Source organism: Polypterus senegalus, chromosome 1 (assembly GCF_016835505.1).
Source record: "Polypterus senegalus isolate Bchr_013 chromosome 1, ASM1683550v1, whole genome shotgun sequence".
In the NCBI taxonomy this organism is placed as follows: domain Eukaryota; kingdom Metazoa; phylum Chordata; class Cladistia; order Polypteriformes; family Polypteridae; genus Polypterus; species Polypterus senegalus.
The window spans coordinates 153,664,513-153,808,691 of record NC_053154.1 but is presented as its reverse complement, the minus strand read 5'-3'; the positions used below and the strand labels follow the sequence as shown (position 1 = coordinate 153,808,691).

At 39.5% G+C, this 144,179-nt stretch overlaps 1 long non-coding RNA gene across 1 annotated transcript; it reads left to right on the top strand.

Moving 5' to 3' along the window:
* Positions 1 to 64,962: 64,962 nt before the first annotated feature.
* LOC120533696 lies at positions 64,963 to 143,942 on the top strand. The gene is made up of 3 exons (XR_005634600.1): positions 64,963 to 65,039; positions 143,451 to 143,532; positions 143,722 to 143,942. It is a non-coding gene; the product is annotated as an uncharacterized LOC120533696 (long non-coding RNA).
* Positions 143,943 to 144,179: the final 237 nt, after the last annotated feature.

The following is a 144,179-nucleotide window of genomic DNA, read 5'->3' as shown; positions in this document are numbered from 1 at the left end:
ACAGATTTCTGCACACATAAATAAAAATGGATTTCACTTTACATGGAAAGAGATTCATCTCATCACTACCCCATCATATCTGAATATAATTTATAATAACTTTCTGCCACCCACAGTTCGAAGGCAGATTTCCAAGAATGTAAGCACACACTAGAATGTAGAGGAAGATACAAATCTCACTAACTAAAAGCAGCCTGAAAATGGTTCATATGAGTCCAGCAGTCTGTCCACAAAGGGCGCTTCATCTCTGGTACACTATATAAAAAGCAAGAAGACTAACATGTCCTTATGCTGGACTGAGTGACTCCTTTCCAGAATTATCAGCTTAAGCAGTGTGTCCTTTATGGCAGTGCTTCCCAGAACTTCTGAAACCCTCCTTGTCTGCTGTTCTTCATTTTTTAAACATTGAATGAACAGGTTGAGTAAGACTTTAAAACTGCAAACCAAAGAACAAGCTACATGCCAATCTACTTGTAAGCCATGCAGTTACATCAGTCTGTGCAGTAGAATGTTGACTGCTAATAACTAGTAAATTATAGGATGTAAAGAAATGATTCCAGGAGAAAAACACTATGTAGAATTTGCCCTGCAACATTATGCAAAGTCACAAAGCTGTCTGCTGAATGAATAAAGTAGCTGAAATAGTGTGAGTTCCTAATTGCTGTCTGGCAAAAAAAACTTCTTGGTAGATATTTTTTTTGCAAATTGTCTACTACAGATCACATATTTACACAATATTAACATATACAATGTGTTCAAGCTGAAAAAAATGTCAAGGAGGCAGGACAGGGCAGCAAATATGGTTCAGAAAGGCAGGAAGTCCAAAACACTGGAAGTCAAAAGTATTCCATTCAACAATGAAAACACTATGCAAGCATCAAGGTCAAGAGTTAAAGCAAAGGTCCTTTTGCTCAGGAAATCTTGTCTTGAAAATAAACAGATTTCAATATGCATATGACAGAAGCAGTGTACCTCTATCTTTTATAGGCGGGTAATGGTGACTCGATTCATGACATGATCAACGGTGTGACTACCAACAAGCATAGCAATAGTAAAACTCATGGCAACTGCCAAGCAGAGATAGTAACAAAAAGGCACAGAGCTTTCACAAAATAGAACACAAAATGATATTATTAGATCAATGATAAAAAATGTAAATATTACAAAATTGAAGTAAAAGTGAACACCATGTTCAAAACTAAAAACATAAAAGGGCCCAAAAACTATGATTACAATTCGTAGAGAGAAGTCAAAAAGAAAATGACCAGGAGGTATACAAGGCAATTAGGAGAAGGCACAGGTTAGTCTGAAAAGAGACAAGGTCGTAATACCATAAGAGCCAAAAAGAACCACGGGTCAAAGCCAGAAACTCAAACCTAAACTCAAAGTCAGAATAGTGTACTAAAGGTTCACAGACTAACTGATTTATTTGCTCCTAACAAATTGTCTTTTAGTACTGAATCCAAAAACTGTGCACACTGTGATCAGTTATAACACAAATGAAATGACTTCACTTGCCAAGACTATGTGCTGTCTAGTGATCAACAACAGGCGTCAATGACATACAACAACAAAACTGTGGTCATGAAAATGAACAGAAAGTGGCAACAATAAACAACCATCCAAAATGTCTACAGAGTGATCTCATCATTACAATGGTAAAAAATATAAACAAGTAAAGAATTTTGCATTTCAGGATGTCAAAACCCAGATTCTTCACAGCTAGAGCCAATGCATTATTCTGCAAGGCCCCTTGCCTTCAGTTTTGTTTTCATTAAGTGTGAAACTGATTTTCTTGTTCAGCACAGAGTCAGAATTATACTACAGGTATGTCATAGTCTGACCTGCACTCTGCCCGTGGGTCCACCTTTGTTTTCCCTTTTTGCCTTCAAATATGCTATTTTTACCTGAAACTTACTTGATTTTTACTGTTTATTTATTAATTTAGCACCTGACTTTATCCAAGGCAACTTACAAAGCAAGTTATAATATACACCTGTACAAGAATGATTAGAAAGTGCAAGCATGAAAAGTAACAGTGAGCAATATGAATTGGGCTCTGCCAATTATGGAACGTTTTCATAGGTTTGTTAAGCTATTATTTCAGAGCTCTACTTCATTGTTGAAACTTTCTGCCCATTTTTTGTTAGCCATGTTTAATCTGCATCACTTATTGGGCAGTTAAGCAGCAAATACATTCTTTTCAGAAATGTTCCAGTTCTTTGTCTTGCTTAAACCTGAAGTCCTTGGTTTTTCTTTTGTTCTTATTTTCTGCTCAGAATACTTCCCTATTATTCCCTTTATCTGATTTGAAATCTATTTTCATTTCGAAGTTTTCTTTCTGTTATTTTAAAGATGCTGTCAGAGTCTTTAACAAATTTAATTGGTGCTATAAATCTTTTGAGTGAATTCTAATACATTTGTTTTCCTTCTGACTTATTTTGGTTGCATAATTAGGAATTTGTATTATTCTTGATTTAATAGGAGATGTGTGATAATTGGAAATAATTACATTCATTAATTTGTGTTCCTTTATTGTTTTCATCTTTGGTTTTAATTTGTTAGCTGAATAAACATCATTCAGTTTATTAAAGGTGCTCATATTTGCTCTCAATTAAGGTCAAGGAAGTGTTGTTAATTAAGACACTGCTGAGATTCCAAGGGTTTGGTAGATTTTTTTTAGGTCAGCGGTTCTCAATCTCAGTCCTTGTGGCTGCAGGTTTTTGTTCCAACCAAATTCTGTTTTTAATTGGACTGCCAGCCTAATGAAGTGATCTGTTATTACCCAGTTTCTCTGTTTTGGATTCAATGTAGAAATCATGAAACTAAGTTTGATAAATTTTTATTAAAATGTACTAAGCAGTTATATGGGAAATGTATTTTTTTACTTTTTAACAATATTTTCATCCTGATTTTCATTATTCTTTTCCAGGTTTTCTTGTTATTTAATTAATTAATTATTTACTTATTGGGTCTGGCACTAAAACAGTTGCAGCCTTTCACCTTTCAGTTGTTTTCCCATGTATCTGCTTTGCTTCTTTTGAATTGTCATTATTAGGATACAATGAGAGAAAACTATACAGAAAAAATGTCAAAATAATGTCAAAACAAGTTAAGCATTTAAAGAGATTGAAAAAACAGAAATACTTCTGAATATTTTATAAATGTGAAAATCATGATATTGTGCCTTTCTGAATATAGAATAAGAGAAGAGAAAAAAAGACTAACTAATTAAATTAGATCAGTTTTTATCACTGATTGTGATTCTAGTTAGAACAAAAGCCTGCTCTGCAGCCACATAGGGTCCGCCGGACTGAGTTTGAGAACTCCTGCTTTAAGTGGGGCTTGGGCCTCAGTGCTGACAAAACACCACAGACACTTTGGTCTTGTGCCAGGGTTCCCTAAAAATGAAAGTGTATTAGTGAATATCAAAGAAGCTTTAAGAAAAAGACATTGTGGAAAAAATGAAAGAGTACCAAGCTAAAAGCAAACTAAAACAAGAATATAAAAGTAGCAGAAGATTAATTAGCACTGAATTATTTTCCTATATTTCTGCCATGTGGGAAAACATGCAAATATCTGTGTCTTATGTTTGCTGTGACACTTCCCTTAGCATTCTTTCTTGTAATGAGACAACATATGGAACCAGGCTGTTAGGCTTCTTCTGTTTCCTGATGATTCATGGTTAAGAAGGAAAACAGGCATAATAATCAACTACTCAGTGTGCAAGTTTTGAACTCTGCCAGAAGTTCTCACTATTTATTTTTCAAACAGACATAAATAGTCTTTGTATATAGAAATCATTCTCCTTGCCAGTCGTTATGATTGTCTAAGTTTTTTTAAGTAGTACTGAAAGAAAATCACTAACATGTACAGCACATACTACAAAGTAAAATCAATAAAATCACCAGTTTTAAATCAACATTAAAATTGCTTGTAAGAGACCACTGGTCCCATTGATACATGTACTCTGCTAAGTGCTAATTTACAACAACAAGAACATTTATTTATATATCACATTTTCATACAAAAAGTAGCTCAAGGTGCTTTACATAATGAATAAAAATAAGACAAATAAAAAATTAAAATAAGACAACATTAGTTAACATAGAAAAAAGAGTATAGTCCGATGGCCAGGGAGGACAGAAAAAACAAAAAAAAGAACTCCAGGCGGCTGGAGAAAAAAATAAAATCTGCAGGGGTTCCAGGCCACGAGACCGCCCAGTCCCCTCTGGGCATTCTACCTAACATAAATGAAACAGTCCTCTTTGTATTCAAGGTTCTCACGGACTGACTTGATGATGATGGTCATGCAGACTTCTGGCTTTTAATCCATCACTGTTGGAACATCACGGTGCTTTGAGTAGGTGGTGGTGGTGGCGCAAGCCGCCACCAAAAGGACACCGGAAAAAGAAACAGAAGAGAGAGTAGGGGTTAGTACAGATTTTAGACCCACCATGAATAGTTATTACAATGAATTGGATATACAGAGTATCAGGATTAAATTACAGTGAAGTTATGAGAAGGCCATGTTAAAGTAATGTGTTTTCAGCAGTTTTTTAAAGTGCTCTACTGTATTAGCCTGCTGAATTCCTATTGGCAGGCTATTCCAGATTTTAGGTGCATAACAGCAGAAGGCCGCCTCACCACTTCTTTTAAGTTTAGTTCTTAGAATTCTAAGGAGACACTCATTTGAGGATCTGAGGTTACAATTTGGAATATAAGGTGTCAGACATTCCGATATATAAGATGGAACGAGATTATTTAAGGCTTTATAAACCATAAGCAGAATTTTAAAGTCAATCCTGAATGACACAGGTAACCAGTGTAGTGACATCAAAACTGGAAAAATGTGCTTGGATTTTCTTTTCCTAGTTAGGATTCTAGCAGCTGCATTCTGCACTAGTTGCAAACGAATTATGTCGTTTTTGGGTAGTCCTGAGAGGATTGCGTTACAGTAATCTAGTCGACTGAAAACAAACGCGTGAACTAATTTCTCAGCATCTTCAGTGATATAAGAGGTCTAACTTTTGCTATGTTTTTAAAGTGAAAAAATGCTGTCCTAGTGATCTGATTAATATGTGATTTAAAATTCAGATTACAGTCAACAGTGACCCCGAAGCTTTTTACCTCTTGACTTTCAATCCTAATGTATCCAGTTTATTTCTAATAGCCTCATTGTATCTGTTATTGCCAATCACTAAGATTTCAGTTTTCTCTTTATTTACCTTGAGAAAGTTACTATTCATCCATTCAGAAATACAAGTCAGACTTTGTGTTAGTGAATCAAGAGAATCGGGGTCATCAGGTGCTATTAATCAATACAGCTGGGTGTCATCAGCATAGCTGTGGTAGCTCACGTTATGCCCCAAGATAATCTGACCTAACGGAAGCATGTAGATTGAGAAGAGCAGCGGACCCAGGATAGAGCCTTGTGGAACACCATATAGGATATCATGTGTCTTTGAGTTGTAATTCCAACAACTAACAAAGAATTTAACACTAAAGAATTTGCTGAGCAGTTTCATTGTTTGACTCTTAGCCTTCTGTGCTTTTGTGGTTCATTTTAATAGACACATTTCTTAAAATCAATACTTCACCACGTGCAACAGCATTATAGGCCCCTGGGCAAAGCAGTGCACTGGGGCCCCTATTTAAATAATTACTCAGCAAGTCACAACATACATAGATTAGCATGTGGCTGCCGGGCCCAGCGTGCTCATGCATTAAGACAGCCCTGTTCATGTGTGGTATAAAACTGAACTTACAATGTTCTTATTGTCATTTTGATTTCAAAGGGGAGCTGAAAAAGTTAATATGTAATAATTTGTGACATCCAAGAATACGGGTAATTCAAAAGTTCACTTTCTGTCTTGTAATTAAAGTAATCCTATGAAAGTTAAAAAGTATGAAATTCTCTAATTCTTTCTATATGGGATTATGTAAAAACTAGCTGTGCTACCCATCTGTGAGTAAGTATTTAATGTAGACTACAGTGTTAACGTTTACAGTGCACCGTCTGTTGGAAAATATTTTGTAATGCATGTAATGATAAAATACATTGCATTTGTCATTCTAACAGATGGAGCATCACAAACATTTATAGTAATAAAATGTGTTATTACAAATGTTTGTGATGTGCCATCTGTTGGAATGACAAGTGCAATGCTCATGTCTCTGTTATATACCATTTGGAATGTGATTTCTAAAAGCAGTATTAATATTTGTGCAATAAAATGCAATACATTTTATTGCTACTAATGTTTGTGATGTGCCATCGGTTGGAATGACAGAAACGCAGCAACAGACACATAGACACATATCCCTTTATTAAGGTGAATATTTATAGATATCTTAAGAAGGAAAGGTCCTTAAAACATTTTAGATACTTGTAAAAGAGATTAAATGAGTATAAAAATGTTTCTATTCACCTTGTCCATGATTTTGTTTTGCTGGTTTCTATTCAGACTATATGAAGCAAATAATTACAGAAATCTGATATTGCTTGGTTTGTGTAAATGTTATACTATGCATGTATATAATACCTTGGAATGATGTTTCCCTCCTATACTAAATTAAAATGTACTGATCTGAAGTGATGACAAAACCCACAACCTGTTCATTTGTTTCACTGAGCTGTAAAAGTAAGGAATTTAAATGTTGTCGGTTAAAGCAATGAAGTGCTTTTTTGAACCATCGAATTTTTCATTGCTGGGCAAAGTGGCTATTTGTCTAAATTTTAAAGAGTATTGATCATGATGAACAGAAGTCAAAGCATAAAAAGGGAAGTGAAACATTACAATGAGAGCTTCCAGGCACCATTGACATTTCATGAGGTTGTAATTTAATTTATGTCCTAGAGAACACAACTTAAAAGTTAAATCCTGCTCCCTGCAAAGTTGTTGCTAACACATTTCTATATCTTTCATAGGAGTGTTAATTGTCTGAGTGGAAATCATTCAAAATGACAGAGTACACTAATTTTTCCTTTTTTACGTGACCTCAATCTCGGATCAAGTGAGAGGGAATTATGAAAAATAAACAGAATAGCAGGCTTTTTGGTGCTGTATGCATTTATGAATGCAGTTGATAAAGACTCACCTCAGTCTTCACCTGCTTCTTATGCAAGGCTTAAAGTTTTCCTAGAATACATTAGATTTCCAGTATAAGACCATTTCAGATTAGTATAAGGAGTCACTGTTCCTTCCATCATTTTGTTAAAGCAGCAACTACCATATAAAAAAGTTATAGTTTTCTTACAATTGATGATGTTATATAAGCAGAGTGGTGTGTTAACTAAATCCACAAGCTGCTTTCTGTGAGTCGCTGTACATATACTTGCAGCATGATTCAAAGTCTGTGCTCAAGAAGGGGTAGTTGATTAAGGTTAAAAAAGTTAAATGTTGAGAATAAATAACAGTTGGCTTAGTTGGAGGAAAGAAGGGTGAAGGCCTTAGCCTTGGCACTTGGTCATGCAAATTAAACAAAACAGTGCTCATTTCTGCCCTGTGTGTACTAAGAAGCTACAATATGAGTGAGGAAAAAAGTACTGGTGTGGCATAACCCACATGAAACGTACAAGACTGATAGCCACCTTAGCTACTGTGCCATCTATGCCATACTGTTTGTGTGCAACCCGTGGGATATGAACATGTTTTGTTCTTGCTGACATTTGCAACCCACCTTTGAATGCAAGTTAAATACTTGCACTGAAAATGTATATTATATAAATGTATAAATGTTTGTTATAAAATGTTTGATAGTTATTCATATGTAGAATGACAATGATGCAGTATTACTGTACTTTAAATCATAAAGCACAAACATTAAAAAAACAAAATGAATCACAGGTATGTATACGCAATTTTAATTAATTTTATTAATTTTTAATCCTGTCACACCACCAAAGAAAAAATAAAAACAGCTGCCAAACCCTTCCAAATATATATAAAAACTTCTGGCTTGGATAACAGAGAGAGGCAACTGTCAATAACAGACTTGTAGGTTGCAGTGGGATGAGGTGAGAGCTGCTCAGATTTTATCACAGATTTATATTTAAAGTCATTAATATTTGGATAGAGCAGGTCTGGCTTGTAGTGTCCCCGAATGGAACATGGCTAATAATATTTGATTCCTTGTTTGATATCACCAACCTTCAGAATGATTCATCATTAGGATATTGGTGCAGAGTGAATCTTTTCGGGATAATGTAACTTACTTTCCTGGGCAGTGACATGGATAAAATCAGTCCGCTTTTTAGTGTCTGAATACTGAATGGATCGATGTATGTCTAACCTGGTGCTGAGAGGTGATGGTAAGCCATTGTGCCCCATTTATGATGGGGACCAAAGCTTTAATTTGCTCACCACAAACAAGGAATTCCTAGTAAGAGCTGGTCATAAGGTTACAGTTAATACGAATGAAACATGCATGTTCATGGATGTCTAATGACAAAAAAAAAATTCAAACGGTCAGGATGATGGTACCTGGTCTGTCTTTGCTGGCATCAGATAACTGTGATGCCCTCTGAGATCATGAAAATCTGAAAAAACAACCATATAGATTTAAAACACTATATAAAAAGAGATATCTTCACAACCACCACTGCTGAGTAAAATCTATTGGCTGTGAACCGCATAAACTGAAACAGCAACAACTCAAGTGTAGAATCAAAATCTTTGAGATGAAAAAGGACAACACACAAAGGTAGCACTCTGTAGCACTTCTAACAACCATGTGGCCAAGTATTTGCTGGTCAGCACGAAGCAAGCAAACAACTGAAAACAATTTTCTGCATACGTACCTATTTATTTTGGATCTGGTTTCTGCACTCATTTGAAACAGAAACATTATACTGCTGGCTACTTTCCATGAAGTAGAGGGAACACACTTAGGCTTTCATGGTAGGTTTTTCAAATTTTGCATAGTCTTGTTCACTGGTGAATGAATATCAAAATACATCATAATGTCTTGTGTATACTGCATTACTGATATTAATCTGTTTTCTCTTTTTTAATTACGGTGGTTGCCTTTTAAAGAGCAAATCATACTGGACTTTTCATACTTTTTGACAGGCATGTGCTGCATGGACATGACAGGGAAAAGCACGAACTGGAAGTGCAAATGTGTGATTAAAAAAAAAAAAAACCAAAACAACGACAGCAGACAGTCCTCATTTGAATACAGGGGATGACCTTCTAAGCCCCATTGCTAAACATTCCCAAAGGTACAGAGGATACTGCAAGGCTAACTTATCCAGACCTCAGCCAGAAAGAAAGCACCAGTATCCAGCATGGAGACAATTTTACATGCTACAAAAAGAAGTAATCTTCTAGATAAATTAGATTGTGAATAATAGAGAAAAATTGAAAAACATACTTAAGAAGACAAATATGAGGGTTGTTATAAACATTTTAAATCAGAAAGGGAAGCTTATTACTTATTTTGCATACCATTTGGTAGGGCTGTGCCCCACTGGCCCTTAATGGAGAAACATCACTGTTCAAATTTAATTTTATAGTAATATATAATTATTTCTTTGTACAAGCTAGAACTTTACTCAGAAGGAACCTACCTAGCATCCATAGTCTTCCATCAGTATCTGTCCCTGAAACTATACTAGTTGGTAATGATGAAGATTTAGTCAGTATTCATCCCTAGATGCCCTTAAGCAGTGATGGTAAAAGGGTATTTTATTTAGACTTCCAAATATAGGATGAAACTCATTCTTCTTCAATTTGTGCACATTATGCTATAATTCAGCAAAACCTGCAGATGGTGTAAAACCTTACAAAATAATCTAGAATTTATCTGGAAAAAGTCCACATTTCTTTGTTTGCATGTTTATCAGATAGTGTTGGGCTTACAATTATCCCATTCCTTTAATAGCAATATTTAGATTAATGTCATTAATATTATACAATGAATCACTATTATAACATTCCACACATTGCTCATGTGAGGACTTATTTTACTCAACTGAAAGAATCCCAAACCACCTTCTGTAACACAATGACAATGTGGAGTCTTAAATTATTTAAACTTCAAAAATAGAATTTTCTCTGTTGGAAAGCTTTTTTAGAATCGGGCTACACTTCATTAGTTCTGTTCTAAAATAAACATTGCTTAATTCTTTTCATGTCTTAGTATGCATGCAGAACTACTTCATATCAGGTTGTTTTCATAGCTCTCTGCACAGGGTAGGAGAGGTGTTCTGAGATGTTCATTTCATATAATTTTATTTAACAACCCCAAATCAGAAAAAGTTAGAACAGTGTGGAGAATGCAAAAAAATGCAATGCTTCTTAAATTTACTTTGACTTTTTTTTTCAATGCAGACAGGATAAACCCAAAATATTTCATGTTTTGTCCGGTCAACTTAATTTCATTTGTTAATAAACATCCATTCTTGCATTTTCAGGCCTGCCACACATTACAAAAAAGTCAAAAAGCCAAGGTCTGTCATGGTATGGGGTTATGTCAGTGGCCTTGGCAAAGGTAATTTATACTTCTGTGATGGCAGCTTTAATGCAGTAAAGTAAATTGAGATTTTAGAGCAACATAGCAACATATGCTGCCTTCAAGATACCATCTTTTCCAGGGACATCCATGCATTTTTAAACAAGACAATGTAAAACTACATTCTGCACACATTACAAAGGAATGGCTACAGAAGAAGAGGGTAGATGTACTGGACTGTCCTGCCTGCCCTCCTGACCTGTCCCTAATAGAAAACATGTGGAGAATTTTGAAAAGAAAAATGCAATAATGACAACTGTACTGTTTCACACCTTAATACATATTTACAGGAAGAATGGGACAAAATAACACTGAAACACTTTATCGCTTGTTATCCTCTGTGATAAAACTTCTTTTAAATGTTGCGAGAAGTAAGGGTGACATTACAAAGTGGTAAATGCTTTACTGTCCCAACTGTTTTTGGAATGTGTTGCAAGCCAGAAATGCAGTAATGGATGTACATTAACAAATGAAATGAAGTTGACCAGACAAAATATGTAATATGTTGGATACATCCTTTCTGCAATGAAATAAAAGTCAAAGTAAAATTAAGAATCACTGTACTGTATTTTTTTTTATTTGCATTTTCCATACCATCCCAACTTTTTCTGATTTGGCGTTGTATTTTTGAAAATAAAATTTGCAACACTGATTGTGTTTTTGACTGAACTTTTTAAAATTATTATCATGTGATAAAACTAAATTAAAAATCTATTATTTAAAATACCTCCCTTTCACTTATAAGTCTTAATCACTAGCCTACTCAATAAGTTTGTAAAATGTGTGCATCTTAAAGTGTTATGCTGTAGGGGCCACTGACTCCTTCTGCCTCCTTTGTTCTCGATATGCCCCTAGTACTTTTATCAATAGTATTGGTACAGCTGACCATCAGTTCCTTCTGGTACTTCGTATCTATTTCTCTTTTCTCAGTCCTCTCTATTAATATTTGTTTATTGTTATATCTTTTTCACCCCATATCTTCTACCTCATGGATCCCTCTGTCTCTTGCTCCACTATACAGTGTATGTTGGCACTGGCCTGTTAAAAATCCCCTGAGAATGTCTCTCTTCCAATCTCTGAAACTTGTCTGTTACTGCTTGATTCTTTTTAAGGTCTCTGCCTTGATCACTGTCCTGATGAGTGGGTTGTGTGGTTTGTGTATTAATAAGTGTCTATCTCTTAATCAGCAGATTCAGAGCTGGATAAGTGGTGACTGGTGATGTTGGGATGTTTCATTATTATTATCAGAATTAGGTTTCTGGACTTCTCTAGCGCCTTCAACACCATGCAACCTCTGCTTCTTAGGGACAAGCTGACAGAGATGGGAGTAGATTCACACCTGGTGGCATGGATTGTGGACTATCTTACAGACAGACCTCAGCATGTGCGTCTTGGGAACTGCAGGTTTGACATTGTGGTCAGCAACACAGGAGTGCCGCAGGGGACTGTACTTTCTCCGGTCCTGTTCAGCCTATATACATCAGACTTCCAATACAACTCGGAGTCCTGCCATGTGCAAACGTTTGCTGATGACACTGCTATCGTAGGCTGCATCAGGAGTGGGCAGGAGGAAGAATAGAGGAACCTAATCAAGGACTTTGTTAAATGGTGCAACTCAAACCACCTACAACTGAACACCAGCAAAACCAAGGAGCTGGTGGTGGATTTTCGGAGGCCCAGGCCCCTCATGAACCCCGTGATCATCAGAGGTGACTGTGTGCAGAGGGTGCAGACCTATAAATTACCTGTGAGTGCAGCTGGATGATAAATTGGACTGGACTACCAATACTGATGCTCTCTGCAAGAGAGGACAGAGCCGACTATACTTCCTTAGAAGGCTGGCATCTTTCAACATCTGCAATAAGATGCTGCAAATGTTCTATCAGACGATTGTGGCGAGTGCCCTCTTCTACGCGGTGGTGTGCTGGGGAAGCAGCATAAAGAAGAGGGATGCCTCACGTCTGGACAAACTGTTGAGGAAGGCAGGCTCTATTGTAGGCGCAGAGCTGAACAGTTTGACATCCATGGCAGAGCAACAGGCGCTGAGCAGGCTCCTGTCAATCATGGAGAATCCACTGCATCCACTGAACAGTATCATCTCCAGACAGAGGAGCAGCTTCAGTGACAGAGTGCTGTCACTGTCCTGCTCCACTGACAGACTGAGGAGATCGTTCCTCCCCCACATTCTGCATGTAGTTGGCTATTTTATTTTTGGTGTTGAATTTTTGTCAAAAATACAGAACATACTTATATTACAATGCACTTTTTCACATTCACACCATTCATTTTCTTAAACTACGTCTTGCATTTTAAGTTTATAGGAAGCAGGAGCCTAACCCAGGAGGAACATGTTCAACACATTCCATGCAGCTTTCCTTCTTGCCTTTTCTGGTTATGTGGAACTGCCACCTTCCCTTATGAATATCTCTGGCATCACTCATACTTTTCTCACAAGGCCAATATAAAGGGTGGAAGTTATTTTATTCTTTTGTTTTGAAATTTGTTGAAATGTTTCTCTTCTTAGATGTGTTGATTTCAATAAATATTTCTAACACACAAGCAAGAACTATGATTAAGGCATTGAACCCTGAGAGTGATTTATTTCTATAATCCACATTCATTTGATTGTTTTTTAAATCACAGCATGCAGTACTCTAAAGAACTCATGATAAAAGTTTTAACTTTTTTTTCCTCAAATGAACGTGAAAGGAAGGATGTTAAATACATCTGTTATGATTTATGGAATTTTAAAAAGCCAAAACATGTTTATAGAGATTTTTAAATACATTGTTTTGTTTAAACAGCTGGACAGATGTGATGATCTAGTTTTAAATTGTCAGATTTATTATCAGTTGCTTTCAATAATCTGTTTTTGACCCCAGTTTTACTGAAAGTCCCTGTAACTCCTAGGACACCTACTCTTCTCTGACATATCAAGGTTGTAATAATATTTGCTATTTTCTGCAAAGCAAATATTGATAATGGATACTTCTGATAATAAATCATGCTGAGAGACAAGAAAGAAAATGATCTGGACATAATTTTTTATTTGTGAAATCATGTATTTAAATTTGAAAAAATTCTCCTTTCCACGGTTTTAAAGAAATTAAATACATCAGATTATTTTAGCAGGAGAGATTCATAATTTGAATTTAGGACATTCTTGTCATTCTACAAATATGTTACATAGAAGAAGAGGGGGGAGACATGTCTGGAGGCAGGAGGAGAGGAGGAAAGTAAAGAGAGTGGAACTGAGGGTAGGAACTTTAAATTTTGGCAGTATGACTGGCAAGGGGAGAGATTTAGCAGGTATGATAGAGAGAAGGAAGGTTGATATATTGTGCGTGCAAGAGACTAAATGGAAGGGGAATAAGAGATGCAGAAAGTAGACAAGAGTACAAGGAGATAAGGCACAAGTTGAAGAGAGAGGTGGCGAAGGCTAAAGAAAAGGCGTATGATGAGTTGTATAACAGGTTGAACACTAAGGAGGGAGAAAAGGACCTGTACCGATTAGCTAGACAGAGGGACCGAGCTGGGAAAGATGTGCAGCAGGTTAGGGTGAAAAAGGATAAAGATGGAAACATACGAGCAGATGGAAAGAATACTTTGAGAGGCTGATGAGTGAAGAGAATGAAAGAGAGAAGAGGTTGGATGATGTGGAGATAGTGAATCAGGAAATGCAACGGATGACCAAGGAGGAAGTAAAGACAGCTATGAAGTGGATGACAAATGGAAAGGCTGTTGGTCCAGATGACATACCTATGGAAGCATGGAGGTGTTTACGAGAGATGTCAGTGGCGTTTTTAACCAGATTGTTTAATGGAATCTTGGAAAGTAAGAGGATGCCTCAGGAGTGAAGAAGAAATGTACTGGTGCCGATATTTAAGAATAAGGGGGATGTGCAGGACTGTAGTAACTACAGGGGACTAAAATTGATGAGACAAGGCATGAAGATATGGGAAAGAGTAGTGAAAGTTAGGTTAAGAAGTGAAGTGATGATTAGTGAGCAGCAGTCTGGTTTCATGCCAAGAAAGAGCACCATAGATGCAATGTTTGCTCTGAGGATGTTGATGGAGAAGTTTAGAGAAGGCCAGAAGGAGTTGCATTGCATCTTTGTGACCTGGAGAAAGAATATGACAGGGTGCCTCGAGAGGAGCTGTGGTATTGTATGAGGAAGTCGGGAGTGGCAGAGAAGTACGTAACAGTTGTACAGGATATGTACGAGGGAAGTATGACAGTGGTGAGGTTTGTGGTAGGAGTGACGGATGCATTCAAGTTGGACGTGGGATTACATCAGGGAACGGCTCTGAGCCCTTTCTTATTTGCAATGGTGATGGACAGGTTGACATACGAGATTAGACAGGAGTCCCCTTGGACTATGATGTTTGCTGATGACATTGTGATCTGTAGCGATAGTAGGGAGCAGGTTGAAGAGACCCTGGAAAGGTGGAGATATACTCTAGAGAGGAGAGGAATGAAGGTCAGTAGGAACAAGACAGAATACATGTGTGTGAATGAGAGGGTGGTCAGTAGAATGGTGAGGATGAAGGGAGTAGATTTGGCAAAGGTGGATGAGTTTAAATACTTGGGATCAACAGTACAGAGTAATGGGGATTGTGGAAGAGAGGTGAAAAAGAGAGTGCAGGCAGGGTGGAATGGGTGGAGAAGAGTGTCAGGAGTAATTTGTGACAGACGGTTATCAGCAAGAGTGAAAGGGAAGGTCTACAGGATGGTAGTGAGATCAGCTTTGTTATATGAGTTGGAGACGGTGGCACTAACCAGAAACCAGGAGACAGAGCTGGAAGTGGCAGAGTTAAAGATTCTAAGATTTGCATTGGGTGTGACGAAGATGAACAGGATTAGAAATGAGCACATTAGATTGTCGGCTCAAGTTGGACGGTTGAGAGACAAAGTCAGAGAGGTGAGATTGAGCTGGTTTGGACACGTGCAGAGGAGAGATGCTGGGTATATTGGGAGAAGGATGCTAAGGATACAGCTGCCAGGGAAGAGGAAAAGAGGAAGGCCAAAGTGAAGGTTTATGGATGTGGTGAGAGAAGACATGCAGGTGATGGGTGTAACAGAACAAGATGCAGACGACAGAAAGATATGGAAGGAGACGATCCATTGTGGCGACCTAGCGGAGCAGCCGATGGAAAAAGAAGAAATTAAATAGCCAAAAATTCAAAGTTGTGAAAGTGTCCAGTTTCATAATAATATTTCTGTTTGCATAAAAGCTATATAGGGTTGTATTCCACTAAAAATCAAACGTGTTCAACACTCTTTCATAATTGGCCAGTTTAAAGTTAATGATTAACCTAAACCGCACATCTTAGGAATCCAAGAATAAGCTCAGGTACCTGTCATATAAAACATGGGGACATGTTGAAAATGCAGACACCACACAGACTAATTAACCCAAGATCTGAACCCATTTTTAAAAGATTGATACTGCAATACTCCTCATTTGTATACAGTTTAAAAAGACAGTGAGCTTTTGCAATGTCTTTTCAAGTGTGAAATAGTACTGATGAGACTCAAGAAAAATAACACACAAATAAAAATATACAAAGGAGATCACACTGTAAAAAGTATAGTTGAAAAACAAACTGGCACCCCTAGAGGTACTTGGCAGGCTTATCCAATTATCTACAAACTGACCCGTACTGTAGATCTCTCTTTCTCTGTCTTATTTTGATTCAACCTGACCTCTTCCTCTCACATATAAGCTTTTGACCCAACTCTTCTTTTGATTATCGACTCAAATGATCTCTGGTCAAGGGGTATTTAAACCCACTCAGGGTTGCTTCCATCAAAACCACAGGTTTACTACCAGAGCCGGAGACATCCCTTAATTGACTGCAGTTTAATCAGACTAGACACCCCTCTCTCAGCTCTCCTGTCTATACACAATTGAGCTTTCAATGACCCTTAAGGAGACAGGTCTCCATCTCAGTTTTTTAAATTGATAGTATAGTTCTGTCTCTTGCCACTTGGAACCATGTACCCTTTCATTGGCCAGAATATCTCCTGTTAGACCTCTACAATATCTTTGATAAGTACAATATGGTTACTTGAGCCATCAAAATGCAAGCTCCTTATTGTGATGGTCCTGGTTGGCTCCAATTCCTTTGGCAGCTTGAACCCAGAATCATTGATAGTCATAGACCGAAGTTGAGCCAGGTAAATGATGATACACACAGTCAAGAGGTGGTGAATCAAGTGCAAGGTGCTTTAATTTACAAACAGTCAAGATGTCCATCCAAAAGCCCTCATCGGGCTCCCTCCCTGGCTGCCTACCTCCTCTCTTATGCTGCACCAGCTTCACCATGATTCTGCCTTTTTCCTTTCTATCCTTTCCATCCTCTTAACCCCTGTCTTTCATTTTTATTAGTTTTTTTTTTAATAGCCCCTCAACCCCCACGCTCTCATGCTTTGGCTTCCTTTTAAACTACTGTGAGACGCATGTTCAGTAATCATGATGCTGGCACTAATGAGGAATCATGACAATGCCACACATGTGCATGTGAATGTGAGATCACCCATTTCCACATTCCCCTCCAGACCTGCTCTGCCATGCTACGTACACTCCACCCGAAATCTCAAGCATGCTCATTATTTATTGATCTGAATTTCATATGGCACATACCCACTGTATCACACTCATTGACTTAAAAAGAAGGTAAAGCATTCCTGCCACTCACTCTTTACACCAACGTCACTGTACTGTCTTTCTTGCAAGGGTCCTTCTGTTTTTGGAACTTCTGTTGCACCAAGATCTATCTCCTTAACCAGTGGTCAGTATGCCACCGCTGGCTGCCTGTTTGTTCTATTCCTGTCTAGTGTGGGTCCTTTCTCATAAGGTATGTAATAGACATGGTTTGTTAGATTGCCTCACCTCTCAAGCCTAATACAGACATAATTTATAAAAGTAGGTTGTTTATCATAAAACAAACAACGGAAAAGAAAAAAGAATAAACTTAGAGAATACAACCAAGCAGTAGCCATTTACACTCTACTCAACATCTAGGTTGAAGGCTCACCTCAAGTCACACTGTGTCCTGCCAGTCCCTGATCACATTACATTCCTAATATACAGTTTCCCTGCCCTTAAAAAAAGCACAGTTTAGTAGTGTTGTTTGGCATTGAAAAACCTACCAAATGGACAGGAACACTAACACCTGCACCTTGGTTTGGTACAAGAACCTAATAGTTATAGAGGAATATTTTGGACTATTTTAAATAAATATAGAAATAAACAAAAATATTGTGCATTATCGCAGTAATAAAATGTGTCACAAAATATAAGTTTTGTTATTTATTTATAAATTTCTATAATTATTCCATAATTATTTAATCATTTGTTATTTGACACATTTATTTCAAAGTCTTGCAATATGCAGTAAGCCTTGAAATTTAAACTGTCACTTTCACCCATCAAGATACAAAGACTTAGGGATTGGTTGATTGGTTGATTAATTCCGAGTAACCCACCTTTAGTTATTGCAGGTTAGAAGCAACAGAGTGATGATCCACAGAATGCCTCGGGTAAGCAAAGGGCAGTAACAAGCATGAATGGGTGAATAACTACTGTTATAATCATATGCAAACTTGTGGCAGACAAGATATTGGAGGATTATTGTGCAAAGTGGATACTTTCATCGTCTTCTTAGCAGTTTGCATCTAGAGTTGTCAGTGTTACACCAGATGGCTGAACATCTACATCCATTCTACTGACTACCTCATTGGGAGACGATGGACCAATCAAAAAACACAGCCCACCCTCATAACTTTGACAGGTGAAAATGACAGTTTTAAGTTTCAAGACTTATTTGCTGTCAAATAAAAAAAAAGATTAATTAATTAAATAAATGCATAAAGAAATAACAATATATGTTTAGTGACATATAAACATATAATTGCTTATCCTCAAATATTGTAGTGTGATGTAAAATGAGTAATATCTAGCATTTAAGTTGATAAATATTCAGCATATTTGCTAGATATATATACTGTATCTTATGTTACAAAACAATAGTTTAAAGCATTGTAAAGATGATCACAATGCAAAATGTCTCAATAATCTGTGAAATACTAAACATAAATATAAAAAGTTTTACAAAATACACTAAGGCAGATAGCAGACGAGGAGGAGAATAGGGAAATACTCCAGTGTTGAGCCATATTTGGAGAAAATAAATCTCAACAGGTTCTTACAGAAAGTAAAGCTTTGTCAGATTAAGGTCAGTTGACTACCAAGGCCCTCAAGGGGTAATAAAACAATATACAGTCCAAACTTGTCCATCATAGTGCCCCAGGAGGAGCTTGTGTGGTGTCAACGGTGCCATCTGGCTGTTTCTGTGATCCAGGGCTCAGTCAATGATGAAGTATTTGTTTGTTTCATGGTTTTCTATTTGGTAATCTGTACATCTGCTGTGAGTCTTTTGTCATAGAAAAAACCTCTGAGCAAAAACAACATAACTTTCTCAAAGCAGATTAATTTATTTCAGAGTGACAGAGACCCACAATCTATCCTGGCAGCAAGGCAAGAACCAACCCTAAATACTGTACCAGTCTATTATTGGGCTTACGTACATAATCACAATCAGCTAATTTAACTTAACCTACACATCTTTGGGAACGTGGGAGGAAAATCACATACCGACATAAGGGTAAACTGTAAACACATCACAACTTCAACCTCCGCTACTCCAATGATTAGTGCTGCTCCTCACTATTCCAGGGCACTGAGTTTAACTCCCAGCCTTGTCACAGTTTGTGTGGAGATGGCCAGTTCTCCCTGTGTCATTATTTTGAGTACTCCAGTTTTTCTCCTACATCCCAAAGATATGCATCCTTATTCCTCTAAACCATTCCAGTATAAGTAAGTGTAAGTGTCTATGAGAGCCTGCCCTGTCCTGGAGTTATTGTCCAAGTATATAAAATTGATACTTTTTCTCTGTTCTGCTGTAAGCCTGTGTTCTACTGTATATAATCTTTCTTAAAAAGGTCACTGAAGTGTTAGTGGGCCCAGTAATAAGTTAAAAGGGGATTAAATGTTAATGAGTTAGTAACAGATAGCAGACATGACAGCCACAATGAAATTCCGATTGAGCAATGAATCCTTCACTATACCATTTTTCTGTGGTGCATTTCAGTCCTTGCCATTTTTATTGTTTTAATAGAGTTATATTTTTTTGTTTTATTTGTTGTTTGTTTATATTCACTTAACATTGTCTCTTTTTGATGTAAAGTAATTTGAAATGAATGTTTATTTATTATTAATACATATAAAAACATGGAATTTTTTTTTGTTTTGAATATTTTTGAATTTTGTTTTACCATTCTTTTTGTTTTATTTTGAATCACTTTTGCTGTCCTTTGTTTCTCCTGTTTGTTCTTTGTGTGGTAGTAGAAATTGATTGGGTATATTGGTTGTGGGTCAATAATGTAAAAAGAGCTTTGATTGAGTTTTGTCAAATTTAAAGTTAAGGAGAATTAACCTTAATTGAAAAGCCAAGACTGGTGCGATACCTCTCACTTGGCTGGCACATCGATTTAAAGATTTGCTGGAACTGGAAGTACTTATTTCCCATTTACAGGATTATTCCATGGGTCCCTGCTCTCTCTGTGGGGTCATTTTCACACTCCTTCTTATTTTGAGACAGAGCAGTTAAAGCTGTCTTGAGGATAATAATGTTATTGTCCTGTACAAAACGTCAAACCAAACCCCAGAAATCAATGTTTATTAGAACAAGGGTTCTGTGCCATTTCAAGACACTACTGATCTACGCTCTAGGATGGCTTCAGGCACTTAAATGCAATATCTTACTCTCAAAATGTTATTATGACAAGTTCATAAAAATCATTGATTCTCATAAAACACAAGACATTAAATTCTTGTGATAAAAAAGATATGAACGTTGGGGAAACAACATTTTGGCAATCCTTTTGCAGATGCACACTAATACAGCCCTTTCCTAACTGCATTGGATTTTTTTCTGCGTATGTAAGCTGGAACTTTTGTGTTGTAAGCTGTTTCAGTGATCCAAGGAAACAAGAAAGCTGCCCCATTCTATTGCATGTTATGATGTCCCGTGTGAGGGACACCACACGAAGACTGGCACCCCAGCTGGAGCTGCACTGAAATCCTTACCTGGGTCGGGACACACATAGCATTGAAGGACAGGGGAAAACAGTTTGCATGGGACATTGTTTCCCTCGAGACACTAGATGGTAGCACCCCAGGTTATGGTACCACCACGGATTTCCACTGATAATGTTGGGAACTGGAGTTAATTGGTTCAGCTCTTTTGGGTTCCATGGGTGCTTCCAGAGGCCACAGAAGGGACAAACAGGCCCTACTTTCTCAGGCTCCAACCTCGCCTGGAAGTGCTTCTGAGCCACAGTTTCAGGACACCAGAAATGCTTCCAGGTGTTACATAAGATGTGCTGCTAGCCTCAACACAGGGAGCCAGAGTCGGGAGGAGGAAGATGAAGCTAGAGACGACAAAGTTACAGAGAGTGGAGAAACAGAGTGTGGTTGTGATGTGGAAAACACTTACTTGTAAAGAGTTTCATATGATTAAACCCTTTGTACATAGAGAACTTGTGTCCAAGCCTTTGTGTCAAGAGTTTGGGGAGGTGCAGCACCCCCTGGTGACCACACCTGTTAAGGTACGCTTCTGTCAGTATATTAATAATATAGTTTTTAGTATATATAGATAGCATATTATATATTATTTCTACATTTCTCCACAGATTTCTAATTCTTCCACATGTACTGACAGAAAGGATATATTTGATATACTGTAAATATATAAATGTTGCATGGTTTACTAATGTATTGTTAGTGCATTTTAGTTATTAATCTGTGTAAATGCTGGAGTTTATACTCAGTGAAGAGCACTACACAAAAATAAATAAGAATGGAATGTAATATATCAGAATTTCTAGGTGATATGAGCACTATAGATTACAATTTATCAATACTAGTTGTAATACTCAGCTTTACCCAGGAAATTTGCTAAGTCAGTGAACCTCAGTTAATGTGCCATTGGTAAAGCAGATGTACTATGTAACAGTACTTTTCTTTAGACAATATTTGTTTGTTTTTTTAACCAGGGGCAGATGTTATTAGCTCACTTGAGCTGCTTACTGCTGAACATGCTATATAGTTTTGGGTGGTGCTGGTGTGGAAGAGATCGCAGCTTAACTCCATATTAAAGGACATCACCAATTAGGGTATTTTGCAATGTTACAAAGGTGATTTAAAGGTTTAAAGCTAAAAACTGCTTAAAATCTTGACTCTCCGTTAGCATCAAATTCTATATTAGTACTTCCTCCGTGTACATTGGATTTGAATAAATGTCTAACAACAAAAAAACAAAGTTACTAATTACTTGTATTCACTCATAAGTATCTTTTTATCAAATTCTGAAAAACAATACCTCCACCAACTATAGAAAAAAATTTTGCCTCTATCTGTTCAATTATGACTTGGCTTCATAGGTTAATTTACAATGTTTTTAATTTACAGTGGTCCTTTTTATCACTTCCAAAGTCTCTTAGAGCTGTTTTTGGAAACATTGTGGACAACAATGTTTGCTTTTTCAAAAAACACAAGGTTATGCATTGATAAAAAAAAAAAATGTTGCGTAATCAGTAATCAGTGCTCAACAAAGCTGCACAATATTTTTCCTCATTTCGAACTCCGCTCATTTCACAAAGTGTATCCCCCCCTTCCCCAGCTCTCCTAATCACGCTCAGTTCCCGTACATCAAAAACCCTCCACTCCTCAAATGCTGTCTATGTGCCATCAAAGAGCTTTAAAGGGTAAAAACTGGGTCCTGAGGCCATTAAGGTTGAGAACATTGCTCTTAGATAAACACTGTATTCCAAGTTGCAGATAAGATAAAGGAGTTGAGAGGTAAAATATATTACATACCTTTCCTACTGGATCAGTTGTATGAAATTGGCTATACTCAGAGCCACAGTACTCGACAAACACAAATGAGTCGTCTTTGAGCTTTGACAGACTTTGCTCCTTTCACTTCACTTCTACAGACAGCCATTATTTTGCCTAAAGCCGGCTTGCCCATTTCTCCATGCAATTGCTGTGTCAAAACAGGAGATGTAGTGAATTAGAGTGTTCCTCTCCCTAGTAAAGTATTAACAAATATAGATTAATATCATCAAATGAAAAAAATGTGTCGACTAATTTTCATTTTAAAATAATGTCACTAAATTTCAATCAAATATGCTGTAACAAAGGTGCTATATAGGCGCCTGACCCGACACAGAAAGACACGGAGGCACGTATACACACACAAAGACTTTTATTTTTCTTCACCCGTGGGTGCATGTCTTCCCCGTGACCCACAGTCAATACACAGTCCCAAAGTACAAACAACACACTTTTCTTCCACTACCACCACTCCTCCAGAAGCGTAGTCCTCCTCCTCCCGACCCTGGCTCCTCGAGTGGTGGTGGCTGTGCCCTTTTATAGCCCACCCGGAAGCATTCCAAGTGATTAACCACCTGGTCCCAATTGCACTTCCGGTTGGGGCTGAAGACTCATTCAGCCGGGCTGTTGGAAGCAGACAGCCCTCCCTAGCGGCCACCCCGGGCCCCAACCAAGCTGTGGAGGACTCTATCTCCCATGGAGCCCTACGGGTGGTTGGGGAATCACCGGCCAGGGAGGCTGCCACCAAGCGTCCCGGGGGAGATATTGGACTGCCCATGGTGGCTCCCCCGGAACATAAACAGCAAGGGCATCCCTGCCAGGCATGAGACCCGGCTGTCCTTCACAACGTAAAATAATTTTTTACTTTTTGGGGTATACTTGCTGCCCTAGATGTTGCAAGAATTATCACAACAACAAGAAAGTATGAACACATAACTCCAGTTCTTAAATCCTTACACTGGCTCCCGGTTAAGTTTAGGGCAGATTACAAAATCCTCCTTTTAACATATAAAGCATTAAATGGCCAAGGTCCAGCTTGTCTGAACTTATCATGACTTACAAACCAGAGTGCACAGTAAGATCTCAAGATGCCGGTCTGCTTAGGATTCCAAGGATTAATAAAATAACAGTGGGAGGTCGAGCTTTTAGTTACAGGGCCCCTAAACTGTGGAATGGTCTGCCTGCTATTATAAGAGATGCCCCTTCGGTCTCAGCTTTCAAATCCCAGCTGAAGACTCACTACTTCAGTTTAGCATATCCTGACTAGAGCTACTGATTTACTGTACAGACTGCATCTCTATTGTTAGTCATTAGCACTAAAACATAAGTAACATGATAGTTATAATTGGATACTAACCCTCACCTATTCTGTTTCTTTTCTCGGTACTCAAATGTGGCACTTGGTGCCACAGCCCACCTGCCAAGTTGTTGTGCCAGCTTATGGTAAAGTCATCCCTGATGAAGGATCGCTGGAATCATGGGAAAGAGGGGTCCTTTCATCGGAATGACCTGCCCAGCACTGTTTCAGCTGTGGAATAGCCAAATGGGGGAGGCAGCTTGATGGATGATGTCTCCAGGATTATAAACAAATCCAAATCATATTATGTGATATCATCCATTGTTAAATTCTGCTACGTACTTCTAAAATTTTTATTTTTATACTGTATTGAGGATTTGTTCTGTTCTGTGTATTGTATTGTATTGACCCCCTTCTTTTGACACCCACTGCACGCCCAACCTACCTGGAAAGGGGTCTCTCTTTGAACTGCCTTTCCCGAGGTTTCTTCCATTTTTTCCTTACTGGGGTTTTTTTGGGAGTTTTTCCTTGTCTTCTTAGAGAGTCAAGGCTGGGGGGCTGTCAAGATGCAGGGCCTGTTAAAGCCCATTGTGGCACTCCTTGTGTGATTTTGGGCTATACAAAAATAAATTGTATTGTATTGTATTGAATGTACCATCCTGCCAAATTTCATCTTTTTAGCTAGATGGGAAATTGTGCTTTTCTTGACGGGTCAGTCATCTTTTATAAATAATTCCTGTTATTTAAAAACTTACAAACGTTTTTGAGTTTCATGCAGTGGTGGAGTTAATTCAATCCATGTTTATCTATTAATGTACTGGGAATTTGTGAACACAATACTTTCCAAACCTAAGCATATCACTATTAGGTTACAGTTTAAAATAAACTGTCCTCTTGACCAGCAAACATGTGCAATACGGCATAAATAGCAATACAGTATATAACATGACACATCACTGCCTTCTACAATAATTCACATTCTCAAAAACAGATTATGCCAAATGGCGTTGCCCTGATGAGCAATACTTCCATCCATTTTTCAGAACCCACTTACTATATTCTATGGTTGTTGGGGCCAAAGCTTTGGGCTCAATGGCAAAACTTACCCTTGACAGAGCACAGATCCATACACTTACACTCACTCACTGTAATGCAGTTTAGAGACGTCAGTGAAAGGAAAAAAGGAGTACTCACACACACACACCAAAAAGGTTATTGTTGAATATGCAGAAAAAAAGCTTTGCTACCTACTGTGCCACCTGTCACGTGCTTTGAAACTTTCTTCCATCTAACTGAGAGTGGTTTACTTTAAAACAACAAACAGTTAATGGATGAAAAATGTTTAAAATGATTTTGCAAAATGGTTCCTGTACTATGTGATGTATATGGATCACCTTCTAGCATTTATATGCCTTATACAAGCAAAATTAGAGAAGTTGAATGTGGAAGATGACTGATGCTATGACTTAATATACCATAGTAGAGTCTGCATTAGTATCATAAATACAAAAAAAAAGTGTGTGTTTGTGTTTGTGTGTGTTAAACATTTGTAGAAAATAGTACCATGATCAGAAAATTTACAGAGTATTCCACATTTGAAATCTCTCTGCTTGCTAAAGACAATTTGCCGTGTTAATGTTTTATGTCTTGGACAGAAATTCGATTGCCCTATAAACAAACAGTTAATGCTGCCTTCAAGCTACTTGTGGTAATGGTCCAGATGTCAAGCCGTGCACTCATTTCTTCGTTTATTAAAACTATCAACATTTGTAATCATCTTCTAGGAGTTGAGACAGAGCAGGGTTTTAATGGAATCTTGCAGTGTGAATAAAAGGTTTACAATAAAACATTTTAATAAAAGAAATGAATCCATACATTTCTGAACCAACCTAATTTACTTCAAAGTCACAGTAAGCCAATGAGCCCATTGTAGCAACATTTAGTGCAAAACCGAAACATCACAAGGCACACTTCCACTGAAATCCACACTAATGGCATCTCTGCTTTAAGGACAAGTGGGGCACTGCACCTCCCTTCCAAATGCAGATGCCACTGTTTCACAAAAATGAATTAAACTTCTCTCAGTAATTTAAAGTATTGTTTAAATGTTTAACTGCAAAATCAACTTTGCCATCATAATCATTTTTTCCATTTTCCATGATATGCTCAACGCAACTTCTTATCTAGAAAAATAATTGTTTTTTGGAGGTTATTATATTTTCTTTTTCCCTGTCACGGCTAGCTTGTCTCCAAGCTGTATGGGCAGGCATTTCGACCCACGCAGTGTAAAACATGTCCACATGTGCAACCTAAACTTTTCTGTTCTGCCTGGGACCTTGTAGAATATAGCCCCTTAAAACGATCATTGTATGAATTTTCTGCAATGAAATTTAAAGGCTGTGTGAATTTATAAATCTTCCTGCATTAAGTGTCATTGTCAGGATTATCACAAGTCACATTGATTATGTAAGTGCAATGTAGTTTAGCACTTTGCCCATTAAACAAAAACTGGAAATTTAACTTTGGGACCACGTCAGCCTGAAGAATTATATTGTCCTTTCCTGACTTGAAACTGTGAATGTATTGAATGTTGATTATGAAAGTATGTGCAGTGTGCCAAATACTGAATGACTATTCAGTTGCATTTCTGCTTTCAGTGTTTGATGTATGTTGAAATATGTTTTAATACTGTCCTTTGGTATTTGTATTGTATGACAAAATAAGTTTATAGATCCTCATTTTATGTGACACTGATGCTGGTGGCCTAATCCATTGTGAAATGCATTGTGTCTACCTCACTTCCTGACTTGAGAATTACCGAAAGCCCTCTCTGTGATCAGCCACTTTCCAAAAGCACTCCAATCTTCCATGGCTCCTTCCATATGGCTCCCATGATCTTTTCTCTACCTTCTCAATTGTTGGCATATTCACACTTTCAGCCCTGTCTCTCATGTGTCTCACTTTGGGTCGGGGCAACATCCCTTTTCCTGTCTCTGTGAGTCAATCTAAGCCGGGATGCTTCCAGAGAGTCGCCAGCAGTCATGTACCCAGTCCAATGAATTTAACCAGAAGTGCAGATCTCTCGAGACTCAAACATACTGCTCTTTAAGTGCTTTATCACATCTCTCACTCGCTGTCTCTATGTATCTCTCTCTCTCATGCACACATACACACACCCTCTTCATGACTCCCTTTATGGACGGCTCCACTTCTGGTAGTCTGCAGATACTAAGCCACACCAGAATTTTTCATGTCAAAAGCACCACTAATCCACGATCAAACTGGACAAATTCAGAATCAGCAAACAGCTTGACATGCACTTCTTAGCAATTTGAAAGAAACCTGGGTACCGCAAGGTAAACCCACAGAGACATGGGGTGAACATGCAGACTCCATATACACAGGACCCAAGCTAATATTTAAACCCAGGACTCTAAAACTCTGTGGCAGGAGACCTCACCACTGTTCCTGTGTACACCCAGTAGTACAAGTAAGGATGAAATTTTTAGATATTTTTTTTAATCTGAAGTGATTGTAAATAGGGTGGCACAGTGGTAGTGCTGCTGCCTGAAAAGTTAGGAGACCCGGGTTCGCTTTCAGGGTCCTCCCTGCGTGGAGTTTGCATGTTCTCCCCGTGTCTGCGTGGGTTTCCTCCCACAGTCCAAAAACATGCAGGTTAGGTGCATTGGCGATCCTAAATTGTCCCTGGTGTGTGTGTGCCCTGTGGTGGGCTGGCACCCTGTCTGGGGTTTGTTTCCTGCCTTACACCCTGTGTTGGCTGGGATTGGCTCCAGCAGACCCCCATGACCCTGTTGTTAGGATATAGTGGGTTGGATAATGGATGGATGATTGTAAATGCTTACATTTAGAGATATAAATGTTTTGAAGTTTCATAATTATGTTATCTGAAACAGAATTGTAGGGGGTTTCTTTAAGTTTAATCAGGCATAGATATGTTGAGCTCACACTTTCACAATGGTATATTTTTTTACATTAGGTGTGAATTGAACTCTGCCATGAATGTCTGAAAAGTCTGGACCTCTAATAAAATTCTCAAACTCTGAATAACAACATAAAGTCCAGAACATATACTATACTGTAAAAAGGTGCATTTATACAACTGAAAATAAACACAAAAGAAAGAATACTTAGAAACACAAAATAAAAGGAACACATCTATCCAAATACCTCACTAGAACTTTTCCACAGTCTAAGTAAAGGGGAGAGTGATCCAATTCCTACCCAATAATATGATTTACGCACACCTTCCTCAATTTCTGGACCCCTCTGTCCCTTCTTTAGCTAGTTAAACCCTGCGAAACAGAGAGCCAGAAATCATACTGAAGAATCCTTTAGAAAACCAAACCTACTTTGTAATTGGTTCTGTCTGGATTTTTAATTCTTTAAGACACAGACAATATTTACTGCCATTCTTCCATTTTAAATAAGATGGCATCGCAACCATCCTCTACTGAAATATTTGCATCAACATGTTGCAACGAATAGACTTCCCCAAATATGAAGCACAATGTTAAACACAGAATGCTATCATTAACAGTATGACTGAAAAGAATTAAGAAGTAGGTTAAACTAATTTTCAAAAAAACAAAACATGAAGAGTTTTTAAAACTACCTTCCACTTCACTCTGCCATTGACGTACATCCACACACATAGGATGCCTATTTCTGGGGCCATCTCTCCTCAAGGACATTCCACCCCCAAGCATTGTTGTTCTTTCCAAACTGGTATAAAGCACAATATCTCTGGATTTCTCTTTGTCCTTGTCTTATTACATTTTGGTTGGAATTTACCCAACCACCTAAAACCTGCTTACCAGATTAGATGGATAACTCAACTCCTTGAGGCTTATGAAGTGGGCTGCCTATGAATCCCACATTATCTCATGACCAATGAGTCAACAAATAAATAGTAATAATATTTATGAACTAGAATGTAGTTTGTCATTTATGGTTCAGAAGAGGTTTCGGTCTTGAACGTGTTCCTCCTCGGTTAGGCTCCTGCTTACTATAAACATGAAATGCAAGACGTAGTTTAAGAAAATGAATGGTGTTAATGTGAAAGAGTGCATTGTAATATACAGTAAGTATGCACTGTATTTTTGATAAAAAATCAAGGCCAAAAATAAAATAGTCAACTATATCCACAATATGAAAAAATAATTCAATTTTAAATGAACAGAGTTTGAAATGAACAGAGTACAAATAGAAAAGAAAACAAAGAAAACTTGACCACCCCACCAAGCTGGGGTGTAAAGGTTTTCCCGTCAATCAGATGATTTCTTATTTTAAAATTACCAAAACGCACCAGAAATGCTTTTTAGTAATCATTTGCATTGTCCCGCAAAAATACCTCCATATTAGAGAGAATAAAATCATTTGGCTTTTGCCTGGATGGAGACAATTAAAATTTAAAATGGTGATAATGTCAGGGCAAATTCCAGAGCCGTTTGTGGGGGGCTGAGAGGTCGGGATTATGCCCTTTAGGTGCCTCTAGATGTGCTAAACTCCTGATACCTGGTTTCTTAGATAGTGTCAAAGAAAAGACAAAGAGCCACAAAAAAAGGTTTGGGGCAGCCTCCCGTATACTTGAACCCGGCAGCAAAAACATTAAGTTGGTTGTACAGTTATGTACAGATTGGGGTCCAAAACAGAACTGTCTGGGTGAGGTTAAGATGGTGGTTTTAAAGTAAGGAAGAGGAAATGATAGACCAGAAGTGACATCATCGAAATTTGACAGGCGAAAGTGACAGGTGAAATTTCTCGTAATTGGTCTGCAGTGGAAAGAGAGAAAGGATCAGTGCACCTCACCACTCCCTGGTCTGGCGTGGAATTACCCTCATTCGAGCCTTACAGCTGCCTCCCATGGGCACGTGCATGACAGCAGACAAAATCCTTCTTGAACTTCTTGCCTTCCAAAATCGTGATTTATAATAATTTATTGTGGTTTACTGAGGTGCATGCACCATGCCTATCCACCATTGTTCTATTCAGGGGCAAAAGCTTTACATAGCCACTGAAATTTAAATATAGTATCTCTTTTATTCTGTCGGCAGTGGGCCCAAAGCAGAAAGGCAGCCATGTATGGAGTGCCACTTGGCCAATTTAGATTTCTGAAAATTTGAGATGGAGGATAAAGCTGGATGATCTGGAGAGAACACACCTAGACATTGAGGGAGAATGTGCCAAGTCCACATAGAAAGCCTGTAATATAAAATATTCAACAATCTATTTTCATACTACTTGACATACCATAGCCATTTCATTCACAAGTGGAAAATTAATTTAATATTCATATCTTTGGGATTTAAGAGGAAATGGGAGTACTCACAAAATACCCATGTGGACACAGGAAGAACAAATAATTAGTGGCTAAGAATCAAACCTAGGCCTCTGGAGCCATGAGGCACCAATGCTAACCACCGTGCAACATTGCCAACTTCCCAGAAAATGTGTTTCACATAGTTTTTCCAGTTGAAATAAAATATTTTTTTTCATTGTGAGGTTGTGGCACTGTATTCATTGCCAAAGCAAAGCTCACCTTTATTCTCTTTGCAAGATTTTTTTTATCTAAAAAGATAAGCAGAGATGAGTGATAAATGCAATTGGTCTGCAGAACATCAAAGTAGGCAACTGTGAACACACAATTTGCTGGGAAATTCATCATTTTCTAAATGTGTCCCCACTAGTTAAAATGTCATCATAACATTTGGAACGGCATCATGAGTAGGAAATGCAGGTCTTTTCCGGTTCACATGCCCATTTCCAACAAAAAATAAATAAAAAAAATAAAAAGACGGCAGTTCTTGTTAGAAAGAGAGCTCAGACTTCAGAGGAGGGGTGGGGAAGGGGTATCTAAAAATAAAACAAGGCTGTCAAGCATTAATTACAAGCATTTCTCTTCACTGATTTGTTTATAATTCGGAGCATGGGAATATTTTTTTTAAGAAGGTTCTGAAACTGGAAAAACGTATCCTGTGCCTCGTGAGGCGTCACTATATTTAAAATTACACACATGGCAGTGTGCTTCCAGCCTGTGGCTCAGGTGCAATGAACAACTACAATGTAGTTTGTCATTATCAACTCACTCAGGGAAAAGAGCGCAAAAGAGTATTGCAAAAGAAAAGTAAATATTTACCTCTTCGGGGGTGTCGCTCATTCATCAAGTTCAACTTCAACGTTATCTCATCTCTGGCTGCTTTGTATGCAGTCCTCTTGCTGCATTCTTAAAGCAGTAGATCAGCAATTGCACAATTAGAGGCGCAATTTCAATCGGAAAGATTACAAGCTATTCTTACAATGTGCAGTCATAAAAATGTAACGTTTGAAATAATGGCAGCTAAGCATGCTTTTAAAAACAAATCCCGCTGCTGATATGAAGCTCATAAAGAATCAGGATTTACTTTGTGAGACTAGAGGTGCAAGACCAGAATGAGGCCACCTGCTGTAAAGGGAAATTAGACATTTATATATTTTATACCTAATTATCACTCATCCTCATAAAAATAAATACACAAACAAACAGTGGCAAAATAATAAACTGAGCTATTTTAAGTTGATCAATTTTTATTCTCAAATGCATATTTCAGTAGAACCAGTGATATGATTGCGAGCAGTACAACTTGTTTGGCAGGTGCTGGAGAGAAAGCAAGATTCAGTGGCAGCTTAATTTCATGGTTATGGCAGTCTGACCCAGGCTTAAACATAAAGCAAGAAAATGTGGTAAAATAATTAATACACTTAAGCAGATAAAACATACAACTGAGTTTTTATCAAGTGCTGAACCATTGAATGAAACACCATACATAACTCTGGCATTCAAAGTTGCTGAAATATTGAATGATGAATGAATAGAGTAGCTGTTAAATAAAAAAAATAATTCAGGATGGTGCTCTTCTTCAACAACAGTATGTCAATTTGTATACTCTCTGCCAGGTCAGATTTTCTTCTCTTATAGTTCCTTTCATCTGTTTTGGGGCAGTTCTATACAGATGATGCTTTGTTCAGAGTACAAGCAGTCCTCGGGTTACAATGTTTCGACATACAACGTTTCAAGTTTACAACGCTCATTCCCTTAAAAACTTAAAAAAACTGAGACATGAGTGTTTTGCCTTACGCCATTACCGTCGTAATTACAGACTACGTGGGCGAACTAGTTTGGTTGCGCGCAGCGGAAGAATATACAGTAACACAGCATATGAGTGAGGGAGTTGGCAAACTAGTTTTGTTGAATGCGGAGGAAGTGTTCCGTTTGTGTGGCTTTGTTTGGCGACTTTGTGGCCCTTATCATGGCTCCTAAAGTAAAGTAAAGTCAGAGTCTTCAGATGGTAGTGCTTCGAAGAAGAGGAAAGCCATCATAATGGAAGTGAAATTAGACATTGTAAAGAGATCAGAAGGAATAAAGGTAAGGTATTTTTTTACACTTAATTTTTATCATTTTTTTTTGTTACTACAGTACAGTGTACAGTACAGTATATTTATGTTCTTTTACTTTTTCTGTGGCTTAGTTGTGTTTTTATGTTCTAGATTATAATTTTGCAGATGTGTTAGGATAGGTAAGTGACTTAGGCTAGGGTGTGTTTCGACTTCGACACCAAAATTCAGGTTACATCACTGTTTTAGAAACGGAACTGTGTCGTAACCCGAGGACCCCCTATTTATTCATATACAGTAGATATATCATTTTAGGCATCCATTTCCTGAACATGCTTATCCAGTTCTGCCCTGTTGAGATCATATGCCATGAACAATGCCAGTCTTTATTGACATACTCTTTCAAACAAAGGTTCCAAAGTGGTTCTTCAGACTATGCCATAGAAGAACTATTTTTGGTTCCCCAAACAACTATTCATCTGAAGGTTTCGGAAAGATTTTTTATTTATTTAGATTCATAATAGGTTCCATAAACAACGATTGTCACAAAAATGACCATCAGGCATTGAGAAGGTTTGGGGCAGCCACAGGTATAATTGTTTCCCAGCTGCAAAACTGATTTACAAACAAAGACATGTTCATTCAACTGAGTCCAAAACAGAACTGATTCTCTGGAGACAGGATGGTGGCTTTAAAGGCCAGTACAGGAAGTGATGTCATCAATACTGGAAGTGAATTCATTGGCTGCCCCAGAGCCGGGCGGGATTTCCCTAGAATGGTCTGCAAAAGATTGAGAGGGAAAATTAGTGCACTTCGCCATCCCCTGGTCTGGCATGGAATCACATGTATTCAAGCCCTTTAGTTATCTCCTAAACACACGTGTGTGACAGGGTCCCCCCCCTCAGCCCAGACCTGTTGGGTTGGGCGTTCGGCACTGAGAGGTCGTGAACACGGGAGTGAGCGTCGGCGTTGGCGTGGAGAGAACCCTTCCGATGAATGAGCTTACAAGGTTGTAGATCAATGAACCACTTCATGACTCGAGGGTTAGACTCCTTATACAGGGCCTTCCACTGTAAAGGTGCATGGTCTGTGACAAGTGTAAACTCCCGACCCAAGAGGTAGTACCTTAACTGTGTAATCACCCACTTAATCGCAAGAGCCTCTCTTTCTACCACCGCATACCTGGTCTCCCAATCCAGCAGTTTCCAGCTCATGAGCGTGATGGGGTGTTTCCTGAAGAGGCATTAGCTCTCTTGGAAATGAGTTCTTTTGAAATTGTGGCATATTAAATAACTAAACAATATCGTAATATACCAGAAAAGGCGATATCCCTCCCATCGTGATTACGGCGATACAAAAATCACATGAGAAAAAATATCTTTTAGCTTACATTTACTGATGGTTAACGTGGTTACAGATGGGAGGCAAATGTATAGACTTTTTATCCAGGTGGGAATCTGGATCAACACAGCCTGCCATTTTTCGTCCCCACGCTAGGAGGCTGTGTTGACAAAGTTCAAAAAACCTCCCAGGGTGGGGACGAAAAATGGCAGGCTGTGTTGATCCAGATTCCCACCTGGATAAAAAGTCTATAAATTTGCCTCCCATCTGTAACCACGTTAACCATCAGTAAATGTAAGCTAAAAGATATTTTTCTCATGTGATTCTTGTACCGCCGTAATCACGATGGGAGGGATATCGCCTTTTCTGGTATATTACGATATTGTTTAGTTATTTAATATGCCACAATTTCAAAGGAACACATTTCCAAGAGAGCTAATGCCTCTTCAGGAAACACGGGGTGTTCGCACCATCGACGCTTTGGCTCAGCGCTGCACCTAGGCCTGTGTCCAAAGCGTCCGTGTGGAGGATAAAAGGCAGTGAAAAGTCAGGTGCCTTTAAAACAGGTGCCGACGTCGGGGCCTTTTTTAAGTCACCAAAGGCTGCCTCAGTCGTCTCAGTCCATACCACAGTGTTAGGAGCCCTCTTCTTTGTTAAATTAGTCAAGGGCATGGCGCTCTCCAAAAAGCGTGGTACAAACCGACAGTAGTACCTGCCAAGCCGAAAAATGCCTGGACCTGGCTTGGTTCTTGGCCATGTCAAAATGGCTTCTATTTTAGAGCACTGCGGCTTCACAGTACCAAGACCCACCAGGTAGCCCCGATATTTGGCATATTCCAATCCAAAGAAACATTTCTTTGGATTGATTTGAAGACCGGCTTCACCCAGCATCCGTAATACCGCTCGGATGTGCTGTAGGTGTTCCTTCCAGGTGCTGGAATAGATGATAACGTCATCCAGGTAGGCAGCACTATACGTGTTATGGGGCGGAGCACTTTGTCCACCAGATGCTGGAAAGTTGCAGGAGCCTCATTTAACCCGAATGGAAGGACACGATACTGCCAGTGCCCACTAGGGGTGCTAAACGCGGTTTTACCCTTCGCAGAATCCGTTAAAGGAACCTGCCAGTACCCTTTGGTCATGTGAAGTGTGGTCAGATATTTAGCTTGTCCAAGCCTCACAAGGAGGTCGTCCACTCAAGGCATTGGTTAAGCATCAAATTGTGAGACCTGATTAAGCTGAAGTCATTGCAAAACCTCCAACTCCCATCAGGCTCAGAAACCAAGGCAATTGAGCGGGACCAGGGACTATGACTCTCCTTTATGACTCCTAGTTCCAGCATGCGCTTGATTTCCAGCTTCACTTCAGCCTTCTTTGCCTCTGGAAGATGTTAGGGGCGTTCTCGGACTATGACCCCAGGCTCAGTCACAATATCGTGGGCAATCAGAGAGGTCCTTCGGGGGTTTTCGTCTACCACCTCTGGGACGGACGAGATAACTGCTTCGAGCTCTCACCACTGACGGGTATTCAGATTAGACCCGAAGTTAAGTGTGTTAGTCTGAGCAAAGAAGGAATGGGGCTGGTTGGAGGTGGGATCAGGGTCCTTTTCCTTCCACGGTTTCAGCAGATTCATGAGATATATCCGCTCACTCGGCCGACGATTGGGTTGTTTCACCAAATAGTCGACAAGTCCTTTTCTCTCCTTAACTTCGTATGGTCCTTGCCAGTGGGCAAGTAGTTTAGAGTGGGAGATGGGAACCAACACCATGACCCAATCCCTCGGTTGAAACTCCCAAAGTGTCGTGCTACGGTCATAATAATGGGCCTGTGCTGCTTGCGTCTCCTCCATGTGACTTTTTAATATGGGCTGAATTTTTTCAAATCTATCGCGTAATTGCACGATATATTTCAAAATATTAGTTGAGGGAAGAGCCCCTCCTTCCCAAACTTCTTTTAAAATGTCCAATATGCCCCAGGGTTGTCGTCCATATAATAATTCAAAGGGTGAGAACCCCTTTGAGGCTTGAGGGGCTTCCCTGTAGGCAAAGAGTACAAGGGGGAGGAGTTGATCCCAATTCCTTCCATCCCCGCTGACCACCTTGCGAAGCATCTGTTTGAGAGTCTGATTAAATCTCTCTACTAAACCGTCAGTTTGAGGATAATACACCGCGTTTTTCATGTGCTATATTTTAAGTAACTTGGCCGTTTCCCTGAACGCCTCTGAGGTAAACGGCATCCCTTGGTCCGTAAGGACTTCTTTTGGAACCCCAAGTCGTGTAAAGACTCCCATTAGTTCCTGTGCAATTGCTTAGAGTTAGCTGAGTGCAACGGAACAGCTTCTGGATATCAGGTCACATAATCCCCGAGGACTAATATATATTTATGTCCTTGGGCCGAGGGTTCCAGGATCCCACTATATCGACACCTATCCCTTCAAATGGGACATCAATTAAGGGAAGGGGAACAAGAGGAGCACGGTCCCTCATAGGAATTTGCCGCAGCTGACATTCCGGACATGAAATACAGAAGCGGCAAACCCCCTCATTAATTCCCGGCCAATAGAAATGGATCTTAACACGCTCTAGTGTTTTCTTGGTGCCCAGGTAGCCTCCGAGGAGGTGGGCGTGCGCTAACTTACAGATTTGCCGCCGGAAAGTTTGTGGGATTAGCAACAGCTTCTGCACCCCCCCTCGTGCTCACTAAACCTGATATAATAAATCATTTTTTATAACAAAGTGGGATCCTTGTGGCTTAGGCTGATTGGTGCATTGGCCGTTGACTAGGACAACTGCATTGTTAGTAAACTTTAGGGAATCATCACTCCATTGTTCCCTTTTAAATTAGGCTGGTGTTTGTCTAAATTGGAAGCTCAGATCTGAGAGGGTGTCTGGTCTGACCCCAAGTGGCGGAGGTAAGTGCACACAGGTAATTCTAGTCTTTGTTTTTAACCACTCTCGTGGTAGTACATATCGGCAATCAACAATAGAAATGTTGCTGCCGGAATCAAATAGAGCTTTTACTTTGAAACCGTTTACTATCACCTCTCCCGTATGAGCCATTAACAAGGGGTTTGAAAGTGCACACAATCCACCCCTCTCTCTCCATTTACATTCCACCTCGCTCCCGAGCGAGGGCCGCACCCACAGAATCGGGGACTCTGGTGCAAACTCCGGTTTATGCCAAGAGGGCAGATTAAGAGGGACATAATCTCTACAGCATTCACTTAAGGACCGTTCTGCTCTCCCAAATTGCGAGGCTGTTCTAGATGTTTCAATGAGCTCGTTTACATTAGAAAATTCTCCCCAGACCGGCTGGGTGAAATGCTCTGCCAGGCTATTTATTAATAGAAAGCAGGCCACTTTTTTAACTAGTTGGAAGGTGGTGCATTCAGTTGGCCTTAACCAACCTGCCACCTCTTCCCAGAGAGTATCAGAGTCAAATCTCCATTTTTGTATTTTCCTCACCTGCTGGTCTGGGGCCCCTGTGTTCTAGGGCCTTAGCCCCTGTGGGAAGGACAGCTCTCTCCTCCAAGAAACCATAATAAGTTCCCATCGCTTCCCCCATAGAAACCAGCCCCTGCCTGTGTGTCCCATCAACACTCTCCCTATTTGACTTAGGTTGCCCAGAACTAGACAAAGGGAAGTCTGCACCGGTTCTTTCCGAAATCCGAGACGCCATCCCCACCCGACAGCTTGGCCCAGGTACTCTCCCACCTGGACATGATTCAGGTCCGGTCCCGTTCTCTTCTGGGTTTTCTTCATCCTGCCAGCTATGCCACTGTCACAAAAACAACCATCAAGCATTGAGAAGGTTTGGGGCAGCCACCCGTATAATTGTTCCCGGCTGCAAAACCGATTCACAAACAAAGACATGTTTATTTAACTGAGTCCAAAATAGAACTGATTCTATGGAGACAAGATGGTGGCTTTAAGGGCCAGTACAGGAAGTAATGTCATCAATATCGGAACTGGAAGTGATGTCATTGGCTGCCGCAGAGCTGGGCGGTCTGCAAAAAGACTGAGAGGGAAAATTAGTGCACTTTGCCACCCCCGGTCTGACATGGAATCACATGTATTTAAGCCCTTTAGTTGTCTCTTAAACACACGTGTGTGACACCATGAACAGTCAATAACAGATCTGTAAAATACCAATGGGTTCCAAAATTGAAAAGGACAATTGCTGCATACAATAACACAGGCACAGTTCCATGTTTTTGATCTGTTAGTATTTTGCTAAATAGCCTACTAGACAATTCTGTTTGTCCAGTTCTTAGTCAAGCAATGATTCTGCAACGATCCACACATCCTAGAAAGCACCATTATATAACTGTTATTTTTAAGCGTGTACATCCTAACCCATATAATACTGATACACAGTGGATTCAAATAGTTTTTAGATCCCTTCACGTGTTTCTCATTTTATTATGTTGTAGCCGTGTGCTAAAATCATTTAAAATTTACCTTTTCCTACATCAAGCAACACTCAATACCACAGAAGTGAAAACAGGATTTCAAAATTTTTGGCAAATTTATTGAGAATAAACAGCTGAAATATCACACTGAAACAAGTATTCAGACCCTGTGCTATGACTCTTTACATTTAGCTCAGTTGCATCTCACACTGCTGATCATTAATGAGATATTTCTACACCTTGTTTGGAGTGTCCTTTTGGTAAGTCCGGATTAAAGCCCCAACCAGATCCTGGGTGACTTAATGAATTAGTCCGGTTTATGCCAAGACGGCAGATGAAGAGGGACATAATCTCTACAGCATAAAGATTAATGAATTAAGCTTTTTTACAATTCCTGGTTCGTTTCATGCAGTGTTGTCCATGAGTAGGGGGTGTCTCTCTTGATGATTTTGCCATATGGACACATTGTTTCTATATATGGGATGGATGGATTTCGGTGTGCAAACATAGGATTTTTTATCAAAGCAGTTTAGTCCCCCTTTATGATTTTTTCATGTGGAAAACAATCATTTCCATGAGTGGGTATGGGGATTTTGGTGTGCTGATATACCATCAGCTCCACAAGCTTTGGATGATAAAATGAAAAAGCCTCTTGCTTTCAGGGGCTCCTTGGCCCACACCCAGAACAATCGGATGGTAGATCTGCCCCTAAACTCTACACAATTCAGTTGATTGCACATCATTAGGAAAGGTACACAGCTTTCTAAGTGAGGAACCACAGGTGACAGTGTGTATCTAAGGAAAAACCACGAGGTTCAAGAAATTGCCTCCAGAGGTTAGAGACATGATTGAGACGAAACACAAATCTGAGGAAAGCTACAAAATATTTCTGCAGCATTGGCTTCATTATTTTTAAATGGAATAAATTTGGGACAACTGCAGTTCTTTTTAGAGCTGGCTATCCAACCAAACTGAGCTGTTGTGAAAGAAGGGCCACGGTAAGAGAGGTGACCAAAACCCATATGGTTATTCTGAACTCCAGAGGACCTGTATGAAGATAGGAGAAACTTCTAGAAGGATAGTGCAATGATCTTTCTTTTATGTCTAAATTGCCAGAAGGAAGCCTCTCCTCAATAAAAGACACATTGACAAATTGAATCCCACTTGGAGTTTGCAAAAAGGCACTTAAAGCACTCTCACACTGTTAGAAACAAGATTTTCTGATTTGATGAAACCAAGATCAGCATCTCATCTGGAGTAATCTGGTCTCCATTCAGATGCTTAAGCTTGGTGGTAACAGCATCATGCTGTGGGGTTGTTATTCAGCGACAGGGAATGGTAGACTAGGGAGGATTGAGGGAAATCAGAACAGAGTTTGGTATACAGACAGCCTTAATAAAAGTCTGCTCCAGAGCACTCTGGGCCTCAGAATGGGCTGAAGGTTCACTGTCCAACAGGAAATGATCACAGGCATAAAGAAAAGACAATATAGGAGTTGCTCTGTCAATGTTCTTGAGTTGACCCCAACTGAACACCTCTGGAGAGACTTGAAAACAGCTATTCATTTGTCTTCATCAAACCTGGCAGAGCATGAGAGGACCTGCAGAGAAGAATGTCAGAAAATCTCCAAATCCAGGTATGCAAAGCATGTCACAGCATACCCAAGACTCCAGGCTGTAAATTCTACCAGAGGTTCCTCAATTAAGTACTGAGTAAAGGGTCTGAAACTCTGTGTCAGATTACTATAAAACAAAAAGGTGGCGGCCTGAGATTTCTATTTTCTCATTTTTTAATAAATTCACAAAAATTTCTAAAATCTTATTTTTGCTTTGTCATTTTGGGGTATTGAGTGTTGCTTGATGAGACAAAAAAAAATTACATGATTTTAACATAAGACTGGAACACAACAAAATGAGAGAATAGTGAAGGGATCTGAATACTTTCTCAATCCACTGTATATACAGTACAGTGCTTTGCAAAAGTCTTAGGCAAATTGTAGATTTTGGATACTTTTTGTTAGGTTCTTTTTCCAGGTTTTCCCATGCATCTTCAAAAATGTTAAGTCAGGACTCAGAAGTGTCTAATCAAATACCATTAATGTTCCTGGAAATGTCAAATCAAATGTGTCTTAATTGTGTTTGCAGTGTGTTTAGGATCGTTATCATCGTGAAAATTTAAGTTTTTGCTAATTTTCCTGAAGAATGAAGAAAATCTGTTTATATTTCTCAAGTACCTTATATACTTACGGTTAAGTTCTCTCGTGAATAAGTCAGGGCTTGATTTTATCGTATAATTTCTGGTATTTTATAATGTCGGTCGTATAAGTCGAATGCGGAAAACCCAATGTATTGGACCAAGAGATTATGATATGCTAACGCCCACCTGAGAGAGTAACCACGGAGCACACTGCCTTTTTTTTCTATGTATTGTGCCTACGTGACCACACGGTAATACCCAAACTATTCCGAAGTGAGGTTTGCACTGTTTTGTGTTTTTTGTATCTCACACCCTCATACACCTTTATCGTAAACGCATCCCTCATCTATGATGGAGCGTTCGATCAGAAGAAAATATGAAGCTGGTTTTAAATTAAATGTCATTGAAGTAGCGAAAGAAATTGGTAATTGTGCTGCTGCAACAAAATTCGATGGGTCTGAGAAACTGATGCAAGACTGGAGGAGGCAAGAAGATGTAAAATAAAAAAAAATTTAACTGTCGCATTTTTGAACAGGCGTATAAGTCGGGGTCTGATTTAATGATCGATTTTTCAGGTTTCAAGACCCGACTTATACATGAGTATATACGGTTGTTATCGTTCCATCTTTTATTGAGATCTCCTATACCAATGGCTAAAATGATCCCCTAGACAATGGCACGGTTGCCTCTATGCTTCACAGTCAAGTATCAATGTACTTCTCACCATTTCTTTACCTGACATGCTGAAATCGTTTTAAACTAAAACTTGAAAATTTGGACTCATCACTTTTTTGCCACAGGTTGTTACACCATGTCTAGTGGTTTTTCATGTCTACGGACTTTGCTGTTTGTTGTCTTTCCACAAATATCATTACTTAACTGCAACATACACTACAAAGACAATTTCTTTTAAAATGTTTTCACACAGTCAAACCTTGTACTTTAGGGCCAGATGACTCTGGCAAATAGTGGGCCATTTTTCATATTTTGTAATGTTCCTTAATAAAGTGACCTTTGAGTTGATCAGTACATTTTCTCTCTTCCACTTGACCAGGATCTTCCAGTTTTTTTTTTATGACAACTTGAACACCATATCTGAAAAATCTTGTTTAGTGTGCTATTGCTTTCTGACTATTGCAATGAAGTTTTTGGCACCTGGTTCAGTTAGTTTCATAGCTGGAGGTGGTAGATTTAAAGATGTTAAGATTTGCATTGTGTGTGATGAGGATGGATAGGATTAGAAAAGAGTACATTAGACTAGAGGGACAGCTCAAGTTGGATGGTTGGGAGACAAAATCAGAGAGGCGAGATTGTGTTGGTTTGCACATGAGCAGAGGAAAGATGCTGAGTACATTAGGAAAAGAATGTTAAAGATAGAGCTGCTAGGCAAGAGGAAAAGAGGAAGGTCTAAGAGAAGGTTTATGGATGTGGTGAAAGAGGACATGCAGTTGATGGGTGTAACAGAGCAAGGTGCAGAAGACAGGACAATATGGATGAAGATGATTCGCTGTGGCAACCCCTACCTAACAGGAGCAGCCAAAAGAAGAAGAATGCACATGTAATTTCAATGGTTTATGTACATTACATTTATTCTAGTGACTCTGTTTCGTGTTTTATTATTGTTTTTACTAATCATATTTTATTATCTTTGCATGGCCGCAGCGTTCTTTCTGTATGTGCTAAGGCCATTGCCATTCCTTCTTCACCAGTCTAACATGGTGGTGCACAGAACCTTCTTATCCAAGCACTGGATCAACTGCAGAAAAATAATTCTTGATTAGGGTTACTAAAACATATTAGTGTTAGGAGCTTTGCTTTTTTCTTTGGCTATGACTCTGGCCTTGACATATACTTTGATTTGTCCTTCTTGGCACCTCAATTCATGCCTGCTAATTAGACTTTGCTTCTCCATGTGTCCTTTGATCTTTTCAACTTCTGGCCTCTTTCCTTCTAATTTTAAAGAAAATTACCCTGAGCACCTGCCACCCTATTGCAACGATAGCCTCATTTATACCAAACTAGGATTTTATATCTGTCAAAGTATGTTAGCTTAGCCATGTCCAAACCTCTGGAGGCACCTCTGTATGTGTGTTTACCGTCTTCCAGTACACACACATTTATTATATATATATCTACTAGCCTAACTGATTCGGGTAATCAGCACCATATTTATCAGAAGCAGGTGGGCTGTTGGTAGAATTTAACAGGCACATAAAATGCCTGGGCCAACTCAAGGAGAGGCGTTAGGAAATATATGAGATGGCAATAAGTGTTTGGAAAATGCAAAAATAAAACTTCTTTTTCTTGTATCAATGTTTATTTGTATTCATTATAATGTTCTACAGCACTCAGGTAGCTAGTATGCATATATATACAGCAGAGTATACATGTATGCATTCAGGGTTCTAGGCAAATCAACATAGAAGACCATGCAGGAGACATTTAATTCCAGTTATACTATATTATTTTATCTATTTCGGTGGTCATAGGCTATGACTCATAGGTCCTCATCTCCATCCATCTTTATACTCTTCAGAGCATGTGACAGGCAGGGCCAGTCCTCTTGACTCTTTTCTGCTATGCCTGGGTAGTTCTGGCTTCCCAGAACATCTCATTCCTGATGCATGTTGTGATTTTCATTATTTCTCTATGGTTTGCCCTGAATGGATTCTGACTATCTATGTGAGTTTTCTAAGATTTTGAAACTGAGGCATTCTGAATTTTAAATTAGATTTGATGTTTAACGCATTTTGAAAAAACTGAAATTATTAGCATTTTGCTATGACACCATCTTGTTTATGTATTTCTGCATTATACTGTGGCAGACTGCTGGGGCCCTTACCCGGCCAGGATGCCCCGACCATGGATGGTATTTTCAAAACCATTTCTCCCCAGGACCAGCAGAGGACAGCCCCCTTGGCTTCCAACGGGGCCATCGGTCATGAGTATGGAAGCTCAACCCTGCTGGGGGGCACCTGGATGTTTACAGGGCCCTATTTGGCACCACTCACCCAGAAGTGCTGATGGATGGAAGCCCTATAAACTGAGTCACCACCACTCAATGGCCTGAGTTGGGAGGAAGTGGATGAAGCTCGTGTGAAGGTGTAAGGACTGGCTGGGAGAAGTGACTGTGTTGCAGATTTGTGCTTGACTGTCTTTTGTAAATAAACTGTGCGCTGTGTGGCAATTTGTGTCCTGCTTGTCTGTGTTGGGGTTAGGGCGGCTGTATGCCCCCCTGGGCATCGCAATACAAAACTATTACTGTCTCCCTGCAGACCCGGTGGCAGGATTGGCACTCAAGCCACTGTAAAAAAAATCACACTGTTCCATTTCATTCAAACTAGTGAGATGCCTCAGAGTCACCCATTGCACGACTTCACTTGGATTCTAATTTGGGATTCTGAGGTCATTCGTCATCATGTGGTGGGTGTGGTAACGTACTGTATCAGTGCATGCTCCCAACCTCTCCTCTCCTGTCCTCTCATACGGGACTATGCAGCAGTAGAACATGCTCTGAGGCCTCCACAGCTCTCAATACTCTTTAAGCAGGCTTCACTTCTATTATCAACTACTGATTTACAGAGGGGTTCTACATATCTGAGTCTAAAGAAATAATGTGTATGTTACACATACAACAGGATAATTTAAAATCCCACCCAATATACGGCACATTGCAAAAGGGTGTCTGTAACTTCTTCATTTATTTTCTGTGCATAGTTTTTCTGTTAAAAGTTTCTTATGGTTGATTTCACAGCTTTAGTTAAGAAAGGGTCTCCATGCTTTCTCAATCACCCATGCCTCTGTTTTGGTTGAAAAGCATACAATTCTAGGATCCTAAATAAATTTCTAAACTAACATTTTTATTTTTGTCATTGGTAAACTAAACATATTTTTGTCTTGTGATTATGTTTTACCAAAAATACCTGCGATGAAAAATAAACATACTGTTGTGGAAAATAGATGGTACTATAGCACCCTAACCCGACACAGATGCTAGAGGCCCAAGTCCAAAAAGCACACGTGAATTTTATTTACAGTGTCCCCAAAAGCCCAAACACATACCTTCTTTACTCTTTATCCTTTTCTTTCTTATTTTCGCTTTATCTTTCAGTCCTTTTCTTTTCTCATCCACTCCTCCACTCCTCCTCAGCAAGCTTTGTCTTCCTCCTCCCAAATGTGGTTCGTGTGTACGCCTTGTGCTGCTGTGTTGGGTTGCACAAGACTTACAATGCAGGTCTCTGCCTTGCAGACGGCCAGGTATCTTGTCGACTATGCCACTTGTGGAAGATAGATGGCGCTATAATGCACTAAGTCCACACAGACACTTGAGGCACAAGTCCAAAAAGCACACATGAATTTTATTTACAGTGTCCCCAACAGCCAAAACACACATTCTTTACTCTCTATCTTTTTCTTTCTTATTTTCTCTTTATCTCTTAGTCCTTTTCTTTTCTCCTCCACTCCTCGTCGGTAAGCTTCATCCACTACCACCTGACTCTGGCTGCAACACAGGGGGGCTAGCTTTCTGGGGGAGGTACTGTCATGACCAGGCTTGCTCCCCCAGTCCATACAGTGAAGAGCCACCCCGGCCGTCTGTGACACTGTATGCAAGATCTTGTTTGTTCATTCTACAGCTCAGCTTTAAAAGTGAATGCTGGTTTGGAAATGAGCTGTGGTGCTAAGGGTGCGCCTACATAGGTATCAAAGTAGTTCTGTATTTATGGACTAGCTGTGTAAAACAATTTGCATTTTATTTTTACAATCATTGCACTAGTTCATGAACATCCAGTCTAACTTAACCAGAAGATAGACTGCATATATTTTGGTTTTATATTAAATTTTTTTCAAGCAATGCTACTTGAATCATTTACGTTTTAACTTTGTCCTCATAAACTCCCTGAGCAACTGAAAAGCTGCATTTAAGTGACCTCTATGAATAATGGATTTGTAGGATTAATGCTTCTCTTTTTAAGCTACATGAGTAATGATTTTTAGCCATCTTTTAATATTGTCTGCTTTTGTTGCCAAGCAAGGCTTATACAAGCTTTGAAATAATTGGCTAATTAAAAACAACATTATCAGAGTCACTGACACTGCCAGTAGTGTATCACAGACCCATGCGACCCCTGCCGTGTGAGTTTGTGTGCAAGTGTGTGCATGTGAGAGATTGGGGCTTTCCACAGTTCTAAGGGGCTCATCTGGTATTCAGAAATGTTGATTATCAATAACAAGCTTAGCAGTATGGAAGCGTGTAAGATATTTGCAACAAAGTTATGCAAATAAGAACACTGCATGAAACTGAGGCAGACTACAGCTGGGATTCTTATGATTTTTGAGCACAATCGGTAGGCATAGATAACCATAGGAATCTAGTGTGACTAAAAGGAAAGGCTGAGAGAGAATGAAATGGAGGGTGGTGCTCATTAGGATGGTTGGGGAGGCATATGTACCCTTGAACCTATTTTGAAGGTGTAAACAGTTGGACCTTGAATTATGTGTGTTTACACTGAATATCAGATCTAAAGTTTCGCAATGGGGCTTAATCAAAAAAGCAGTAGCTAATAGCATTAAATATATAAAGAGATAATTGAAAAAGGTAGTAGGAATTCTTAAAACTTGGACCAGTAGCTGTTAAATATCTCAAGGATCATGATGAAATCTGATTTAGATGTAGAGAAAAAGGAAACACATTTTTCCGGCTTAACATTAAGACTAACATATCTACTAACTTTCACATTACCATTACTTTACATTTGCAGAGTTCTCAGTGTCTTGATGGTTACTTCTACGTATGGAACAGGACTTCAAATCTTATGTAAGAAAATACATCGCTATAGGCTTATCAGCAATCCTCAAGCAATTTTTAGATGTTAATATTTCACATGAACTCATGATGGTGTGCTGTGATTATGTGAGCTTGCTGAGTCTATCACATTCTCATAGCTAAAGAGCTTAGCTAAATTTTCTGGGCAGCTTGCTGTAGTAGAATAAGTTGGGGTGCATATTGTTGTACTTGGTTTTCTGAAGTAGAAACATTACATTGGATTGGGACTGATGAAAAAAATAAATGCTTTTCATAGAAATCAGAGTATAGAAGGTAGAAAAGGATCATGACGCCAAATGTTGCCAGAAGAGAAGGAATATTTCATAAGAGAAGTCTTTTGACCGGTGTAACAAAGGTGTTATATTGTGCCCGACACATATTGGACACGGGAGGCACGTATAAAAATAAATAAACTGTTTATTTTCTTCAGCTGGAGGGCACACCCACCCCATGTCTCCCAGCCACAACACAGTCCCAAAACAGAAACTACAACACCAAAACATTCCTTTCTCTTTCTCTTCCAGCACCACTCCTCCACAAGCTTTGTCCTCCTTCCACCCGACTCTGCCCACTGAGTGGTGGTTGCTGGCTCCTTTTATGGCACACCAGGTGCTTGATAACCTGTTTCCGGTTGCACCCCTGGGTGAGGCTGAAGATTCTTCCAACTGGGCTCAGGGACCCATGCCGCAGTCACCCCAGATCCCAACAGGGCTGTGGAGAACTCCATCTCCCATGTAGCCTGGTGAGAGACTGAGGCACTGCTCCAACTCAGGGTTGGTGGCCATCCAGCATCCAGGGGGAGGTACTACACTGTCCAGGGCTGCTCCCCCTGAATACCCATCGAAGGGGCATCCCGGCCAGACATAGGACTCGGCCGTCCGCCACACCGGGCAGCATTCATCTGAGTCATCTTGCAAATGTTCTTTGAATTTAAAATGACAATCCATTTAAGAGAATCTCTGAAGTAGTGTATAAATGTTCAAGATGAGATGAAGGTGAATAACAAGAATTGCAGGAAACTCCTTTCAGCCAGGGGATTTTAAAATTAGGAAAATAATATTTTCTATTATAATTCTCTTCAGAGAATCCTTGGGTTCCTCTGGCTTGATTTTATGTTGAATGAGTGATTGCTCACAGAGTCCCAAATGAGGCACATTATTTGCATTGTGAAGGAGCGTCAGTTATGTCACTATGGCCATGTGACATGATTCCCAGAGGGTGATCCGGCTTGCAGGATCCTCATTGTTCAGGACCTGAGTGGTGGGACCAGGCCAAGGGGACACCCACATAACACAAAGCTTTGGCAGATAGATGGTCATATCTGGAGGGTGGGACTGGAATGCGTGTCTGCCTGGGGGGTTGCCAACTGTTTCGTTGTGTGGTGAGTGCGGCATCGCGCTGTAGCAGTGCATGCTCCCCAACCTGACCTGACCTGACGATTTCAAATTGAAAATGTTCTTGTAGCTGCTTAGATTTTTTTGACAGCCCAGGTTTTCATCAGTATTCCAGAGATAGCTGACCTAAGACTGGATGTTGAACGCAACATGAGTAGATTTCCCAGAAGGGGTTTATTTGTCTCAGACAAGCTGGACATTTTAGTCCTCCTCTTTTTTAAGGCATTTGTATACTACATCATATTTTATCATTTAAATCTTTTTTATTTGTTGTTGTCCTTGTATGTTGCACCAATACTATGAAGACAAGTTCCTAGTATACATTAGTGAACCAATAAAATGAATTCTGATTCTGGTTTAACAATATTTTCTCAAAATACTAGCGTTTAGGACCATTGTAAGAATACAACTGGATGCTGGCCATGTGGAGTATGTGATATGAATAACCTAAAATGTATTTCTTGGATGTTTTCATATTGTTTTTGTTTTCAGTGTGGGTCCCTATTGAAGCCTGTTTTATCAGAAATTTTGTTAAAAAGTTTTCTTGGACATCACTACAAACAACAAGTGGAAAATAACATAAAAATATTACTATTTATTGATGGATTTTTTTTTCTCTATCTGGCACCTTTGCCTACTGTGACCCGTTCTTGCTGAGTGGAATGGAACACATTTTCAGCAAAGCTGCAATGAAAGAGTGGATAAAGAAAGTTAAGGTGTAACAACTATAGAACAGAAAGAATAAGGAGAAAACAAAAAGTGAAAAAATCACTTGTGCAGAACTTCTTGTCACTAAATAAGGCATACACCCTTACAGACATGCATCAAATAGAGTTAAAGTTAAAATCATAGAATCAAGGAATGGAGGATAGGTGAGCTTGATAAATCTATAGAAGATAGAAAAATAGTTGCTTGTAAGGATAAAGCACAAACACAGAGAGAAGGTTGAGGTACCAGAAGGGTAAGCCCTGTATTATGGAAGTAAGAAATGAAAAAGAAGATAAATGAGGGTCTGCGGTGGACTGGCACCCTGCCCAGGGTTTGTTTCCTGCCTTGCACCCTGTGTAGGCTGGAATTGGCTCCAGCAGACCCCCGTGACCCTGTAGTTAGGATGTAGCAGGTTGGATAATGGATGGATGAATAAATGAGGGTTGATGATGAGGATGAGCATAGAAGAGAAAGAGTGAAATCAAATTTAAGTATAGACAAATACATTAGATTTAATATTGTGAACAGAAGGAACAGATTTTGCAATTTAGTTCAAAAATAGTACAACTTTGATAAAACGCTTAGTGATAGCTGGTTATGGACCACCTAATGAGAAATGAATAATTGACAACGAAGAGTTTGTGGAAGGGTGGCACAGTGGGTAGTGCAGCTGCCTCGCAGTTAGGAGACCTTGGTTCGCTTCATGGGTCCTCTCTGTGTGGAGTTTGCATGTTCTCCCCGTGTCTGCGTGGGTTTCCTCTGGGTACTCTGGTTTCCTCACACAATCCAAAGACATACAGATTAGGTGCATTAGCGATTCTAAATTGTCTTTAGTGTGTGCTTGGTTTGTGTGTGTGTGTGTGTGTGTGCCCTGCGGTGGGCTGGGATTGGCTCCAGCAGACCCCCGTGACCCTGTAGTTAGGAGGGTTGGGTATAGTGGGTTGGATGATGGATGGATGGTTTGTGGAATTTGTGGAATATGGGTTCATTAAAACACCAGTTCGTCACCAAGAAGTTCTAGATGACAAATGATGACAGGCTTCCTTGTGTTTCTTGCCTTTTTTGAAAATATTTTTCAGTGCAGCTATCAGTGCCTTGGGTTCATTGTAAATGCAGAAATGTTTGGGAAAGTTGGCAAAATGTATTGCAGTCAATGGGGAGGGAGAAACTGAACTAGTTTTGAGTGGAATAAAATGGTGCAATGGTGTTTTAAGTTCCCCTGATGGATAGGGAAGCCTTCCAACTAAGCTGAACTAATTATTGTGTCCACAAATGTGACCTGAGCTGTGCCTCCCTGAAAATTATATTCCAATTTCACAGTTCTCTGAGTGTTTTATCTTTCTCTGTGCTTCCAGCACACCAGAAGAACCTGTGATGCAAGGGATCAGCATTAATACCTGGGGAATTGTTCCTGTCACTTCCTGATCTGTGCTACATAACGACAAACATGACATATTTAAACTAGCAGTGAAGGCACAGCATAGAACAAATCTAGTATCTAGTATCTAGTATCTAAGTATTTTCATAATATTTTCATTATGGTTAGCTAATGTCTCTTGAAATGAAGATACTGCTGGTTTTTATTTCACACTTTACATACACATGAGAGAAAGATCTGTAAGTTGGGCAGGTAGTTACATCCCCATTCGACCGACGTGCTAGACTTCTGTGATGTCATTCACTGTTTCCCATATTGAGATCCTTATTACTCAGTGAATCAATCGCTTCCATTTCTCTTTCTTTTTAGAAAAGACAAAGTCTAAATAGGCCTTACCCCATACTGGGATTAGATAAACTGTGTGAGTTTTGCTACAAGTTCTCCAGTTTTTCTTCCGCATTAACAGAGACTTTTGGAATAAGTTAATTGGCAGGACCAAATTATCCTATCCTGTGCAATAGACTAAAATTCTGTCCTACCTGCAGTCAATGATGTTTGGATAGATTCCAGCTCTGTTGCTGCCTGATTTACTGTATGTTGCTAACTTGTCCTTTAAAGTCAGTTTTTGGTAAATTGGAATTAGCTCTAATCCCTGCACAGTATTTGCTGTATACATTTCTTTTTTCATTGAATGGGATGCTCTTGTATATGGTAGTGTGGTGTTAAAGGGGCTAGCACTGCTGTCTCACAGCTTCTTATGCTCACATCAGCTTTGTCTTTCTACTTTGTATTTTCTCTATGTTTTGTAAAATAATCATGCTAGTTAAAATAATTACATTGTGAATGAGTGTGCACTAACTTGTACATGCGTGTGCCCTGCAGTGAACTGGCATTCAATCCAAAGTTGATGGCAACCTTGCTAGCTGATGATGCTGGGAATGTCATCTGCTCCCCGCAACACTCTAGTTAATGTCCCTGACTTTCAGAAAAGTGAGAGATATAAATGCTGTAGTGTTGTATAATCATTTGGTTGTGTGCATTAGTTATCTTTAAAATAAAAGTGTTGTAGAGAGCAGTTTTAACATGGGATTTTTTTAACTCCAAAAGTGCAGTGTGAATATCCTGATGGAACGATAAAGTGTGTAGCTATGAATATCATGAGGGTGAAATACATTAAACCATACTGTGCTTTTAAAAAGATTTTTTATCCTGCTTTACATCTTTCTCACACACATTTGCCAGTGTGGGAACACGAGTGTCTTTTCTTTTCCATCCATGATAGCTGTCCAAGCCGTTGCCCATAAGAATACAGCTAAAAATAATAATAGTACTAATGATAAACAGGAAACTGACAGAATACCCCCCATAAACCTACTGCACCTTAAATGCAAACAGCTAGAAGCCAGATGCAGACCAACGAGCATACGATCTCAACTGTCAAAGGAGCAAAAGCGCTATTGATATAAGCCACACTGGAGGCAGAGACCTTTTGCAGTTCTCTCTGGGAGACATTTAAACTTCTTTCTCATGAGCAGCTGAAAGTAAAACAGTTAGGCATACCAAGCACGTAACAGTGACAGAAATATTCACACTAGACATTATATTTCATAAATTATTATTTATAACCATATATCCAGCCTGTTTGCTGTCTTTACTGGCAAAAAGATGCCTTAAATGTTAAATAAACAAACCTAGAGAAAAGCCCAAGTGGGTCATAAAGTATTTCTTTAAAGTAGAGCAAAAAAATAAAAACCAGCCAGCAGAAAGTTATAACAGGGTATTAAACAGATTTTCGATATAACAAATAGAAAAAGGACAAGAAATGTACTTTTGCGTTGACTGATAGATGAGCATTTTGAATTTTGATGTACAAAAAATTAATCAATGTGTTAATGTATATGTTATCTAGTGCCTTCACAGTATCACTGTCAAAATTAAACAAGAAGGAAGAACTTCAGTAAACTCACATTTTTCTTATTATAAGTCTTCCAGATTTTATCATATGTATCTATCTGATTGTGAAGAGATGTACTTGCAGAAGATGTAAGTTTATGTAGTCATATATCAGACAGGTATTGGGAGAGAGATTGTGTATTTCTGCCACTCTCTCACTATGGTCAATTCAGAGAAGACTGAGAAGTAAGCACTGGTGCAGCATATTGCCGCACCCAACACATGATGAAACAGCTCAGGATCCTGGTTGGCAACCCCCCAGGTAGACACGTGGTCCAGTTCCACTCCCTGGAAATAACCATCTACCTGCTGTAGCCCGTGTTGCCTTAGACTAATCCAGCTGCATGGGTCCTCAACAATGTGGATCCTGTGAGCTGGATCACTCTCAGGAAATCATACCACATGGCCGTAGTGCCGTAACCTATGCTCCCTCACAATGCAGGTAATGTGCCTCATTTGGGACTCTGTGAGCAACCACTTATTCGACACAAAGTCAAACCAGCGTTACCCAAGGATTCTCCAAAGAGACACAGTACTGAAGGAGTCCAGTCTTCATCTCAGGTCACTGAATAACTTCTCGTAACCATATAGTAAAACAGGTAGCACCAGGACTCTAAAGACTTAAACTTTTGTCGTTTTGCAAAGGTGCCTGGAGCGACACACATCTTTTCCAGTGACCTCATGATCCCCCCATGCTCTCCCAATCCTTCTACTGACTTAATAGGAAGCATGAATTTCACTGCCGAGGCAAGTGAACCTATAGACAAGGTTGACACTTTCTCTGCAGACAGACACAGTGCTGATGGCTGTGCCCAAGTGGTCATTAAAGGTCTAGATCTTGGTTTTTATCCAGGACACTTGCAAACCCAGACACTCTATGCTCAGTCTCTCTGGTAGACTTCTTAAGTATTAAACCAGATTGCTCCAGTCGTTGATAGGTAAGCAAGATCCTATTGGGGATAGCAAGGATCATCCCTGGCACCGAGACGAACAGTGTTACTGTAGTTGCCACAATCCAGGCAATAACCTTTCATTGTCTAGATAGGGATGACAAGTCCCATTTTCCAGTCAGTTGGGAGGACGCCCGTCTCCCAAATAAAAGCAAAGATTGCTTATAATGCAAGGAGAACAGCCATACCACCAGCCTGGAGAAGTTCACCCTGGATACCTTAGATCCCTGCAGCCTTCTCTGGCCTGAGCTGATTCACCACCTCAATGAGACTGGGTGGTTCACCCAGAGATATCCAATGTCCTAACTGGAGGATCAGCTTTAAACAGCTGCTATTGTCACTATGGTCAAAGAATTAAAAACTCTTTTGTGAGTGGCTGAAATTAAAGACAGGCATATTTATGTAGTGATCAAAATACTTTAAAGAGTTGTTTTCTTGTCCATCAACAACAACATTTTTATATTTATAACACATTTTCATACAAGGAATGTAGCTGAAATTGCTTTACATGTATAAAAGAAAAGTTACAAGAGAAAAATAGAACAGTAAGCTATGGATAGTTATATATAACTAAATAATTCATATATAAAAATAATTAAAAAAGAATCAATATGCGCTTACATAACACAGATATACAAGTAGTTGAAACCTAATTTGAAGATGTTTTTTTAGGTCGTTTAAGATAAATCAGATCCTGACAAACAAAAAAAACTCCAGGGGTTAGATGCTGGAGAAAAAAAATGAAATCCGCAGGGGTTCCAGGCCAAACATCTGCGCATCCCTCACTGGGCATTCTACCTAACATAACAGTGCTAAAGTAAGTCTTACTATTTTAGTGTTTATTTAGAATTCGATGCAGTGAGACAGTTTGAGTATCTACGTTCATTCCATCATCAAAGTGGCTACACAGTACTTTGATAAGGTGGTGGTGGCGACATAAAACACCACCATGGAGAGAACGTAAAAGAATATAGAGAAAAGTATGAATTAATAATGATAGCACATCTATGAAGTATATGATATTGCAATGCATATATAATTTATTGGAAGTATAAAAGAAATGGAACTAAGAAAAGGCCAAATTGAAAAAGTGGATTTTTAATAGTTTTTAAATTGATCAATGGTATTAGCCTGCCATATCTCTATCTGTAAAGTATTCCATATTTTTGGTGCATAACAGCAAAAGGCTTCCTCATCACTTCTTTTATGCTTAGCTTTCAATATAATAAGCAAACCAGTGTCAGGCGATTTGAGATCATGACTGGGAATATAAGGGGGCAGGCACTCCAAAATATATGAAGGAGCAAGATTATTCAGAGCTTTATATGCAAAATGTATCCAGGATAAGTTCAAGCTTTTGCACCAAATGAAGGTGGAATACAGTTTGGCTCCACATGATCTTGTAATAACAAGAAAAAGGCAAGAAAATAGATGGATGAATAATTTGTACAATAACTGCTTTTTTTAAATATTGCATATTTACCATGGGGTAAGTTCAGGGGATTTTGTTTTGCTTTGATAAGTTGTCTTTTTATATTTATTGACATAAAATTATATATTTTAAAATTCTTCTTGGAACCTAGATGCCCTGGTTTAATGAACATTAGTCTACCACTGTGCTGTAGGAAATGATATCATTTTACCATGAGTTGACTTCCTGTTTTTCAATCCAACCATATTACATCATGTGCTGGCTTAGTAAAGTCAATTTTAACAGGTTCATTGTTGTATTATGTTATTCTTTACCTGAAAATAATGAAGGACTGCATGGTGAGACTGAATTTGAATCTCAGCGTAATCTCTGTCTTTGTGGAGTTTTTCTATTTTCTCTGTGGTTTTTAGGGGCACTCATCTTCCCACACTTTTTCCCAGGTTACGTTGCATGGTGCTCTAACACAACATTCACATTATTGATCCCAACACTTCAAAGTTAGGTTGTGGCTTCCTACAATAAACCAGTTATAAATATGGATGAATTAAATAAATACAGGTACTAATGGAGATGTGGATCAGTTTTGTTCCATAGCACTTTAAATGCTTAAGTGCAGAATCTAGTGCTACTTTGCTTCCATCTTGTATATTTGTATTCCAGACGTCACTGTTTTTAACTATGCACGGTAGCTTCCTGTGGCAGAAGGTAAACCTCTGCCTGTTATATAGTTCATTAGTGAACTTCAGGTGACTTTAGTTTTTCATCTTTATCACATGCTTTTCAGCATGACTTGAGACTGTAGGCTTGTTTAATAAATTCTAGGAGGCACACAAAAAGACACCACAACAGACTGATGTGAAAGAAATAGAGGATTATATAGAGAGTCTGAGGTCTGCGTGAATGCTATGGACAGGTTTGAATTGATTAAAATGACATTTGATATGCTGGATATATTTGAGCGTCTTGTCCACAAAATCAGTTTGATGCTCACGGTTATCTCGAGGAGAGTTCATTTTCAGGGTCTTGACTCTGGTTTAATGACCAGTGCTGGTGGTGGTCGGAAGGATTGGTGGCGCCAGTGTTCGGCAGCCTCACTTCTGTCAGTGTGCCCCAGGGCAGCTGTGGCTACATAGTAGCTTATCATCACCAGCGTATGAATGTGTGTGTGAATGGGTGAATGACTGTTGTGTTGTAAAGCGCCTAGGGGGGTTCTTGAACTCTAGTTAGGTGCTATATCAAATACAGGCCATTTACCATTTACCTCTTTGTTGCTTTTCCCAGGTTAGTCAGTTGTCCCTTAAATCTTTTTTCTTTATTCTCTGCCATCCTGGGCACCCTTTAATTGAGACACATTCTTTTTGTATCGTAAGACACCACCTCCAACCACATATTATCCCCTCCAGCTCCATCCTGGTGCACCTCTTCATCCAATCCTACTCTCCACTCCACATGCCTAAACCACTTTGGTCTGTTTTCTTCTCAGCACCACACCTATGGCCCTTCTCTTAACTTTGCATTCATCTTCCTCTCACTAAATGGCACTCCAATCATCTAGTTGATCATTCTCATTTCAGTCCTTCTTCATTTTCTCACAATGAAAATCATTAATCTATTTGTTCTCCTGATTCAGAAACTTCACCAACTGCTTCTTCTGGGTATCCTTTAATCCCCATAATGCCAATCACAATTTTCCTTTCAGCATTTTTCCTACCCTAGTTTAGAATAAGGTTACTGTAAAGGAGGCTGGTGTCAGGAAAGGTATCTGCTGTAATATCCCCTTCATGATGAGATACAACGATAAGAGTGTACAAACACAGGTTCTTTGGATTCTTCTGCATTATTATCAGTTTTTAGCTCTTACTTAATCTAAAGAATGCTTTTTCCTGAGGCCTCTTTAAAAGTGCTCCTGGAAAGATTACACTGTTTTCAAAAAACCAATCCACTGCTGGACATACTCTAGCTTTAACCCACATTCATTTATTACTCATTTTACTATTCATTGCAAATTTAGAACAACCGGTTAACTGCACATTGGTGTCTTTGGAAGCAAAAGGAAATTTGAAGTAAAAACCCACACAGGGAGAAAGTCTGTATTCATTCTGCTTCGACTGTTAACAGACGAGGATATAAAGCCAGGACTGTAGAGCTGTGAGGCAACAACAATAACCTACTGCAGCACCAAAATAAACACACGTATGCCAGAATGTTTATAATAAAATGGTTATGGAAAGTTACTGCTGCCAAAGGACTGCAGAAGATCTGGGAATTACTGGTAGACTGTTTCGCTGGAATGAGTTTCTTCTGATCTCATGTGCCAGATGTGCCACAGGTATGGAAAGAAATGATGTCATGCAAGTTGCCACATTAATTTTGTAAAGTTAGCTTTGAACAGCAAACAGCAAGAGCTGTAGGTAGTAGGAGGAGCTGAAGAAAGAGCAGGTTTTTAGAGAAAGGAATAAAACGCTCCACTATCTAACCAAAATGTGGTAATAAATAGCTGCCATGGGCAAAAGGCCAACAAGTTTTATGTGTGATGTTTCAGAAGTAAATGCAGCTGTTCTCCTTTGCCACCTTAGGGAGGAAGTGTACTGATTTAGTTATGGGTTTGGATAGCATATCAGTGCCCTTCATTCCCTAGGCTCAACCAGATTACAAAATGACACAAACAGATCCATATACAACAAAAGAAGGAAAGGAAACCATTCTCTCATGAATTACTGTATTTTCTCTTGTCTTTTATTCATAAAATTCTGTGAATAAAAATGAATCCAGGAAAGCCTGCCAACTGTGGTTTGTTGAAATGTTAAGTTAATTAAAACATGTAGGATGGGATGTGAATGAAAAGTGGACTCCAGAGGCTCTGACTGGCATCACTGGAGGGAAGTAATATGCTGTCCACATGAAAGGCACACTACGGTTCAGTGGTCAGTGCTACCAACTCTGGTCTGAGAACGAAATCCTGCACATTCATAGAGTTGTCTCTTGGAACTTGCACCTTTGTCATCTTAGATTCTTGTCCAGCACCAATGCTTCACCAACTAATTTGAATTCTTGATTTCAATCAAGGTGCCATAAAATAAAGAATGATGTAGTTTTGCATGTTATATTTCTTAAGTGATAACATGCAAATATGAAGGTGAGTAGTGTCTAATGGCAGAAATCACTTTTGCTAAATTGTACAGATGGGGTATACAGATACCATATAATTACAAACCCCAGAGTTGTACAACAGCATGCTGGTATAAGACCTAGAAGAGTTGTTAAAGGGATTTCTCTATAGTATGTCCATCCATCCATTATCCAACCTGCTATATCCTAACTACAGGGTCACAGGGGTCTGCTGGAGCCAATCCCAGCCAACACAGGGCACAAGGCAGGAAACAAACCCCGGGCAGAGTGCCAGCCCACCACACGGCACACACACACACACACCAAGCACACACTAGGGACAATTTTAAATCGCCAATTCACCTCACCTGCATGTCTTTGGACTGTGGGAGGAAACCAGAGTACCCATAAGAAACCCACGCAGACACGGGGAGAACATGCAAACTCCACACAGGAAGGACCCGGGAAGTGAACCTGGGTCTCCTAACTGCAAGGCAGCAACGCTACCCACTATGCCACCATGCTGCCTATAGTGTGTCAAATTCTAATATTTAAATCTGTTACTTACGTTGGACTGATATGACATTGTCATTTATGGTGTCAGTTAAATGCATGCTCCGTTGTCAATTAAAGTCTTACATTTACATTATAGACATAAGCAACACATGTGAATTTTGTTCCTGAGACAAGGCTTTTAACATTTATACTACCTCTGACGGCATGCGGTACGTGCCAGTCACTTCACGTCTCTCCTGCTCATGTTGTGAAGAGGGGGGCTGAACGCACCCCAAGGAGATACGGTCACTCCTCCGAAACCCCCTCTTAAACGGTGATACAATGGGCAACAAATATTTTTTTTTTACCTCCTGTTTGCTCAATCAGCTCCTGGCTTGCTGCTGCTGCCGTGCCGCATGATCTGCATCTCGCGCAGTACACTTCTGTCATATCACCTATGTCCATATATTCCATCTCTTTTCGCGTTTACCTTTTCATCAATATCACATTGAATTTTGATTCCATGTTTGGATTTACATCGTGGGAATGCAGTGTCTTCCCATGAGTGAATATCGTTTCTTTTTTTCTAAAAGAAATGTGTCTGACAATAGCATTCACACAAATGAGAAATGATTTCTCTCGTGGGATTTCACTTTTACCAAACAAAAAATCTTTTAATTCTCGCAGATACGCCTCTTCATTGGGAAGAAACACTTTCCTAATGGTAACATGAATTAGACGATCTACAAGTCTCTGACTTAAACTTTAAATCCGAACAATATATTTGATCTGTTTTCGCTGTTTCTTTGTTTCACTCGGTAATAATTCCTGTTTGTTTGTGCTAATGTGATCTTTACTATCATTTTTTTGAGACTTCAGAATTTTCATATTGTACTTCTATTATCTCTAACCTGCTCTGCATATGTATCGTGCCAATGTTTTTGAATTCTTTACAACGTTCTACTTTGTCATCTACTCTTTGTTTTATTTCCGGCCTCTTGCGTGGTTAAATCACTTGGCACAAAGACTCTTTCTCTGAAAAAATCACGTCTCGTCTCCTTCCAACCTTCCAAGATTTTTTTGTATAATAGAGAGATAATTATGTCATCATCCAGCTCTTATTTCCTGAACTTGTCTATTTTGTTATAGGGCTTATCTCTGCAGCATTGGGTTAATTGCAGTAACCAGCCCTGGATTGGATAGTTGTTTAGAAATTAAACTCTGGTTTTCCTCTCACACCCCAAAGGCATGCAGGTTAGGTTGGGTTATTTGGCGACTCTGAACTGGCTACTTACAGGTGAATGTGGTTGTGTGTGTGTAATAGTGCCACGCCATGGGCTGGTCCTTCATTCACAGTTAGTTCTTGCCTTTGTGCTAAATGCTGCCAGACATGTACACTTCGCACTTAATCACACTAAACCAATTTATAGGCGTAAATTTACCAAATCTGCACATCTCATGGGTAGAGAAAGAAAACTGGAGATCACTGCAGTAAACTCTCACAGATGTAGGGAGAATATCCACACTCCACATAGGAAAATTCAGATGTACGGTTCTGAGGCATTGAGACCCAACAATAAGCACTGTGCCACTGTACTGCTTTGATTTAAATGAAAAAAGCCCCACAACTTTGTCAAGTAGGACTTCATGCATTGCATTAAATTGAATGCCTTCCATTGATAAGAGTACAATAAGATTTATCTCAATGATTTGAAAGAGGGAAAAAAGAACAAGAATAGACTGGCAAGCAGATGCATGAATAGTTTGAATTGTACAGCTTGGGAAGATAGCTTAAATAAATTGAGAATTTTGAAGTCAATATTTCCAAATGTGCACCTAATTATAGTGGACATAAAAACAATATTCTTCCATTGAACTTTGTGCATTGACCCCTAATAATAATAGAATGCATAATGATACATGTGTTTTTTATTTATTGAGCTATTAATTAATTATATTTCACAAATGATTACATTGACATTTATCCTTTTTATTTGATAATCAATTAAATTACTATGTGCTATCTCCAGGTATCAAAATTTAATTTCAGTGAAAATCTATCATATGTTTTATCCTACTTCTAACTCGAATGAGAGATTAATCAGGCAAAATAATTACAAGTAATTACACTTTAGCTGCTATGGTGGGTAAATTGTAGGCATTTAGTATGAAACTGCTATTTATGTAAGTGTAGCGGCATCATGGAATAACTTACATCTAAATGAGAGATATCTTAATGCAATTTTTGAAAGAGCGTCATATTTTACAAAAATGTTATTTATATAAAAGAAGAAAATGTAAGTTGGTGGATTTTTTTTTCTTTGCTGCATTTACCTACAACTTGGTCTACTTTTCTGTACCCCAACCAGAATATCTTGAGTTGGCGACTCTTTAATAGGTGTGACCTATAGGGGGCACCACCGAGCCCCCAAACCCCAGACGCAACCACACCAAGAAGGTCCTGGATGCAAATAAATGTTGTTTTTTGTATTCACATTGCCTTTTTCCAAAGTCCACACCACAATCTCTAATCCACAATACCTCCTTCCACTCCTCAAGTTGAGTTTTGCTCTCTGCCTCTCAATTCTGACTCAACTCTTGGATATGATCGACCTGGGAGTACTTCCAGAGCCACGGCCCTGCATAAGAAGAACTTCCAAGTCATATGGAAACCTCTCTAACCAGGTAAGTTTATTCCCTATAAAACCCCTTGGTGGCACCCAAAGACACCAACAGGGCAACCTTTCAAAATTCCAAGTTCCAGGCAACTCTGTGGGTGTCCAGGCTGGTGCCAAACCAGAGGAGCGTTACTCCCTCTGATACTGGGGAATGAATTGTTCAGAATCACCCAGTCCATCCATCATTCTTCTATGAAGACTGTCTTTTCGTTACGGCCTCCCGGCTGGGGAAGATTTCCCCTTCCATCCTAGTCAGGATCCTAGTCCATCCTCCATGGCACCTTCACAGGGCATCTGACTAGGCTATAATTGTGAAGAGTGGTCCATTTATTACCTGCTTTTGGATATTCAGGCTTTCTCATGCAGACCTTATCACAGATACATTTTTTGCCTGACTTCCAATACTACAATGTCTTCACAACCATGTTAACTGACTTTACACTGTTATTGCATGTTAAATGTGAATATATCTGTCTGGCTTTGCTTTTTAAAAACACTGCAACAATCCAATTTTTTTGTCTGCCTCTTATTCCAAACATCTTCCAAATAAGATTATATATATTTAAGATTAATGCCAACTTTCTTTTTCCTTATGGGTAGAATTACAGACATTTCTGTAGAATGTAATTGCCAGGTGGGATCGTCCACCTTCCCTACCAGGATGGAAGGGAGCCTCTTTAGAATACATACTCCAATGACACAATAGAGGGCAGTGCTCCTTTGTCACTGCTCCCATTTGCCTGCCTGCTGGGCATACTGGGAATTGGAGTCCTGTGTGAGAGCCATGCTGTGTGTTGCAGGTGCCCCCAGGGGGAGTTACAGGGGTGATCCATCCCTGTTTTATGAAACTTCCACCTGACCTGAAAATGCCTCCCGTGGACCTTGCCCAGGATCTGACTTCGCCTTTCCAATAATAAGTTACTTTTCTTCCTTCCTGGTCAGAATGTTGGACAAATTATTCAATGAGAATTCTTTTGCAGCATACAAAATCAAATATAATTTGTTTTGTACTGAACATTTTAAACTATCTGATGATTTTTCATCCAGTTTTACACAATAGCTACCAAGGCTTTTTTCCATTTTAAATCTTGGCAAGCTTCCCTTTTCATCTTCACTCTTCTGGATCTCTCAGTGGCATTGATCAATGGGTCATCATATACATATACTGCAAAGTGATGTCCTCCGGCTGTCAATCCTAATGTACCCCTGATTCTCATCTTTTCCTGCAATTCCTGATTAAGGTCATGATATAATCCCAATTCTGGAAAACAGGCACAGTGAGGATTGTGCATCTTTGGGCACTGAACCTCTATGCAAGAGGTAAACTTGGCCAATAAATCTGAGCATACCCAAATGGTTAATAAGTGAACACACTATTCACTAATACTCTCTGAATGTACAGTAACCTGATTCCTTTTTCTTGCATAAACCCTGGGTATCTCTGCAGGATGGGGTACCCATGGAGTGGTAGTTACATGTTCTCGTCATGGTTTTGTGGGGATTCTTTCAGGAGCTCTAGTTTCTAACTGCTCAAAATTAGTGGTGAGGCTATGCTATCACCAAAACAAATTTTACAATTCTGCCCTAATTAGTTTTCATACACCTTTCATTATCTTTTTGTTTATTGTCTTTTTGTTGTTTAATTTTATTTCATAATTTATGGCTCTGAGTTGCTTATTTGTAATTTACTGGTTAAAGGATGTTAGGGGGTTTCATTTGCTCTGATTCATTTTAATACAATGTATTCTTATACAGTATATCATTGTTTACTATGTACAGTCTCATTGTACTTTGTACTTGCAATGGCTTAAATATGCTTGTGTGACAGAGAGCACTTGCTAAAAGGGTAAATATTATTTGTGTTTTCTACTAAATAAAGTTAGGTTATGTATTTTAATACATTCTTGTTCATTATGGTACCAGTGAGTGGTGATGTGTTGCATTTTACTCAGTCATACATGTAAGAATACGCCGTACTCTGATATGTGACAATACTACTAGTATTTCTGATACTATAACTACTATTTATATAATGCAAATGCATAATGTAAGTTTTGGTTAGCGACTCTAAATCCACCTGGTGTGAGCTGAGGCACAATAAAATAATTTTGGCTAGGGATGCCATGCACTTTTTTTCTTGTGGGGAGAATTACGCATATGTCAGCACATGTCAGTGCACCATCTGCAGCACCTCATTTCTAGTGCCTATGCTTATGAGAGGAAGAATGCATAAGGGTGCACTGTGACAAAGTGATGTCCAGGGTGACTTAATGTTGCCTCTGACCGAGGCCAGAAACAGTGAGACTTTAAAGTGAAAGATGGTTTCTTTCCAGGATTCGTATCTTATACTTTCTTTGCAAAATGGAAATGCACGTCTATCACCCTGCACATTGGTTAACTCAATCTAGTTGTTATTCATAGTCTTTGCTGGAGTTTTTTTGTAACCGATGTTTTTAATGAAATAACAAACACTTTTTCTTTATTTATTTGTGCATAATGATAGCAGCAGGATATGCTCATACCTTTAAGAGGATATGCAAGATTTCTTGTAACGAAAATTGTTGGAAAAAGGAAGCTTGTGGACATCTAGTAATATAACACTTGAAGTTTTATTTTTGATATATTCCTCCAATGCAAGCAAAACTGTGCTGATGTTGAGCCCCCATTGCTATTTGATTTCCTTAAGCCGTAGGGCTTCCTCCAAACCCTCAGCAGTGGCCGCAATCAACGCCTGCTTCGCTAACATTTGTTGAATGTGGCACGCCGGCAATATCTCTTTGTAGATGGTCTTTTAATTTATTTACGTTTGATCACATTAGTGCTTCCTAGACAACAAGTTCAAGGAAAATCAGGAAGGAGGCAGGAGGCATCTTCTTTTTGTGTGTTTTTTCTTATTTTGTTCATATTCATTTTAGTCATTAGCATCGGCAGGCACATGTCACCTGCTAAAATTAAGAATATGTAATTTTTCTCTGAATTTAAGCATCTCCTGGTGTTACAAGCCACAAGCCCCACAAATAAGTAAGTAAATCTCCTCTGAGCAAAATATCAAACTAATTTAAAGAAACAAGCAGAAGAATAGCATTAATGCTGAGAAACTAAGAACCTTTGTACCTTTGAATATCATTTAAATTAATTTTTTGTGCTACTTGAGATTCACACACATAAACAATAACTGAGATTACAAAGGCAAGTGGGTTATTACTTTTAAATTTGCTTCAGCAGGTGGAAATAAGATTTAAAAAGTTCTGATCGCAGCCGATTGGTTACGAATTCGGGGTAGTAGCGATTGTCTTTACTTGAAGGACCAGTTGGTATAAAGATGTTATATCTAGCAATGGAATCTTTAACTCTTTTAAAACCTAGATTCAGAGGTCAGAAAAGAACACTGGTGTATGTCCACCACACGGAGAATTTTGCAGCTGTCATATTAAACATGCCATCTGGTTAATGGAGAAGGCCATTTCAGGTTGAACAGGTCATCTTCCATTTATTTCAAAGCATATTCATATTGCACTGATGCCTTGTCCTGACTTGTGGCCAATGCTGAGGCCTCCATGGCCCTGAACTGGACAAAGTGGTGTGGTTGAGTGAGGAACAACAAGTCCAAGAGATAAATGTTGGTGCATCCAGCTAGTCGTCCCCGTTCAATTGAAACAAAACAGACACTCTGTGGCACAAAATAGAAGTCTAAGAGGCAAAAAAAAACAAAAAACAGAGAGACAGTTTGGACTTAGTGAGTCTATTCCTTTGAAGGCTACAAAATAGGAACTCCGTCCATTGGTGTGCTCTGATCACAGAGTGATGCCTCCTTTCTTTGACTTATAGACAGGAGTCCAGACGTAGTAGAGTCAGCTGTCTTTACTGAATGCCGTCTCAGCACTGGGGAGGGAGTGGAAGAAGACATAATTAGCGTCAATGTGCCCTTTGTCCTGGTGTGGTATTACATACCTCACATGAGCCTTAAGGGCAATCCACTGATGTGAATGTGTGACAGTGGATATAGAGAATAAATAAATGGACCGATGGGCATTTAAACTGACTTCTACCAAGAACTGAATTTTTATATGTAAAATAACCTCTAGTCCTGCAGTGAATGTTACACCTCATCTTCTTTCAAAAAAATAAGAAAAGAAAAATATGTTTGTAACTTAAAGTAAAATGCAGTCTCCTCTTAAATCATTTTCTTCACCTTCAGCCCTGCACAATGATAAGTCCAGAAGAGTTCTGGGTTTCATTTTGTGTCTTATATCGTAAGTGCCAGGTTTTAAGTTTGCCTCCCCTAACTTTTTTGCAGAGTGGGATGGTATAGACATGTGCTCTGTATTGTTAGTGGAAGCTCAAGTGAGTGTTGATGTGCTCTCCTTCCTTTGAGCTAAGGGGTTTGCCATCATGGTCTCCCCTCATCTACTCACTCACTTGTAATCATCGCATGATATTTTTTTACCTCCACTTAATTTTACACTGGTTGCATATGCTGGCTGCTATAGAAAAACTGTCATGCAAGAGCACTTACTCAGCCTTAACTTGTAGCTTGCTTTGCATTTACAGTTAGTGGACCCCATATATCTCTTAATAGTCCATTGTCAAGTCATCTTCTCAGTTTTGTCAAGCCTACCTTTTTTGATTTCTCTTGAGTTTAGAACCCTCCTGGGTTTCGTATGTCCAGTGCTGTTAGTATCACCCCAACACTGAGTCTGAGAATGTTACATTAAGTGTTTTGTTCCTCTTTTTCATGCTCTGTATTTTTGAAAATTTGCCTTTTCATTAGACTTTAATATCGTGCAGCTCTGATTGAATTACTGATCTTTTTGCTCATTTTGAAATATTTGTCTGTGTCCACCCAGAGGTTTGTTGATTACTCCCTTAATAAACATGCTGACTTCACTGTTTGAAGTGCTTCTTCTCTTTTTTCTCCCAATCTGCAGGAAAGAATGGGATTTACTGCTATAGCAGGTGAAATGCCCTGATGATAGCATATGGTGATATGCCAAGAAGCTAAGGTAAATGTTGCTCTTGTACTATTTACACTATAAACATAGATCTTTGCTAAGCTATTCATGCAAGAGTAATGCTGGCTTGTCAAAGTAAGAGTAAATTCTCAGTCACTGATGCTTATTTAGGTGTGCCATCTGCTATGGCATTTTCCAAAATACCGTGTCTGGTGTAGACTTCTTTAGATTTGTGTATCAAAGCTGTGGATGTAGGCCTGTAAAGCCTCTCATCATAATGACGCTGCCTTGCTGGAGCTTGCAAAGGCCTATGTGGGATTTTGTGTCTTCATAGGTTCAGTCATGTTTAAGAGGAGAATACCTGAACCCCATTTCAACCATGTCCTGTGTTTTCCTGCACATCCCAGGCCACATATCAGTGTCACAGACTCTCTGTTCAAACTTTTCCCTCATCCAAATGGCTGGCATAAATGCATGAATATATTGCTTGGTGTTTATTTTTTTTGGCTTTTATGATTTTTTTTTTAACTGCATACTTTGGTGATTGCTAACTGACTGCTTATGCTCTTTCTGCAGAGTTCATAAGCTGCTAGCTATTGCTTAAAGCTGTTCTTGTGTTATTTTATGAGACTTGGAATTTCCATTGCTTTTTTTTTTGCAGTTGGCACTAATTCAACTGTAAATAAATTCTCTATTTCTGTTAATGAACATATCACAAAAATGTGGCAGCCTCTAACTCTCTCATCACTGCTTTTACTAGCGGATGTAACTCAACATAATATTAAAACAGTTGGTTAGCTCACTGCGATTTTTTAATGGAATTCATACTGAGAAAATATTATATTTGTTGTGAGTATCACATTTATTTCAAAGCAATTATAATACTTTTTCAGTGCTTTTCCTGCCACCCATTTTTTGCATTTTCTTGTGTCATAATTCACCATTACTTCTTTTGCTGGCCCTTATAAAAATATTTTAGATAGATAGATAGATAGATAGATAGATAGATAGATAGATAGATAGATAGATACTTTATTAATCCCAAGGGGAAATTCACATAATCCAGCAGCAGTATACTGATACAAAGAAACAATATTAAATTAAATAGTAATAAAAATGAAAAAAATAAAAAAAATTAAAATAAAATTAATGTTAGCATTTACTCCCCTGGGTGGAATTGAAGAGTCGCATAGTGTGGGGGAGGAACGATCTCCTCAGTCTGTCACTGAAGCTACTCCTCTGTCTGGAGATGACACTGTTCAGTGGATGCAGTGGATTATTCATGATTGACAGGAGTTTGCTTAGTGCCCGTTGCTCTGCCACAGATGTTAAACTGTCCAACTTAAATCTTACAATAGAGCCTGCCTTCTTAACAAGTTTGTCCAGGCGTGAGGCGTCTTTCATCTTTATGCTGCCACCCCAGCACACCACTGCGTAGAAGAGGGCACTCGCCACAACCATCTGGTAGAACATCTGCAGCATCTTACTGCAGATGTTGAAGGATGCCAACCTTCTCAGAAAGTACAGTCTGCTCTGACCTTTCTTACATAGAGCATCAGTATTGGCAGTCCAGTCCAATTTGTCATCCAGCTGCACTCCCAGATATTTATAGGTCTGCACCCTCTGCACACAGTCACCTCTGATGATCACAGGGTCCATGAGGGGCCTAGGCCTCCTAAAATCCACCACCAGCTCCTTGGTCTTGCTGGTGTTAAGGTGTAAGTGGTTTGAGTCGCACCATTTAACAAAGTCTTTGATTAACTTTCTGTACTCCTCCTCCTGCCCACTCCTGATGCAGCCCACAATAGCAGTGTCATCAGCGAACTTTTGCACGTAGCCTCTCTACAATGCAGCTGTTTAGAAGGATAGGTAGCTGTATGTCTGTCTGTGTGTCCATCTTGTTGCTATGTCTGTGTCATTCCAAAAGATGGCACATCACAAATATTTTTAGTAATAAAATGCATTGCATTTGCTATTCCAATAGATGGCACATCACAAACATTTGTGGCAATGCATTTTATTACTACATCCATTTCAATTCAATAGATGATGGAGGCACTGCAAACTAAATTTATTACTAAGATTTCTAACATAGACGGGTGGCATAGCTAGTAATGCATAAAAGCTTTGTAGATTTGTCTACCATCAGTAATCTATTTTCATTTGTCTTTTTGCTGATACCTTTTTCACTACATCTGCATGGGTTTTTCTTCCACATTCCCAAAGATGTGCAGATTAGGTTAATAGGTGATTTTAATTTGACCCCAGTGTGAATGTGTATGAATATGCGTGTGTAAATGGTGCTGACATTTTAAAGAAACTTGGTTGCTATGACATTGTGTGCTCCTACGTACTGTGACGTGTGGCGAGATGGCTGTTATGTTATATGCAGTGGATTGCACTGTGTCTGTACTTTGCTGCAATATGAGTTCTTAAGAAAACAGTTTTTTAGGTCAATTTGGACTTTTATTTTATAAAAGGAAACCAGTATGACCAGATAGAGGTGAGACAATACATGATAACATCTGTGGTGGATGGGCGGGACACATGCTCAGCCGCGACGCCCCTTCTGTACATGATCCGGGGGAAGAACCTTGGGCAACACGACATCTTCTCCAGAATGCTTGGTGGCAGCCCCCTTGGTTGCATTATGGCCACAGGCATGGGATTTTGGGACTCAGCCCTGTTGGGCTCCGTGGCTACCACCAGGGGGAGCTGCACGGCCTCCTGAGCCCATATAGGCGGTTCTTCTGCCACATCCGGAAGTGCAGCCGAATGCAGGTCATCAAACAAATGGAGCGCTTCTGGGTGGGCTATATAGGGAGCCAGCAAACACCACTCAGAGAGCCAGAGTTGGAAGGAGGGAGACAACGCTTGCTGGGAGGAGTGGTGGAGAAGAAAGAAGAGGAGTTTATTTGTGTTTGCGCTTTATGTTTGTGCTTTGTGCTTAGTGAGGGACTGTGGTTGTGCCTGAGGGACACGGGGAAGACGTGGCCCGCAGGTGAAGAAAAATAAAAAGTTTATTTATTTTACAGGTGCCTCCGTGTGTTAGTCTGTGTTGGTTTCGGTGCTCATATAGGACCTTTTTATCACACATCATCATTGGTTTAAATATGTATATTAATTCATATGCTTTGGGGAACATAGACAAACAAGCCAAGGTCAGTATATTGACGCAGATCAAAAGCAGGAACCAGGCTGGTGTAAAGTGCAGGCTGAAAGCACAGAAATGCAAAAAGTGCAAAACCCATTTTTTGAAAGGAGTGTGACAAAAGTATTACTTATCAGAACCTACAGACAGGCTGCCAGGTCTTAATACGTGAACCAGATTTGCTAAAAAAAATCAATCTAACGACTGTACTGTTTGTATTGCACCGTCTAGACCGTGTCTGAACATTTACATACACTCTCAGCTTATATGAAATGTTTTCCTGAGTATGGGTTGTAAGAGTGACACAGGTCGGGCATAAACATGGATACCCATATTTTTTTTATTTATACTCTTCAGTTTTCTAAGTTTTAGGAGCAGAACTCATTTTCCAAATCCTATGTGTCAATGCAAAAGGACTATGACATTATAAGGCTCAGCATTTCCTGACATGATTTCCTCCACCTTTATTCAGTGGTGCAAGAATATGGATATACAACAGGAGTCAAGAGTTGTGGGACTGTATTGTTAACAGGTTACATAATCAAGCTATATCCTTGATGTAAACCTGATCTGATGTTTTTAAAGTTTTAAAGTAATATCAGATAAAAAAGAAATTCAGAATTGAAAAAGAATTCAGTATCACATAGAAAGTGATCTGTACCCAAACTCAGAAAAGGTGTTACCAGTGACATTTCTTCATTAAGGGTGAGTGGGGCACATCTCTACCAGACGTGGTGCAAAAACAGTAATAACCTTCTCACTAAATTGGTAATGTCAACCCTCAACTTTTTATCTCATCTCATCACATCTTCTTATCCACCTTTTTTTTTTTTAGCAAAGGTCACAATACAACCCTCCACTTTGTCTCCTTTAAAAAGTTTTTCACAGTTTTCTATCATATACTCAATATAATTACTTATCTAGAAGAGTCTTTTTTCATTGTAGTTGTTGAAATTGTCTTCATGTTGGGGGGTCTACACTTGTTTAGGGCTGAGGAGCTGGACCAGTGGTCCCTGCAGTGTTCTTTATACAGCGTGAGTGTGTACATGTCCTACTTGAACTTTCCAGTTTAGTGATGCCACTTGAAGATCATCACCTGTATGAATATGAAGACCACCTGTTGCTGTTGTTTTTTTTTTAATCACACATGCTTGCACTTCTGGTTTGAGCTTTGCCCAATCAAGTTCAGTGAAGAGGTACAAAGAGTCCAGTACCATTTTCTCCCTTAAAAGCAGTACAGTAATTTAAGAAAAAAATGGAAGGAAATTGATATCAGGAATTGGTCACAAGACATTGTGCTGTGTGTTGGTTTTCAACCACCACAATAAACTTGAAAAGGCCACCACGGAAGCCTTCATGTGTTTTTCCATGTAATGGAAAAGAAGGCAGTGGTATGATGCTCCTGTTTCAAATAAGCACAGTGTCCTGGTGTGGAAAGAACAAGAATGCTTTTAGAAAATTATTTTTTCAGTTGCTTGCTGGCCTTGTGATGACAAGCAAATGCCTGGCCATTTAGTAGTTGCCATTGCTAGTAGACATGCAGTGTGCGGTTTGAGTTGTGCGGTGTGTGTCATCTGTGTGTTCTTTGTTTTTGTGGCTTGTCTTTTTTCACCTCGAAAATGCTTGATTCTTAACTTGAGGTGTTTTAGTTTTGCCACAGATTTTCTTGAGCAACAATTATTTGCAAACCTCTTACTTAGTGCTTAAATCTGTTTGGCTGAATGTTGTCAGTTGATGATGATGTCGGAGGATAGCACAATGATCCCATTTAGACACACAAGACACCAGCATCCCATTGTTTGATTGATTTTTTTTGTTGTTGCCTGTTTCACTGGTCAATAGCAAAAGGGGGAACGGGTGTTGTTAGTTAGGTAAATTAATGTTTACCATAGAGCAGTGATTTCCAACCGGTGGTTCGGGTTCACGTGCTTTATAAAAGGGGTTTGCGAAAAAATATTGTAATGGAGGAATTTTAAACTCCAAACGTAAAAAATATAACGAAATATCACATGTAGGCAAATATATTCATAGTACTATTAATAATACTATAATAAAAATAGGTCCACAAATCAATAAAATGTCAGATTTCATGAATATTGCCTCGGTCACTTATGCATTGAGATTCTGTAAAATTGTCAAGTCGCAACAGGTAACAATCTGTAACGCGATGAGATGTTATGCCGCTGGTGATGCGTGTACATTATCGAAACTTCCAATTCAGCGAACCGAGAACCCCAAATGATCTCGGAAGAACAAGAATAACGTCTGCCGATATAAAAATGCCACGATCAGCAGAGAGCAGAGTCAAATTGGATCGAACAACGCGCTTAAGAACCACGAGTGATTTTAATAAGATAAATTGGTAGTGCATAGTGTGTGTAAATAAATTACGATAAAGACTTTTTTACTTAAACGTGCACACGTCGGACGTGAAAGTGAATAATTATTATTCTGTAATTTTATTATGGATCGGTTAAAAACAGGTAGTTTTATCAAGTCTGACAAAAAGCTGGACGAGCAATCAATTGCTTCTTCTTCTACTTCAGTCCCTGATTTGGTACCAACACTGGGTGATGATACTGAAAGTTGTAGTGAGCTACCGTCTCTCCAGACTGAAAGCAAGGAAAAAATAGGCGAACATAGTAAGATAAAAGAGAAGAAACAAAAATATGACAGTGACTATTTACAAATGGGTTTTTATTTTACAGGGGATGAGTCAGAACCTAAACCGCTTTGTGTAGGCTAATTTGTAATGAAGTCTTGGCCAACAGCAGTTTAAAACCATCACTTCTTCATAGACACATTGAAACAAAACATCCAATGTACAAGGATAAACCTGTAGAGTATTTTAAAAGAAAATTAGCAGGTAATAAAAAGTGTAGTGTTTCTTCTTTCCTGTCAGCTTCAAACGCAGATAGTAAAAATGCTCTTGAGGGATCATTTTGAGTAAGTTACAGAATTGCAAGATCCGGACAAGCACATACAGGGGCAGAACATTTGATTGGACCGTGTGTGAAAAACATAATGAAGTGTATGCTTGGAGAAAAGGCGGCAAAGAAAATTGACCTGGTTCCCTTATCAAACAACACAGTGTCGTGAAGAATTAATGATTTGGCAAATGATGTGGAAAGTGAAAAAACAAAATTGAATTATTTCGCGATCCAACTTGACAAGTCGACCGATGTAGCAAACACCGCAGTATTGCTTGTTTATATTAGATACCCATTCAAGAAGATGTATTATTTGCAAAACCTCTGAAAACCACTACGACAGGAGAAGCAATTTTCGATATGATCAATGGCTATTTTGAAAGTAATGGAATAAACTTGTCTTTTTGCTTGGGTATATGCACAGATGGTGCAAAATAAATGACCGGAAAATTTTCTGGTCTTGTGGCACAAGTAAAGAAGATCAACAAGAATATTGAGTGGCCTCATTGCTGTATTCATAGACAAATACTGGCATGTAAACGTATTCCTGTAGAGTTGGCCAGTGTTTTAACCGACGCTGTAAAAATTGTAACTTTAATAAAATCGCGCCCTACAAACTCTCGTCTGTTCCAGGCGCTTTGTGAGGACTATGGAAGCCTTCACGTTTATTTACTACTTCATAGAGAAGTTAGATGGCTATCTTGTGGTAAAGTTTTGACCTGCTTGCTTGAATTGAAGTCTGAAGTTGAAGCATTCTTTCTTGACCATCCTTTTCATTTGTCCTCTTGTATGTTTCATATTATTTGGCTGCAAAAACTTGCATACTTAGCTAATTTCTAAATTAAATGATTTAAATCTGTCTTTACAAGGCCCAGGTGTCACCATTTTCAGTGTGCATTTTAGAATAGAAGGGAGACGGCCCCTTTTATACATGTCCCGGATGAGTTCCAGGGGCCTCATGTATAAACGGTGCGTACGCACAGAAATGTTGCGTAAGAACTTTTCCACGTTCAAATCGCGATGTATAAAACCTACACTTGGCGTAAAGCCACGCACTTTTCCACGGTACCTCATGCCTTGTCGTACGCAAGTTCTCCGCTCGGTTTTGCAAACTGGCGGCACCCAGCGTCAAAGCAGTGCTACTGTTCTTGTGTGATTACTCATTATTTTCATGACGCGGCTTTATAAATACACAGAAACTAACCGCATATTGTTTATTAGTGTAATGCATCTGATTGTAATTAACTCGTAACAATATAATGGTCCAGGGAACAGCCATAGTATTCCAAATACCATAACTGCTTTAGCGTTGTTACTTCTTCTTCTTCTTCTTCTTCTTCTTCTTCTTCTTCTTCTTCTTCTTCTTCTTCTTCTTCTTCTTCTTCTTCTTCTTTCAGCTCCTCCCGTTAGGAGTTGCCACAGCGGATCATCTTTTTCCATATTTCTCTCACTGCACCACTCGGAGTATTTATATCACTGTATCTGAGTGTGAATCACAGCAGCAGCTGATCGGAAAGAGAATTATCGGTATACGGCATTAAGCACACGCTGTCTCAGCCACGGCAAAACGTTTCAAAGCCTTTCCTGTACAGACCTCGCGGTTCAAAACAGTTTAATCCCAAAAACTTTAAATGCAGCCAATCAAGTGCTCCTTGTAGAGCCGTTTGTACCTATAAGTACAATCACCCCACTGTAAACTTGCACTACAGTTATAATATCGCACAACCTGAGCCACTTTATAAAGCGCGTATTTACATATGATGACGATATAATTTTTAAGGTGAAATGCAGCAAAATATGTTTGTTAAATTATACAGATAAAACTTTAACTTCATTTAAATAATCTATATTCTTCACTGGGAGTGTCTTTAAGGACAGACTAATTAAACATGTACTATGAAGATATTTCAATGTTCTTTAAACGTTTTGAAGAATCGGCGCTAAGCTTACAGATGGCTTAACGTCTATTACAGAGCTGATTGTATGGCGATCGGTTACTTGGGGAAAGAAAAGCACTGACTGCAGTGACGGCTACGCCAATATATATTGAATATAAAACAGAAAGAGAAAATAACAACACAGCTAAAAATGCAGCGACAAATTTCGGCAAAAGTTAAATGCTTGTGTCATGAGCACAAACGTTCTTTAACTCCTATCATCATGAAAATGACATCACGTATACATCTCAGTATTTTAGTTATTCAGAGAGCTGTAATATCATGAATGTAATGGACTCTGTGTCCAGTTGGAGGAAGAGAGCCGGTTTAAGAAGCAAGTAGTGATTCACACACATAGAGCACATAGAAAATCAAATACAAAACAAAGCATTTAACGTGCTACTTTAATTACGATGTGATTTTAGAAACTGGTTAATTAAACAATTTTAAGATGAATTTTATGATGTTCTACTTTAATGACAAAATAAACTACGTGATTAAAGTGGAAATGTCGAGATTGAAGTTGACATTTCGTGCTTTTTCCCCACCGTGTGGCTTTTTTCTCTGTACCCTAATAAGCTTTCATATGACACTCAGACAGTGGGCTTACAACTCGGCTTTTCACGGCGACTTTGATATACGACTTCTTTTTTATTTCCGGCACTGTGCGATTTTGTGGATGTGAGCTTTCATGTTTCTCCAACATGCTATGCCACTCGATCAACTTCCTTTTGTTGATTATACCACGGCTTATTTGAACAAATAGTATGTTTTTCCTTTGCTTCCACTTGGTATTTGCTGAAATTCTTATATTTTCCCCGTGCTTTTTCCATTGTCTTTTCACAGAAGGCTGCGCTTAAGGGCAATTTATATTGATTTGCATATTCAAATAGGCGTAATTCTGGGAGGATTTGGGGCGTTAGATAATGCGCGTGCGAGCGTTAGTTTTCACGCTGATCAGGATTTATGTAGCCGAAGAACGTGGAAGTTGGAGTACGCACAGATTCCTGCATCTGGATTTTTCTGTGCGTAAGCACATTTCGGCTTTTGTGCTTACGCCATGTTATAGTGCGAGTTCTACGCACGGCGTTATACTTGAGGCCCCAGGTATTTCCGACACTCCCTCGTTGGCCACGCCCCTCACCGGGTGTCTTCTTTAATCTTCCCCCAGCACTTCCGGGTGTGGCGGAAGTGCTGAGGTAACAGGTCCCCAAGGCATTGGGGCGCCTCCTGGCGGTGACCACGGGCCCGTACAGGGTGGGGCTTTCACGTGATCCAGGGTGGGCGCAGAGCCACATCCGGTCCCTCACAGCGTCCCGGCCGGGTCGTTGCCCCTGGCATCCCTGACACCAGTCACTAATACTTTTTTTTCTGCTTAAATATGAAAAACAAAGCTATGAGTGTATCAGGCATCACCAAAAGCCTAACATGGATATAGTATGCAACAAACTAATGCTTTTTTGTATTAGTGTTTATAAACCTGTATCTATATTTGTATGCTTCTCTTTCTCCACAGTTGAATCTGATTTATTAGATTCATGTAGATTTTAAGCACCATCAGGAACTGTTTTGTTAAACTTACAAATTGTAAGTAGCTCTTGATGGTCCCAGTTTCAATCTTCAGCCACAGCTGAAAGCTTAGCAATTTGCCTGGTAAGAGATTTACTATGTCAATGGTTCACATAGTTGTGTTTTCTTAAAGTTCTAATTACTTCTGAACATCTTTAATACTCGGTGGAATTCGTTTATGTTTTCTTTATGTCTAGGATCCATCAATCATGTTAAATTTCTTCCTTGTCTGCCTAAAAATGACTTGTAAAAGCTGCAGGACACACATTAAACTCCAGCTCCTCTGGCCTTGACCTCCAAAATACAGAAAACACACACACACACACGCATTGTACGTAAGCACTTGCATATCCATATATGGTTATTTTTTAACCCTAGTGGGTTTGGAGAGCCAAGTCAGACCACAGATTATGTAAAGAGAGGAAAGTGCACCGTGAATGAATATCCCACGTGAGCCATGAAGGCATTAGATTCTCTTCTAATAAGTGCAATAAAAAGAAGCTACAATTTTTGTGTTAAAGAGAACATTTGGAAAAAAAAGAAGCAGTGATCCTAGCAAATGAATCTCACGTTCTCTTTTAATTCACAAATTGGGTGAAGATGGAATACAGTTCTGCTGCCTAATGCAAATTAATCCAAACTCAGGTTCTAGGAGGTCTTTGATTTTTCAGAGTTTTGCTCACCTAGACACAGCTTCAAGGGTTCTAAGGCCAAAAAGAATAAACTCTTCTAAGTTCTTGTTTAAAGTCTGAATGCATATTTCTTGAGCCATAGGCCCAGAATTTCTTATTGTTCTAATAAGGAGATAACAAAGATCATAAAGCATTTGGGCACCTGGGTGACATCCATATCACTGAATAAATTAGAGCAATGAGAAATCATGCAATATATGCAGTGATGTCTTGTTCCAACGCGAGTCACCGTGAGACTGAGTTTAAGATGGTGGTGGAGCCGATTTTCAGGAACATAAGGCAGAAGGGAGGCCAGGAGATGGAAGTGACATCATTGGTGGCCTTTCCATGAATCAATCAAGAGTTCTGTAGAGGCATTAAGTGACAGCACCAACTCCTGGCTCGGAGAGTAGTTAACATTAGATGAGCCCTGAGGTTGTCTCCCATGTGTAACATTGTATAAAGTGGGATATTAACTTGGACATAATGTACCTGTATATAGTTAATACAAGGGACTACTAAAGGCAGATTAGGTTGTCAAGTCTGTAGCAGTAACTGATGCCCCAGTCCCATGTGTGATAGCAGCAAGTTTAGGATGACCTGTGAGTCTCCCAGTTATATAACTGTCACCTGAATGATCACCATTGACCATAAGTTATACAGTGCCTTTCATGGTCATAATCTTTGCAATCTATGGTGAGGTAGACCCTTTTCAACTGAGGATAGCAGACATTTTCAAGAAGTGAGCAAGGCCGCCACAAGAATGAAATGTTGTATGGACAGGAGATAAGTTGGTCAGCCATACCATTAACAGTACAATTGATTTAGGTGTAGTGTAAGAGGCCTATATAAGATTCTTGTGGTTTTCATTATATTAAAATTATCTCTTGTGACACACGTGTGAGTAGGAGGCAGCTAAAGGGTCTGAGTAAGTGTAATAAAACATCTGACCAGGGGGCGGCGGAGTGCGCTGACTGTCTTTCTCAGTTCCCTACAGACCTTTCCCGGGAAATCCTGCAAGGTTCCGGTGCCTCAGAAGACGTCACTTCCGAAGCCAGCCCCTTTGATGACATCACTTCCAAAGCTGACCCCTTTGATAACTTCACTTTCGAAGCCGACCCCTTTGATGACGTTACTTCTGGTTTCGGCCCCTTTGCTGACATCAGTTCCTCTCCATACCTTTAAAGTCTCTTGGACTACTATAGCCAGTTCTTTTGTGGACTCTGTTCTATAAACATTGTGCTTCAAAAACAAACTTTTACAGCTGGGAAAAACAATATATGGGTGGCTGCCCCAAACCTTTATGATGTCTTTGGCTTATTATTATCACACTCTGTTAAGTATGTGTGTTAGGGTCTGTCAATAATTAGATACAATAAAAAATTCTAGAAAAGATAGTTTGATGAAAAATTTTCCAGTTGTTCCCCTTACTGTAAATTAAATTCTTTCTAATTTTAAGTAATACAGAATATCATTCTATAATTACACTGTAGTAGTTACCTTTCAGATTTTTCCTTTTGACAACATTTAGTTTCATATTCTCAAAGTGCTTTACCAGATGTCAAAGTAATAGTCACAAAGAAAAGCAAATTAAAATTACAAATTAATAATAATAAACAAAATGCAAGCTATTAATAATACACATTAAGATAGATGTATAGTTAATAGAAAAGTGGAGTTCTTGTACATCAAATTGATTTGAAAGTCTGTAATGGATGAGGATTTAGTACAACCAATAAAAACATGTGGCCAAGGGTGTTTTCATTGTTGAAAATATCTTGCACATGTTGGGTCCAACCCTGGGGACATTTCAGACAGTCAAAGTTGAAAGGAAGGTATGTGATGAACCATTTTTAACTGAAGATGGCCATGATGCATTGTCACAAGAATAGACTGGAGCCATAAAAAGGTTTGTGGTAGCAACCCATCTATTGTTTCCTGGTTGCAAAATTAGTTTAAATGGTGTACAGTTGTGTACAGGTTTGAGTCCAAGACAAAACTTATTTGCTGTCACAAAGATGGCAACTTTAAAGGAGATCGGAGGAAGTGACATCATAATTGGGGCCCGGACTGGAAGTGACGGCATCATTGGACCTGGAACCGGAAGTGACTTCATCAGTAGGGTCGGAACTGGAAGTGGCATCACTGAGGCCTGAACCGGAAGTGAGATCATCGGGGCCAGGAGGAATTTCCTGTACCTGGTCTGTAGAGAAGTGAGAGAAAGAGTTAGTGATCTCTGTCACCCTTTGGTCTGGCATGGAATTACCCTCATTCAGGCTCTTTAGCTGCCTCCCATGCGCACGTGTGTGACAGAATGCAAAGTAAGCAACATTTTATTCTATGAAGTGCTGACATCCATTCAATTTTCTAAAAATCTAATTGCAAATTTCAATTCCTAGTGCTATATTAAATTGTCTGGTTAGTTCTGAGCTCACTATTGGTAGTGTATAGTAAGAACCTCTGTAATGAATAAAGGAGGGAGACTGTGAGACAAGCTGATTGTACAAAGGACTCTGACTTGCTTCTCATTTTATTTTTGGTTATCTTTCTCCAAGATGACTAACAAGTTCAGAATACAACACAGTTAGTTGACACACCATGTATTTATTTATTTATTTTTATAATTGATGTCCAGGCAGGGTACGTGACTTGATTTGTTCCAGGTTACACACTCAGATGTACAGTATGTACAGTATGGTAGGAATTGGACAACAACTTTGGGATGTATGCCTTAGCCACAACACCACCTTGTTTGCTACACAGTGTAAGAAATTATAAAAAATGGTTTTCATTTGGGTGGGGACTGAATCCTGGGTTGTTTTTTTTTAATTGTTTTTGATGTGTATTATTTTACTTGCTACGTTTTTCTCAGTTGTTATATTCTGTTATAGTGTCTTCCTAGATATAAGGAATGTACTGCAAAAAGTGAAAATAGAGAAAACTTATTTATGACAGTCTTTTAAAGGGTGCAAATATTTCACCAGTTTGAAAATCTGTAAGGCTACGTCCACAGTAATGTTTGTGTTTTCGCCTTTTGCCCATACTACCGTGGCATTTCTAACCTTCAAAAATTTACAGTTTTGAAAATGCTTTCTAGGGCTTTATATTTCTGAAAACTAAGGGAGTTTATGATGATGATGAATATACATTTTGCTGAAAGTCTGAAAGTTTGCTGTATATACTGCTATATGTGTTTATACTGCTCACATATTGAACGAAAATGTGCTCACGGTACTTTGAGAATGTATTCAGTCTCTGCTCAACATCCCGTCCAGATGCATTCTGATACCAATTTGCACACAGATTGAGGACTACTTTTTAACTGCGATCAGTGCTTTTGATTACCATTACACACTGCAGTTACAGTTCTGAAAATCTACAGTAATAAGCTCTTGTACTTTAATGAGCTGCTGTCCTGTTTTGCTACCATTATGTGCGACCACAGACAGCCATTGCCTTTTTTGCATGCAAGTCACTGTATTGGCTGCTTTCACATTTACTTCTAAACACTTTCACATGGCATGTCCACATTGGAGATTTGTGGAAATAATGTGACAGCTTTGGTCCCTTTGCCAAAGTTCAATGCTAAATAACACATCCTTTCATATTAAAGTATCCCTCAATCACTATTTAAACATTTTAAGTTACTATATTTGCTTGTAGTACTAGAGCGTTATATCATTTTAGCCATTGGGAATGTAGTGAGAAGTCAGGTAAAATGACACCTTTAATTAGCTAACTAAAAAAATTACAATATGCAAGCTTTCCAGGCAACTCAGGCCCCTTCTTCTTTTTCGTTAGCCAATAAAAGGTGTCATTTTGCTTGACTTCTCACTATATTTGCTTGAGAATTCTTTTTGTACATTTTTGTCTATGTGCAACATAATATTACTAATAGTAATTAATATAATAATATAACACAAAAAGATATTAAGGACACAATAAAAATGCATGAAATAAAGTATGTGTTTTTGATTCAAAATCATTTGAAAATAAGCTTCTGTCATTAATCAGCTCTTTTCCCCATTACCACTATTATACTGTAGTTTTAATATTTCGGCTAGCTGAAAATGTTTGCCAGTTCCTTAATGTTAAGAAATGTACTTTACACAATTATGGTATTATTATGGTATTATTTTTTATTTTATTCATTTATATTTTTATTGTTTTATTTTCAGCTTCACTAAAGATTTATGTTGTATTTGTGATGCTTTACCCACAATAAAAATGTCATTGAAGCTGTTACAGATCAATCTTGAACATTTTAAATGTCACCCAGCACATAATCATGTTTCTGAAAGTAGGATAAACAGAAATTGGCTTGGCTTTTACTTTACCATGAGATTGAAATTAAGAAATCCTTTGTTTCTTTCATTATTTTCCCACACATTGAAAGCTTGCTGTGTCCGATTTTCTAAAATTCATTTTAAAACTATTTTTTTTAATTCTCTACACAAATAAACATTAGAGCAACTTTCAGAATGTGCTCTGTTTAAGTTTCATTCAAAGTCTGTGCTACTTTTAAGTGGGAAGGAAATCATATTCCTTAGCAAGATCATCTAGAAACTCCATGGTCAAAGTGTCTTTAATCTGTACTTTTTTTGTGAATCCCTTTGACAAAACAAGAGGATCAAACTTCTAATGTTCAACCAGGGATGGAAAAAGGTTCAGGCATACTGGAATCATGCTTTGGGAGCTGGAAGATCCAAATGTGAAGTTTAAATAACTACAGGGGTTGTTGCAGGAGTCAAAAGTAATGGGAGAACAGAGCCAAAAACAAAGTTCCCAAGCCCTTTGATCAAACACTCTACTAACACCTCAAATGTTTTTTCTGCTGATTTTTCCAGAATTTTGGACAAGGATGAAGTGCATAACACTGGTCCTAATGCCAGTGCAACAGTGATGTCTTGCATTGTCACTTTTGGTTGACTCAAGCTAGTTACACAGCTAGCAATGGTACAAAAATGGCAGTGCTCACAAAAAAAACAACATGGCATATTAAGACATGACATAATTCTAAAACTAAGAAGGTTATTGTAAATTACATGTATAAAATGCTAAGTAATGTCTGTCATGTGTGAATGTGTGAAAGAAAACAAGGAAACAACATAAAGGTTTGGGGATTCTGCCCCATGTACTTGTCAAACAAGCAAAAAGATTTGGCAAATACGTCTTTACAGACTCAAGTTCACGAGAGAACTGAGGAGATGTGTAAGATCGCTGGCAGATATGTGCAACAGACAGAAAGAGGTGGGATTAGGGAAGTGATGAAAGTTGAGGGCAGAATCCTGGGGAACGGAAGAACAAATAACGTCATCTGATGGGGGTTCTGGATAGTCGGAAGAGGAAGTGTTGTCATTGAAAGATATGGGTTTTGCTTGACTGGAAGAGGAAGTATTGTCTGAATCCAGAGGACCCGGGGCCTCATGTATAACAACGTGCGTAGAATTCGCACTATAACATGACGTAAGCAAAAAAAAGGTGAAATGTGCTTATGCACAGAAAAACCCAGATGCAGGAATCTGTGCGTACTCCAACTTCCGTGTTCTTCCGCTACATAAATTCCGATCAGCGTGAAAACGTGCCTTCTGTCCCGCCCCAACTCCTCAGAGAATTACGCCTCTTTGAATATGCAAATCAATATAAATCGCCCTTAAACTCAGCCTTCTGTGAAAAGACAATGGGAAAAGCAAGGGGGAAATATAAGAATTTCAGCAAATACCAAGAGGAGGCAAAGGAAAAACATACAATTTGTTTATTTAAACCGTGGTATAATCAACAAAAGAAAGTTGATCGAGTGACATAGCATGTTGGAGAAACTTGAAAGCTCACGTTCACAAAGTCGCACAGTGCCGAAAATAATAAAAGAACTTGTCAGATATCAAAGTTGCCGTGAAAAGGCGAGCTGTAGCTCACTGTCTGAGTGTCATATGAAAGCTTATTAGGGTACAGAGAAAAAAAAAAGGCACACAGTGGGAAAAAGCATGAAATGTCAACTTCAATCTCGACATTTCCACTTTAATCATGTAGTTTATTTTGTCATTAAAGTAGAACATCATAAACTTCTTAAAATTGTTTAATTAACCAGTTTCTCAAATCACATTGTAATTAAAGTAGCACGTTAAATGCTTTGTTTTGTATGTGATCTTCTGTGTGTGAATCACTACTTGCTTCTTAAACTGGCTCTCTTCATCCGACTGGACACAGAATCCATTACATTCATGATATTACAGCTGTCTGAATAACTAAACTACTGAGATGTATACGTGATATCATTTTCATGATGATAGGAGTTATAAAGCATGTTATTAAACATAGGTTTCATGGCGCAATGATTGTGCACGACCTTCGATGAAATAATTTATTGCAGCAGTACTCATGGGCGGTCCTAGGCTCATGGCTGCCCTGGGCAGAGAAAGAATCTGTGGCCCCTTGGTATCTTATGCACAGTGGATGGCCACGTCCGTTGCAGACACTGCATAGCTACCTTGTGCTCATGACACAAGCGTTTAACTTTTGTCGAAATTTGCCGCTGCATTTTTAGCTGTGTCGTTATTTTCTATTTCTGTTTTATATTCAATATATATTGGCGTGGCCGCCCCTGCAGTCCTTGCTTTTCTTTCTCCAAGTAACCGATCGGCACACAATAAGCTCTGTAATAGACGTTAAGCCATCTGTATGCTTAGAGCGCCGATTCTTCAAAACGTTTAAGGAACATTGAACTATCTTTGTAGTACATGTTTAATTATTCTATCCTTCACGCCAGTCCCAGTGAAGAATATAGATTATTTAAATGAAGTTAACGTTTTATCTGTATAATATAATAAACATATTTTGCTGCATTTCATCTTAAAAATGATATTGTCATCATATGTAAATACGTGCTTTATAAAGTGGCTCAGGTTGTGCAATATTATAACTGTAGTGCAAGTTTACAGTGGGGTGATTGTACTTACTGTATAAGTACAAACAGTTCTACAAGGAGCAATTGATTAAGTGCGTTTAAAGTTCTTGGGATGAAACTGTTTCTGAACCGTGAACTGTGATTCACACTCAGATACAGTGATATAAATACTCAGAGTGGTGCAGTGAGAATAATATGGAAAAAGATGATCCGCTGTGGCAACTCTTAACAGGAAAGAAGAAGAAGAAGAAGAAGGTGCAGTGAGAGTAACAACGCTAAAGCAGTTATGGTATTTGGAATACTATGGCCGTTCCCTGGACCATTATACTGTTACAAGTTAATTACAATCAGATGCATTACACTAATAAACAATATGCGGATAGTTTCAGTGTATTTATAAAGCCGCGTCCGGAAAATAAAAGAGTGCCCCCAGTCTGCAACACCAAGCAGAGAACTTGCGTACAACAAGGTATGAGGTACTGTGGAAAAGTGCGTAGCTTTACACCAAGTGTAGATTTTATACATTGCGATTTGAATGTGCAAAAGCTGTTACGCAACATTTCTGTGCGTACGCACCGTTTATACATTAGGCCCCAGAAGAGTAGTTAGTATGTGGAATCTTCAGTGGTTCAGCAGGGGAAAGGGAGAAAGAGTTTGAGGACAGCACCAATCCCCAGTCTCGCAGAAAAGCACATTTATTTGAGCCCTTAACTTCTCTCCCATGCTGCCATGCACACGTGTGTAACACAGAAATTCAATTGAGAGCTTATCTTAACCTGTGTAACATCATCCATGAATTGGTCTGATGGGCTATCTTGGCCTCAGGATTGAGCTTAGGCTCCTTCTAACAGCAAGGAATGACTCACACGTTCACCATGGCTGACAGCAAATGCACAGCCACAAACACCACAGACAGGAACAAGACAGCAATGGCTTCAAGCAATGTGGATGTGTGCTGTGGCTGATAAGAACAGCTGACAGTGAGCACACTGCACAGGCCAACTGAAAGTCATACAAGATCAACAAGCTGGAGGTGTGGGCTTTCTACAACACATTTACGGGCCTTGGGTCCATTGACAGGCGGTATGTCTGTCAGGAAAAGAGCTGTGGTGAATCACATCACTGCAGACTTGGAATAGTGACATGGGGTGCTATGTTTCACCACCTTTCTTTGGGGACTGGTGGTCTGAGTGTAAATTAGCCAGTTTAAAAAATGTTGACAGAGATAGATCCATCATGGTTTGAAACACCAAAAAGAAAGACAAAAATAATATATATATAAAAAAGAACATGTTTTAAAACAATACAAAACATTTTAGGATGATCTCAAATGGGTCACACCATTAACAAGTGTGATAAACCCTGGGTGTCTGAGACCCCCAAACCCCAACACAATCACCAAAACAGAGTTCTTTGTCAAATAAATGAAGATTTTTACTTAAATACTTCCAAAATATTACCAATTCTCGCCAAAACACTGGTTCTTTTCCTCTCACCACCGCACTGCCCACCTCCAGTCAAGTGTTGCCTCTCTACCACCCAGCTCCGACTCCCATGAGTAAGGGAGTGCAGTCCTTTTTATTACAGACCCGGGAGTACTTCCAGTGCCAGGGCGATAGCCCGATGAAAGTACTTCTGGGTCACATGGAAGTCCATTATTTACATAGGGAGCTTGTTTCTCTGGAACGCCCTCTTGCGGCACCCCGTGACTCCAGCAGGGCTGCCTTGCCAGACTACATTTCCCAGCATGCCCTGCTGACTTCCCATTAGCTATCGCCCTGCTTTTATAGAGGTTGTCTGTCCCTTTCTTCCTTCCGGTTCCATTTCTTTTCCTGGCCGGGATGTCCATCCAACCTGTTTGGCATCTACACAAGCTAAATGATCAAGATGTTGGTACTTTTCAAATACAATTATTCATATGTATACTAAATGCACTATGTTTACCAAAATGTTGCTTGGAGTGTTCTGTGAATTCATGATAGACAAAATGATAAGTTACAGGAAACTATTAAGTAAGGTTGAGTTTTCAATCATTCCTTCTTTCATTACAACAACTACTGTTAAAGAGCTGGAGCATGCCTGAAGTATCAGTACAGAAGTTGAACTCTGATGGAGCATCCATCAGCTTATTTTAAAGACTCGCTCACACAGATACACACAGTCACAAATTTCAGATATTAATCTAACTAGCCTGCATACTTTGGAGAGACACCAATGTATTCAAAGAAATCTGTGCTGTTATGGGGACATTTGGACCAAGGACTTGTAGACTGTTAGGCAGAAATGCTGACAATGGTAGCACTTTGTTGCCTCATCGTTAAACATTGATTCATTTTTTTGTTCTGTAGTCTTATGATTTGCACTGTAATACTAAGAAAAAAATAATATTTCATCAAGAGATGAGGCTATATTCAAACCTGGACCCAGCTTTATAGATTCTTTAGTTTTACTTATCCAATTTTGTTTCTGTAATAAATGTGTTCTTTGTTAGGAAAAATAGTTGACCTTTCTTCTTTACACAGTAAATTAAATATTTAGCTTGGGATGCTGAATACCTAAACTTGTGCAAACTCATTTAGGACAGAATTTTAAACAGGATGCTAAAAGACTCCCGTTAAGTTTAATATTAGACAATTGAATTGGCTGTCACTTGGGTGTTGTGGTGATCAAGCAGGTGCTACAACGCCTTGGTCACCTCCGCATTAAACTGCAAGGAAGCACAGACTGCAGTCTGACACTGAAGCAGCACATGTGAGTGATGTTGTAATACTTTTTGTGTTATTAGCATCTCCTCTTGCTTTGACTCAGTCATTCTTTTAATGTACTGACAGTTAGCATGTTAGACACCACAATGTCTTTATAAATGAATTTAAAGGCAACTTAAACAACTCTTTATACAATACAATACAATACAGTTTATTTTTGTATAGCCCAAAATCACACAGGAAGTGCCGCAATGGGCTTTAACAGGCCCTGCCTTTTGACAGCCCCCCAGCCTTGACTCTCTGAGAAGACAAGGAAAAACTCCCAATAAAACCTTGTAGGGAAAATGGAAGAAACCTCGGAAGGCAGTTCAAAGAGAGACCCTTTCCAGGTAGGTTGGGCGTGCAGTAGGTGTCAAAAGTAGGGGGTCAATACAATACAATATACACAACAGAACAATTCCTTAAGACAGCATAATAAAAATTTTAGAATTACGGTTTAACAGTAGATGATATGACATAATTAGGTTTGGATATTTTTAGAGTCCTGGAGACCTCATTCATCTAGCTGCATCTCCATTTGGCCATGCCATAGTCTACCTTAGCTTTTTCTAGATGGTTTTGAGGTTTCCAATATCTTTTTTCCTTTTATCAAACACAGGCACAGGGAGAACTTGCAGACTCCATATAAATAATGGCAATATGGGATTTGAACCTAATTTCTTATGAAAGACCGTTGTTCCTTTGTGGTGCACAATACAACCTTAGTGCTGGTTATAAATAATGTAACAAAGGTGCTATATAGGCACGTGACCCAACACAGACTCAAAGTGGAGGCACGTATAAAAACCAAACAACTTTATTTTTTCTTCACGTGTGGAGCACGTCTTCCCCGTGTCCCACAGGCACAACACAGTCCCAAAGCACACCAAAAGAAAGTCACCATAACACACTCTTCTTTGCACCACATTCTCCTCCCAGCAAGTGTAGTCCTCCTCCTCCCAACTCAGGCTCCCCTAGTGGTGGCCACTGGCTCCTTTTATTAGTCACCCGGAAGTGCTCCAGGTGCTTGATTGCCGAATCCTGGCTGAACTTCCGGGTGTGGAAATACTGTCCACAAGGGCCCAGCAGTTCCCGCTGCAGCACCCCTTGGTGGCACCTGTGGAACCCAACAGGGATGCACCAAACTCCAACTCCCATGAAGCCCTGCAGGAGACTGAGGCACTACTGCAACCCAGGGAGGCTGCCATCTAGCATCCAGGAGGAGGTATTGGGTCTCCCATGCTTGCTCCCCTGGAACATATGCCGAAGGGGCGTCCTGGCCGGTCATGAGCCCCAGCCATCCGCCACAACAATTAACCTTACCATTTATGTTATATTATCTACTAGTTCAACTGATTCTTCTTTCTGAAAGTGTTGTCTGTCTGCTGTTAGTCAGTTTTCAATGTCTTCTGAAACTACTTTAGTCTTGGTTCTGCTCACAGCATTTGAAGGTTGTTATAGGCATTAAACAAATACTTTGAGTTGGCTACCATTTAGCCAGACTGCATTATTGCAGATATGGACACCCTGAGCCTGGGCCATCCTTTAACTTCCAAAATGAGCCAAGGACGTATTTTTTTTTTCCACAGAAAAAATGTTATCACTTGTAACAAAAACATGTAAATAGGAAATCTTCACCATAAATACTTTAGGAATGGTATGTTGTTTGTCCACTGCTGTACTGATGCAGATTTGGTACACGTCCTTCATGTGACATGTTTTGAAACAGTCACCAAAACACAGCCCGACATCACAATTGGGACAGTACAAGCGTGTTTGTTTGTACACTTTTCTTATAACATTTTTTCTGTTGCTTGCACATGAGAGGGTAGAATGTCAGTGCCTGATTTACGTGATCGATGCACCCCTTGGGTTATTGTAGGCTTCCACAGCTACATTGTGAACAATACTTAGGGGGCTAACGTCTTTCTTGTCCTTCTACTTGAACACAATCATTTTGTTACATAGCTGCAGCATTATATAACTAAAACCAAAAGACATATCACAGTGGTTCGCTTTTACAGTGCTGTCTGTATGCATCAGTTTCACTCTTGTGTCAACATCTGGTGACTATTGATTGATTCAACTAATGGTGCAGTTTCATTTTGTTCTGAAACTGGCTTTACAGCTTACCACTTACATGCCATTGTGTGTTTCGGTCAAAGGCTCTGAACTCCGCATAAATATTCATGAGTTTCCATGGAATGTCAAAACATATAGAAATATTTATAATTTGTTTGCAGCATGACATTTTATTCACTAATGCCAACAGAATACTGTCCCAAGAGTTATTCAGACTTACCATTTTACATAAGATCATAACAACCTAACCCGAGAGACTCTCAAGCTAAATTGACTTTAAATAGAACTCTAAGCTTGAGAGACAGTCAGTTTAGTAATAATTATTCCAATTGTGGTCAACCATCACCCTTGATGATTCTGGACCAAGTGTGCACATGTGTTTGAGTGTGTGTGTTTGCCCTGTGGTGGATTAGTGTCCAGAGATTGTTCCTGCCTTGGCCCCTAAGATTGCTTGAATAGGCTCCAGCTACCCTAGATTAGTGGGTGCTCAGACAGTTAAAGGATACACACATCTAATCAGTAGCAAATTAAATCAGATAGCATCTAGCTATAAACCACAAGTGTTGTTCTGATAAAACACCTCTCCATCACCAGTCCTCCATCCTCAGTGGAATTCCCAACATTACAATGTGCTTGGCATACTTTATGCTTTAATGACATTTGCCTGATCTGGGTGAATAAAGAATTATCATCGGGAAGGAAAATAACTAGTGGACAGTTTAATCCCTGGTATTCCCAAAGCATGCCTCGAGCCTGCATTAAGACCACCACAAGCCCAAGGGTGACTTAACGAATCTTCTTCTTTCAGCTGTTTTCATTAGGGGTTGACACAGCAGATCATCTTCTTCCATATCTTCCTGTCTTCTACATCTTGCTCTTTCACACCCATCACCTGCATGTCCTTTCTCACCACATCCATAAACATCCTCTTAGGCCTTCCTCTTTTCCTCTTACCTAGCAGAACTATCTTTACTATCCTTTTCCCAATATATCTAGCATCTCTCCTCAGCACATTTCCAAACAAATGCAATCTCACCTGTTTGACTTTGTCTCCCAACCATCCAACCTAAACTGACCCTCTAATGTACTCGTTTCTAATCTTATCCATCCTCGCCACACACAACGCAAATCTTAGCATCTTTAACTCTGCCACCTCCAGCTCTGTCTCCTGCTTTCTGGTCAGTGCCACCATCTCCAACCCCTATAACATAGCTGGTCTCACTATCATCCTGTAGACCTTCCCTTTCACTCTTGCTGATAACCGTCTGTCACAAATTACTCCTGCCACTCTTCTCCCCCCCATTCCACCCTGCCTGCACTCTCTTTTTCACCTCTCTTCCACAATTTTTGTTACTCTGTACTGTTGATACCAAGTATTTAAACTCATCCACCTTCGCCAACTCCTTGCATCCTAACCATTCCACTGACCTCCCTCTCATTTACACACATGTATTCTGTCTTGTTCCCACTGACCTTCATTCCTCTCCTCTCTAGAGCATATCTCCACCTCTCCAGGGTCTCCTCAACCTGCTCCCTACTCTCACTACAGATCACAATGTCATCAGCAAACATCATAGTCCAAGGGTACTCCGGTCTAATCTTTTCTGTCAACCTATCCATCACCACTGCAAATAAAAAGGGCTCAGAGCCAATCCCTGATGTAATCCCACCTCCATGTTGAATGAATCTGTCACTCCTGCAGACCTGACCACTGTACAACTCTTACGTACTTCTCTACCACTCCCGACTTACTCATAGAATACCACAGCTGCTCTCTTGGCACCCTGTCATATGCTTTCTCCAGGTCTACAAAGACAAAATGTAACTCCTTCTGGCCTTCTCTATACTTCTCCATCAACACTCTCAGAGTAAACATTGCACCTGTTGTGCTCTTTCTTGGCATGAAACCATACTGATGCTCACTAATCATCACCTCACTTCTTAACCTAGCTTCCACTACTCTTTCCCATAACTTCATGCTGTGGCTCATCAGTTTAATCCCCCTGTAGTTACTACAGCTCTGCACAGGCCCCTTAAAAATAGTTACCAGTACACTTCTTTTCCACTCCTCAGGCATTCTCTCACTTTCCAAGATTCCATTAAACAATCTGGTTAAAAACTCCACTGCCATCTCTCCTAAATACCTCCTTGCTTCCACAGGTATGTCATCTGGACCAACGGCCTTTCCATTCTTCATCGTTTATCAACCTAACCTGCGGCACATATCTTTCCAAGCTCGGTCACTCTGTCTAGCCAATTGGTACAGGTCCTTTTCTCCCTCCTTAGTGTCAAAACTCTCATACCACTCATCATACACTTTCTTTAGCCTTTGCCACCTCTCTCTTCACCTTGCGCCTTATCTCCTTGCACTCTTGTCTACTTTCTGCATCTCTCTGACTATCCCACTTCTTAGTCACCATCCTCTTCCTCTGTATACTCTCCTGTATATCCCCATTCCACCACCAGGTTTTCTTTTCCTCTTTCCTCTGTCCAAATGTCATGCCAAGCACCCTTCTTGCTGTCACCCTTACTAGTTCTGCTGTAGTTGCCCAGCTGTCTTGTAACTCTTTATTGCTGCTCAGTGTCTGTCTTACCTCCTTCCTAAACTCAACCTTGCAGTCTTCCTTTTTCATCTTCCACCATTTGATTCTTGGCTCAAATCCTTGGCTCCAGGGTGACTTAACGAATAGTGTCCTATTAGCAAAGAGGTGATCATACTTTTAACAATGTAACTCACTGACACCTGGCCGTTTAGTGCAATGTGGTAATTCCCAGTCTTTTATTTTGGCATGCAGATACTCATTTCGTGTCATTGAGTAGATGGGGCTGGGGAGGTTGGTGATAAGGCCCCAAGTTGGGCCACACACCCAGAACACCCTATTAGTAGATGCGCTCTTGCATGCCATGCAGATCTGATATAATGAATGGATGAGGTTATGCCTTGTGACTTGCAGTGTCTTTTGAATTCTTGGATTCTTGGATCCCCAGAATAATCTTTTAATCAAGAAAAAAAATGCAGTTTTATTTGGAAAATAAAATTTCATAAAGTTTTTGTGTTTTTCATTATGGCAAAATGATTTCTAAAGAAGGCAATTAAAATTTCCATATTTTTGTAAAAAGAGCTTTTTCAAAAGTCTTTTTAGCATGCATTCATATTTCTGTGCTTTAAGCAGCTGTTTTTCGTCACCACATATGAACAAACAAACAAACACATGAGCAAATGCATTTGAAGGAATATATACACATTTTGCTAACAATGTTTTGAAAGGGAGCAAAGGTAACAAAAAACTATGTGCATTGGCCCATGTAGACAAAAAAGGGGGAAAATCTCTGGTGTTAGTCTTTTTGCTGCTTATTTCAGTGTAATATCACGTGTACAGTTTAACACTTCCACCTAGTAGTGTTTGATGATTGTTTTCATTCCAAGTTGGAGAGTTGTCTCCATGGTGTTTACTTCTTGTTCTCATGTTTGTCTTGGCTTCCTCATAGGTTAACTGACCAAGTATGCTTGAGTGTGCCCTGTAACTGAATACATCCTACTGAGGAATAAATCCTGCCTTTACATATTTTGAAGCAACGATAGGATTTGACATACTGCCACCCTAGCCTGAAAAAACTGGGCTCCGAAATTGAAAGTTTGCACTATACCTGATGCATGTTAATGCACTTAGATGTTATTTTATGACATTATTAACCTACTCATTAGGTAAATTGCAGAATGTCACAGACTGCAGGAAGAATGTTTCCAGGATACAAATCTTTGCTCTTTCAACAGATTTCAAATCCTTTAACTTTTATCAAATGCCAAACTTAGCATAAGCAGTAAATATGCAGAAATAAACAACTTTAATAGGCAGCTCTTTCACAGTGATAAGATCACTTTAGGGAGGTAGCTTTTCTTGGGCAATGCAAAACATTCCCACAAATTTTGTCAGGGATATGCTGTCATCTATGTGCAGCCTCCTACACTGAATTACTGTTCCTTTTTTACCACAAATAATAACACACGCCTACATGGAGTAAAGAGACACCAGCCCTTCTTCACAGTGCAAGTGGTTGCCTATATTGTTTTGGGAAGTTGAAACACCTCCCACAGCCTACAACTTTATTAATATCAGGAGACAAATTTTGTATTAATGATTTCAACGATGCTCTTTTAGGAATCACTAAAGTATTGAATGATACTTAGACTAATACCGTGACACATGCATTTTTTTAACATACCATAACATTCTCAAACCTGCTTAATGCAATTAAGAGTTACGGGTTTCCAGAGCATATCCCAGCAGTATGAGGCACTAGGAAGGACCAAGTCCTGGATGGGTGTGCCTATCATGCTTGCTAATTAACCTTATAGTACCAAAAGGAAAATCCATGCAGATATGGCGAGAATGTAAGTATTCAACATAGACAAAACCATGCGTCATATATTAACTTCATGTGCTTTTCAGTCATAGCCTTATTTACATGATGTTAGTGAGTGGTGAACTGGTATTACATGTGCCTTGGGCTGCCAGCCATATAGTATGGCATCCCCAGTGACTCTGTTATTGCTCTCTATGGCAGGTGTAGTGTGAGTGAGGCGTTCCTATTTTACCTTCCAGCTGGGACACCAGAATTATGAAGAGATTGATACAATTTATGAATGACATTCATAAATCGGTGAAAGTCTACATTAAGTAGCTTTAACTTTCCATGCTGTAGTTTCAACATGTTGATTGACTATTTTTCAACCAATAACCCAGACACACTTCCTGCAATAAACCAAATAATACAATTTACATATAACATAAGGAAAATAGATGCTCTAGGTATATATAGATAAAGAGATGAGGGACAACAGCAAACAACAGAAAACATAAATTTATGTTATCATATTTGAACTTTTTCTCTCATACAGAAAAAGGCACATCGTTTATGAATTCTGTCTCTCGGCATTGGCAGATATAGTCAGGATCATATGTATTAGTATTACTACTTCAGATCAACACTGCATTAAGACTATAAAAACGGATTGTAGATTACATAAAAAGTACACACAGAGCGGCGTTAACAAAAATAACTTAATTTTTGTTCCGATTACCGATAACACGCATAAAATTCAGCTCTGCCCTTCAGAAACATTAAATATGGCACTATTAAATGTTAGAGCTTTAACTAACAAGACATTTTTTATAAACGATCTTATTAGTGATAGAAACATTGATTTTATTGCGCTAAATGAAACATGGCTTAATTCCAATGGGGCGGCAGTTTTAATCGAATCTGCGCCTCCGGATTACAGTTTTACTCGTGCGACCGCCAGGGAAAAGGGGCGGTTTGGCAAACATTTACTCGAGCCGATTAAAATGTAAAGATGTTAGTTTTGGTAAATTTAAGTCCTTTGAGTATCTCGCCGTTGTTATTCATGGAGATTCTCACGTTCTCGTATTATCCGTGTATAGACCTCCTAAATATAACGCGTCTTTCCTTGAGGAATTCTCTGACTTAATGTCAATTTTAGTTACAAACTATGATGCACTCTTAATAGTCGGCGACTTTAACTTTCATGTCGACAATCAGTGTGACCAAAAGGTAAAGGAATTCATGAACCTCCTGGACTCTTTTGATTTGAGGCAGCTCGTAAATCAGCCTACACATAAAGCAGGTCATACGTTAGACTTAGTGATTACTAAAGGACTTAAAGTTGATATAAAGCAGGTCACTGATATCGGTCTATCAGACCATTTCCTTCTACTATTTAATATAGAAATAAAGATAGAAAACGCTCATGAGAAGCATTTTGTTAAAAAACGCTTCTTTGACTCATCAGCAGCTTTAAAGCTTACAACTATTCTAAGCAATCAGTCCGTTTATAATGCCAGCTATAATAGCGAGGATAATGTAAATAGTAAAGTGGAAAACTTTAATTCTAAAGTAAGAACTGCTGTTGACATAGTTGCACCTGAAAAGACAGTTAAAAATCCTCTAGTACTGTTATTCCATGGAAGACCCAAAGAGTGTCTGATTTAAAAAGAACATGTCGTAGAGCTGAGCGTAAATGGAGGAAAACTAAACTAACTATCCACTATGAAATATTAAAAGTTAAAATAACAGAATACAATAACACTGTCCGTCTTGAGAGGCGCTGCTATTTCTCTAATATTATAAATAACAATGCTAGTAATCCCAGAGTCTTATTTTCAACAATTGACCGTCTGTTAAACCCAGGTAACACAAAGGAATGCCCCCAGAATACTTCCAGTGAAACCTGTGAGAACATTGCTGTATTTTTCACTCAAAAAATTAATGATATTAGAGATAACATAGTATATCTCCCGAACACTGCAGAACCTCCAAAGCCCCGGTACTCCGTTATAAACAAATTAAATGCTTTCACCAGGATAGATTTACCTGAATTACATAGTATAATCTCTCAACTGAAACCTCCACCTCGTCCTTGACCCAATACCAACCAGGTTTTTCAAAGAAATATCAGGCGTCTAATTGACAATATTCTGGACATAGTAAATTCGTCATTAGATACGGGGGTCTTTCCAGACTGTCTTAAGACTGCTGTAGTTAAACCCCTTCTTAAGAAACATAATCTTGACCCCTCTGCCTTTGAAAATTTTAGACCCATTTCTAACCTGCCCTTCTTAAGTAAAATTTAGAGAAGGCAGTCATTATGCAGTTAAATGACCACCTAAATAAACATGCTATTCTTGATACTTTTCAGTCAGGCTTCAGAACAAATCACAGTACAGAAACTGCACTTGTTAAAGTAGTAAATGACTTGGGTAAATGCAGACAGAGGCCATTTATCTGTTCTCATCCTCTTAGATCTGAGTGCTGCATTTGACACCATTGATCATAATATTCTTAGAAATCGCCTTAGTCAATGGGTGGGCCTCTCTGGCAGTGTCTTAAATTGGTTTGAATCCTACCTGGCAGGGAGAAAATTCTTTGTGAGTTGTGGTAATCAAATCTCAAAGACACATGATATCCGATATGGTGTTCCACAAGGCTCTATCCTGGGTCCGCTGTTATTCTCAATCTACATGCTTCCGTTAGGTCAGATTATCTCAGGTTACAACGTGAGCTACCACAGCTATGCTGATGACACACAGCTGTACTTATCAATAGCACCTGATGACTCCGACTCTTCGATACACTAACACAATGTCTTACTGGTATTTCTGAATGGATGAATAGTAATTTTCTCAAACTAAATAAAGAGAAAACTGAAATTTTGTAATTGGCAATAATGGATTCAGCGAGGTTATCAGAAATAAACTTAATGCACTAGGATTAAAAGTTAAGACGGAAGTAAAAATTTAGGGGTAACCGTTGACTGTAATCTGAATTTTAAATCGCATATTCATCAGACCACTAGGACAGCATTTTTCACTTAAGAAACATAGCTAAAGTTAGACCTCTTATATCATTGAAAGATGCTGAGAAATTAATTCACGCTTTTGTTTTCAGTAGACTAGATTACTGTAACGCACTCCTCTCAGGACTACCCAAAAAGACATAAATCATTTGCAACGAGTGCAGAATGCAGCTGCTAGAATCCTAACTGGGAAAAGAAAATCCGAACACATTTCTCCAGTTTTGATGTCACTACACTGGTTGCCTGTGTCATTCAGGATTGACTTTAAAATACTGCTTATGGTTTATAAAGCCTTAAATAATCTCGCTCCATCTTATATATCGGAATGCCTGACACGTTATATTCCAAATCGTAACCTTAGATCTTCAAATGAGTGTCTCCTTATAATTCCAAAAGCTAAACTTAAAAGAAGTGGTGAGGCGGCCTTCTGCTGTTATGCACCTAAAATCTGGAATAGCCTGCCAATAGGAATTCGCCAGGCAAATACAGTAGAGCACTTTAAAACACTGCTGAAAACACATTACTTTAACATGGCCTTTTATAACTTCACTTTAACTTAATCCTGATACTCTGTATGTTCAATTCTTCATAATAACTATTCATGGTGGCTCTAAAATCCATACTGACCCCTACTCTCTCTTCTGTTTCTTTTTCCGGTTTCTTTGTGGTGGCGGCCTGCGCCACCACCACCTACTCAAAGCATCATGATGCTCCAACATTGATGGACTGAAAGCCAGAAGTCTACGTGACCATCATCATCAGGTCCTTCCATGAAAATATGATGATTTATGTTAGGTAGATGCCCAGAGGGGACTGGGCGGTCTCTTGGTCTGGAACCCTACAGATTTTATTTTTTCTCCAGCCTTTGGAGTTTTTTGTTTTTCTGTCCACCCTGGCCATCGGACCTTACTCTTATTCTATGTTAATTAATGTTGACTTATGTTTATCTTTTATTGTGTCTTCTATTACTCTATTCATTTTGTAAAGCACTTTGAGCTACATTTTTTTTTGTATGAATATGTGCTATATAAATAAATGTTGATTGATTGATTGATTGATTAGGACAATGACATAATTTTCATAATTTTGACTCTGTATGCCACCACAATGGATTTCAAATAAAGTAATCATCATATGATTGAAGTGTAAATTTTCAGCTTTAATTTAAGTAGTTTTACCAAAAATATTGCAGGAATTATAGGAATGACATACATTTTTATACATGGTCCTCCTATTTTAAGGGGCTTAAAAGTATTTGGACAAACTAACATAGCCATAAATACAATTATATTTTCAATATTTGGTTGAAAATCCTTTACAGCCTGAAGTCTGGAACCCATTACCAACTCCAAGTGCTGGGTTTCCACCCTAGTGATACTTTGCAAGGCTTCAATCACTGTAGATGTTTTTTTCCTTATACAGAAAAAGGCATATGACTTATGAATTCTGACCTTTAAATTCATGTTATCAAGATGGATAAGTTCTTTACCTAGTTATTAAGTTTCTACTTAAGTCTACCATTCATTTGCTTACACCTAGTCTATATTGGTTTACCCCTCCATATGCACTTTCTTCAGTTTGTGTGTATGTTTATGTGAGAGAGAGGTGCTGCTTTGAACATTGCTATTTAATTTAGGTTGAGAAACTTTTAACAGGTAAAAACTTCCATCCTCTAACCCGCTGAATCCGAATACAGGGTCACGGGGGTCTGCTGGAGCCAATCCCAGCCAACACAGGGCAGGAACCAACCCACCGCAGGACACACACAAACGGGCCAATTTAGAATCACCAATCCACCTAACCTGCATGTCTTTGGATTGTGGGAGGAAACCGCAGACACAGGAGGCAAACCCACGCAGGGAGGACCGGAAAGCGACCCGGGTCTCCTAACTGCGAGGCAGCAGCGCTACCACTGCGCCACCGTGCCGCCCAGGTAAAAACTTATCCTTCACAAAGTTTATTAGTTTTCAGTTACAGTGGTTGTAATACCATGATGCATTAGCTGGCTTTATCCAAACTGCTAAGTTACAATTACTAGTTTTCGGACTCAAAGTAGGTGTATTTATGGTTTGGTGTAGGTGATACTTTGTTCCAGTCCTTCTGAGTCAGCTTTCTTGTGAAAGGATGTTCAGAGTGCTTTTCTTACTTTGTTCAGGAACGGTTCTCCATCTTTGCTCATGTAACATCTTCTGGTTGTGGGCAGCACTGCAGTTTGAGGTTTCACACACATCATCTTCTTCTTCTTCTACAAAGTACTAGCATAAAGTTTACATCTGCTGGGTAGCTGGTGATCAACTGCTATCTTTAGAAGGATGATTTTGTGCCTTTTACATACAGTCCCTTACTTGCTTGTGCACCTTGCTAAATCTTAGCAAGGTTTGGACTTATGGCACCTTTGTATAAATTAGATACAGTCTTCCAGTCCAGCACCAAGTTGCCCTGCAGAGTGAAAGAGATCACTCCAGCCTTTGTTACGGCCAGGCCCTCGACAACAGAGTGCTTCTATATGGAGCAGAGTTACAGCAAGGCTGAGAGCAATGCACATGTAGAGAGAGCATATACAGTATCTGGTGCTTGCAATGGTTTTTAAAGGAAGGAGTAGATGTATTACTGTTGGTGTCTTGGTTGCAAATGGGTCTAACCTTTTCGTTGACAATTGGTGCAAAGTTTAGGCCATCAGTTTTGCCAATCATTGAGGTATGGCTCTTTGTTCATTGATAAGATGTCACTTTGTGATTGATCATTTTATTAGATGAGGCCTAGTGGCTGCATTTCAAAGAGGCACTGTGAAGACAACTCACATTAAGAGCTAGAATTAAGAATGTCTGGGAGTTTGCCTTTTAGCAAAGTCATGTATGCCACAGCATAGCAAAATGGTTAATTCCAGTTTGTCCTATACAACCTGATTATGTCATTAGTCATACAGCCAGATTCAGCTTTTGGGTACACAAGTATTAGCAACTAATGAGAGCAATTCTGAAAGTACTTTGTGTATAATGGAATCACAAGGAAAAGAGGAAAGTGAATATTTTGGACCAAACAAACAGAAGAGAGGAGTGTCTGTCTAGTGTCTCATGTTTGTTATACTTTAGCAGAAAGGAAAAAGGGAAAACACAGACTGAGATTGAGTCTGAACTCACCATCCCTGGAAAACTTTTGTACAGCCACCAGCATCATCAGGCAGCATATTACTTGGCTAACAAAATGAGGAGAGCTGGCAATAGTTTTGTGGTGCAATAGCAGCCTTGAAACTATGCTCATAAATGATAAAGTAGCAGTGTAATCCATCACCTCCCGAGATTCCGGATTGTGTAATTTGACATTCTCAAGGCAGTAATTGCAATTGTTAAGTGTGACATGCTCTCCAACTTTCTAGTTCTCGAGCTCTACAGGGTGTAGAGAAAGGGAGAGAATCTTGACCAAAAGGTTAACATGTCTGCTCCTTCCAACTTTAGAGAAGAATCTGGACATGCTCATACATAGTCCTGGGTCTTTAAGTCCCATTTATGACTTTCCCCATGGGCCTAGATACAAAAGATCACCTGAAAACCACAATGGTGTCCTGATGGCCTGGAAAGTAGCAAGTATAGATACCTGGAGAGAGGAAAAGAAACAGAGAGAAGCATCCATTTACACTTAATAATTTTGTGAGTCTAACCACCTCATTCTTAATAAACAGGGACCCAGCTGGCTTTGGCCTTGTGATTATCTTCTGCACTTCACTTTTATTGTATTATGAATAATTAACATTGTTACACATTATGCATATCATTGAATTTGTTTTCCTTATTAGGAAATGCCAGAACATATTAGCTCTTTTTTAGTTTTGATTCAAACTTTTTAGTTTTATAGCGATTGCTAGTTTATATTTCCAAATTATGACATACAGCATCTTCAGATGTCATCTGTCTTTATAAAAGCAGCACCACAGTGGGTTGCCTTCAGCCTAAAATTTCCCTGTTTTGGAGGATTTCTTTTAATAGTTCAAACTCTGTGTTTTAAGGTTGATGAGTAACTCTAATTTTCATTGTTGGCAGTCATGTGAAATGGAAATAAATCCATGTTTAATGCAGACAGAGGAGCAGGTCCAGCAGTGATAGACAAGGCGAGCAGTGCATGAAGAAATTTCTGGGAGTTGTCCCCATTCTGACTTCTAAAAGAGCCTCCCGGGGATTGATGGGATAAAGTTTATAAAAGCTGCTTGAGGAGCTGTATAATGTATGGGGGTGAGACTTAACAGATAAAGATGGAATGTGAAGCAAAGCTGAAAGTGATTAGGTGAATTTGGGGAGTGTCATGAAATCACAAAGAGGATGGGGTTAGAACCTAGGAGAGGGTTTCATGTGACATGAAAAAGAATGGGTTTCACCCCAAAGGATACCCAAGAGTGTAAAGTGTGGAAGAAGAAGATTTGGGGGCCAACTGGCTAAATGGTGATGATGATTTCAGGTGATGATGGCAGGTAATCTACTGTATATTAAGGTAATGACACTAATAGCCTTATCGTTAGGCTGACTCCCTTTTTGAGGTCATGGATCTTGAAGACAAAACATCATTGCTAACTGAAGAAGGTTCTGACACAACTGACGCAGTGCTGAACTTCTACTTCGAAAACTGTTGTTTTGGGACAGCTGGTTGCGAAGTTATGAAATGTAGTTAACACATTTATCTGACTTTTTCTAGATGATGGTTGCAGGAAGCTCATTAATTTGGTTAATGACATCTTGTTAGAAGATCTTGGTTTTCTGGATATTAAAGGATACTCCTAGAGTCTTATAGACTGTACACTTTAGTTGTCCAGAGGCAAGTCTGGTGATGGACAGGTTTCCATCTTTTGTATGTACTAGTGTGATAGATGGTGGATCTCTGCAACCATGCACAGAGGAAAACAGGTTTATCTGAAGAAATGAATACATTAATAAATTCTTCCAAATGGAGAAACAAGCATTTCTTCACTTGTTAAATGGAGGATATTTCCTTGTATGTCTTACATTTAATGTCTGCTGGTTGTTAATGCTTACGAAGAAATGTGTTTTATATTGTTTAGGTGACAAAAACATTTGTTATGGACAACAGCCTTGGATCAAAAATAAAACTTCTTCTGAACTTTTACTAAAATATTTTATTAAAGATTTTTTTTTATTAACTTATTTCAGAGTCCCATTATGACATCAGTTTATTTGCTGCCAGCACTTTATTGTGGTCCTAACATGATTCTTGGGAATCAACAATATACCGTATATCTTTTTAAAAACTAGTTAAAGAGAGGTTATATCAGTGTGGCACAATTTAACAATTAAAAAGGACTTTCATTACTGATACCCCAAATATTTATGAGCCTCATCAAATAATTTGTATCGATACTGCCATCTTGTGGTTATTCTTTGCTAATATTAGAGATATCAAGTTTCAAAATAAAAAATAAATAAATTCCTCTGTTGCCCCTAGACATAGACTCCGCACCCAGGGTGTGACAATGGTAATCCACCTAACACTCCTTTCTCTGATTCAAAAGTGAACTCTTTTCTCTGAACACTCCATCACTTCTGTGGCATCAGCCACATTGCTCTCTCCTGTGTGTGCCTGTGAGCTCCTTCCGGTGCCAGTAGTCTCCACTAGATTAAAAATGAGCTGCCTCTCATTTCCATTTCCTAGTGAGTGTTGCCTTTCCTCCTCCCATTGACTTTTTCTTGCTTTTATTGGACGTGAATCCTTCATCTTCTTTTTCATTCACATACTGTACTTGGTTGTTCCATTTATACTTCACTCAGTTTTTAGTTGTCTGTGAGAGTGTATTTTGCAAGAATTATAAAACCACTAATGAACTACTGTAGTTAATGTATGTTTTATATCCTATGACAGAAGCTCAAAGAACATCACTGTTACACTAGTAAGTAGTAGTAAGGTAGGTATTTTCTTCATGAAAGTGTTATTGCAAGGAGATTTACAAAACAAACAAGATTACACCATGAAGCAAATGAAAAATTTTATGATAGTGTGTTTAGTGTGTCTCAGTAAAGTCATACTGTACCTCATACTCAGCTTTATGTTATTTTGAAGGAATTAGGTGAATAGGATTGGCAAGCTTTGTTGGGCTAAATGGCCTGTTCTCATCACAATTTTTATAATGTTCAAAAGTTTCTAATGTACATCATGCCTGATAGTCAGGACCTTGGCTCATCTTATTAAGCAGTGACACATTCTTCTACACAGTGGCCCTCTGCCATTATACCGTACAGAGACATTTGTTTTCTTTAATCTACCAACACCACTTGCCCTTCAAATGACCAGACCACATCCTTGATTATCGTTTATAATTTGATCAGCTTGCGTTACATGGCACTATAGTGACTGACAGATTTGAATTACTGGATACATTTGACTTTAATTGCAATTACTATACTGACACTTAAAACTGAGGCTGCCTTCATCGTCAAATGCAGTTATAATCTTCTGTGAGCCCTACTGCAACAATTAACGTTGCCGTACTCTGACAGCGGCTCATTAGCATTGCTGATTCATGGCTGGTATAAAAATATATGGGAAGTCACTCAAAGAGAAATGACAGAGGTTAATCTCTTCTTAAAGCAGACTGACTTACTGCATAGGGTTCTGTGTGCCCTGGACATCTTTTAAAATAATTAAGCCTAGCAGCTAAACAATATATATATATATATATATATATATATATATATATATATATATATATATATATATAGAGAGAGAGAGAGAGAGAGAGAGAGAGAGAAACCTATATAATTAAAATGAAAATAGTTCAATACAATGGCAATAAATGACCATGGTTGCACAAATTTCAGTTATAAGTGTGTTTAGTGATTCAGCCCAGCAGCACTTTCCATTGCATCAGGCTGCCCTCATGTGGTCTTTTAATGAACATCCCATTCTTCTACAGTGCACACTAGTAATCTGCTACTGACAAGAAAGTGGCAAAGAGCACTCTTATTTTGTATTGTTTATAAACGTTTAGTTGAGTATACTGTAAGTTTCAGATAATTTCACATATAGTTCTACAATTTATTACTGGAACTACGTTCAATATGAAAAACTCTCCTCACCTAGTTAGGAACTGATACATCAGATTATTGTCAGTTGCAGGGAAAAAATCAGTACAGCAATAATTAATATTTTTCCTGTTTAAAATTCAAAACTGCAAAAGGATGCAGCCAAAAACACTATATAAACATTTTTCCACTTCTATAATGGGTACAAAGAAATGCAGGGAGATTATGACTGGCAGTATAGTGTGTTTTTTGTTTAATAAACAGGATGATTCATCTTACCCTAAAACCCAGTGTTTAAAGAGTATTAAACATACTGTATAGTATTGTATATTCTTGACCTAACTGACAAATAGTGACTGTCTTCTAAATTGCATGGTTCTTTTTACTGCTACCTATTATGATAAATTACATTAGGAACAATCCTTACTAGATTAGTGATTTGAACTTGACACCTACTTTAATCCAAAGTTCATTAAGACATTATGGTATAATGAGATAACCAAGAGCTAAAAAAATGTAATTTAATCAATCATCTCATGTTTATTTTACAGGGTGTCACTAAACAGATTTAGTTTTACACTAAATAAGTATATAATACCTTAATAAAACGAAAGCATATAATTTTCAAGAATGTTAGCGCCCCAGGAAGTGTGTAGTTTGCACTTTCATTTTCTGTCTACATACCCAAAACATGCAAGTTAAAATGATGGGAAGCCCTTACACGTGAGTGAGCACTTCCTGTGGTTGTTTGACTCTTCTCTTGTGCACCAAAGCTGCTGGGCTTCCTTCAGCCCTGAGTTTGAATAGATTAACAGTTGTGCTCTGGGTTCAGATTCAAGCCCAATTCAAAGCCTGGAGTATGACATTTTACATAAATTGATGTCTCAGGACCTGCTTCAGATTCCTTCCAGATCACTACCTGTGTGGAGTTTTTAAGTTTCCTCCCATCCATTTTCTAACCCGCTGAACCCAAATAGGGTCACAGCCAACTCAGGGCACAAGGCAGGAACCAATCCTGGGCAGGGTGCCAACCCACTGCAGGACACACACAAACACCAATTCAGAATCACCAATCCACATGTCTTTGGATTGTGGGAGGAAACTGGAGTGCCCCACACAGACACGGGGAGAACACGCAAACTCCATGCAGGGAGGACCCAGGAAGCGAACCCGGGTCCCCTAACTGCAAGGCAGCAGCGCTACCACTGCGCCACCATGCCGGCCGTTTCCTCCCATGTCATTTTTAATTTTTCTCCCACACTTTCAATTGTGAAACTGGTTATCCATATTTGACGCAGCTTCAGTGTAGCAAAACCAGACATTTGGAAGAATTTGTTTGAATTAGAATGCCTGCAACTGCTGCATTTCAATACATCTGTCCAAATAATGATCTAACTCTAAGTCAACGGAGAGATAGACTCTGGTTATGTTATATACATGTTGAATTTATGCTCCTGAAATTAAATTTTACTTTTGATTACAAGACCAAAGCTTCTTGCAGAGGATGAAAGATGGATTTTACAGGACCCAATATTTAAGTAGAGTTATGGAAGTTGTGGCCTGTTAGCATTTAGTCAGGGATTTCTATGTTGAGATTGGTGTTGTTGGTGCTACATCCATCTTATGTGTATTGCACTGATTATTGAATGAATGAATTAATAATTATCCACACCATGTTTCCATATGTATATGAAGAAAGCTGTACAGCCAACAGAATTATAACAAACATGCAGGTATTTATTGATTTATCATTGTATACATATTTGAGCCTAAAAATACCTACCAGAATGTCATCATGGACACAGAGTCAGTCAGGGAGGGTGTGGTATCCAGAGATACATCTCATTTGCCTTCACATTTTGTGAAGTCTTGTTGACTGTTATTAAGATGTGTTATACTCCAGTTTACTGAATATTTGTTGGAGGAATCCTTCACATGGTTTGTAAATGTGCCTACACTTGCCAATAATAATCATTATTATTCTTTACATTTATAAAGGGTTTTTTTCTCACTACTCCAAGCACTTTGCATAGTGAGTGAGGAGCCACTTCAACCTCCTAAACCAACCTAATGTGTAGCATCCACATGGATGATGCAACGGCAGCCATTTCTGCACCAGTATGCTCACCACACATTAGCTATTAGGTGATGAGGGGTTGAGAGAAAAATGGTCAGTTAGAGACAGGGGATGACTAGGGAGGCAGAATAACTAGGCCTTGGTGGGAAATTTAGCCTGGACATTGGGAAACGTTCTGCTCTTTACAAAGGATGCCCAGGGATCTTTTCTGACCACAGAGAGCAAGGAACTTAGTTTTACGTCTCATCTCATTTTTACAGCACTGTACGCCCAACAGTGCACTAGGCCATTAGGATCCACATCCAGACCACAGGGTAAATACCCTCTGCTGGCCCCACCAACACCTCTTCTAGCAGCAACCCATGCTTTTCCTGGTATGGTCTCTTATCCAAGTACTGGCTGGGCCCAACTATTCTTTTCTTCAGGTAGATGACCTGTTCTGAAGTGCAAGTCTGCAGATGCTGAAATTGAACCCTAACACACAGAAAAAAAATTTAAATGTGCTAAATCAAGGATTTACACTGATGTAGTTTTCATGCCAGGTTACATTGTATAGGATGGATGACCCCCATGTCTCAAAGCCATGTGTATTAGGTGTCTGGGCCCTGTGATGAACTGGCAGGGAGATTTGGCTCCTGTCTTCAGCACTTATGCTGTCATTGTGACCTCTCATCCTCTGTGACCCTGAACAGGATTTAGAGTTTTTGATAATGGATGAATGTATGTACTTGAAAGCTGGCCCAAATGGCCTGTCTTTAATTGTGAAATACCATGTGTTAGCTCTCATATTCATATTCTTTTTGTTTTATTCAAGCCACCATAGCGCTCTCTCTTACTCTCTCTTTCTGCCTGTATGTTGTGATCTCACTGATTAGGCTGCCATTCCTAAAAAAAAAAAAAAAATTGGCAAACGTGAATAAACCTTTTGTTGTGGTTTGGTGGACCCGCTCCATGGCATGCCTCTTATTCTGGCACGGCATGCATCACTGCGCTTTATAACACTGCAGGGAGTGCATGCCACATTGTGTGATTGCCCAATGGCTGAAGAGAAGTGGTTCTATAAAATTCATAAGAAAATGTACACCACTGGCATTGTGACGTGCCTTCTTTTGACATCTGGGTGCCAGATTGCTGTGTCTGGGCAGACGTTGCCTAATGGCTGTCAGTAAAAGCTCATACACAGTAAAGACAATAACACAACCTCCGCATGAAAACTGAAAGTGGCACAACTTTTTAAGATGACTTCACAACAGAAGTGGAACCGTGCCAGTCATATGTAATCATGATGATTACTAAGGCAGTGCTGGACACACAGCAGCACAACCTGTGGGTGTCGCCAGAGGGAACAGTATGGACCTGTTATATCATCCATTGATTTTCTGAGCCCTTCTATTCAATTACAGTGAGCCAGAATCAGAAGTAAACAGTCCACTATGGGGCACACTAGTTAACCTAAAATTCACATTTTTGAGACAAAGGAGGAAAGCTGGAGTACCCAGAGAAAAAGGCATGGAAACACGAGACATTCTTAGAATATAAAGGCCAATAATCATAGAGCCTTTCCAAAATCACATCTTGCTGGTGGAGTCGATGCACATGTATGCATGTAATGCATATGCTGAAAAACCTTGGCCACTTTTAAAAAGTATGTCAGTGACACATTGGGACACCTTAGCTATTAGCCAAGTAACCAAGGTTAATGGACTGACTTGTCTCATTTGGGAAGCGTGTTATTTTCTTAAAGTATGCCTACTGACATGCTCTTTGATTCATTTGGATCAACTGTGTTGGAATGGTGATGATGTTCACTGGTGGGGTTGAAGGCCTCAGATTACATGTTGCATGCTTCATTTGAAACATCTTGGTGTGTCTCCGGGAAACATTTGCAGAAGTGTGGCATAGACAGCAGAGGTCTGCAGCAGTTCCATGATTATGGCACACCATGATGGAAGGAAGTTTCACAAGTGGTGGTGGAATTGGATTTAAAAGTTAAACGTGGCAGGTTCAGGTCACAGCCTCATTCCAAGTTTGTTAAGTGTATTGACATTTTAATTGGTTTTTTCTATTCCACCATAACTGCGAGAATGTTGGTAACTGTTTTGGCTGTTTCTGATCTGATCACATGGTTTAACTTTGCTCGGACTAATTGGACTCACCCGCCATCCTGATTATACTGTAACTGTAAGCCCTGCTCTCCACTGTCAAAGAACAACTTACTCTTCTCTATTTCCTAAAAAAATCAGACGTGGCAGTGCACACGGTGGGAGGCACTAAATGCACAAGTGACTGGCCGCACTGTGCTTCTGGAATGCTAGGATCCAAATTTATAAAAACTCGTCTTACAATATTGTACATTCGTCCAGAACTGAAAGAGAGGAGCAGTGCATGCAAGCACCGAAACGCTAAGCATGCCTCCCTTTCTCCTGTCTCCCTCTCTATTATGGCCTTTGTTTCAGAGCTCAAAATATCCTTGAAACTGAACATGTTGGCACAGATTTGAACGTTACAGAGCGGCTCCATTACACAAAGCTGATTTTTTTTTTAATCTAAAATCCCCTATTTTCCAAATTAATTAGTCAATTAGCATATTAAATTAGAAAACAATTATGATGCATGGAAAGCTTCCAAAAGCTGTGAAGAGCAACATGCCACCGAAAAGAAAAGAATGAGATTCTAAATGTTTATTAATTAAAAAGGCAGAGTGGCAGCAAAGCCCTTGCCATTGGGGGAAGAGGGCAGTAAAGCTAAATGCTGCCTGCAACATTGTCATCACATAAAATGGGACACTTGCAGAAAGCCAGCTAGGGCTTAGACAGACATAATTCTGTGCAATTTTCTAACAGGTACTTAGGTACACACCTGCCTGAGCCATGCTCTTAGTTGAATGCTATAGCGCCCTACATGATGAATGCCAACTCACATCTGCAGTACACAGAAGCATATTAATTATACTTTTTAAAAAGTGGCGTAAGTGGATTACTATGGGTTGCCACTGCTAGACTTCAATATGCACCCTTGTTATAAACTGTATTCCTATGGCACAAAATCATTCCTCTGACCAGCTCCTCTTCAAAGTGACTTAATCGTCCAGGAGATTTTAATTTGAAATAAAGTATTTCCTGGCACATTTAAACACATTTGTAACTGTATTGAAGTCACATCACATTATGAAATACTGCCTTTACTGGACTGAGGCCAATATGAATTGTATGATTACTGTATATACTCGCGGATGTAATTTCTGGTAATTTATAATGTCGGTCGTATAAGTCAAATGCGGAAAACTCACACTATTGGAACAAGGGATTATGATATGCTAATATATATGAGAGAGTAACCACGGAGCACATGGACTTTTTTTTCTATGTTTATGTGTATCAGTGCGTGCTCCTAACCTCTCTCTCTCTATTGTGCCTACGTGACCACACGGTAATACCCAAACTATTCTGAGGCAACGTTTGCACTGATTTGTGTTTTTTGTATCTCACACCCTCATACACCTTTATCGTAAGAACATAACTTATCTCTGATGGAGCATTCGATCAGAAGAAGCTGGTTTTCAAATAAATGTTGTTGAAGTAGTGAAAGAAATTGGTAACTGCGCTGCTGCAACAAAATTCGATGTGTCTGAGAAACTGGCGTGAGATTGGAGGAAGCAAGAAGATGTAAAAAAAATAATAAAAAAATGAAGTGTTGCATTTTTGAACGGCCGTACAAGTTGGGGTCTGATTTTTATGATCGATGTTTCGGGTTTCAAGACCCAACTTATACGCGATGTGGTGGATCACCAGCCAGGACGTCTCTTCAGTATATGTTCCAGGGGAGAAACTATGGGCTATTCAATACCTCCCCCTGGACACTAGATGGCAACCCCCCTGGGTTGCAGCAGTACCTTGGACTCCTGCACGGCTTCATGGGAGTTGGAATTTGGCACAGCCCTGTTGGGTCCCACAGACACCAGGGGCTGCTGGAGCTCCTGAGCCCTCATTGGCAGTCTTTTCACCACACCTGGAAGTGCAGTCGAAACATGGCAATCAAGCACCTGGAGCACTTCCAGGTGCCTTATAAAAAGGAGCCAGCAACCACTACTCGGGGAAGCCAGAGTCGGGAGGAGGGAGACAAAGCTGCCAATGAGGAGCGGAGGACTTAAGACTTTATTTGGTGTTTGTGTTTTTGGGTGTGCTTTTGTGGGACTGTGTTGTGGCTGAGGGACACAGGGGCCCCCAGCTGAAGAAGAAAATAACATACTTTTTGGTTTATTTTAACATGCCTCCATTGTCTCCATACTCACAGCGAGTATATACAGTACTATCAAGGAGTCTGTATGGCAGCTACTTGGTGAGTAGTTGAACTGTAAAGTCAGATGAGCAGCCTGGATAGAGACTGAAGCCACTCTCAAGTAGCCAGCATTGCCTTCTTATTTTGTTTTTTGCATTACTTTTTTATATTCAGTACAGTATGTACAGTATGTGACTCCTTACTAATTTAATCAGCATAGTGGTGCAAATGTCTGTCACACAACTCCATAGTTCCCTGCTATGGTCATGTTTCTGTTTTGAGTTTGCACATTCTCCCTTTGGTCTTTTGCCTGGAAGCTCCAGTTTCCTCCCATTTCCAAAAGAAGCTGTGACTTCTATGGGCCACTTGGCAAAACAAGTTGTTAAATGTTACATTTATTTATTCTGCTTTTCTGTAATCCCATTTGTTGCTCTTTCTCATTTTGATAATGTAGAAACTTGCCCAATAGGTAAATCAAGTGGCCAGTGTCAGATCTCAAGAGAGGACAGATATCGGTTTGTTCAGAAAGCAGCAGCAGCAGCAGAGAACTTCTCCAAATGGAGACATAGAGCAATTACCCTTTCTTTCTACCAGTCCTATCATTATACCTTCCTAAATTTACATGACCAGAAGGAATAGTTCCTATATATGATTTCCTGAGTTAGTTCAGCTCTTAATAAGATCCAGTTTCCCTTCAAAGACATGTATGGCACAACATAAAAAGTCATGGGGTGAACTGTGGAAATGCATATGTTTATTTAAAAATGAAATCTAAATTTGCCTGGCCAATATAGAAAAAAGTAGGTATGTAAATGTGTCCTGCAAAGGACTAGCGTCTCATCCAGGGTTGATCCACGATATATTCTGGCTGCCTATGATTCTATAATGGACAAAAACAATTATTATACAAAATAATTTTTTTCTCTAGCACAGATCACATCCATTTCTACTGCCAAACCCCAAACAGTACTGTTTCCTAACAGGGCACTGCTGAGAGTGGTACGCTTCTCTCACAGTTACAAAACAGCAGTTGCAACGTTTTGTTATTGATGGCGGAGGATTTTTGTCCCTGTGTGATTTAGTATTATATGTCCAGCAAAGGTAAGTGTGTCCAGCAAATACACTTGTACCCCAGGCTGGATTCAGAATATTTGGGCTATTGTTGAATCTCTGGAAAAATCCTAAGCTAATTTGGGTTAACATTCTAAGTATTTTTCTGCCAAATTTTTTATATGAAAAATAAATTTAAATAATGATGCACTCATCTTCAAAGAACATTGCATAATGGGTCAGCGGTGATGTGGCAGTGAAGGACTACTTTTCAGAACCCAAAGAGAAAGCAGGTCCATTATTGGGCAGCTCAAAGCTTTTTAAAACTTCTCAAGACTGTGTCTAATTCTGTTCTGTGTTACAATTTTGTGCTCGATTGAAGCAGACATTTAATCTTTGACATTTTGTACTTTGGAGTCAAAAATTAAAAAGAAAAGCCATCCATCCAATAGTCACTAAATTGAGTTACAGGTGCCAATCAGTGTGACAATGTGATTTAGTATTATGTAGAGAGATTAAAATATGGATGGTCTGGTATTCAGCATGGTTGCTGTTTTTGAGCTTTGCATGTTCTATCTGTGCTGGGTTTGTATTTTTCCTGTCTAGTTATATACAGCTGATTCAATCTATGTAACCCGAGTGCTATTGTGACTCAGTACAGCCTAAAACTGGAATAAATCAGTTCAGAAAAGAGTTAGATCGGTGGATCCAAGAAAATGAGACTAAGGCCTGTTTTGCGTCTAGTGCTTAATGTACCAAGGCCATGTTGTACGGACTGCCAGTTTAAATTGAAAAGACTCAGAAGATGAACTGTAATTGTAATAACAAGCCAAAGTTTCAGTCAAGAGGGCAGGAATTAAATAAACACATGCCAGGATGGGAGAAAAAATTGTAGATTGAGAAATGCTGCAAAAGAATCAATACCCAGAATATTTAATGTAGCCTAGGTGAAAACATAAGACGTAATTCAAAGTTGACAAACAGAATTCATGTCCGGGGAGCGCTTTAAACAGCAATACAGCAAAGGGTTTACTTAGCTTGGATTTATCCACAAGCTTTGACAGTCACGAAGTGTATGATGCTGACCTTTATACAGTCACATTAATGATGTCATGCATCGCACATTTCTCGGCGTCCTGCCTAGCAACATCCTGGCAACCCGGCATCACAAACAGCAAATAATGTTGGATCCCATAATAAAAACAAAATATCGCTGCAGGAAGACGTATTTCAAACATAACCTCTTAAAAAATGTCTTAAATCAAACAAGTGATCTGAACATTAAATTCCTTGACCTCTTAAAACTCCCAAAATGATAGCTCCATTATTTTTAGAGGCCAAGGAAAAAGCTGAAAAAATATAAAACAAAAATCCAGATCATGACACATGTCAGTAATGAAAACCAGACTGATTCAAGGTTGAAATGTTTTTCTGTTGAAATGTATATTCATCGCTAAACTTTTCAAACACAATTTCCTTCAAAAAGGTTGTCTTGCGTAAATTATGCAAAAGACATTGTTATGCACATTAATACATTTTATATAAAAATACTTCGCTTTTTTCTGCTTGATCACATTTTTGCTTTAAAACTAGTACAAACATTGCCACATTGATAAAAAAGGCAGTCTTGGGAAGCTGATTTTTGTTTTCCTGTGTATTGTAGTTGGTAAGAATGCCACAATCTTATTAATATGTCTACAGATGTGGAAGTATGTGTAGTATAAAAATTAAACTGTAAAGACAGAGCAGAAGGGACTGACTGCCTCTATAGGAAATCCCTGTGTAATGAAGACATTTATGAAAGATGAAGGAAAAGCCAAAATCACAGGATAATGATTTAACATAGTGTGGACACTCACTAACACACACTGGTGTGTAAAGTGAGCCGTCTATCATTGGCATATTGTCTTCTGAAGTTTTGCTGGTGGGTAGAATCAGGTCCTAAACTATAGTTTAACATCTTCCTTGTCAGGATTGGGGCAAAAAAGAAAGAAAACAGACAGGTTAGATATCTGGCTACAGACACTGCACTTGAATTGATGTCACATTCCATACGGCACCCTGGATTCAAATCCTGTCCCCAGTAATTGTCCATGTGGAGTTTGCACATTCTCCTTGTATTCTCACACATGTCAAAGTCAAGCCAGTTAAGTTAATTGGTAATTCCCCTGTGTGAGCACTGATTTTTATGTGACCATGTCCATTGCTGTCCCCAATAAGTGCAGAGTGCTTATATATATAAACATATATATTGTGACGGCCACTTCCAGGGAACCTTACTCAGCCGGGATGGCCACAGCATGGAAGGATACAGCTTTGTTTTACCTCAGTGCGCTAGATAGCAGCCTCCCTGGCTTGTGGCATCATCACAGATTCTTATAGGGCATCATGAGATTTGGAGTTAGTTGGTTCAGCCCTTTTGGGTTCCATGGGTGCGGCCAGGAGATGCTGTGCTGACTGGGGACCTACTTTGTGGGGCTCCAGCCTTACCTGGAAGTGCTCCTGGGCCAAGCCTTGGGGACACCGGAAGTACTTCTGGGGATAATTTAAAAGCAGCTTCTTGCCATAGCTCAAGGATCCAGAGAAAGGAGGACAACAGAGAGAGAGAAGACAAAGCATTGCTTGTGCCATTGTGCTTAACTGTACTTGTGGTTGTGGCATGGGAAATGTTGACAGTGAAGAGTTTCCCACAATAAAAATTCTTTGTGCTTTTATATTTATGTCTGCACCTGTCTGTTCCAGGTGTTTGGGAGTAGCAAGAACACCCCTGGTGATATATGTATTGTCACACACGTGCGCATGGGAATCAGCTTAAGGGCCTAAACACTAGTAGTTTTACGCCAGGCCAGGGGGTGGAGGAGTGTACTGACTATCTCTCAATCCCTTGCAGACCTTTTCCGGGAAATCCCAAGGATGACGTTACTTCCGGGCACAAGGACACCACTCCCAGTTCCGGCATAGATGACGTAATTTCCCTTCCAGCCCTTTAATACGGCCATCTTGCCTCAGTACAGGCAGTTCTGTTCTGGATTCTGAACTAAGCACATTGTGCTATTTAAAACTACTTTTGCAGCCGATTCAATTATATGGGTGGCTGCCCCAAATCTTTATGATGTCTTCGACTCATTCTTATTACAGTGGCGTAGCCGGCAGGATGAGACCTTCCCAGAAGAAACTGGGAAGAAACCATGGATTTACTCAGGTAGGAGAGTACAGGGGCTGTGTTTCCGGGTGGGGGGCGTGCTCAGCAGTCCGGAGTGACACGGTGCAGGCTTCGCTTCCAGCAAGGGAAAACGAGCCCCTAGTCCTACACAAGAAGAATGTGGAGGAGACCCACCGACGAGGACTGGTTCCTGCGGGGAAAAGGAAAAGGGCTTACTATGTTCTCTCAGAGGACAGAACTGAGCCGTCCGTTGGGACCACGGTTCCAGAGACATACGGGCTGTCCCCAGACCAGCAGGTAAAGCACCTACAAAGCTGGGAATATGATCCGGAGAGATCAACCCGGGAGCAAGCACATGGTCTCTGGGAAACAGTAGGATTTTGGCTGAAGCCATTCGAATTAACTACCCTGCAAATTGTGCAGCAGGTAGCCTGCTTCATCTTCATTAAAGATCTTCCCCCTACTTTTACCCAGCCGGTCTGGGGAGACTTTAATTCCATAGATAAGATAATAACTCAATTAAGAACAACTAAGCCAGCCTCACAATCTGTAAGAGCAGAACAGTCCTCTAGTGAACTCTGTAGGGATTACGTTCCACCGTATAAGTCCCTTCCACATAAACCGAAGCCTGCACCGATGTCCCCGGGGTGCGGGGTGGGCCGCTCTCACGGGAGCGTGGAGGAATGCGGGTGGAAGGGGAGAGGACGGTTATTTGCACTTACGAACCCCCTGTCTACTGGTCATACGGGAGTAGTGATTCTGAATGGATTTCGAGTTACAGCCCTTCTAGACTCCGGCAGCAACATCTCCATTGTTGATTGCCGTTACGCATTACCGCGACAGTGGACAAGGAAAAAGACCAGTATACGCTGCATACACGGGGAAACATGGACATACAAAACTGCCCTCTGTGTTATAAGTTACGAAGGTTTAGTAAAAAAGTTCCCCGTGGCGGTCCACCCACACTCACCTTCTCCTGTGATACTAGGGCGGGACTGGTCTGACAGTAAATGCGGAGTGCGGATACCTGCTCCCCTTGTTTCTGTAGGCCTAGTCATGGAAGGGGATAACCCGACTCAAGCTGATTCCACACCGTGTAAACAGCCGGCGGAGACGAGTATGGATGACCGCGAGGAGGATGGGGAGACTCCTGGGCCGTCGCATTTAGATACGTTATCTAAACACTAGCATCTTTCAGGAGAGAACAATGGAATGATGACACCCTGAAGTTTGTGAAAAATGCAGTCATGCTTGTCAATGGCCAACGCACTCATCAGCCCATGTCACGCGGGTCCCACTTTGTATTAGACAATGATCTGTTATATCGAATAGCAGAGCATGAGGGCGGGGTGCGGAAGATGCTGCTAATCCCACGAACCTACCGGCAGCAGGTTTGCGAGATGGCACACGCCCACCTCATGGGAGGCCATTTAGGCACCGAAAAGACATTAGAGCGAATTAAGCTCCGATTTTATTGGCTGGGAATTAACGAGGAGGTTCGCCGATTTTGCATATCTTGTCCAGAATGTCAATTAAGGCAAATTCCTAGGAGGGACCGTGCTCCTCTCGTTCCCCTCCCCCTGATTGATGTTCCCTTTGAGCGTATTGGGGTTCTAATAGTAGACCTCTGGAGCCCTCAGCCTGAGGACACAAATATATATTAGTCCTCGTGGATTATGCTACCCGATATCCAGAGGCAGTTCCGTTGCTCTCTGCTACTAGTAAAGCGATCGCACGGGAATTAGTAGGAGTCTTCGCGCGTGTAGGGATCCCTAAAGAAGTCCTTACGGATCAAGGGACGCCCTTTACCTCGGCCATGTTCAAGGAAACGGCAAAGTTACTTCAAATAAAGCACCTAAACACCACAGTATATCATCCTCAAACTGATGGTCTTGTCGAGAGGTTTAACCAAACTCTCAAACAGATGCTACGCAAGGTGGTCAGCGGGGACGGGAGGAACTGAGATCAGCTCCTCCCCCTCGTACTCTTTGCTTGTCGGGAAGTTCCACAAGCCTCTACGGGGTTCTCCCCTTTTGAATTGTTATATGGCCGACAACCCCAAGGGCTATTGGATGTCTTAAAAGAGGGATGGGAAGGAGAGGCTCTCCCCTCTAGCAATATATTGGAGTATATCGCGCAGTTATGCGATCGATTCGGAAAAATCTGACCTTTGTTAAAAAGTCACATGGAAGTGGCGCAAGCAGCACAGGCCCACTATTATGACCGTGGCACGACTCTCTAGGAGTTTCAACCGGGGGATCGCGTCATGGTGTTGGTTCCTACCTCGCATTCTAAGTTGCTTGCCCACTGGCAAGGCCCGTATGAAGTTAAGGAGAGGAAAGGGCTCGTCGATTATTTGGTGAAACAACCCAATTGTCGGCCGAGCGAGCCATTGTATCATGTCAACTTGCTGAAGCCGTGGAAGGAGAGGGATCCCGATCCCTCCTCTGCTCAGCCCCGCTCTTTCTTTGCTCAGACCAACCGCCTTAACTTCGAATCCGACTTGAATGCTAAACAGAGACGTGAGCTAGAATTAGCAATCTCGTCAGTTCCGGAGGTAGTGAGTGAGCAGCCTGGACGGACCTCTCTGATTGCGCATGACATAGTGACAGTGCCCATATCGACTTCCCGAAGCAAAGAAAGCAGAGGTGCAGCTTGAGATCAAGCGCATGCTGGATCTAGGTGTGATTGAGGAAAGTTATAGTCCCTGGTCCAGTCCAATTGTCTTGGTCAGTAAGCCCGATGGGAGTTGGAGGTTTTGCAACGACTTCCGTCGGCTGAATCAAGTCTCCCAGTTTGTCGCCTATCCGATGCCTCACATGGATGACTTCCTCGAGAGGCTGGGACAGGCAGAATATTTGACCACACTTGACATGACGAAGGGGTACTGGCAGGATCCTTCAACAGACTCCGCGAAGGAGAAGACCGCGTTTAGCACTCCCAGTGGGCACTGGCAGTACCGGGTCCTCCCATTCGGGTTACATGGGGCGCCAGCAACCTTCCAGCGTCTGGTGGATAGAGTGCTCCGGCCTCATAATGCATTCAGTGCTGCCTATTTGGATGATGTTGTCATCTATTCCAGCACATGGAAGGACCACGTGCGGCAGGTGGAAACGGTATTACGGGCACTGGGTGTGAAACAAGAAGTGTTTCTTTGGGTTAAAAGAGGCTAAGTATTTGGGCTACCTGGTGGGTCGGGGTGCCGTGAAGCCACAGTGTTCCAAAGTTAATGCCATATTAAACTGGCCCCATCTGATTACCAAGCGGCAAGTGCAGGCTTTCCTTGGTTTGGCCGGGTACTACCACCAGTTTGTACTCGGGTTCTCTGAGAGAGCAGCACCCTTGACAGACTTAACAAAGAAAATGGCTTCAAACCACGTGGTATGGACTGACAAGACTGCTGCTGCATTTTGTGACCTAAAACAGGCCATTACGTCAGCACCTGTGTTGAAAGCACCCAACTTTTCACTTCCTTTCATACTCCAGATGGACGCTTCGGACACAGGCCTGGGTGCTGAGCCAAAGCATTGATGGTGTAGAACACCCCGTCATGTACCTGAGTCGGAAACTGCTGGATCGGGAAACCAGGTATGCGGCAGTGGAATGGGAGGCTCTTGCGATAAAATGGGCGATTACACAGTTGAGGTACTTCCTCTTGGGCCGTGAATTTACTCTGGTGACGGAACATGCACCTCTCCAGTGGATGGCCCTTCACAGGGAGTCTAATCCGCGCGTCACTAGGTGGTTTCTTGACCTCCAACCATACAAGTTTTCGCTCGTTCATCGTAAGGGTACTCTCCATGCCAATGCTGATGCCCTCTCTGGAGTCCACGATCTCTCGGACAGGTCCACCCGACCTGGTGGGTCTGAGCTAAGGGGGGGCCTTGTCACACGTGCGCATGGGAATCAGCTGAAGGGCCTAAACACTAGTAGTTCTACACCAGGCCAGGGGGTGGCGGAGTGTACTGACTATCTCTCGCAGTCCCTTGCAGACCTTTACCGGGAAATCCCGCCTGTTGCCGGCCCCAAGGATGACGTCACTTCCGGGCACAAGGACACCACTCCCAGTTCTGGCATAGATGACGTAATTTCCCTTCCAGCCTTTTAAAACGGCCATCTTGCCTCAGTAGAGGCAGTTCTGTTCTGGACTTTGAACTAAGCACATCGTGCTATTCAAAACTACAGCCGATTCAATTATACAGGTGGCTGCCCCAAATCTTTATGATATCTCAGACTCATTCTTATTTCAGTATATATATATATATATATATATATATATATATATATATATATATATATATATATATATATATATATATATATATATATATATATATATAATGTTGCAAAGGCGCTGTAAAGGCGTCGACCCAACACAGACTGGCAACAGAGGCACGTGTAAAATAGACAAAAAGAACTTAAATTTTTTTCCAGCCATGGGGCATATCTTCCCCATGTCCCACAGGCCCAACACAGTCCCAAAACACCCAAAAGCAAAAACATCCCAAACCACACTCTTCTTCCTCCACTCAGGCAGCTTCGTCCTCCTCCTCACAACTCTGGCGCCCAGAGTGGTGACTGTCGGCCTCTTTTATACCGCACCCAGAAGTGCTGCAGGTGCTCGTTGACTTACTTCCGGCTGAACCTCCGGGTGTGGCCATGTTCCCACCCAGACGGGCTCGTTAGGCTGTGTAGCTCCCTGGCGGTGGCCACGGAGCCCAACAGGAATGAGCTCCGGTGTTCCAAACTATTGTGTCCAATGCAACCCAGGGGGCTGCCAAAAATTGTTTTCTGGGGGACATAGTGTGCAGCCCATGACTGCTCCCCCAGATCCAGTGTCAAAGGGGCATCCTGAACGGGCATGGGTCCCAGCCATCTGCCACAATGTATACATATATATTGTGATGGATGGCCAGCAGCTCAACCTGGGCGACACACCCAGGATGCTAGATGGCCACTTCCCTGGAGCATAGTGGTGCCCCGGCTTCCCGCAGCACACTATGGGATATGGAGTTCAGCTTCACAGCCCTGCTGGGTACTGTGGGTGCCGCCAGATGATGCTGCAGGGAGATGCAGGGATTTCTGTTTCCTATATAGCCCGGAAGTACTTCCAAGTCATGAGGTAGGAAGGACAGAAGTGCTTCCGGGCTGAAGAACAATACAACTCTCCATCTGACTATATGCAGGACTGGTGGAGATCCAGCAATAGAGCCGGAGTTGGGCGGGAATATGACAGAGCTCGCTGGGAGGAGAGGAGAAGAATTATTATGTTTATTTGTTGTGTGTTTTGTGGCACTATTGAAAAAAAAAGGATTAGTGCTTTTAAACTTGTGTCCAGAGCATCTGTCTGTTGGGTTTCATGGGGCAACATCGCCCCTAAGTTTCGACGATATATATATACACACACACACACACACTCATTTTACTAGTAATAGGCTGCACAGGGGGCAAGGGCCCTGCCAGGTACAGAATAGGAAGTAGAACACAGCACAGAAGCAAAACTGGTTCAACAAGATCCTTTTGGCAAAACATCTACTTAAACTGGTGAAGAATTTCTTAAGGCCACCAGTGGGCAATAACACCGCTATAGCAAATCCAGAGGGTACCACTTAAACATATATTCCAAGGGCATCAGAAAGGTACAGTAATGCTACCTCCACACTACAACATTTTCATTTAAAAACATAATTTTTAACCATAAATGATTTCCACCCATTCTAGTGTTTTTGAATGTGTCTCCAGCCACACTTAAATAACCAAAAGCTCATATGATGCCTACACTTGCAATGCACAGTTTGCCAGAAAAATCCTTAAAGGTGTGGTAAAACTGCTGGCCATGAGATTTATCATAAAACTGGTAAATAATTTGCTTTTTGCACATTTATGCAGCATTCAAACGATAAAAAAATACAGTTTATATGCATTTATGTAAGCAACACAACAGTCACCATGGAACTCTTCTGTTCCAGCTATGTTGGTGACCACTCAGGGAATGAGATGTTGACATACTAATAAGCACAAAACAATCAGAGTGTGAAGAGAGTCTGCATTAATGGTTCTTTCACACTACAATGCTGAGGCTGCGTTTTCAGAAATATATGCCTCTAGAGAGGGTTTTCAAATGTTCTGTTTTCAGGAGTTGTAAATATTGGGGTAGTATGGATGAAAGGCAAAACCGGATTCTAATTTCTGCATTTTTAAACTAAAACTTAATAATGTGGATGAGGACTGAGACGACATTTTCACGGTTCCTTCAGGATGTAGGCTGGCAGCAGGAAATTGGTCCTCTCAGGTGAAGCCCATCGGTGTATAAAAAAGGACAGATAGCCTAAAGCTGCATGGACGCCATGGTTTCAGTGTTAGATTAGAGGTGTTTTGTGTAATGAATTTGAAGTTTTGAATGTTGTAGTTTCCATATGTATTGCTTACTGTATTTAGTTACTTCTAGCAATAATGTTAATGTTATTTTTGTTTATATTTAGGCCACTGACATTTTGTGGTATTTTTGAGGTAGGCAACTATGTTATTTTTAGCGATGCACTCCTGTAGGTACAACGTGGCGTGGTTTGTCATAATGGCATCACTTGAAGGATATTTAAGATGCTAACATAATACCCCCAGTGTCCAAGATTTTTAATTGCATCTCAAAGGATTTCCATTATGATTTTTGCACTTCGAAAGATTCTAGGATATCAAACTTTAACATGAATTCTCAACTTTGATTTTTGTTTAGCATTTTATACTTTTGACTCATCTTTATCATTGCACAATCCATTTTGCCATTTTACTTCCAGATAATTTTGCCAAAACCATCCTGGCAGTACACTGAGGTTTCTGATAATGCCAGATGGCATTGTGGCCTGATATTCTAGACTTTATAGGTCAAAAATGGAATTGAGGGTAGCTGATGAGGGTAAATAGAGAAGGGACAAAAGAGGGAGTGACTCAATATGAGGTGAGTGGGGAAAATTCTTATGGTGGCGTTTTGATGAAATGAAAGTGACTGAGCCATCCACCTTAACAGGCGTGCACAAAGCCTATTATCAGCCTAACTCACAGAGTCAGATTGGCTTTCCTTTCTTCATTTGTTTACTACTTAATCCTCTCCCTTCATTCATTCCTCCCTTATGTTTGGATAAATAAATTGCTTTATTTTGAAAATTTGGAGTCTTTTGGGTCTTTTATTCCTGGCTGGAGTAACCCCCAGGAGGTGCTCCAGTTACAATATATATATTGTAGAGGTTTAAAGCTAATCTTGCACACCATCTGGAATCAAATATGCTGGTCCACTGGGACAGTCGCCTGCAACTTTCTTGGCAGTATACATTTTGGCAGAAGATGGCTGGATCACAGTGAGCTTTATTATATTGTGTCTGAATAACTACAGAAGTGGAACTAGCCTGTCAGAGGATTGTAGTAGTACTCTAATGATGTGTTTCACGTTATAAAGGAGGTTAACTTAATGTTCTTCATTATTACAAGTAGATTTACCTTAGACAATCAATTTAAAATTGGAATAAGCAAGGTTTACATTCTGAAGCTCCTCTGTATGCACAATAGACAGGATACAGACTGACAGTGATGTACATATGATTAATTGTGTTTACTGTTATTTATTATTTAATTTGTTGGAAGGATGGAAAATCATAGTTTCAATGAGATAATCTTTATTTTACAATATGTATTTTACAATAAGTGTGATTTATTTTAAGAGAAATGAAACACAGAACCACTAGGGGGAAATCCATATTTTTCAGAAACAGAATATAATATAAAGTCCACATATAGATAGATAGATAGATAGATAGATAGATAGATAGATAGATAGATAGATAGATAGATAGATAGATACTTTATTAATCCCAAGGGGAAATTCACAATAATGGCCTTAAAAAAATATTAGCTGCATCCCAGCTTGCAGACAGGAATAATGGGAAGAGGCAACACAACAAGAGCACCTGTTAGAACAGCCTAATGGAATAAGCCGTTGGGTAAAGGTGGTCTAGGATAATACATTGTGGAGATAGTGGACAATATTAGTCATAACAGCCAATCAGAAAATGATTTTGTTTTTATATATGGATGTCAGGGTTAAGGCAAAAAAAAGTAAGGAGAACTCAAATGAGTCTGTTTAGTTCAGGGGTGTCGAACTCCAGTCCTGGAGGGCCATGGTGGCCACAGGTTTTCATTCTAACCATATCCTTAATTACTGACCAGTTTTTGATGCTAATTAACTTCTTTAGCCTTAGCTTTAATTAGCTTGACTCAGGCCCCTTAGTTGTGTTTTCCTTAATTAGCAGCCGGACAGTAATTAGACATAAAACAAGCAGGACCTGACCAGCTCACCTGTACCCATCAAACAAAACCTGAAAATAAAGATGAAGGCCTCAGTAAGGTTGATCCCTCAGGTTACCAAAACATTTTAGAAGTTCTTAGAACAAAACAGAATATCAACAGTTTTGGAAATGTCTGCTATGGCAAAAAGAGAGCAGCAACACGCCGCGGAATTGAATAACGGGTTTAATTAACAGCAAGAATCAGCTTCTCTTTAAGGAACTGGTTGGAGTTTGAAGCCCCAATTTAGCTGGTCATCTGTTGGCTCGTTTCATGTCTCACTTCTGTTTGGCTGTCATTTAATGAAGAAAAGAATCAACTCAGAAGACTTAATCCTTAAAAACAGGGCTATTAAAATAGAGGGAAAAGTAGTTAATTAGCAGTGAACACTGGACACTGATTAGGAAAAGGGTTAGAAAGAAAACCTGCAGCTTCTGTGGCCCTCCATGCCTGGAGTTTGACACCCGTGGTGTAGCTGAAAAGGGACTGATAAAATACAGAAAACAGTTCAATGTAAGATAGTGTAGACAATGAAAGAAGAGAAGAACAGATATGTCAACAAATAGTACAGGAAAAATGATGACATCTTTGATTCCCTATATACCCTATCGAAATGAACACTATCATTATATACGCTAATTAATATGAATGTGATATATAATATAAATCAGGCAAAATAATAGACACAGACAATAATGCCAGTAAAATAAGCATTTAAGAAGAAAAGGGTAAACCATTCTATATAACACCTTTCACAAAGAGTATTAGCACTCTTGAAGTTGAAGTTCAAATATACTGTCATATGTAATATAATGTAATCATGTTCACTAATCAATAAATCACGCAATACCTGAAATATGTAAAATACAAGAAACAGATGGCTTGATTAAGACCCTGCAAAAGTGTATTAAAAAGCGGGATAGCAGAAATAATTATATTGTGCCTTTCAGAATAAGCTATATAACAGCTTCTAAGATAGGTCAGGTAATGAATTCAAGATTCAAAAGAGGACACACTCCACCCAGAGAAGAAGCATATCAACAAAGAAGAGATCAGTCAGATCATTTTATAGAATGCCTTTCTGAATTACACCTATGGCTTGAAGCAACTAATCATACAAAATTGAAAGCAAATAAGAACATGCAGTAAGATCAGCAGGTCTGCACATTGCAGACTTTAAGGGTAAACAAATGATTTCATGTAGTGCCTTTCATAGATTCAAAGCATTTAATAATCACACAGCACAAGAAAAATCAAAAAATTATGACATTGGATGTGGTCTCTCATTATCTTTCACTGACAGTAGCACAATGAACATAAATATTCTGACACAATGCTATCAGTCTGAGTGTTTCTGGTGTTTTTATTGGGCTTGCAAGATGGCCAATACGCTGGTGACAAAGAATGGGTCTTCAGCTGAAAGCCTACACATTTCAATTGGATTTTGCTTAAAGAAAAATGTTAATTGTTCCCAACAAACACTTTATTATGAGAAGAGACAGAACAATTGCCTTTCTGCATATGTACAGTATGCTGTGCGTGTGTGTGATTTTGGCTGGGTGCCACTTCCACTTGGCTTTCTTAATTGAAACAGCTATAAAAAGATATGCTTGCTACTATCCTTAGGCAGATCACAAAAAAAAAAGAAAAACATAACAATTGATAGCTCCGTTTTCTTATATCTTTCCTTCCCTTTCATCATCCAGCCAAGCAGTCATGTGCATGCACCAAATAATTCCAATGAGCCGGATTTAGTGGGTCAGGTTTAGGATTTTCTTTGACGGTCATACTCGTGTAATCTGTGTGCCAAAGGCTACCAGAATCCATGAAGAGCTCATGGCCAAGGTTTACCTTGAAAATTAATGACTGTAGGCTAGTAGATTTCCCGGTTTTTTTTTTTTTGGTTTTTTTTTTTAACTAAACGCCACTCTGCCCTTGTCATGCAGATAACAGCTGTAACATGTGCGAAAGGAAATTAATATGTTTCCCACTGACTGCCTGGCAGCAATATCAAATCAAACAAGATTTTCGCTGTGGCGCTCTCATGTCTGTCTTGCTTACTGTGTTACAAAAACAACACATGAGACAGGCATGATAATTGTTAAATAGTGTATTCTTGCCCAGTATTTTTATAGAGACATGGATATCTTTTATTAGCTGACTTAAATTCTACAAAGGCAAGAAGAAAGAAAACCTTGTTAAAATTGCTACCTACCTATCTCTCTCTCACTCTCTCTGTCTCTCTTCACCCCCCACCCCCAATAAAAACAGAAGAAAATGATACATAATTATGGATGTTTTGCCACTGAAGTCTTTCCAAATAGAGAATTAGGTATTTTTGAAAGAATGCTAAGGCTTGGCTTCATTCTGCACAGAGCGCCTTGCAGTGGTAATGTACCTCTGCTACATAATTGCAGTGTCACGTTCATTTCTTTTCCAGAGACTCCCAATGTGTTTCATTTAATATTGTCACTTTTGACTATTTGATTTTTTTTTTTGTAGCACACATAAAATCTTTGCGATTTTCACCTCCTGTTTTAAAAACATCCTTCCAGTGTAGTGTATGTGTAGAGTACAACTGAGCCCTAGTGCCATGAGCCATTTGCTACAGGCAGAAGGGTATTAATTTATTGTGTAATTAGACGAACTGGCTCATTTGCCAGGATTCTTCCACAGAAGAATAGGAATTTTGTACAAATATCTCTAATGATTCCAGGCATTATTCTTGTAGGAAATTATTTAACAGTGACCATTTCATGTAAAGAATGCAGTGATCCAGTGTCAGAGTGATTATCCTGCAACTCAATGCACCGTAGCTCTATATGTGGTATATATGTATGGTACGTGTCTTCATTTGTGTTCTGTTTTGGTTTTCAGGTTTTGTAGCTCTTCTAGCTTTTCACGTGCCTAATGGTGCCCATCCCATCCAGTGATGATTATGGTCTTGTCCCTGAAGCTCCTAAAACAGACTCTGCCTCCTTAAAACCCATAAATAGAAATAATTGGATATGAACAGATCAATAAATATATTGCAGACTGTCTTGCTTTTCTTTTTATATTACTCTTTTATGTTTTGGAAGCTTAAGGAAGGTCATTCTAATCCAGCTATTCACAATTCTTAACAGCATCTGTGAAGGTGATCCATCTTTCAGCTAAATAGTGAATCATATAATTATGGAAAATGTTGGTTCAAGGTGGAAACCAAGGAATCATGTCTTCAAAGAAAGTTGTAGAAACCAGAAGTAAACTACTAAATTGTGTAAATAAAGTAAAAACCACAACACTTTTTTTAATATCTGGACAAGATTTTGGTACATCTAAAGCCCCTGGCACATTACACAACTTCTAGGAGGATGGGGTGTTAAACTTGCTGACTGCCGTTGCTGATCTCTTCACTTGAGGATGTCAGAGAACATGACTAAAAATCACAGGGTATGTCAAACTACATAAATCATGTGACAACTTAATAATGACTGCGCTGGTGCTGTATAAATGCTTTCCAGGTACGGCAAGTTCAGTTGTAGCCCTTTTTTAAATTTCTTTTTTCCATTCTGTTGCTGTGGGTAAAACACAAAATATCAGACAGACGAGTCTCTATTCTGTTTATTATTGTTACTAGTCTCATACTTTAAAAAATTACTATGGATATGATCTTTTTTTTTGTCACATGTGTATTTGTATTCAGGAGTCTTTAATATCAATGAACTGTTGTGATCCCCTCTCATAAATTGACCAACGTTGGCGTAAGGGCTCCAAAAATAACCTGAATTTCACTAGCCTTTCCAGAGGAGGTGCATAAGAAGGCAGTCCAGCTTCCACTAAATTCTGTGACTTCAGACCACACCAGACCAAAAGTCACTTTTAAATTCAAAGTTCATAAATAATCTAAGAAATATCAATGATTCAGTATGTCTCAAAAATCCTTTGGCTTGAGCCAAAATAATATTTATAAATAAAATTATTTATTTAACAAACAGAATACAATGGCAATCCAAAAAACACCAAATCCAAATCACAATCCTTAAATGAAATCTTTAATTCAGTAGCAAAAGGTCAAAGTAAGTCAGAAATACAGAGAGGAAAACAATGCTCGCAATCAGATACCAACTCCACCAAAGTGCATTTAAACTGTATTGAAGGGATTTCAATTCCTAGCCTGCCTTTTGTTTTGTGTAGGGGCGGTCCTTTAATGGTGATGGACAGGTGGCCCCACCTTTTTGGGATCCACCCACATAATACTAGAATTATGAGAGAACCAAAAAAAAATAAAATACAGAGAAATCAGCTAATAACTAAATGGAATAAAATTAACAGAAAATACATTATTAGAAAATAATAAATAAACAAAGCAATATTATAAAAGATAAAAACAACAATGAAAAGTGAACAAAAGGCAATTTGATCATAAACAGGGGAGGAACCCTGGCTTCACCATAACAGAAGGATTTCTGGCTGCTCATTTCTAGTCTTTACAGCTTCTAGAATAAAATATGTTTTATTTTGTTGTTATTGTCTTGCTATCGTGCCACCATTTCTTTTTACTTATGGGCACTGTAATTTCGTTGGTCCTGTTATCTGGACGCCTAATGTCATAAGCATGACAATTCTTTTTTAAATTCTTATTATGGAAAACTTTAGTATTCCCTTTTTGTCCACATCTTTCTGTTGTTGTTTTGGCTTTTACAACAGATTTAGTATTTTTTGGTTAGTGATCCATTTCTGACTTTTGTCTAAAAACCCCTGGTCCATTGTGTTCATCCTTTATCTTATTAGCCTTTGGGCAGAACAATGAGGTGCAAAACACATACTTTGTCTTTAATTGTGGCTGCACTGCATGCATTGTACTTCCAGGTGAGTGCTCATTGCCTGCCAACTCTTGCATACACAGATCCCACCTCTGTGGTTTAAGTTTGATTTTTATGGGGTAAGATACAGACTAGTCCATCTCAGTTACTGAAGATGTCAAACTACATGACTAGTGGTCATTGGATTGTAGCATGACATGCCTCTGATTTACTACGGATTGTGTAAATGATGTCCACAACTGACACTTGCTGGAAAAGTTGTGTAGTGTGACAGGACCCTTAAGGATCAGCAATCCAAATGAGTCTGCAGGACTGAGTTTGTTTGTTAGACTAGTCATTGGTTCAGCGTGATTTATATAAAGCTTTGAGGAATGTGTGGAGGGGGTCAAAAAATGCACCAAAAATTAATTTAAATAAACTTATCATCAGGTTTCCTGTAAGGGAAGTAAACAATTACTGGCAAAGAACTATCAAAATGTGTTGGCATTATTGAGTGATCAATTTAAACCTTATTAATAAAGTATACAGTTTTGTCGGATATATGTGTTTTGAAGGATATATGCTTGTGTTACTCGGGCCACTCTAAATAAAGCACCTACCTGGGTTAGAACATAGGTTAAAATTAGACAAGTCAGATCATCTTCTCCCAGCAGGCTTTTCCACGATTGACTTCACTGGGACAGGCATTTCAGACACTTAAGCTTTTAAGTGCTCTTGAACTTATTAACATATGAATGGAAGCACCTATTACCAAGTTCATGAGCAAGTACAGTGGCCATAGATCCTTTTCCTTCTTATTAAGACACACTAATGTGTCAACCAACGGCTCTGATCAAAGAAAATAAATAAACTGGATACTGTAGATGTTTACTGCGCAAGAAGACTAATTAACAAAAAAATTCGAATTCAGCGGCCAGTCTCATAATTTCTATTCCACATTCTGTGTTTTGCATGCAGGTTTTCAGAGGGTGCACTTATTTCTTCCAAGATGCCAAAGATATGAATGTCACTTTAATTGATGACCTTAAATTGTCTCAGTGTGATTGTATGCTCTATGACAGATTAGTCATCTCTCCAGGGTTTCCTCCTGCTTTATTAACAAATACTACCAAAATGGGCTCGGGCTCTTCATGACCCAGATAAGGCATAAGCAGGTTTGAAAATGAATATATAGATGTATAGAGTGTATTAGAAAGTCACCCTAAATACGTTTACCATTTCAGAGTCTGTGTTTTGTTTTACTTGCTGTCATAGTATCATTTAACAAAGAAAATCTAATTTTGCATTAGGAGTGGTATAGTGGTTAGCACTGATGCTTCATGGATCCTGGGCCAGGATGTTGCCTTCCTGAATGTTTCCTTTAGGATACTCTGATTTTCCTTCCATAAAGACATGTGAGTTATATTCATTGATGATTCCCAATTGGCCATGTGAGAGTATGAGTGTGTGTGTGTGTAGACATGACTGGGCTCTCCAATTGACTGTCATCCTGTCCATGTTGGACAACTGGCTTGCGCCCAGTTTTGCCAGGAAAGGCTTCATCTCCCTGGGACCTTAGCTTGCATTGAGTGGGTGTGAGAATGTTATGCTAACTACTTATTTAATAGAAAAACAGTATACATTTCCTTTCATATCTATATTAGAAAGATACACGATTATTAATTTATCTTATCCAGCAGCGTAGATTAAACTCCATATTTCTAATGCACATTTATTTGCCTTCTGTGAGCTGAGGGAATAGGAAACACCTTGAAATGCATGCTTTTGTTTTTGCCCATTGGTATGACAAGCGACTTTACTCTAATGGCTCATTTGGGATACAATAAAGAAACCATTTCAAGTGCCTTTGGCTACTCCAGTTTCTTTTTAATACTTGGCTTCAGATGCTACAGCAAAGACAGGATTAATGAAACATATCTTTTACAAACTGGAATCAAATTTAAGATTAGAACAAAGGTTTTCTTGGCCTCATCTGCACTACAGCTCCAGCCCAAAGAGTGAGTGTGAATAGTTGATTTATTTGCATTGAGGAGAAGAAAAATCTCATATTTGTCCAATTAAAGGATTTCTAATGAAGCTCATTTATTTATTATTCTTTTTGGGGCATAAAATTTTCAGGATAAAAACAAAACATCATTTTGCTACTTTAAGCCCAATGATTGCAAAATCAAATAGTGCAAGGTCTTAAAGATCCTAGTACTAATTCCTGCTAATTAAGTTGTTAAATGAATCCTATTTTTCACAGGTACATCAACAGTATGATGCTATTAGGATGGTAACACATCCATTACAAATAAATATATATATATATATAGTTTTTTTTTTTTTTTTTCTCAGTGTAATGCAGCTAAAGGTGAGCATAATTTTAAAGCTTCTGACTACATATGTAGAGTTTTGCTCAGCACAAACTAACAAATACAGGTCATTTTCAAACAGATTGGCCATAGTCAGAAATTCAGTCTGTCGACTCTGATATTGCTCCTTTCTTGATTGCTCTAAACACTGGTGATCACAATCTGAATAGCTATTAAAATAAGGTGAGCTTTATTCCACAAATGCAAACATTTATTAGTCTTATATAAATAAACATTTTATACTGTATACATTTGTGACAGTGTGGAAGTGTGACAAAGTTTTAATGCTCTTCTTTTATTACATTTTCTAGGCTTCTTCTATAGGCCAAAGATATATGGCTTGGACAATTGGCAACCCTAAACTGACCCTTTGTGATTGAATGCTAGTATGCCCTCTTACTGACTAGCTTGGTCATAAGTCACTATATACAGTATGTTTTCAAACATATGCAGCATCCATACATGTATATATATTGTGAAGTATAGCGGCCCGGACACACACAGACGGACACCGTTTTAATCATCACCCACGTTTATTTACAACTATATTACAAAAGTGCACCGCCACCAACCCCCCAGTCTCCCCAAAGTCAAAAGTCACAGTCCACACACAAACACTCGGGTCTCTCCTCGCCTCCTCTTCCACGACCTTGTCCTCCTCCTCACCCAACTCCAGCCTTGATTACAGGGCATCGGCTCCTTAAATAGGTGGCTGATTGGTGACCACACCCAGCCACCTGCGACAGTACTCCCCCGCTAGCTGGGACCTCCCGGTACCAGCGGACCATTCCATGAGGACGAAGATGCCTCGGTGCCAAGCTGACACATTACAGGGTAGGGCCCGAGCCTGTAAAGAAAACAGAAAAACAAGGGGTGGGGACGTTGCCCTGACTCAGCCCCTTGGCTCGTCCTTGTAGCTGGGCCAACGTTCTCCGCTCCAATCGGCCCTCTGCTGCTCCCCCATTCGTCTCCGCCCGGAGGGCACATCGCTCGGCCGGCGGCGACAGCACAAGGCGCAGTTCTTTTTGCAGCTCCTGTAACACAGCCGCCAAGGAGAGAGAAGCAGCCGGCGGTGGGCTTACCTTGTGAGTGGTTCCACCGACCGACTGCTCTCTATGGGCCTTTCCTTGCGGCCCACTCGGGTTTCCTGGGTGCACAGGACGGACATTCCCTGCTCTCGCCTTTGACCAATTGCTGGCAAGAGAATAGGACACACTGTCCAATCCCGTGCCTGTATTGAGGAGGAATTTCTGGCTGGCCTTCTCGCTCTCCTCTCTCACTGGAGAGCGTCTCTCTGGGCAGCTCTGCTGCTGCTGCGGCTTCCACAGCCCCAGTCTCACTTTCTCAGCAGCCCCCGTCCTGGGCTCCACGTCGGTGGGCCGCCCCTTAGTCCCAAAGTCCTTCAACAGACCCCCAATGGTCCATACAGCACTTTGTTGCTGCGGGGTTGGGTGCACGCCGCCCCTGCGGCACGTGGGTGGGCTCCCCTGTTGCGCCGGGCCTTTCACAGAACATTTCTGGAATGCAGGTCCCCACCTCGACCCAGGTGGAGCATCCTGCCGGCTATGCCACTGTGTAAAAGGCGCTATATAGCGCCCGACCCGGCACAGACCACGCAGAGGCACGTGTACAAAAACACACAGGCTTTAATTTTTTTTCAGCTGTGTGACACGTCTTCCCCGTGCCACACAGCCCAAACACAGTCCCAAAGCACAAAACAAAACAAACCACAATTCTCCACCTCGCTCCACCACTCCTCCCAGACAAGCTTCATCTCCTTCCTCCCAACTCTGGCTCCCCAAGTGGTGGTGGCTGGGCCCTTTTATAGCCCACCCGGAAGCGTTCCAGGTGATTAACCACCTGGTCCTGATTGCACTTCTGGGTGGGGCTGAAAGCTCGTCCAGCCGGGCTGTGGGAAGCAGGCAGCTCCCCCTAGCGGCCACGCTGGGCCCCAACCAAGCTGTGGAGGACTCCATCTCCCATGGAGCCCTGCGGGCTGTTGGGGAGTCACTGTCGGCCAGGGAGGCTGCCACCAAGCGTCCCGGGGGAGGTATTGGACTGCCCATTGCGGCTCCCCTGGAACATAAGTAGTAGGGGCGTCCCTGCCGGGCATGGGACCCAGCTGTCCTTCACAATATATATATATATATATCCCGGCCGGGATGCCATGAAGGACTGGAAGAGGACGTGCGCCCACCTTGGATCACGTGGGGGCCATCACCCTGGTTGCTTTGGGGGCCACGGGTTGAGGGCATGGAAGCCCAACCCTGTAGGGGCCCGTGGTCACCGCCAGGGGGTGCCCCAATGCCTTGGGAACCCTGCACCTCAGTACTTCCGCCACACAAGGAAGTGCTGGGGGGAAGAGAAGCAGGGACACCGGAAATGCTACCAGGAGTACAGCCGGCACTTTGGCCACACAGGGGCGTGTCGGTGGGTGATTGCCAGGGAGCACTTGGAGCATATCCGGGTGAGGATAAAAGGGGCCGCCTCCCTTCATTCGAGCTGGCCTTTGGGGGAAATCTTAAATTTCAAATACCAGACACAACTGTCCTCAAGTTCAAAATGAGTCTTTTATTTTACAAAGTAACTTTACTTTTCAAAATCAGCACAAACACAATTCTTTTTTTCCCTCCACCACTTTTTGCCCTTTTTCTTTTTTCCAGTCTTTACTCTGATTAAATGGGGTGAGGCGGAGAACTCCTTTTAAGCCAAATTAGGGTGCACTTTAGGCACATCAACATCATATCCAGGTTGCGCTTCCAGGTCAGGTGGAACCATCCCCTGACAAGAAAACCTCCTCCCATCAGCATCCATGGACACCAATTGGACTGCCCTCCAGAACTGCAACTCCCATGCAGCCCTGTGGATGCCCAAATGGGAGCCAAGCCAGAGGGATGCTGCCACACAGCGTACTATTGGAACTCATGGCCCATATATATTTGTGTATGTTTTTGCCATGTTGGTTGCTAGCATGTTATCCATGGTATTGTGACACATGATGTGAATTCCTAACCACACCCTATCAAACCTGGAACACACCCACTAATTCATTTGGTTAAAAGCATTTTGTAGATATATCAAGAGAAGGACAGTTGAAGACAGTGAAGTTGGGATTGCATAGATAATTTAAAGGACACTAAATGAAACCAGTCTGATCGGATTAAAGTAATTTGTTGATGACAAATTTCAAATTGCAGATTTCAAAAGTTAAATAAAGCTCTGAAAGAATCTCATCTGACACAGGGGCCACATGTATAAATGATGCGTACGCACAAAAATGTTGTGTACTCCCATTTCCACACTCAAATCGCAATGTATAAAACCTAAACTTGGTGTAAAACCACGCACATTTTCACGGTAGCTTAAACTCTGGCATATGTAAGTTCTCCGCTCAGTTTTGCAAACTGGTGGAACCCAGCATCAAAGCAGTGATTTTGTTCCAGTGTGGTTTCCCTTTCTTTTTTAGATCCACATGGATTCTGTGTCCTGTCGGAGGAAGAGAAAGCCCGTTTAAAAAGCACATAGTGATTCACACACATAAAGCACATAGAAGAACACATACAAAACAAAGCATTTAAGTTTAAGCTATTTTAGTTACGATGGGATTTGAGAAAATTAACCGATTTTAAGATGAACTTTATGATGTTCTACTTAAATGACAAAGTAAACTATGTGATTGAAGTGGAAATTTCAAGATTAAAGTTGATATTTCGAGCTTTTTTCCCCACTGTGTCCCTATTTTTTTTTTCTTTTCTCTGTACCCTAATAAGCTTTCATATGACGTTCAGACAGTGGGCTATGACTCACCTTTTAATGGTGACCTTGATATCTGACAACTTCTTTTTTATTTCGGACACTCTGCAACTTTGTGAACTTGAGCTTTCGAGTTTCTCCGACACTCTATGTCACTTGATCAACTTTCTTTTGTTGTTTATACCACTGTTTAAACCACTGTTTAAACCAACAAATAGTATGTTTTTCCTTGCCTCCACTTGGTATTCGCTAAAAATCTTCTATTTTCCCCCGTGCTTTTGCCATTGCTTTTTTACAGAATGATGAGCTTAAGGGCTATTTATATTGATTTGCATATTCAAAGAGGTGTAATACTGGCAGGAGACGGAGCGGGACGGCAGGTGCGTGTACGTGTGTTACTTTTCATGCGAACCAGGATTTATGGAGCAGAAGAACGTGGAAGTTGGCGAACGCACAGATTTATACATCTGAATTTTTTAGTGCGTACGAACATTCCTCTTTTGTCCGTACTCCATGTTTTAGTGTGAATTCTATGCGCAGGGTATGCATAAGGCTCCTGGTGATTTACCTTTACCCACCAAGTGCAAGTCTTCCCTAAATTCATCTACTGAAACTGAGGAGTCTCATATAGATACATCTTCCTCACTGGGCTCAGACAGGATCAGACCTTCTAGGGAATTAAAGTGTAAATGTAAGAATTTTCCAAAAATAATTATGCTGCAGCAGCAACCTAGTAAACCTTCGAGAAGGAAAGAAAGAAAAAAAATGCAGTTGCATATAGGAGCCACAAACTAGACTTTTTTTTCAAAAATAATTCTTCAAAAATATTTATTAAGAGCGCTGATTTAAATTTGATGTCTAAACTGAAAGTAAATGAATCACCTCTTCTAAGCCCAAGAAACAACAGTTTAGAGTTTTGCCCCAGACACAAAGTATTATGTCCATGTGTGACGAACCTCAAATTTAGCCCTTTGAAGAAGCAAATATTTAAATTCCAGTGTTATGTGAGTAATTAATAATTCATACTGAGGGACTACCACATTAGGGCACACATCTCCTATAGAAGAAGATATGAATCAAGCTTGGAAATTGTTTAGAAATAGAAAAACTACTAGCAAATGCAATTCTGAAATTTTAATATCACCTTTTATAGATAGCCAGCCAAACACGTGGCCATCTACAGAGCCAGAAATAATTGAAATGAATGAATCTAATTTCTAAAGTAAGGTTTTTAAAAAAACAGTGCTTTGGACTGAAGAAGAGTCAAACCACCTGTCTGTGGCATAACATGTAAGTAACACAGCATACAATAGCAATAAACTACATGTGTGGTTGGAGAGAGGTGTAGGTGCAAACAAGGCAAGAGACTAAGATAAAGTAAGATGCAGTTACACCTAGATTGGTATTGATAGTTGGATAAACAAAGAATATTCTTTGGAAGATATGGTTCTTCAATTGGAAGAGTCAATCAAAATTAAATCTAGAATAAACTTACAAAGAAAACATGTAGAATGTGGGTGACAATAATTCACCTGAAGTCAGGTCGGTCCAGTCCAAACTCCTTTATCTTCTTTTTCTCTTCAAATGAATGATTTATTATCGGGTTTTCATTAAAAAAATAACTACATTTTCTTAGATTTCTGAAGTTCCACTTGAAGTTGTCATCTCACTAAAGTTGTGCTCTCTCATTTCAGTAATGTTAATGATGGGTGTGAACTGTGAACCATTGATGTGAACCTGAAAGAGTGCATCGACTATTATCCAATCACATTAGATTAAAAAAATATGAAATAATAATTCACTGCCAATAAATGGGGTAGTGTCCGGGCCGCTGAGAGCTGCATCCCTGGAAAAATTTGAAGCGACCAATTAAAGAGCAACCTCAGGTCACCTGCTTGCCAAAAGATCAAGGACTTACATAGACTTACACAAATTCTCATCTGACTGATGCCCTTCGCTCAGGAAATGTAGTTATTCACACAAAAAGTAAACAAATACAAGTCTGAACCAATTTTTAGTGGATGTTGACATGCGCTGACACGAGGCATGTTGTGCAAATAAGCACATTTTTTTCATGATTAGTTCACATTACCTAATTAAGTAGAGTTTTTAAAATATTTGGAGGGAGGGGCGGCACCCGACACCTCACATTACAAACCTTCACTGAAACTAGCCGAGACAGTCACAACTATGAAGTACCTTTTGTTTCCAAAGCAGTGAACATCTTTAGCTTATATCCTAGATTCCATCTGAAAAAGAATGTTAAGAAAGCCAGATCTTTCAACATTAGCTGAGACCTTGGACATGTCGGGAAGTGACAGTGAAGTTAGCCATAAGGATAGCAGAGAAAGTAGAATCAAGAGGCTGAAGAAAAAAGATAAAAGGAACCACCACAGGACCTAACCATGTCATTGAACCTTTGATCCATCCCCCCAGTTCCACACCTACTGGCAGAACATTAACTGCGAATGAATCTCTGAGAGTCACATGCTACACAGTTGTCAGTCCTCTCTTTACTGCACATATACATTTTTATTGCTGTGGTGTTTCACTTGTTATATTGTGTAAATCCTGGTTTTATCATTGTCTGGACTTCACTTCTTATGACACCTATCCGCTGCATATTCAGTAATTGCTGGCAGAAGTGGTAAAGATTGATGGTTGTGCAAAATAAAGGGTAAGGGTTTTATATGTTAAGATTACTTGGGTGGTACTGGAAGGCAAGTAGAGGTAGAAGAGAGTGGTGATGGGATTGTTAGTTTTGTTCTGTTGACTGGTTCAGTATTATGGGTATAAATATAGGGTGAAAGCCCTATATATTATGAACAGTTATTTTGGATGTGTGGGGCTATCTACAGCAAACCCAAATTGGAAAGAAGTGAAATATAACCCAAAATATAATGGTTGTATATCCATAGTGTGGGCAATGTGGACCAAAAAAAGGAGACCATTCAGATCATTAGTGATTTCTCTAGTGCATCCTCAAAGGAGTCTATATTTAACAGTACAGCAACAAACTCCCTCAGAAGCCATCTTAGTGCAGGGAAATTTCTTTACTGTGTTAGAACCCTTAGTATTAGTATTACATCTTCTGACCACTGACATTAACCAGAATATACTGTAACAGAAACATAACATAATCGAGATCTTTATGCAGGTATGCTGGACGTTTGCAACAGAACTTGCAAAATCAGCAAAAATGCATAATGCCTAATTACCTGTTTTACAGAAAAATGATTCATTCTTATTAATTAAATGAATGTGATGTAATATTACTGTACTTTAATCACCTTAAACATATAGTTTAAAATAAAATGGAGACAGGAATATGTGCAATATATTGATCTTATTCTTAAACATCTTAGAGTTTTTGATAATGGAACAGTACCCAGTGAAGTTGGAAAATACATAATGATGAAACAAAAACCCTCCACTAATTGACATTTGATCTCTCTGCAAAGATGTGCTGATTTTGCTGAGGTACCGCTTAGAGTGGGACTACATGCCTGGAGCATGTACAGTAGTTAGAATGTTAGGATGCTGTGAATAACAAAGAGAAGATTCTATGGCTCTGCTAAACAGCCAGCTGCTGAACAAGTTGCTTACATGTGAAGTTTTTTGGATGGCTATGCATATCAGAGGTATATGTACAAAAAAGCACAAAATGATTGAAAATATCGACAAAGTACATACTCTACTGTATTATGCTTCAGTTCAAGTGTTGGTTGCTATGTATTTATCTTTGTCAAAACTAGTTTACTTCAATCATTAGTAGAAATAATACAAGTCACTAGATGATCCATCCATCCATTCAGTATCCAACCCGCTATATCCTAACTACAGGGTCACAGGGGTCTGCTGGAGCCAATCCCAGCCAACACAGGGCGCAAGGCTGGAAACAAACCCTGGGCAGGGAGCTAGCCCACTGCAGTCGCTAGATGATGATAAATTGAAATTCAAGTAGAAAGAAAAATTTGTAGGTTTTATGTGCCCATTCATTTCTGTGGAATTGTCTTCATTTGAGACATACGTAACCTGGGCCCAGCCTCACAATATATATATATATTAGGGCTGGGAACCGATTTACAAAAAATAACTAATTAGTTGTATACATGTATGCAATTAATGACTATTAAAACATTAAAACATGTAATTATAATATTAATACATAAACCATGAAGTAAATACAGATGACCCCCGAAATTCATGGGGGTTACATTCCTAGAGTAGACCGCGAATTGTGAAAAATTATGAATTTTGGCTGTGGTCAAAAAAATAACTATAAATACCTATTTTTATAGTTTAAACCCTAAATATGCCCCCAAAACACTTTAATTTCATTTCGATCTCAGCTTAATACATTACCCTAAAAAAAAGAATATAAAGGTAAACTTGTATACTGTACAGTACTGTACTGCTATGTCTCCCACAGTACTAGAATGTTACAAATGTAGAAGATACAAATGTTACGCCTATATATACTGTAATTCATGCACGGGCGATTTCTTTGGTATACACTGTCATTTTCTTTGTTATAAGTAGGGTAAATACGTAATAATTTAATTTAATAAAAATACAGTAAAATGTATGGGTACTCACCAATAATGAACCTTATTGATTGAAGAAGATGATGATGATGATGAATTAGCTGTGCAGTATGATAAAGGTACTGTAAGTAATGAAGATAATGACTGCACAGCAAAGCAGAGGATTTACAGCTCCACGGGTGGTAGTAGTTCAAACTTCTCCTGGAGTGTGTTAAACTTCTTCTGGCGCTTAGATTCATTGCCAGAAGCCTTAGCTAGTGCAGGACGTTTGGGCCGTATCCTAATGCTTTAAGAAGACAAAATGAAAAACACGAGAACACTCAGCGAAATGCTTGAGATAGCTACACAAGGTAAACTGTTATGATGCAAGAATGCTGTGCTGCTTCTGTCGAAGATGCGTCACAGGGCAGCAACCAATCAGCAGCATGGAGAAATGAATAATGCTCTCGGATTTGCTACTTTCACCATCCCAAGCTGCATTTTCCTGTATGTTTGCTTTGTGTTCTCACTACAGTACAGTATTGACACAAAAACAGTCATAAAAAAGAGGATATTTATGGTTTCCACTAACAATTATTAGTTAGGTTCTAAGGAAAAATCTGCGAATGACTAAGGCCACGAACTCTGAAACGTGACTTTGCAGGGGTCTACTGTACACACTGAATCACAAACTGAGTGTAGAATCAAAACAAAGGAATTAAAAAAGAAAATTAATGGCTTAGTTTAAACATAAACAATGAGCTTAAACCTGAACTTTTAACAAAATACTACTTGAGCAATTACAACCTGAATCTGAACGCCTTCCTAAAAGGCAAGTTGAAAAGAAGGCAATAAGAGAACAATGAACAATGTATTAATTCTCAGATTGGTATAGCATATGACTTTGAATGCACTGCTAAAGATGAATTTAATTAAAAGAATATGAATCTCTTAAATGAACATGCATTAAAACTTGTGTGAAAACTCCACAAATACTCTCCTCAATTGTTCATCCATATTAGAAAATTAAACTCTGCACAAGTGCTGCGCCTGTGAACAGCAATCTTCGAGCTGCTTTTTTTTGCTGCCCTCTGCCCTGCCTCTTCAGACAGTTTAGCACATCTAAGAGAGTTAATGCTTTTGTGGTTGGTAGAATTGAGGTGTGCCTTGGGATTTTTTGGGTTACAAAAACGTGCCACCACAGAAGAATGGTTGGAAAACACCGCTCTACCTACACCATTGCTCCTGGCATGCTTAAAAAGATCTCCATAGCTGCTATATTGCTTAAAAACTGACACAGTGCATTACTTGGATGGTTATGTTCCATTCTTTGCATTAATTAGCGAAGATACTGCAGACTGAAATAATGGGTTGGTATAATCATTACATTTCTATTTCTTAGAATTTTGTCATTATATTAGGGCAGTCAGTTCTGTAAGCTACCGGCAACCGCTGAGTTAAATACAGAGATACTAGAGACTTATTGTAATTTTAATGTCACTCAAAGATAACTTATTTAGCACTTATGTGATATGACATTGAATCAATCTTCTTAGAGAAACATGAAATTAAAAAAAGAGCGTAATTTTTACCTTTGCATCTTTTCTCTAGCATTGCACCAGGAATACCATAATCCCCCCCTCTTTCCTCCCACTCCAGTTGTATATCACTTCTGTTGGAACCAAAAATCCAATACATTTTATTAAAACATGCAACAAACTCCTTGGAATGGATGTTTCAAGAATGACATTGAATGAGTATGTCACGAGTGATGTGTTAGGTAGATAGACACCAGAGGCTGCTAGAAGGAACTCAAATAAATGGAAGTTGTCCTTGACCTTGGATGTAATTCTGATATTGTCCATGAATAATCCTGTGATGGGGTGTAAAGCCACTTTTCAGCCAGAGGATCTTTGAGGGTATAACAAAGTGGAACAAAATTCTCAGCTGATGGTTGAAAATGAGATAAAGTTGTGCGTAGCAATTATGGTGGGAAGTAGGCAAGCCACACTGCATAACAGATAACGGTTCAAGTCTGTTAAGACTGGCCCAGTACTTGTTTATTTGCACTTTTTTTATTTTATTGATTTTATTAAAATCAAATAACTCCATACAAATGACTCAAGTTTTACAAAAAAAAAAAGGTTTGAAACAAATCAACACCCACCCCTGGTTTATTTACACTTTTAACGCTCGCTTTTAGCTATTCATCTTTATAGTTATTTTTATAAATAATGAGGCCATTTTATTTACCTTTTGCCTTCTTGGTATTTTTCTGGTTCTGAAAAGAGAAAAAAATATGTACACTCTCATATGAAAATAGGGAACTAAAATATATGTATGAAAATAATTTCAACATTATACATATCAGTACAAATAAACAGTATACTCTTGCAAAATTACATTTTATTTGACAGTGTAGTACAACATACTTGCAATAACTCTAGTGTCCTTTACAAAAATAAAGACAAGCTTTTCTCTCAACTGGCAATTGTTAGCATTTTAGGGTGCTTTTCAATGGACTGGCAACTCTTCTGTAGGTCATTCTTGGCTAGCAGTTGTTACTGATGTTCTGCAACCCTGACAGATATACATAAACCAAGAAAATGAAGAGAGAAAAGTAAGGTAGAGTTGTGTCTGTTTCTATATGCTGTGATGGACGGCCAGGGATCCTGCTGCTCGAACTTAATTGAGGAACACCTGGAGTGCTTCCGGGTGAGGTATAAAAGGGTCTGCCTCACTCCACTCGGGGAGCCAGAGTCGGGTGGAAGAAGACAGAGCTTGCAAGTGAGGAGTGGAGAAGGCGGTGAAGAGAAGTGAAGAGAGGAAAAGAAAAGAAAGACAAAAAGATAACAACTGAGTTATTGAGAATATTTGGGTTTGCATTGTGTAAAAAGAAAATAAAACGTGTGTGTCTTGAGGACATTCTGAGTCTGTCTGTCTGTGTCCGGGAGGCAAAACTCCACAATGCAAAAAAGGGAAAAGGTGAGAGATAAATGCTACTGATTAAAAAAAAAAAACTGCATTTAGACTATTGAAGCTTCAGATACTTTCTCTGTGTGCTAGTCTCTAAATCTCAAACTCTACAAGTTAAGGTTTTTAAAACAATTTGGAGCAATACAAACTGCTAGTGTTTATTACTACAGTTAATTATTTTATATCATGTGCTACGATTGCAATCTGCAATGATTTGGCTTTGAGTGTTGGACTTAAAGCAACCAAAGTAAACAGTGACATTTAAACGCTCTGTGGTGTTATATTAGAGTACACATTGTAGTGAGTTACACAAAACCACCATATGCTGCTGAATACTGATCATCCGCATTTTATTAGCTATCCACAGTTTGGCACAGCAATGGCTAATCAAAGAGTTATCAAGCAGCCTGACGTGGAGGATGAGAACATATACTGTAGTGCAGTTAATTTGCAACTGCGTAAACATTGCTGTTAATCAGCTTGCAAAAGACTAAAACAGTATGAAATGGAATTCAGAAGAAATGAGTTTCAATCTGCCCCCACACAGGGCATACCATTGACAGTCTGCTCTGTGTAATTTTAAACTCTTTTTACTCGAAGGAAGCTGCATTTGCGAAATAATTGTGCAGATAAATGACACAACAAAACTTTGCAACAGCGCACTACATAGCTGCACAATAAGACTACTATGTGCAGCCCAAAGAGAAGAGCAAACCAAAAAGATCTGCCAGAAAATAAGAGCAACATGAAGTTTAATACTGTGTAAATGGACAGTCCCCCTGGGCCTCCTTGAACATGTAATTTAAGTATTGCTCCCTCTCCTCGGAATAAAAAGGTGGTATCAGTTAAAGTTCATGTGGAAATGATGTAATAATACGGCAGCTTGCCACAGTTTAAGTTGCACGCACACAGGAGAGCTTTTGCCTGTTTCTTGCAGTTTTTAAGAGGTGAAAGTCAAATCTCTCGAGACCACTTTTGCCATAAATCACCAAAAGAAATATTCCAAATTTTTGTGTTCTTCAAGGAATCTCTCACCTCCCAGTGAAAAATAACTGCTCCCCAGAGATGTGCGGTCAACATTTTAAAAGTGTTCAGGTCTGCATGTTTATTTTGGACTTGAGCCCAAATGCCAGGCTTGCACCGTGCAATCACCCAGCACAGCGGGCCACTGGCTTCTGATGGACATGACTGCCGCTAGGACACATTTACAGACTTGTTTTGAATTGACTTGGGGTTAAGAATTATGAGAATCTGAGGCTCACATTCAGGGTGTAAACTTCACGTGGCAAGGAGCTTCTTGACTCCTGTCCAAAAGTTTAATAATAGGCAGCCAATTTGTTTTTCAAACCTCGACAACGGAAATATTCAAGCAGTGTTAAAAAGTCAGGTTGAGCCTGTTGTGCTTGTAGAAGCAGGTTAACTTGAGTTTGACCGAAACTCCAGTGTTCATGAAATAGGCCTGGTGAGACAGAGAATTAGAGGACAGATTGGGGTGTTGAAAGGTAGCAGGAGGACACCTGTAGGGTTGTGGCCTCATTATGTACACCATTGGGCTTTCACCAGTTAGGAGTGTGATGATCCATTAGCTCAGTAAAGATCAAGAGCACAAACGTGTTGGAGCCAGAGGGCACAGGGTTTACTTAAGTGTAGCACTAGTCTAGCTGGCAGTTCTTAAACATTTCTAAGTTTTGCACTGGGGATATGAAAGAAACATTGATGTAATTAGTGGATCTTGTTGAGTATCAGTGGATACAAAATGAAGTTCACACCCATGACAGTGTGAGAAGCTTAAAAGTTTATTGGGGATTAAATACAATGTCTCTTTTCCATTTAATAAATAAGAGCTCTTTGGGTATGTAGTGGGTGTTCACCTCTAGGTGGTAGACATGCATGTCATAACCTTCTGGGAATATAATCAGTCATGCAGGACAGTGTTTTAGTTCAATGGGCTTGGGATCAGTGAGAAACTCACTAAAAGGAGCCTGAAGATTGTCGCTTACTCTTGTGCCACTGTCACTCTCACAAGGAAACTGAGGTAAGAAGGAATGAATGATTTATTACCAGCTGAAGATGTAGCAGCACATGGGGTTCCTTAATGCAACAGAAGATGGCCACAGCAGCCCTAAAAATACAACATTATAAACATCTAAGATTAGACATTCATATTCTGAAGCTTGGCAGGGTAAAAAAATGTCATAAGCTACCAAAGTAACCCACAAAATCTTAGAATGATGCTTTGAGTAGGATTACTAATGACCAAAGTCACTGGAACGGACAGTGTGCTTCAGAGAATGGGAATGTAATCTGCCTCAAGACATATTTTGCTTCTTTATGTAAATGAAATAATCCCTCCATGAGAATACGCTCTAAACTTGCACAAGTTAGGGAGTTTGACTTTACCTTTAAGCAGACGTGGACATCTTTCGATTCTGGGCAGTTTTGCAAAAAGCTATAGAATAATCTGGGGGACATAATTTAGAATGGGGGCTTGGGTTATACAAACTGAACCATGTTCACGAGAAGAAAAATATTCCTATTTATAGAAATCATCATAATAGATGGGTCAGTTGAACTTTGTTTTGTTATTGCTGTGTTTTGGAACAGTTGCATCTAAAAGAACTGTGCTTAAAGGCTTCACTCTAAATTTGAAGTATGATATCATTTATTATTTATTATTTAAATTAACAGAATTCTGTTGGATCAAGTACATTTTTACTTTCTCCGTAGATAATATTAGAGAAAGTATCATAATGAGGCACACATTCTAACTATGAATTTTCAGTGGCTTTATAGGTTTATAGGAGTGTTATTTTTTATGTGTACAAAGTAAAGTGAAATTCTTACTTTTGTATATTTTGTTTGTTTGTTTTCAACCACTTATCCAAACTGGGTAATGGGGGCAACAGTCTTAGCAGTGAGGTCCGTAGATCTCTTACCTTATCCACACTTGCCAGTTCATGCTGTGGGATCCCAATGTGTTCAGAGGCCATTAGTGAGATATAATCCCCACACCAAGCGCAGAGTCTTCTTGTAGGTCACCTACCTGGTCTTGCCTGTAAAACCACCGTCGAGAGGCGTCCGGAAGGTATCTGTACCAGATGCCTGAACCTCCTCAATTTGCTCCTCTCAATGAAGAGGGTCAGCAGCTCTACTCTACTCCCCTGGATGCCTGTGTTTCTCACTGAAAGACTAAGGGAGAGCTCTGCCTCCCTGTGGAGAAAGCTCATTTTGGCTGCTTATACCTGCATTCTCGTTCTTGACCATAGCTCATAGCCATAGGTGAGGGTACTGATGTAGATCGACTAGTAAATCGAGAGTGTTACATTCTGGTTCAACTCTTTTTTCTCTACAATGGATTGGTAAAGCAACCGCATTACTGCACCTGATGACCTGATCCATCTGTCAATCTCACCATCCCTTTTCTCCTCACTCATGAAGAAGACTGCGGGTTACTTAAACTCCTTCACTCACCTCACACTCTGAGAGAACAGTCTGCCTTTTTTCTGACTAATAACCATCTACTCAGATATGTAGGTGCTGATCCTCATTCCTGCCACTTCTCACGGTCACAAACCGTCCCAATGTTTGCTCGAGTTCGCAGCCCAATAAGGCCAACACGACCATGTAGTCTGCAAAAAGCAGTGACACAACTCTAAGGCCACTGAACTGGACATACTCCCCTTGAAATTCTTACTTGCATGTGCTAATCAATATGGATCATCCTAACACCTACAGAGGCAGTGATTAGTGAGTATAACTACCATACCTCAAAACATCTGTCTTTGAAATCCTCAGGTAAAGATGGAAATTGAGGAAAAGAAGATTCTATAAAGAGTGAATAAAATAAAAGGCATGAAGGTGTCAGGGCAATTTATAAGAAAGCAAAGCAAAATGCTAGAAAAGTCGTTTTAAGGTGCAAAAAGTTAAGCAACACAAGTTCACAAGTGATCTGCAGAATGGGGAAGGAAGGGAGGAGAAAAGTGTTCAGGATCACAAAGCAGATGGCAAAAGACTTAACCGATTATGATCTCATTTGGATGCTCCTATTATAATCCTGGAATGTGAGAAACATATTACTTTGAACACAATTTTTAAATCAAAAATCACCCTAAAAGTTCCCTTTTCCAAAATGATCAAAAACATTCAAAAAGTCATTTGAATTATTTCCAGTTTCTTGAACCATATTTTATGGGTTCAGCCAGGGTCTTTGCCTTGACTTAAGTTTATTTTTTGTTTGTTTGATTTTTTTTGGCGTTTCTGAATTATTAATTGTCAAGTGTTTCATGTTTTGATTTAATTTTGATTATTTTTGCATTATTTAAATATTGTTAAATAATGTATTATGCATTTTGGTTTGAGTATATTCCTTGTGTTTTGTGGATTGAAACCCAAGAGGCGGGGCCACCCTGATGACATGGCTAATGGACCGCCTTGAGCCTTTAATTCCTGAGTCTGGGGAGTCGGTCCTTTCAGTGGTTCATTGATGTTTGGAGAGTGCTTTTCATAGCAGTTACTGCTGCTCCTTTCTGCATAAAATGCATTTACAGTTTTTTTCACCAGTTCTCATTCTGTTTCACTATGTTTTGTTTTTTCAAGAGTATAATTTACTAGTTTTCCATTTATTTGGATTTTGGTTCAACTAAAATTGTTGCACATTGTATTGAAACTGCACTAATGCTTACTCTGACTATTGGATTATTTTAGTTATGCAGGAGCCATACTAACTTAATGTTTTTGCATTTTTTTTCCTGGACATTCAAGTGGATTGCTATTTTCCTATGGAGAATGATGGAAAATCATTTGTGGGTTACCCCAGGTATATACTGAAGCCTGCCCTTTTCTGGTAATTACTTTTCCATTCATCTTATAGTATTATTCCACATATTTTGCTAGATCAAAAAACTCCAAGAGCATCAGTTTGTATTTCCTCTGGAGACTCTCTGGGTCACTGTCAATGCTCATCTGTGCTCAACCTTTCTTTCCCTGCTGTGCCGCTCTGCTTTTCTGACACAGTTTTCTGTCTCTTTGTCAGATTTGCTGTTTCCTGAGTAAGGATTGGATTTCCACTATGCTGAAATACTATTGTAACAAACTTCTCTGTGTTAAACGCCCCATTGATAGCAAGTGATTGAAGAGGAATAATCTTAATATAATTGGAATATGAAAGTATATGAACGTTTTCTACCAGAGGATTGAGCTATCACTAAGTTGTGTTTGGGAGCACATCAGCTCTTTTAATTATGAAGTATGCCATCCTGCCATAATGTACCAAATCTTCTTTATATTGAAATAAACTCTGGCAATGGATCTTTGTGTAATGAACTTCATTTAGCCATGCTTAACATAAAGCTGATCAATAGTACAGCACTAGAACTATCTGATTCATTGCAAACTGCAATCTTAATATGTCAGGCAAAAACATCTCTAAATGAGGGCACTCCATCCAGGGGTATTTACCTTACAGTGGTGTGCAGCTCAGGTCAAGACAGT